Below are 121,896 nucleotides of genomic sequence, written 5' to 3' on the forward strand. Positions count from 1 at the left end.
ATCTCCTACTCGAGGATATACTGATCGAACTTGTGACTCGAAATCATATAGAGCCACGTCAAAATCATATGACATTCCGACCATATTTACTCTAAAGTATAGTTCAACAAAACCAGCTTCCGCGTCGAAAGGATCAACATCAACTTTCATTTCCTTTTTTCCATCATCAAATTTCAGACGTCCTTCCATGATGGCTTCCTGAATTAGGTCTCTGAAACGAACACAACTATTAGTCGAATGACTAGTTGCTTGGTGAAATTTACAATAAGGTTTTCCTTTTAAATCTTTCACCGAAAGTAAAGTTCTACCCCCAGGCAGAATTAATTGTTTATCTTTAAGCAACACATCGAAAATCTGATCAGATTTTGAAATATCAAAAATATATTTTTCCCACTTTTTAGTTTTGAATCATTCGACTTTTTATTACTAGGAAGCTTTTTGAGTAAGGAATAAACATATGGAAGACCCTTCTTAAGTTCGGTCAAATCGACTTCTGCCTCGAGATCGAACTCCTCCTTAGAGGACTCCATGGTTACATAAGCAACATTCTCCTTTCGAGTAAAAGGTTTACTCTTTAACTTTTGTTCCTTCCTATATTTCTCTTTTTCTTTTTTTCATAAGCTCGACTTGACGAACCCTTTCAGCCAAATGGGCTAAATCAGGAATATGCACATTAAGCAATTTTCGACGCATATAAAATCCTAATCCCATAACTGCTATTTTCACAACTTCACTCTTAGGTAATGACACATAGCATCTACTTCTAGCATTCTTAAAACGTATCATATAGTCATCAATGGTTTCACCATCTTCACGTTTCAAAGTAACTAGGTCAGTAATTGTCACATTCAATTCCCCTCGATAAAATTGAGCGTGAAAAGCAGTTTTCAACTGATTCTATGTCGTTATCAAATTTGGTCTAAGATTCGAAAACCAAGTAAACGCATTCTTCGTTAATGAAGAAGGAAAAAAACTTCATTTTCAAATTCTCATCATTGGCTAGATTCCCAATCTCGACCAAATATAGAGCAACATGTTCAGTGGTTGACTCTCCAACTTTCCCTGCAAATTTTGTGATTATTTTTGGATTCTTCACTCCTCTTGGCACTTCAGCCATTTGAACAACTTGAAGAAAAGCAGACACAAAATGGGGTCGGTTCATAAAACCAACATTCAAACCAACTCGATTGAGCACTTCTTCCACAATTCTTGTGACTTGATAACGTTCACCACCATGATTAGCATGTAATCTGGCTAGAACATCATCTGCATTCTGGCCACGGAGAATTATCTGAGGATTATCTCTATTTAAAATGTTGTTTTCATTTTGAAATATATTTTTCAAACCCTTCATTATTCCCTCTGGCCTCATGCCTTTCTCCTTCATCATAATCAACGATTCAAGCAATCCGTTCGACTTGTCTGGCAAGGTGTTCAAATTTCGATTCGTGATCAGCCATCATGGAATTTAGAATTGTGGTCATTTGTTGAGTCAATAAGTTGACTAAATCATGATGACTTTCCTCTACATGTTGTCGAAATACCGCCATGGAATTAGAGGCATTCGACGTAGAGCCCACATTGAAATCACGAGAAAACTCAGAATACTGCTGTGGGTTTTGAGAATTATTTACTCTATTTACACTCCTGAAATGAACATGAGGAGCAAAACCACTCACTGGTGGAGTATAACCGGGAGGAAGACCATAAGGAGGCCAACTTGTAGTTATTGGAGGCTGGACTGGTGGTAAAGTACCACGTGGACGAATATTATGTCCAGTATTTTCAGTTTGAACACTAGTAACCACTATACTTTCACTTACACCCAAACCTTCCGAACGTGAAGTAACGTCCGAAGTTTGCACAGTTACCGGTATGCTATCATTGGTGGACGAACCACCATTCACATTTGACAATTCATCAGCCATGTGAATAATCTTTCCACTTCTCAATTGCATATACCAAATGACACCAAAATATTAATCTTTTGACACACTTCAATTGAAAACTGTCCCACTGGGCGTGCCAATTTGTTTTGTCGATTTTTAGCAAATCGATAGTGGTTCGATTCTAATGGTCTGGGAGTGAAACCTACTCCTCTTTTGCAGGTACTAGTTCTATAAGTGCATCAAAGGTTTTCGAATTAGACAAGTATTAAAACGGAAAATCAATTCGAAAAAAAATGCCAAAAAGATAAAAGAAGTGTAAAATAACAGATTCGAAAAGTAAATTGACTGAAATCAAAATGTTTTGCATTGAATTTAAACAAAGCAGTAAAATGCCTTCGACTGAATCAAAGGACTTTTGACATAGAAATAAAGATGCTGAAATGTAAATTGGACAAAGAAATTAATATTGCTTGAAAGATAAATTAGACAGGAAAAGTAAAGTTTTATAGAAAGAGTAAATGAAAATTTAAAGACAATGGAAGGAACCCTACAGAAATCGACTCGAATGCAGACTCAGAAATTCGCTGTGGATGTGAGTGTGCTTGAGTTTCCAACCCTCATTTCCTAGAACTTGCTAGTATTTATAATCTACTTTCTATAACCAACCACTAATTGCATGGTGCTGCCTTGTATGCGCATTCCTTGGTAACTATTCCCGTTCTTTTGCTAATGAACGTTACCAATAAATTTCCAAATCAGAGAAAAGCCTTCAACTTTTTTCTTTATGTAACTGCTCGATTCCCCATTTTGAAAGCGCCATTCGATCCTCTATTCGAATTATCTTTCCGATTCACCAAGGTATCAAAATCAAGTACACGTCAAATAACTTCCATTTAACACTGGTACACGTGTTTTTGATCTCTGCTCCCTTCTTAACATCTCTTCAACATTTCGAATTAGCTTATTCTTTCGAAAGTATATCTCGACCAACAAGAAATATATATTAAACATCAGTTCACTAATTAAAAAGCAGTGTATGTGAAGAGTGGTATCAAAGGTACATCAATCAACATGCATAGCATTATTTTTCAACAAGGAAAAATTTTAAGAGTTTGTTCTTTCGGCAGCAATTTGTTAATTAAATATAGAAAAGCTAACAAATTGATGGGACCAAAATGAAAACGTAAGTGACATTTCAAAAGAGAGGTGAATAAAGTTGTGGTATCATCATCAGGTAATTATCGATTTAATTATGGGCATATATTTTTTTTTTTTTTTTAACATAGAGAACAAACATGATTAGTGGAAGCTCACTCGAAGATTCCCTAATAATCTTCAAATCTGAGAGACCATGTTACATATTCAGAATATCTTTGATCAGCCACTAGACATTAGCCTCATAAGCTAGCTATTGTTATTATGATTGCTAGCTACGAGGTTTAGATGTTTAATTATTTTAAGTTATTAGTAACGGAATCAAATATTTTTGTTAGTAATGTAATGCATAATTTAATTATGTAAAATATTTTTAAGCTAATCATACGTACAAAGGGTTGTCACCAAAAAATACGTACAAAGGGTTAATAATATCGAATTAATCCTTAAAAAATTATTGGTCATTTTTTAAATTTATTCTTAAAAAATTTTATCAATGAAATTAGTTTTTTAAATATTATAAATTAATGATTTTTTATCATTAAATTAATAATTTTCGTCAACAATTGTTGATATAAAATGTTAATTAATAATAGCGTACATGACACTTAATATGATTAATTAGACGCTGAACAAATATATATGTTTATCAAAATTTATCAATTTAGTCTATTTTTTTAATTATATAAACTATAATTCATATAGTCTAATGATATTAAATTAATAAAATTTCTTAAATATATTTATTTAATATCTAATTAAATATTATGTCTTATGTATGAGGTGAGTTAATATTTTATATCATTAATTATTGATAAAAAATTATTAATTGAGTGACCAAAAGATAAAAATGATTCATTTATAATTTTTAAAAAATAATTTAATTGATAAAATATTTTAAAAATATATTTAAAAAATAAGCTATCTTTTAAAAAATAATTTGACTATTAACTCTCCGTATAAATTTTTAAAAAAAATGTAAAGTAGAATTTGGTGTTAAAACTTAAAACCCTTGTGTATGTAGAAGCCTTTTATCTAACTCTTTTTCTCTTATTGAGTGCAAAAAAATCTTGTTCTTAAATATTGACTACATTCATGTACGCCATGCAATATATATAAGTCCAAGAATTCGGCGGGAATTAGCTCACCAACAGAAAAATGGGCCAAACAAATTTAGAAAAAAGAAAATAAAAAAAGATAATATATCGCTCGTAAGTATATATAGCTGATGAAAAAAGAAATCTTAAGAGTTCATTTTTTTCAACAATCAAATTATGTTATGCATATACAAAAATATCTATTAAATTAGTTATTTATATGAAATATATGTTAAAAAATAAACAATATACTTAAAAAATAATATGTGAAATAACATATGTATATATAATTATATATAAATATGTGACTGATTAGATAATTAATCTTTTTATATAATATTTTTGTTTTTTCAATTAGCATACAATAAATTTTGTTGTTTTTTCTCTCATTAGTTTAAAATAAACTGTGTTTGAATTTTTTTTTTTTTTATTAGTGAGAATTGTTAGTTTGAAAAAGGTTTAATTTAAGAGGAATGTTAGGGGCCAGCAACTTTTGTGATTTGTAACCATCAAATAGCCATCAATGATGGTTTTAATGGTGTGAGATTGGTGTAAACTTTCATCCAATAGCTCACTTTTCTTTGCTAGTTATATGCTGGTCAGAATTTAACAAAGTTGCTGACCCCTAAACTTTTCCTTAATTTAAAAGTGGGTCTCATAACCAACCACTACAGATAATTAATAATTAGCTAAATGTTTCACTGAATATGTGATAATTAAAGTTTTAAATAAATATAGAAGTTTCTTTCTAATATATATGTAGCTCTGTTCTTAAATCCACACACTATGGGAAGTTCAAACAAATAATTAATGAACTTAATTAGTAAAAAGTGCAAAAGTTCAAATTAAACACTTGATAATCATGTAATATATATCAGGCACGTTGGCAAAGTATTGCAACTTTGCCTTTTCTGTTCCTTCACGTTTAATCAAACTTTGTCATATCTTGTTACTTCTTAACATACAGTAATATTTCCAAAGAAGTGATATACTAAACTCATGAGAGTGGGTGGCATACTATCATTGTTACATATAGTAGCCATCTTCTTAACCTGGTCACAATCAGGAGTGTTCATGAATCGGATCCAATTCACATATCCGTAATATTTATTTGAATTCGACTTAAAAATTACGGATATAGATCCAATTCACAAGACTATCGAATTGGATAAAATCGGATCCGTACAGTAATAGAATTGGATTGCGGATTTTATATATATATCCGTATATCTACAAAAATAAATAAATAAATATTCTTTTTATATTTTATTTCAACTAATAATTATTATATATGTTATATTATTTTATTTTTATTATTTAAAAAATATATTTAATATTATTTTAAAAATAAACATGTTTAAAAGAGTAAAAAAAAGATTTTATTGATTTTTTTAAATAAAAAAAAAACTTTTAAAAAACATTTTTATGTATTGCGGATATATTCGATCCGATCCGCAAATATGCGGATTGGATCCAACCTAAAAAGTTGGGGATTTTGGATCTGATTAGATCCGATTATTTTAATATGGATCAAATTCGGATCGAAATTTTGGCCTTATTCAATCTGCGTTCATCCCTAATCACAATGATCATTATTATTGTATAGTTGGCCTAAATTAACCTTGTATTTATATGGGTAAGAAATTAAAAAAAGAAAAATTCATACAAACAATGCTAGCTGCTCATTAAGGTAGTTTAGTGACCCAAATACACGTTATTCAGATTCTATATATCACCAAGATTTTGATTCATTGGTTTTAAGGACCTATTTTTTTCCCTCAAAGCACAATTTTTTTTTTCCTTGTAGGATAAGATCAAATTCGAAAGTAGTAGACAGGAGATAGTCTAATTAATTTAAGTTGGTCGAATAATAAATTTATTTGTCTATTTAAATAAGTGTTAAAAATTTAAATTTTGTATTAGACATATAATAATAATTTATTGATCAATAATAAATTGTTAAATAGAACTCAAATCCACAACAAACTAATTCTTAACTTGTTAGATTGAGGTATACCGTAAGAAAAAAAATAAGAGTCTTATAACTAATTAATGCTAATCATTGTTTTAATTGATTTGACAACATCAAAATATTGGATGCCGCCCTAATAGAGATTTTTTTTTTTTTTTTCCCACCGAGCTTATTGCTCTATTGCTAGCTTATGCAAGCCATGTTCTCCTAACATATAAAAAATAGGAGTAGTTCAAATTATTGCTTATCACCTATAATAAAGATTATTATTATTATTATTATTATTATTATTATTATTATTATTATTATTATTATTATTATTATTATTATTATGTAAAGTTTATAGGACCAAAGACTAATATTATATTAGAATATAATGGGTTTACCAACTCAATTACAATCAATATATATGATATGCGTATGTTCAGCATTTCATTTCAAATTAAACTCAAGTTTAAATAAATAATTTAAATAAATTTTTAAAAAAAAATTTAAAGTATAAGAACTTTTATTAATAGAATTTTATAAAAAAATTATTTTTTATTTAGATTTTATTTATAAAAATATTTATTTTAAAATTGTAGTGTTTAGATAAATAACTCAAAAAATAATATTTTTTACATAAAAAATAAATATTAAAATAACGATGATAATAAATATTTTTTAATATTGAAAGTTAGATTTTACATAACTTAATCACTAAAATTACAATTGATTAGGCAATTAATTTATTATTTGTTTTTTTATTAGTTCTATTTTTTTAGCGCTTTCAACATTCGGTTCTTTCCACATAATAATATTATTAGAAATTGGTTCTTCTACTTTACTTCACCCATAAGGCCATAACGATGTTCTTGTATATGGTAATAGTAACAAAATTCTAATTCACAATAATTTTGATGGCAATGCGAAAGAAATTATTGTAGAATTAGTGTTTGCTGTTTTATTGTGTATGATATGGTAGGTGAAAATAAAAAACAAATATAAAATATGTGTTAATATATATTTTTGTTGCTGTTTTTTTTTTTACTCCTATTAGAACTCTCTCTTCCTTTGTTGGGGTCAAGAATTTGTTATAACTAACTATAAAAATAATAACAAGCTATATAAAAATAAAATTAAAACTGAGATTTCATATCACACACAATGTTAAATACAAATTTAATAATAAAAATAGAGTGATAAAATGATAAAAAAAATACAATATATACAGAGGTGATTCGGATGGAACATGGTCTGAAATGGTGGTAGAGGATGAATACTTCTAACAAATAAATCATTACGTGAAAATGGTAGTGAAATGTCAGTATTTACAGCAAAAATAAAAAAAATATTTTTTACAAAAATAATAAAATGACTTATTAAAAAAATTATATATTTTTACTTTTTCAAAAAATTATAAATTAACTTTTTAAATGATTTAAAAAAATTTTAAATAATGCTAAATACGTATATTGTGATTTTTTATAATTCAAAAAGAAATAACTTCTATGCTATTTCTCAAATGGACTCTAAATAAATTACTGCTTCAAATGGGGTGGGGTTATCAATTAATTCAAGAAGTATATTTTCCTATTATTTTATAATTATTTTTTGGATCTATATCCTACATGCATATCACATAGGAAAGTGTATAAAGGTATGCGTGCTAATCTCACAGAATGATTTCATACCAAGATAAGAACATATATATAAAATGATATATGAAAGTGTCTTGAAAGACATTCTATCTCTTGAGCTCACAAACATGAAAAAAAAAATGTTTTATTTTTCAAAAGAAAAATAATAATAATATTTTAATTGAAGAATTCTCGAGCTAAATATTTAGAGCTAAATATGTTACAACTTGGTTTGTAACATACACCACACAATTTCATAGTCGGTGTTGGCTCGACAAACAAAATTAAGTCATCCTGTTGAAATTCTTCCTAAGTTCCCATCACTATTGAAGATTCAAACTTTTGAACTGACTCAATCAACAGTGTTGACTAAAAAATATAATGAAATCTTGGGCTGAAATCTAATAAAAAAATAAATTAATTAAAGGAAGAAAAGATGCAACAAGCTATTGAAGTGTGAAGAAAAAAATTGAAAGGTCACAAACAAAAAGCGGAAAATAAGAAGTGTTGTTGGAAAATGCAGCAAACTTGGAGATATATTTTGTGTTTATTTTATTTCATATATTGAACCGACACACACTTATTTACTATTTTTAGACATTGCCGAATATAAAATATATAATTATCAATAACAAAACTTACGAAATCATTGTAATAAATTATGAAGAGAAAAAAAATGATATAGAAGTATATCTTTTGAGGGGCAGAGGGGGCAAACGCTAATGGGATCCGAACAAATAAGGCGTGCACGGCTCTGTGAAGATTAGCTTGTTATCAAAAATAAAAAATAAAATATTTTAAATTTTAAATTTGAAGTACTAAACCTAAATATGAACTGTTGATATAAATAAAATATAATAAATAAAAAACTAAATTTTATTTAATTAACAAAGAATATTTAAGGATGAGTCTATTTAAAAAAATAAATTGATAAAATAATTTGATATAAATAGATTCTATATTTATGGTAGCTACAGTAATTATGTAAATATTATTAAATTTAAAGTCGTGTTTTTTTTATATTTTAGTAATATTTTTTTAATAACATTTTTTAAAAGTTACTGCTAAATAATAAAAAATATTACTTTAATTTTAATAATATTTTTTAAAATATTATAGTGATCATAACATAGACATACTTAAATTGTCCTTTGATATATATGCTTATATAGATTTAAAATTCATATCATCACTTCGGAGCATCTAATAATAATTGTGCTTTTTTCAATTGGAAAAAAAAAAGTAGCAGTGTATTTCTAACTGTATATTCATCAATTATAATCACTTAAAAATTAACCTAAAAGGATTCGACCTAGTGGTTAGAGATACATACCCACTTTTACTTCTAAATTGAGAACCTTGGATCAACACCCTAGAGGCTAACATACAATTTAACTTTGAAGGGAAAAACTCCATATATAACTGAGTCCTTTTTAATTTTTTCCATTTTTTTAAGGTCTAGCGTCTGTCATAGACATAGCAAGTTAGCAACCACAACAACCAATCGAACTAGTGTCATAAAAATTGGAAGCAAAAGTTTTCTTTTTCTTTTTTTTTTTTTTTTTTGCATGAAGCAAAAAGTTTTCAATCTCACTCAATCAAAGAATAGTGCAAAAATATCAATCTTATAGTTTGATTTTGAACATTAATTAAGCCCAATCAGAATAGGACTAGACCACAGAGGACAAAAAAGTTGATAAAAGAGTACTTACAAGGACCAATCATACACAAGGCTTATGTTGACCAAAACCAATGCTTATTATAGAGAAGGTTTTTCAGGTCGAAAAAGAAACCTTCTAAGAAAATTGGTCGGTTAGTCACAAGACTTTCATACAGTGACACATACCAAATAATTGGACCAACAGAGATCAAAGAAAAGCTCAAATTGGCAATCATTAACTTCGCTAGAAATATTAGATGCTCCATTGACAAAACCTCTGGCATGTCAATTACTATCTGATTAACCCAATAAAAATATTAGTGATTCAAAAAAATAGAGAATATTTTGTACTTCAGTCATTACCATTACGGTTTCAGTTTAATAAATGATCACATGACAAAATACAAAAAATAATTACAAAACCTAATAAATGCAGTAAAGGAATGCTACTTATATGATGACCTCACCAAAGGGGGAATCCCTTGCGGTAACCTATAAGGGTATCAATGTTTTAAGTCTTCTTAACTTTCTTAACACCACAAATCTATTGCAATAAGCCAAGTGAATGCCACTGAAATATCTGTTATCTGACAAGTGTGTAAATGTTGACCTTCGTAAAGTTGAGTACGTAGCAATCATAATTTAATTTTAATATACTATTAGTATAAAATAATAAAATAATTTTATACATATATCTAATTATGTAATTCAATATCATAACAAATAACTATCTTTTATATTAAATGCATAAATGATCATTCAAAAAAACAGATATGATTACACAACTATATAAGACATTTTATACTGTCAGTGCATCAAAATTAAACTCTAAAACTAAATTAAACTATATGCATCTATATAAAAATATATGACATAATAGCTAATTGGCCAATTTTATGATGCCTTTTGTTTAGTGTCTAACTTTTGCCTAAATTATCTTTTATAGTAACTTTAAAATATTTAAAATGTTTTAACTTTTATATTTTTAAATTTAAAATTAATTATTTAACTTATTTTAAAAGTTAGACAATATTTTTTAGACACCATAACAAACTCCTAGCTAATTTTAGTAGCTATTTTGATATACAAATAGCATTTTTAATTTTCAAAATATACCAAAATGTGACAATGACAAATTAAGGGGGGAAATAGGAGAACGGGGGGAGGGGGATAAGATTAAAACATATTCACAAGGCCTAAGGTCAATGACATTAGGCGTTTCCATTTTCCACCGAGCACATTGACTGAAGGGAGTGAAGGGCAGAGAGAAGAGTAAGTAGAGGAGTAGGAGAAATAATGAAATCTTCTCAATCCATGTGCTTGCAGAGGAGAAGGTAGAAGAAGGAAGAATAGAATATGAAGAGAAAGAATGATAGCAGAGGAGTAAGAAGGAAATATGTAAGCTACAAAAAGGAGTAGACCAAGATACTCTAAACACAACAAAAATTTGACGAGGATTGAGAATACAAAAAGCCTACTTTAGAATGAATTACAAAACAGATACAACAGCTACTATGAAAAAATGCATGGTGCTGAACTTCCCTTTTCTCTTGAAAACTAGCCATTCCACAATCACAAATTCTAGGCCTACAACATGTTAGCAACCTAAAGAACAAAAAAGGGTAATAGAGATAAGAAGACAAATGAGTAGAGAGGAAAAAATAAGTGTCAGAGCAGGTGTTATAAGTTAAATAGCAAGCAAAGGCACCATTACAACATAATGGAGAAGACCATCATCATCTGCATAAAACAATATCCTTCCCAAACTCAGAATGCTTAACAACTGTTACTTGGGTTGTCCTCAAGGCTTTAACAAATTCTCATCATATATTCTGCAGCTGTGAGAATGAGATGCGGATTACTGAACCAGAAAGTGAGCTTGCATGCTTGCATACAAGAGCATCGGTAGCCAGTTCCTCAGTCTCGAACTGAACCAGAGCCTGCTTTTTCCCATTCATCTCAAAGACTTTGCTGTTCACAATAGTTCCATGCTCCTCCAGGAGGTTCAGAATCTCATCTTCGGTGACATCTTGGGGGAGTGTTGACAAATGGATAATCTTTGTCGGGGAGCAACAATAACGGTAGTTCTTAGCAGCATTACGGTTGAAACGGTTGAGGTTTGAATTGGCATACTCATGCGTGTCAGCACCTGGGGTTATGTTAGGATGTTTCGAGAAGTTGACTTCTAATCGCTTCCCAAACAACGTGGCTCCCTATATCTCGAAAGACAAAATGTCGGGACCAGGTTAAAAGTACAGAAGGAATAGTAATAAGCAGGATATCAAATTCTGTCAAGAAATTTAATAATTGGATCTCAACAGAATCTTTGCATGCCAAACATCATGAACAAAAGTAACAACAACAAATTAACATGTATAACACATACAGAAACATGCGGCATGTAAATTGTAACATCTTTTTTTATTGAAAGACACTTGAACCGTAACAATAACAAACTCAATGATAGACACACAAAGTAAAAGTTCCCTCTCCGGTGATGAATATAACAAGCAATAATAACTCCTCAATTTAGTAAAGATATAAGAAAGAATTGAGTACATACGAATAGGTTAAAGTAAATTTGTGTTTCTACACCTTAAATCGACTATACTTTTTACCCCTCTTTTTAATCGACTCCCTATTGCAAAGATCTAGCGTAGAAGAATATGAACAGCAAGGTACATAACAAACCTTCAGAAAGTGCACTGCCAATTCAGCTTGGAAACCATCCCCCATCTGGATAAGTGCATGATCTGGTTTATTCCGGAGAAGCTTAATCCTCACAATGTTCCCATAAATGGAGAACAAGTTGAACAGCTTATCCTCATCTATTCTCTGATACAACAAACAAGTTTCAAGTTAAATGAAGGGGAGCAGGGGGGTGAGGGAGAAAAAGAATCTCTCCGAGAAGAAGCCAGAAAAAAGTGCTTACATCAGGATTAAGATTTGAGACAAGAATTGTACATCGGTCATTTGTCCCGGTTACTCCAGGAGGCAAACCACCCCCGAAGGCAGCTGCAATGGCTGCAGCATTGGCCATCTATGATTCAAAACAAATTAACAAATAAGCGTATAACAAAAACAAGAACTGCTACAAGTAAATTAAACAGAAATATAAGAAATTGCATTAACGACTGCAGTCAGCATATTATAATCAGAGTGATATACTCGTATCATATTGTCATTTTCAAAATGGAAAAAAATCATGTGCAGTTCAAGAAAGGATAAAAGCCTAACAAACAACAACCTCACCCAACAAAACACCCAATTTGGGAAACAAAAAATCAACATAAATATAGAAGAAAAGATCAACCATCAGACATCTCCCACTACATCCACTGTGCAAGAATAATTTAAATGGATACTTCAACTTGATGCAAAAAATACCCAACCTGAGGATATCCAACTGCAAAAAAATAAATTAAAAAAAGAGTGAAAATATTAGTAAATTATACAGAAAATAACACAATAACAAACATAGCAAACCAACCAAAGCAGCCTGAAATATTTAGAACCTGCCCCGGCTAAAGAACCAAGAACAGAATATATTACCTGTATCGCCATATCCAGGCTGTTTCACAGAAGATGAAGGATAAAAAAACATTAGAACGGATTTGATAAAGATGAAGAGGAGATTTTAATCATTCAAAAACAAAAAAAACATACTTGTGACGGTCTGCCTTTCTGCTCTGTAGGAAGATTTGGGTTCGTAAAGTCCCTGTCAGAATAAAGTCCACAATAATCTGATAACATAACATTGATAAAAAGAGAACGAGACGTAAACAAAAACAGAAAGATGAGAACCAATGTAGTCACCTTGAACGGTCATTGTTGTAGTTCACTTGTAGTTCATCAAGGCTGCAATTAAGATGATTAAATTTTCATAAATAAGAACCAAAAAAATCAGGAGAAAAGAAAAAAAAAATCAAGAGAGAGAAAGAGAGATAGAGAGAGAAGGGGGGAGGAAGCAGCCATCGCGGGGTGCTTAAAAACCACAAACCAAAATATAATGAAATTATTTTAGATAGATTTAACCTACTTTGAGAACTGAATGTCCAGCTGACAGCAACCATCATAAATATTGCGTCCCTAAATTTCATAAATAAAATTACCATTCAGAGACAATATCAGAATTAAAATGCCAGGTAAAAGCCTCGAGCTGAAAGGAAATGTTAAAGAACCTGAAGTGTACTTCTCGCGACAACAGCATGCTGACGTGACTGATACTGGATAAGAGCCTGAAAACCTACACAGCATGCAAATACATGATGAAACATTACATACAATAAGTTATAAAAAAAATATACATGGATATATCAAATATAATCATATGTTATTTTTCTGGTACAAGGAAGGCCCTCCTAGCATGGGACCCAGGAAGGCCAAACTGGATCCCACGACCCCAAGGCAAGTAGTGAGTGGTTAAGGGGGTTGGAACAAGGGGATTGTGTAATTTCCGATTGAAGCCCCCACTATCCACATGATACCAGATGCCCTTTATCGCTTGAGCCAATGCTCCTGTGCAATATAATGATTATTTTTCACCCATATAAAAATGCAATCACAATGCTGATATCTAATTACAGGGCAAATACATATACATAATGTATAGAAACAGAAGCTACATTCCACTACACAATAAATTATCTAGCTTCTCAAGAAGCATATTTTAGAACAGTCAAAACAAGCGCTGATGTAACCATGTATCCAAGTCCAAGCACAGATAACTTATTCATAAGTCCCTATTTATCAAAATATATACTACCATATAAGTTGGTTACATGGATCGATCATCAATTGACACCACTGAACTGTTTCCAAAACAGAAATTTCAGTAATAACTTTTTTATTTACACAGAAAACGAAATTTTTTGTTTATATATGTCAAAATCAATTACAGCATGACCAAAATATATCCTCTATAACCCAGTTATAGTCCAAATTCATAGGGAAAGAAAGAAAGAAAGGAAAGAAAGAAAGGGAGAAATCTGAGAGAATCTGACCAGCTGACTTCTGAAATGTTACAATCTTTTCCACAGATCCATGGGGAGAAAATACTTGATATAGCACATCCACTGTTATAGGATACATCATGTGGTGAATTGTAACTAAGAGAATTCGATTTGGCTGCGCATCCAGAGAGTTCCCGACAGCAAAACAGCATAGAGAAAGAGAAGAGATAGAGAGAAAGGAGAATAAATAGAGAAGTACATGATAAAGAGAAAGAGAAAATACAGAACTTAATTTAACACACTGAACCCGCTGTAATGGAACCACCTAAGATTATAACACAGATATGGCAGAAAGATCGCATATAAAAGAAAAAGTACTAGTTCCCCACAAAGGGCCAATTTATTAAAATGTATAGACAGCGAACAACATGAAACATAAACCCTTTTAACTCAAACATGAAAATTATAAAATGCCAACCTCATCTCCACGCCCTTGATTTTGATCCATTGATGTTAGTTCTTGATGTGAGGAAAACTGGACATAAACATTCCTCCCCCTAGAGTAAAACAAAAGAACCGGATTGTTTAGGAACTCACACAATCAATGGAAAAGAAAAGTGCATAACATACCATGATACCAAATTATCAAAACAAGTCTGTGCATACCTTATGCTTGGCTGAACATTTGCATAAAATTGTAAAGAATTAACGGCTGAAGCAACATCTTGCATTTGGACAAGAGCCTGAAATAAGTAGCAGATTAACAAAAAGAAAGATAAAATAAAGCACCCTTAAATTTCAGAAGGAAAACCAGAAGTCTCATTTATTTTGAGGCATGAATTTAAAAAGGAAACCTGATTTTTTGCACGCAACATCACAAGCTTTGTTATGACTCCAAAAGGCTGAAAGAGCTGAAGCAAATCATTCTGCAACCAAAGCATAAAAACATCATAAACAATTAAACATTACACGTACCACGTGCCAAGTACAAACAACATAGTCATCCACCAAGAGGGAAAAAAAAAGCGTACTTCGGATATCTCATGCCCCACGTTTCGTACATGGATGACCTTGGAAGGTTCAGCCATTGTTTGCAAATCTATAAAACAAAGGAAAAGAGAAGAATTACAAATAAACTTCATCACTATTCTTTTACTATTTATGTATAGATAGCACTACAACACAATATTTCTCTAGTTCTAAACTAATTTAAAAGCAAGCAATTAGAATAAAAGTTAGCATTTGGCACGCAGGAAAATTTCTCATTCTGAACTACACCCCCACAAAACAGCTGGTTGGAGAGGGAAAGAAAGAAAGAAAGAAAAGAAAAGAAAAGAAGTATCTTCAATTCAAAAAGCTTTGCAAAACCGAATTGCTCGTTGATCAAGTTGCCAATGAATCATAATAATGTGCTAACTGATAAAAGTGCGGGGCTTTCGCATACCAGGGTGCAAATCGAAAAAGAACAAAAAAAAAATCTAATTTGTAATCTAGTTAGTAGTGAATGAAACTCGCATACCCACACCAGTTGAGACCTGAATCTAGGAGAGCATGTATAGCAGAAAAGTGCAGTGAACAAAATCGCGAAAAAAAAAAGGGAATCTCAAAAATCCAGCTCAGACACCCAAAAGTTGGCATGAATCGTGACGTATCAGCACACGAAGCACACAGCAAATTCCTTTCCTAAAACACAGACAGAGAGAGAGAGAGAGAGAGAAGTTACCTGAGCGTGGAGTGACAGAAAGAGAGAGAGAGAAGGACGAAGAGGAAGAGAGAGAAAATAAGAGTTAAAAAGAGGTGTTAGTGTGGCACATGATACTCAATTAATGTTGCCCTATCTTATATTCTTATGTTATGTTTCTATCTAGCCTTTTTATTTTGTAAGATGAGATAATAATCAAATAATAAACTTAGTTGAATTATAAGGTTTCCCAATTTGAAGATTTGGTCAGTTTTTGGTATCACACCGAGTGCACCCTCATGACTCCTCCACTTAAACTTTTATCCAATATACTTCCCTTTTCAGTTTGAGCCTTTCATGCTTTCATTGCCAACAGTTTAGTCAACCAAAATATCCAATTTTAATTTCTTTTCATTTTATTATTTTAAGCTTTTCTTTCTTTTTTCCCTTCATAATATATCAAATTAAATGCTATATTATACATTTATACTCACACATTCTAGTCACCAAAAAAAAAAAAATACTCACACATTCTCAAATTAATGGGATTTTTAGATATGTATAGTTATTAAGAAATAAATGGCAAATTACTAAAATAAAATATTTAAACTTTAAATTTATTGAAATACAACTTTTGTATATTGGATACGGAAATTTACTTTTTCATTAAACTATGTAAATCGCGAGAGAGGTCCCACGGATTCTAAATGAACGTAAATCGGTACACTCCTCTAGTGGTTTACATTGAAACTCGAAATAGCCAGAAATTACTGTAGAGGTCTCGCGGTTTCTGTGTAAGTATGAAATATGCATAAACCGCAACAGAGAGTCCAACGGTTTATACTTGCACCAAATTTGCCTATATATACTAACCAAGAGGGAGTGGTGTGATGGTAGAGAGTCATTTTCACACTTTCACAAATGGATGGCGAGGATATTTTTTTTTTGTTCTAGTCCACTGCTCTGGTAAAATTAAAAAAAAAAACAAAAGGCACGGTGTTAAGTTCACTGATAAAGAATGGGTGAGTGTTTTTATCCATTCGACAAAAACTTTGTCAGAACTAAAGATGAGCATATTGCAAAAGGCGGGTTTGTGTGGGGCCAAGTGGGTGAAGAAGGTGTTCTACAAGATTTTGATTACAATTGTGTCAACTGGTGTGTAGTATGAAACATTTGTGATAGAGTTGGATGAAGACATGCATGTTTTGTTTCATTGTCGGCGCAGTTTTCCGAAGGTGAGAATACACGAGTTGTATGCCAAGTTGGAAGATGGTGTCAACAGTTCCGGGGCATCAGTGCCAAATCCTCAGTCGACGACAGTGGGGGTGCTTTTACTTCGATGCCTGTCGTTGCACCTGGTTGTTTGTTGGCTGAACCACCATCTGTTCCAGCAGGGTTAGCTCGGTCACCTGGTTTGATTCCTGGTCTTTCAGGTGATGGTGAGCTGGATCATGTTGAAAATGCGATGCGAGAGGGTGATTCGGACGATGAGCCAGATCACATATTGGGGGACAGTGAGGAGGGTACTCCTAGGAACCCACCGGCACGTCAGGGGTCATCCAGTTCTGGGTCCCACCAACAACTACCACATTTCTCGATGTTGAACTTGGAAGCAGTCGGCCAGTAACCGGACATAGATCCCACCTTCGGAGGCCAAGAATTACACGAGGAAAATCCTTCTGAGAAATTTCAGATTGGCCAATCTTTTCAAACTAAGGAGGAAGCTGTGTTGAGTGTTAAGAATTATAGCATCCGCCGTGGAGTTCAGTATTGGGTGATGGAGTCAAATCATCTGAAGTATCATGGGAGATGCAAGGAGTTTGGGAACGGCTGCACGTGGATGATTCGTATCACACTTCGGCAATGTAAGGGTAATTAGGAGGTTAGAAGGTACAACAGAACTCACACTTGCTTGGCTACTTCGATTTTGAGTGACCACCAACAGCTCGATCACCACGTCATTTCTGTGAGAATCTTTTTGTTGGTTAGGGCGGATGCAGCGGTTAGGATAAAGGTGTTGCAAGAAGCTACTGAGGTAACCTATGGATTCAGACCTAGTTATAGGAAGGTGTGGATGGCAAAACAGAAGGCAGTTGCATAGATCTACGGAGATTACGAAGAGTCATATGCCGAGTTTCCCCGTTGGATCTTTGGGGTGCAAGCCACGATGGAGGGAACTGTGGCATTATTGAAGACTTCTTCGGTACGTGTAGGTGATCAGGTTGATGAGTCTACGAAGTATTTTCATCGTCTTTTCTGGACATTTCCTCCATACATTGAGGCATTTAGATATTGCAAGCCACTAGTAAGCATTGATGAGACTCGTTTATATGGGAAGTGTGGCGGAACTTTGCTTCTGGCTATCGCGCCAGATGAAAACTCGAATATCTTGCAGGTTGCCTTTGCACTTGTGGAATGGGAGAATGCGGAGCCCTGAGCTTTTTTCTTATCCCACTTGCGTCAACATGTGACCCCACAAGAAGGCATTCTTATGATATATGCGTATATGCGTACGGTGTTCTCAGTAGCATCCTCCGACAACACCCTGAATCTCTCATGGAACCAGGTGAAGTAGACTGTAAACTGTTTTACCTTATTTGGCAGGGAAGCTCGCTAAATAGTTCCTGAAACTACTCCCAAGCGGGTTTGCCATCATCCATCAGCTTCTCAAAATCTGTAAGGCGCCCGAATATAGGTAAACCATCCACGGGCAGCCCCAGCTGGTATGCAACATCCTGCAGTGTGATGGTGCACTCCCCGAATGACATATGAAAGGTGTGCGTCTCAGGACGCCACCTCTCACTGAATGCGCTGACTAGAGGCTCATCTAACCAAAACCACCTCGTGTTGAGCCTCACCAGATGATACAAATCAGTCCTCTCCAGATAGAGTATGATCCTATCATGTAGATGCATGTTCTGTTATCTCCGGACACTATAAATACACTTACTTGGCTGTAGTATATGAGAGAAATAACCAAACCAAATGAAATTCCATCACTAACAAGTTTAATCTATATATTATAACCGAAAACAGATACTAAACTTATAATTTTAAATTAAATTTAATAAAACTTAAATATAAGACTCAAATATTTAATTTAAAATAATCAAACCCTAAACTACAAAATGTATAATTTTAAAGTTTAAGAACGTAAAATACAACCGCTACATTCTATTTACAAAATTTAATCTTTAAACAAATTTTAAACTCTAAACAACTAAAACTATAATATCGGAATTTAAACGTGCATATTTAAAACCTAAAATTTTAAGTCTTAGTTTTTAAATATGATACTTAATCAACAACCCTACAAGCCTTACAATTTGAATCTTATATCTCAAATAGAAGAGGATCATCATTCTACTTAAAGATTTCATCCTACCTTTAAAATTTACATCTTAACTTTGGAATCATAAACTGGCCAATCCTAAATTATGTGTTCTAACTACTGCACCCGAATACTACATTTTTTGTTATATGAAAAATAATAACTAAAAGAAAACAAACTTACCTCTTCGTTTATGTTGCCGATAACGTGCGCAACGCCGTTGAGCCGGTAAAGACTACGTTTGTCCGCCACAGTCCGGCCCCAGCAAAGTCAAAATGTCTTCCTCACCACACTTTCCTCTCTTTCTCTCTCTAGAAAACGTCTCTTTCTCTCTCTAAGATATGAAAGTGGCTCAAACCGACCCTCCTATCGCGTATTTATACTAAAGTATAAACCCTTGTCGCAGTTTATGCATATTTCATACTTACACAGAAACCGTGAGACCCCTACCATGGTTTCTGGCCATTTCAAGTTTCAATGTAAACCGCTAGAGGAGGTGTAGCAGTTTACGTTCATTTGGAATCTGCGAGACCCTTCTCGGAGTTTACATAATTTAGTGAAAAAGTGCATTTTCGTATCCAATATGCAAAAGTTGTATTTCGATAAATTTAAAGTCCAAATGTTTTATTTTAAAAATTTGTTCAAAAATAAATATCATTAAACACCTAAAAAATTGAAAAAAAAATCTTGTTAATTACAATATATTTTTCCCACTTGAAAGTGTAGATGTTATCTTTTGAGAAACATACATTCATTTGCACGACATTTATTTTGAGAATGAGAAAATTATTACAAAAATGAAGGGGAAGATTTGCATAGAGTTGTTTTCCTTTAAAATTGATAATTTAAAATTGTTAAATGATGATTTAGTCAAAGACAAATACCAAATCAGTACTTGAAAGATTCTAACGCTGACAAAATAGTACTTGACTTTTGTTATTGACAAAATAGTTCCTAAATGATTTTAAAATATGACAAACGTGTTCCTGAATTCATCAGAGTACATCTCCGATGAGAATACTACTGAGCTGGCCATCGTATTTTTTTGATATGGCAACCTTGTTAATGTATAATACTTAGGTAAAATTCTTAATTAATTAATTCAATTCACCTTGAAAAATCTCTCTAACCCTAATCTCTCCCTCCCTTTTCCCCAACGCACTCTCTCGCTTTCATTTTGAAACAGTGCCTCAACCTCCACCGCTGTCATATGCTCTACCACCTCCACCAGCCATCACTTCTATAGCCACCTCCATGTGCTCTTCCAACAGTACCATACCCTACACCACTCTCACCGCCACTTCTGCCACCTCCTCCATAACCAGTGCCATGTTCTCTACAAGCACCACCATATCCTCCACCAGAACCACCTCCATAACCAATGTCATGCTCTCCACCAGCACCACCATTATAGCCTTCTCATGGTCCTCCTCCTTTACCACCTCCATAATAACTAGATACGCAATAAAATATCTTTAATGCTATTGTTTCTTTGGCCGTCAAAAGAGAAAAGGGAAAAAATGGTGAGAAAATAGGGGTAAAACAGAGAGAGAGAGAGAGAGAGAGCATATGGCAAGTGACGAAGAGAAGGGCAACGACAATGGAGAAAGGAGGGGACTTGGAGATGGCAACAAAGAGCCGACGACAGAGATCTGAGAGATGGAGAAGAGAGTAGAGAAAGGAGATGAGGATAGGGTTTAGATTTGGGAATTTTCTTTTTTCAGGTTGGATTTCGATTTAATTAATTAAAAATTTCACCTCAGCATTATTCTCCCTGGAGATGTGTTTCGGCGAATTGAAGGATACACTTGTCAAATTTTAATTTCTTTTAAGTACCATTTTGTCGATAACGTCTTTCAGTACCATTTTGTCAGTGCCAGAATCTTTCGGGTACCGATTTGGTATTTACCTCTTTAGTCAAATTATCTAATGATTCACAAATATCAAATTCACATGAAGGCAACTACATGTGAGCTTCCACCAAAAATAAATTAACACAATGAATAAAAGATACGTTTATATTTTATAGTGTAAAGTACTAAATTGATCCCTTATGTTTAGGTCTAATCCTGTTTTGGTCCCTAAAATTTAAAGTGTCCTATTTGCATCCAAAAAAGTTTCATTTAGCTTCAATATAGTTTTGCCGTTAAGTTAATTTTAAATAATTAACGAAACTCAATTTTAGATATAAAAAGCTTATATAACCAAACTTTTCGGTTGTCGAGGGGAGTTTCCTGCAGTAGAGGTGACAATGGCCTTGTTCTCATTGCCACCAGCGAACTTTCCCGCGAAAAGCGAGTTCTCGACAATGTTCTCCATGTGCTTTGAACCAAGGCTAGTGGCTCGTGGTGATGCATCTATTGCCGATCCTGTGCCTTTTGAGTTTGTACTTCTTCTTCAGGAAAAGACATTATGTTTTGATGGAACGGTGAGGTTAATTATTTAATATTGACTTTGCGGTGGGACTACATTGAGGCTAATGAAACTTTTTTTTATTCAAATAGGACACTATAAACTTTAGAGATCAAAATAGGATTAAACTCAAATATAGGGGGACCAATTTACTACTTTACCTATTTTATAAATGAACAAATCTAATAATGTGGAATATATATATATAGGCAAAAAAAGTAAATAATATAAAAATATTAATAATTTTTATTTTGGGTAAAATGTTGATGGTCGTTGTTGTTTAGCTATTGTGGGAAGTTCTCGACTACCAAAAAAGAATCAAGTAAGAAAACATAAGATGGGAAGACCCATATCCAACTCAACTTTAAGGTAATAAAATAATGTGTCTCTCATTTTATAAACTTCTCACTCTTCCTTATTTTCTTCAATGTAGGACTAATTCATTACACTCCTCACACTTGTTACTTAACAATTGTTACATAACACTGTGTTTGGTTATTGTCTTCAAAAAATAGAGACATAGACACAAAGACACAGAGATACATGAACACAGATATACACAAAATTTTTAACACGTTTGGTGATAATAGTCATAATACACAAGACACGTCTACCTAATTTAAAAGTTAAATTTATCTCCAAATCAGAATAATCTCAACACCACCATTATCTTCACCACCATCATCACCAATTTCTACCACCACTATCATCACTACTGATCTTTCAATTTTATTTCAAATAAATAAAATTAACAATTCTAATTTAAATATCGCTTAAACAACTCAATTTAAAAACAAAGAAAATTAAAAGAAAGGCAGAAACAAATCTAAAATTAGGGAGGGAGAGGGTTTGTTGACGCATTAGAGGAGAAAAATGGGAAAAAATGCCAGTGATGGCAAAGGGTGATGCGGAGGCAAACTACAGTGTTGGACAACCTTCTTTGTCTCCGCGGTTACTGCGGCGTTGGGGGGGGAGAGAGAGAGAGAGAGAGAGAGAGAGAGAGAGAGAGAGAGAGAGAGAGAGAGAGAGAGAGAGAGAGAGAGAGAGAGAGAGAGAGTGCTTCGGAAGCATAACTACTTGATGGATCTGGGATGGTGGAGGATGAGGATGTAATATATTTGGAGGAGGAGTTGAGATGTAACAATGGAGGTTAGAGGAGGGAGAGAGGAGAAGAGAAAAAAGAACATTAATGTGAGTTGGGTAATTTTGGAATTTTGATATGTATCTCAAACCAAATATCCGTGTCTCTTCATTCTGGCCAGACACAAAATACAGATTTTCTGTGGGTAGTTATGTGTAACCGTGTCTCTTTTAAATTTGTGTCTTACAAAACAAATAATACACGTGTTGTTGTGTGTGTCTCTCATATACACGTACACCATCTAAACACACTGTAAGATCTTAGGGTAAACTACCAAAATGCATCCAAATTACTTGTCTTCGACAAAAATGCTCCTAAATTTTATTATCAACAAAAATGTCTTTAAATTGTTTAAAAAGATAAAAAAAATGTTTATTTACGTAAATTGAGACGTTCTACGTTATGAGAAAAGAATAATGTACTAAATAGAACTTTTTATACAATAAATAAAACTCTAACATTAACAAGTAAGTTAGGTCACGTTTTTCCATTAATAAAACAAGCTTTGATCACAATTGGTCATTTTTTACATGTTTTTAAATTATTTAAAAATATTTTTATCAATAACAAAATCCAAAAACACTTTTTGTCTGAGAGCATATTTGATGATTTTCCCACGGCCTTAATAAGAGTTGGTCCACCTAATGTCCTAATCAACCTGTCACTCAAATATTGTTTTTTTTTTTAATTTGAATTAATTACTTGAGTTCAAAATTTGTATGCATGAGATTAAGCTTAAACTGCATTGCTTCCTCCTTCCAATGTACCAAAAGAAAAGGCAGTATAAAAAGTAAGCAGGTTTACAGTGGTAAACGTATTTTTTTTATATATGTTTGGAAAAGGCTTGTAAGAGAAACGAACAAATTAACAACGGGACAACATACGACTAATTTAAGTATGATTCTACATACATTCCTTTTAGATTTGTGTCAACATCTTGAATTTTATATTCTGTATATTGGAAAAATTAATTCACATGAAACATTTTGTTGTACAGGATTCAAATTTAACTTCCAATCTAGAGAATCTCAATTATTCGGCTGATTGTAGAGCATTGTTAAAATAACTAAAGCGTCCTTTGGAATTGAAAGGTGATTATACATACACAAAACTAACATTAGTAAGTAGCAAACAGGCAAATCAACATGTAAAACAAATTTTGACAAATCAGAAAGATACAACATGAAGTTTATTTAACCTTTTAAAGCCCGAATAAAAAATTGCCCTTGTAAATAGTGGTTAAGGTTGAAAAACCAGCCTTCAATGCTCTTCAAACATTTCGACTTTAAACAAAATCTACCATGAAATATCGACCTAGATAGAACAATCCAAGCTACTAAAAATATAATCAAACTATTAAAATTGCAAGTACAAACCATAAAATAACCAAAATTTGGAGTACCGTCTCTGCTTTGAAACAATAGTTTGGCCAAAATGAGGAACTCACCTAGCAAAGGATCCACGAATTACAAATATGAAAATAAAACACTACAAAGTTTATGAAAGATAGTAAGGCAAAATATAAATCTAACTTGAAGCATTTCCATCCATTCAGCATAATTATGCCTTGAGGCGTCCAAAGAACTTTTGCTTCTCTTGTGTTGTCTGGAAGCGACCATGTCCAAACTTTGAGGAGGTGTCGATGAACTTGAGCTTGATCTCCTCCAGGGCAACACGGGAAGTCTGCTTGAGGAGGGATTGGCGCAATGTAATAACCCTTTTCTTTGGACCAACTGTGCAACCCTTGACCATGAGATAATCATCCTTAACAACACCGTAGTGCGGGAAGCCACCCATGGGAGTAATGTCCTTATCAGTTCTGCCACAGAAACAAAGTCAATTGGTTATGGTTTCAACTTTTAAAATTTTATGTATACCACAACAGATTAAGAAAACAGATAAGTCACTCACCTGTCAAACTCGGTATCACCAGTGTGAGACTCAGTTCCAGCTTTGCCAAGCTTGTAAATCTTCTTGTTCAACTCAGTTCTGTGGTGGTATCCGTTCTGACCAGCCCTGGCAACAGTGAAGGATACCCTAGCAGGATGCCAAGCACCAATACAAGCCACCTTCCTCAAACCCCTGTGAGTCTTGCGGGGAAGACGAGTCACACCCCAACGGGTCACAACACCTTCATAACCCTTACCTTTTGTGACACCAATGATGTCAATCATCTCATCCTTCTGGAACACAGCATCAATAGGAACCTGTTTCTCAAAGAAACCATAGGCAAAGTCCACCTTCTGGGCAATAGTGCCACCGTTGACTTGGATCTCCATGATATGGGCCTTCTTCTGCTTCAAACCCTTCATTTTTCTGATCTGGAAAAATAAAAAAGCCGCATGTTAATAATATATCTAAGCTCAAATCAGTTAAAAACCATTATTATGGATTTGGACATCAATCAACAAAATACTATTTCAAAATAAAAGGAATATCATGTACCAAAGTATTTGCCAAACGATAATTATAAGCATTCAGTACAGATGATGCAGAATTCAAAAAACATTGGTTAAGCATTTAACCAAAATGTGTTTTATCCTACTATCTTCAATGCATTCTATTCCTAATAACAAAAAAAAGGGACCATAAAGAGATTAGAAACAATGAGAGTCAGAAATCTCGTGTGGAAAGTGCTGCTCATTGCACCAAATTCCTTGGTACTGCATTAGCACAGGAGTTCATCATTCTCATTCCAAAAAGGAAACAAATGGCAGTTGATAATATATACAATTGTGAATGTATGTGTATTCATACATCTGACTAAATAAAGACACTTCATAAAGAAAATTATAAATTACTTTGAGATGGGTCATCAAGTACCTGAGTGTGAGCCAAAACACGGACAACAGTTGCATACTTCTTGATCTTCTCAAGCTGTGATTCAATGCTCTTCTTTCCATCTTCAGATTCATACTGCTTTGAGTACTTGGTGAATGCCTTCTTCTTGGACTTGCACCAGTTCTTGTAAAACCTACGCTTGATCTCCTCACTCAAATGCTGAGCCCATACAGTGTTCAAGGTCCTCAGACCCCTTGGAGTTTTCACATAACCCACAACTCCAACGATAACCATTGGAGGGGTCTCGATAATTGTAACTGGCTCACAAGTCTCCTTCTTGTGAAGCTCTGATGTTAAAGTAAACAAGTCAAAAAATATTTGGAAAAAAGGAAATCATAATGATAAATAGAAACCACATAAATGAAGGTTTAATACAGCTGATTGGATTGCAGGGGAACAATAATAGCAAAGTTCAATCATAAATTCATAATTTAACAAAAACAAGTGAGAAACACCAAAATAAATTTAAAAAATGGACATGCTTAATGGTTTGGCAACTGCTCAAATTTTTTTACGATATAAGGTAGGACAGAAAACACTATTTTCCAAACAATAGATATCTCAAGAAACAGTCTCCTCAATAATTTGAGAAATTATAATATAACCAGAAACCCTGATTTTTATACAAGCAAAAATACTCATTTAATCTTTCAGCAGCTATAAACCTGGTGAACCATTTCACCAATAACAATTAAGAAAATGTACCATGCCCTGCTATGTAGCATGAAACACGAGTAAATAAGTGACTCACTGGATCCTGGTTTCTCGACCTCTCGAACAATGTGGGTCATACCAGCCTTGTAACCCAAGAAAGCAGTAAGCTTGGGGGACTTTGACGGGTCATCCTTGGGGAATGCCTTCACTGCATGAATCAAATTACAATGTAACAAGTCAGAATTGTTATATCCATATTCTTAATAAGTACTATTCAAAAGTAAAAAATAAAAAAGTGAAAACCCTTAACACCAGCAAATGTACATACAACCCATCTTCTCATGCGAATTGACAAACCAACATAACAATACATCATCTAAATATTCTTATTGAAAAAAATGGCCATAACAATGACAAGTAATATATATAAATGAGTTCAAGAAAAACATATCCAGGGTAACAGATCGTGGAATTTCATATTCAGAATATCATTATACAACAATTTGAGAAACAAAAAATACCTTTTCCTCTGTGACGAGCAGCACGCTTCCTCGGGAGAAATCCCAGAGAACCGTGTCTTGGGTGCTCGAACTTCCTGTGAGACATCCTTCACCTCCTTCAAGATCAACAACACAAACACATGTCAAAATGAAGGTAATTTAGCTGGGAAATGAGAACAAAAAAAATTTGAAAAACCTCAACTATTTCAATGAAACAATCATGAAACAAGTCATTCACATGGTTATCTAGAAGGAACAATAATGCGGAATGGAGGTGAGAAGAGGAAGAGAGAGAAGAGAGAACCTGCAGCGGCGAGAGTGGTGTGCCAAGCTGAAAAGCAATGAGGGCTAAAACCCTAGCGCCTTTGCGTCGTTATATAACGTCAACTTCTTTAACTATAATTTTTAAGCCTAATTTTTATGGGCCGGATCCATACTTCATTTCATTTTTGGGCCTTCACATGAATTATTTTACACGATTATATTTACAATGCCAAAAAAAAAAGATTTCGGTTAAAAATTGAAAATCCATTATTTCCGCTGCGCTAAGTACTAACTTATAAAGAATCGTTGAATTGCAGTGTCACATTTCAAACATTAACATTCATCAACACTCATCCAATAGACCAATAAGCATGTCTGCTATATTAAACCTTTTTAATAAAATATAAAAAATTCTTCTCCGGATATACTTATACATACTTAAATACCATCATTGTCAGTCTTATTCTTAATATATATTCTTAAAGTAAATTTAAAAATAATATATATTATTATTTATTAAAATAAAAAATTTTAATATTTTATATAACTAAAATAAAACATTAAAAAATTAATTTATATTTAATATTAATAAAATATCAAAATTCATTATGATTTATCTCAAAAATACTTTATATTTTATATATATGAATGTCTCTGTATCTTATAAGATTTTAAAATTCGTATGTCGGCATATTCGGTGTCGTATCGTGTCCATGTGTCAGTGTCCATCCATCATAGGTACTTAACATATGGAGTTGAAACGAATATTTTATAAGGACTAAAAAATTGGCTAGGAGACCCTTAAATGGAGCTCAGATCTGCGACGAATTAGTCATTGGCCTGTTAGGTTGGGGGATATCCTGGGGAAAAAAATTTGGAAGAGTATAGTAGACAATGAAAATACTAAACAATGTGAATAATGGATATGTCGGATATTGTTGAGTCTAGAGCGGAATTTTGACTTCTAATAAATACAAAGTAATATGAAATTGAATACTACTCACAATAATGCGCTCGCTATATATTTTGTAAAGAGGAAAAACAATATGAAAGATTTCTTCTAACTAGCTCTATAAGATGATGTGAATAAGGATATTGTTATTGTTATTATCTTCAATTATAATTTTAGAGACGTATATATAGTATCTCTATGCTATAACTTCAACGAATAAGAATAAAATTTTCTGACAAAAATACTCCTTACTAAACATTTTGAGTTCTCTCCTATTAGAACTCATTTATTTTACTTCCTAAAATTATTCTTATCCTTCTTTTATTCTCACATATGTTCAATTCAATAGGTATGCGGATGGTTGATTATGTTGATTCTTAATTGGATGGTTATTTCTTTTGATTCGATTTATTCATACACTTAACAATGGCTGGATGTTCACTAGATGTGCAGATAGTTATCCTAATATTAGAGTTTAGGAGGTAATTTGGAGTTGAGTGTTTTTTTATTTTATTAGGTCAATTCTATAGTCAATTGTTCACAAAAGTCATTTCCCACCTAACAAAACCTAAACAATTTATGCCTAAAAGGACCCTGAAAATAATTTATGTTAAAAAGTAAATTTTTTTATCGTTATTTTTACCCTAAGGCCCAGTTTGGATAAATAACTTAAATAAGTTCTTTTGAAAAAGGAGCTTAAAGTATAAGGACTTTTATTAATAGTAGCTTATAAATAAGTTATTTTGTGTTTGGATTTTTAACTATAGTGTTTGGATAAATAACTCAAAAAATACAATTTTTTTAACATAAGAGAATGGATATTAAAATAACGATAATAACAAATACTTTCCATTATTGAAGGTTAATTTTACATAATCAAATCACTAAAATTACAATCGATCAGGCAATTGATTCTTTATTTGTTCTCTAATTAGTTCCATTTTTCTAGTACTTTCAGCATTCGGTTCTTCCCACGTAATATCATTATAAACTGGTTCTTCTACTTCACCTTCACCTTCACCCATAAGATCAAAATTTTCATAGAATTCTTCAAATTGTTCATCGCTTGTGTCATTCCGTCGAATAAAATTGTGTAAAGCCATACAAGCACCAATAATTCATTCCAATCAGCTTTAAATTTTCTTTCGGACTTGCCACTTTCATGAATTTGTTGGGGAAGAACATAAAAAAAAAAAGAAAATTATAAAACTAATTATAAAAATAATAGCAAGTTGTATAAAAATAAAATCACATATAAAAAAATTAAAATTAAATTCACATATAAAAAAATAAAATTAAAACTGAGATTTCATAGCATACAAAATATTCAATACAAATTTAATAATAAAAATAGAATGATAAAATGATAAAAAAAAAATACCTGGAAGAAATATATGCTGGTTCAGATGGAACAGAAGATGGTGGTGAAGGGTCAATACTTTCAACAGATGAATCATTGCGTGAAAATGGTGGTGGAAGGCCAACACTTCCAGTAGATGGAATATTGCGTGAGCATGATGGTGGAAGGCCAGTGCTTCTAGAAGATGGAACCTTGAGTGAAAATGGTGGTGGATGGCCAGTATTTCCAGCAGAAACAGGAAACATTTTTCCACAAAATCAAGAACGAAAGTAAATTTTTTTTGTTTTGAAATCAATTTTTTTTCACGGAAGTGATAAAATGACTTATCAAAAAGGAGAAAGTCATCTATTTTTACTTCTTCCAAAAGCTATAAATTAACTTTTCAGAAAGTTAAAAGCTCTTCTTAAAAATAGTCCCAAACACGCTTATCGTAACTTTTCATAATTCAAAAGTCAAAAAAAGTAACTTTTATGCGTTCCCAAACGGGCTCTAAGTTTATATGGAGTCTTTTTACCCTTAATTAAAATATATTTATTTGTAAAAAAATTAAAATATTTCTGATTTTGATAGGCAAAATATTCTTTTTCCAATGAACAAACTTTTTGTTTAAAAAAATACATATATGATGAAGGCAGTTATTTTTTTCTTTCATGGTTGGTCCTCATTAACCAACCCATGTAGCACGAAATTCTTTTCGCATTTAGTGTAACTTCAGCTTCCAGGAAAAAAAAAATATAAAATATAAAATATAAAATAACTGCTAGTTAGTGTAAGTCATGATTTTTGTGCAGTTGCTTTATTGCACTAGTTAGTGTGTTGTTTGGTTGAAACTTGAAAGTAGAGAGCAGACATGGATCTTCATGCTATGAAGCGGAAGCAACTGCAATCTTTGTGCAAGAAACATGGCATCCCTGCAAATCTAAAGAACCTAGAAATGGCACATAGACTCTCTTCCATTCTCAAGGTCAATTTACATGCATGCTATATGTTAGGATGATCAAAATCATGGTTGTTCTCTCTAAACATAAATTTCATATTAGTGTGTAGTGTAACATCAGAAGATCTAAATCCATATTTTTGTTTGAGATATATGAATTAATAATATAATAGCAATTTTAATGCATTGAAAGTGTAAAAGATTTTTCGTATTGAATTTAAACACAGGAAAAAGAAGACTTTGGGGCATGCCCGAACATGTCAGATGTGGAGACTAATAAGCTGAATTCAAGCCATCATGATAATGATCATCACAAAGTGACTACTTCAGGTATTGTAATTATAATCTTCCAATAGAACAATGTCATTAACGCACTTAATTATATATATAGCAATGAATTTATAATCTTTCAAATCTTGGTTGCTACACAATGCTACCAATCAAGCAGATGCAAGTGAAGTGAATGTTATATCTTCACTTAAAAGAAGTGCAAGCACAGATTCAGAACAAACAATTGGTTATTCTCCCAAGCACCACAAAAATTCAGAGATTAAAGGGTTGGAGTCTCAAAGGAATTCAACGATCCCAGATTCACCAAGAGATGAGGATGCTGGAGCTTGTGACATGAACAATGTTGATCTTGCAAAGGTTGCTTCAGTGGAATATGCTAAGGATTTAGTTGTGGAAGAAGTTGCCAAGTTGGATGACAATAGTAGAGTTCTTCATAATTGTGACAATGTTAATGAAACTAGAAAGGGTGGAGATGAAGCTGAAAAACAGTATAACAGAAATATGCCTCAAGAATCAACCAGTAAGTAGTAATAATCTAATATTGATGAACAAATGGTTTCTTGATGCAAAATCAACATTTTTGTTACTCCAGCTTTTACATCAAGTACTAGTTTTCAGTTTTAATCAAATGGTTTCATCATATATTATAAGACCAATTCTCTAGTTTCTTGGACTTTTAGACCAAAATTGTCGAAATTTGTGTTGTATATTAATATTTTGGGCTAACATCTACACATGCAGATACTTGTGAGGGGATCTTGCCATCATCACAAGAACCATGTCCAGGTGCAGATCCAGTGGATTCCATTGGTTTCTTCACCAAACCCCATGAAGCTTCTATGGTGATTGAAAAATTGGAGAATTTTGATAACACCAATGAGGTTTTGCCTGTACCGCTTTATGACAGTGTCAAAAATAATGTGAATCTTGTACTACAAGTTTCCTCGCAGGACAATTATGTGAAAGGAGAACTTCATCACAAGCAGGATGAAAATATTTTTGTTGATCATGGTGATGTCTTGATTCTTTAGTGTACTTGTTTGATAATAACTCAGTTACAAATCTTGATTCATAGACATTATGGAGATGCAGATATAGATCAAGGGAAGATGGAATTAGAATTACTACCAAAGGATTTCAGAGAAGTTCAAAGTGAATCTATGGCTTTCCTTCCAAGACCCTTGAATCTACAACAATCCAAAGGATTTCAGACTAAAACTAGTTTGACCTTTGAATCTTGTGATGTGAAAGAAAACATGCAAAGGATGGAGAAGGAGCAAGATGGAATGTTCATATCAAAAGGCACAAGTCCTAAGAAGCAGAGTTTACAAGAAATTCATCAGGAGTGAATTATGTGATTTCAGTGGTAATCTAACATGTGTTTAAGTTGAAAACTAAGTATTTAGTGTTTTATTTTCTTATGTTCTTGGAAACTTGGGTAATGTTTATGTTGAGACTTGAGAGAAACACTTATGTGTCTGGTATCTTTTTTAATATGCTTTCAGACCTTTTCTTGCATTTATGTTGAGGAATGCTTTTATCAAATATAAAATTTATATAGAATATTGTTTGATCATAATCTAGTACAAGGTACAAACTTAGGTTTAGCTTTCACAAGACATTGGTATAGTTTCCCTTTAGATCCTCTTTTCACGAGATTAATGCTGTTCTACATGCCTTTTAGAAAGAAAAAGAAAAATAATAATATAAAGAAATTAAGAAATTTGTTTGCACACATATTTGGTTATAGGTGGCCATTAAATCATTCAACACCCTTTTTCTCATTCTTTTGGGAGCATTCAATATATAACAATGAGAAAGTCACAGAAGGATTCTTACTTTAAGTAATTATTGGATATTGTATAGTCACATACTCACATATAACAGAGAAGTATATGGTAACATCAAATTATGCTAAGATAAAAATGACATCAAATTAATAATTCAATAGTGAGAACGATACCACACTGTTGATCCCATTTCTTTTCCCTTTTAAGGAGGGATTCAAAACAAATGGAAAAATATTACAAATTTGAGATCCCTTATTCAGAAGGAAACTATATAATTACAATAACATTAGCTCCTCTACCATAATCACTCAACTCATCTCACATTCAATCTTCTAAACTCATAGAATGAACAAGTGTGAAAAAATTTAAAAAAAATAAAATAAAACTCAATCAAATGTTTTATGTGCTAAACCATAGCTTTTTGTATCTACTTACACCCTCCACGTTTATATCCAAGAGTAGACTCTAATGCATGAAGGAATGTATTTGCCCAAAACTTTATGCATATTGTAGACAGTTTCATTACAAAAAAATATCAAACCATCTATGCCTTCATTTAATCATCACAATTCAACCCACAAAGTTCCAATACAATGTCACTTTTTGACAAAAATGGGTTGATCCTTACCCAAAGTAGTGAGAAGATTGAAGCAAGAAGAATAGCCCATACCAGAATGATGGTAGGAACACCTTCATGCTTTCCCATAACTCCCTTGAGGAATGGATAGAGATGGAGAATGACCCATAGAGCAAAAAATAGCTTACCAAAAAGGGGACCCCATGAATCATATCCATTGTTTATTGCATCTGAGACACCTACAATGACTCCTATTATGTTTATGATGAGCAAGGTCAAAGGAGGGATCAACAATGATGTCCACTTGAAGATGTAAAGTTCGGCGAATTCTCCGTCGTCCGCAGCTTTGGATGTGACTGTGAAGTTTGTGTTAACTCCAGCCAGAACCTTTAGCAAACCTTGAAAGAGAGCGAAGAGGTGCGAGGATGCACCACCAATGACCCAAAATTGTTCATTCCTCCACCAATCATGTATTCCAACACCTCCCCATTGCATTTCAAGGATGCCGGTTGCAGCTATAGAGATGAAGAGGGACATGAAAATGATACTAGCATAGTTGCTAATCTGTTCATAAGAAAATGAAGCATTAGTTAGTGCTCTACACAATGCACACAAAAACATCAACATACTACTTCTACTTAATCTGAAGCTTATAAAAAATAAAATAATACTTTTGATCATACCTCAGGGACTATGAACTTCCCAGTGAGGAGACAGACTGCTGGCAAGGTGCAATAGGCAATTAAGGGAATCGAAGTCAAAGGGTAGACGACAGAGTTAATGTAAGAAAAGCGCTCCAGCCATTTCAAGCCGCAACCATATCCATACCATATAGGACAGTGCCTACTCAACATGATCTCAACAGAACCAAGAGCCCAACGGAGAACCTGGTGCAGACGGTCTGAGAGATTTATAGGAGCCGAGCCCTTAAAAGCAGGCCTTTTCGGCATGCAGTACACAGATCTCCAACCATGACAATGCATCTTGAAACCTGTTAGAATATCCTCTGTAACAGAACCATATATCCATCCAACCTGAAAGATAACCGGAAGTTAGCACAGATAGAAATACTTATTGAACCGCAGCTTTTAAGCGTCGCAGCATACCTCTTTTCCCCACTCAGTCTTATCTTCATAACCACAACTAATCACATGGATGGCTTCTTTCAAGAGTGATGTAGAACTTGCTCCTTTTAGAACACCTCCATCTTCCATAAGTGTTGAAGTTATGAAAACAGGTGATTGACCAAACTTTTTCTCAAATTTTAGTTGCGACATCAGTGATGACTTTTCACTATCTATACCTGCCATTGGGATTTCGACAGAAAAACAAATTCTCATTACAATTCCATCAAGTTAAAAGGCATTAGCAATTTGGGGTATCCCATACCTTCAATTCCCTCTTCAATGTTTTCTAGTGCATGTATTTGCTTTGTACCATCCTTACTCTTTATCTTCTTTTTAGCACTTGATTTCACTTTCCTATTCTTCTTCCTAGATCCACAGCACAAGCAGCACCATCTAGGCCAACAGTTACAAGTCTTCGTCGGCGGTTTCTTCTTAACAGGGGCATCGTATCCATAAAGCGCCTGCCGCCGGAAGACACATCCAGTTCCAACATAAATTGGTCCTTGGATGCCATCTAAACCTTTCATGTTAATCTACACGACATATCGAAACGAAGATTAACTTTTCATCCAAAGCACAATACAAATGCAAGTAAGCACAGGAAAACATGGACAAATTCCTACTTACATCAAAGAACACAACATTGCGATTTGAGTATCTATCATGACGATCGATCCCATCAAATCTTTGAGGAAATTGTACATAGCATATCTTTTTCCCTGATGTAGGATCCATCATGAAGCACATGGCTTCACGAAGTGCCTTACTATTGTTTATGTAGTGATCACAATCAACATTCAGTAGGTAGGGAGCATTTGATATGACAGCTGAAACTCGTATCTTGATAATCAACCACCACATTTAACAGATAATTAGGTAAATAGAGAGATGCAAGTAAATCTAAAATGTTCAAGAGAAATAGAGGAACAACTGAACAAGAGTCTCTACCAAGGCATTCATAGCACCAGCTTTTTTGTGGTGTTCAAATCCAGGTCTTTTCTCGCGAGACACGTAAACTAGTTGAGGTAACTCGTTTCCTTCGATATCACGAACACCGTTTTGGCCTAGGAAAACCTGTTGAGTGCATCACAAGTAAACAACACGAGGACACAGCTTTCACAATCTGGACTCAGGAACAAAATTTTGCTGCATGATACTACTAAGTACTACTAACCTGTATCATCCCAGGATGATCTCTGACATTGTTTCCGGGCCATGGAGTTCCATCTTGCATTGTCCAGCCATCCTCCGGCACCTTCTGTGCCATTGCAACCAATGCATTAATCCGCACTTTGAATTCTTCATACTCCCTCTGTTGCCAACAAAGTTGAAAAGCCAAACAAATAAACTATTAAAGTAGAGTTGCTTCAACAATCTAAATTTTAAAATGGCACAGCAATAACAGCTGCAAACCTTAATAGCGCGACGCTCCTTGACAAAGGTTGCATCCACTTTGTCTTTTAGATAGTCAACCTTCTGAGCAAAATACCATTCAGGAGCCCGCGGTTCAATGCTATACTTCTTGCAGAATGGAACCCACTTCCTTGCGAATTCAGATGTCTCTGAAAGCGCTTCAAATGTAAGCATAGCTGCACCATCATCTGAGACATAGCATGCAACTTTATCGACCGGATAATCCACGGCAAGAATGGACAGAACAGTGTTTGCAGTGATAAGTGGAGGCTCTTTCATTGGATCCACTGTACTGACAAATACATCTATATCAGCTAATTCGGATGGCTTTCCTTCTTTCTCATATCTGTTAAGGTGTAAAGAATTAGTTATAGAACTGTTACACACAAGGAGAAGTACTACAACAAAAGATAACTACCTAAGTGATAAACGGTCGAGGTATGTTTCGCGCTCGATTGGGCACCATTTTGGAAACTGATCCAAAATCCATGACACAGCAAACCAGATTTCACATATTACTGATGTCATCCATAATGCATATGCATCATTAACAGGATGGAGAATTCTATAATGGAAAAATAGGCCAAGAACGGCGATTCGGAGTATTATGATAATTCGATATGGATTTATCTTGCTTGGACTAATTGGCAACTTCCTCCAGAGTGGCTGTCTACCTTCATCCATTCTGTTCACACAATTTGAAATCAAGCAAAAAATAAGGAAATAATAAACAAGCTTGGATTCAAGAAGTCAATTCTAATCTGAGTCTCTGAGATTAGTTGAAATAAATTTAACATTCAATATAAGAAGTTGGCTAATAGCACTTACTTAGGCAAATCTGGATGATCAAACTCATCACCATTTTTCCCACCATCATCATCAACCATTTCGTGCTGAACCACCTCAATTTTTTCATTCTGTTTTTTCTTCCACTCCTCCATCCGTTCCTTCCATGCAACACTTCCATATCCATAAACTGCCAAATCTTTTTTAGGATCCATCGGTCTGGGTTGAGCTGCATCGCCATCAGCATTATTGGACAAGTTAATAAGAAGGCACAGAACTTAAACATCATGCTTAAAAAGAAAACAAAAACAAAATGAATCAACTTACCTGGTATAGATGAATCAGGAAAAGGCATAGGATGAATCCGTCTACCACGATGCATGAATGGAGGAACAATGAGAGCATGCTTCTCAGCAGAAATCCCAACATCCTTAATTGAAGATAAGTCATGATTAGACAACTAGAAGCAGCAATGCCATAACAAATTTAAGAACAAACATTAGACAAGGAAATTAATTAACCTCATGACCATAAGTCAGGAGAGGGATATCAGCAGCTACAGAAGCTGCATCTAACTCTGATGGTGTGGTGATTCCAGAAGCATTCAACTGTGAATTCCGGGCAACGTTAAAGCGAGCCGCAAGCATTGCCTCAGCAATGTGACAAGGATCATGCTTGATATTGCTTCCAATGTCAAACTCATTCTCCAAATCATCAATACCATCCTCTTCTTCATCACCTTCAACTCTAGGACTACCTAATGATATTGGTTTGTTGCACTATTAGCCAAACATCTATATCACAATTCATACTACTTATGTTAAAGAAATAAAAGTAGAAATTGGTTGGGACCTCACCCTTGCTTCGTTTGTATCTGGTTTTGCACTGAGGGCAAGCTTGGTTACCCTCTCTTCTTTCATACTCATAGCAAGGCCTACACACAGGGAATGCACATTCATTGCAAGCAACAAAGGGTTCCCCATCCACAGTAACCTCAATCTCATCCCCACAGATCTGGCAAATTTGTCCACTCAATTCTGTAACTCCATTCACCTGAGAATCATATCATATGAGCAAATATTAACCTCAATCAATATGTCATTGAAATTGGACGGTATACTTATAGTTATAGTACACTAACAGAAATGGAGGTTGCACATGATTTTCAGTGCACAATATATGCAACATCAAAGTAAGAAGAAAAGTTCAATGTATTTAAAGCATAAATAATTAAAATGACAAAGAGTTGTATAAATATATTTACCATTTGTTAGGCTTTGAATTTTTCGTTGGTTTTTGGTTGGGGATATGGTGAAATTGGTAATTTGAGATGAAATAGAGGATCCATTTACCAACAAAAAAAAAAAAGCACCAAATTCTTCATCATCTTAAAAGAACCTCTTTGATTCAGCAGTTCACTGCTACACTCACTCTCTCTATATCTCTCTTCACTTAATTTCTTGTGTCCAGTTTCAGGTGAGTTCTGAAATAATTTTTTATTGTTATTTTTCGTTACAACAAATCCCTGTGAGCATTGCTTGATTTTTATGTTGCTACTGTTTGGTATTGTATTCAATTCTGATCAAAGCTGCAACCTTTCATTAAATGGGCAATCATAAAGTTTGCATTTTTATTTTAATTATTATTTATATTTTAATAACAATAAACATTAAGAACAAGAAACAAGGGGGGAGGAACAAGTTGACCCTCATATACCCAATTGGAAAAAAGGAAGACTGGAAAAGAAAAGAAAATAAAAAAATTCCACTGTTTATTTCAATAAGAAAGTGCAAAAATACCAAAAGCCAAATGGAAGAACCTGGATGTAAATTTTTCCATAATATCAATTAATATTTTCAGAAATTCTGCATGATAAAACAAAACACACAAGAAGTAAAAGCAGGTTGAAAATTCAGTATGGAAATCCACTACAAACAAACACAAGAAGAAAAAAGAAAACTCTCATTTTGAAGAGCATGAAGGTGCAACAACAACTTGCAGTGTCATATATAGTTTAGTAGTAGAGCATGGTAATAATGGCAATAAAGAAAGAAAGCAAGAAAGAGAATACTCACTCTTGCAGTGTCATCAGCATTGATAAGAACAAACTCATTCCTGTTATGTGAGCCTGCAACTAATCTTCCCTTTGTATCCATTGAAAGCTGAAACCACCACTCACCACCACCTGAACCGAACTGTACTGAACCTTTCAGAAAAATGAGAGGCCCACTTCAGAAACTCCATTGTTCAGCCTCTGCCATCTCCAACAAACCTCAAAAGAACACAACTTTACATTCAACTCACACCCCCACCCCCACCACAACATTACTACTACCACACAAGCTAGAGAGAGAGAGAGAGAGAGAGAGAGAGAGAAGCAAATATGGAAAATTTAAAGGGAGTATTGTAAGTTGTTGAAATTTATAAGATGAAAAAGAGAAGTTATGAATGATACGAGTCGAGAAAGTGAGTGAGATTTGGTGGGAATAATGATGAGTGAATTGAGTTTGATCCTTTGCTTGATAAACCAAGATTGTGGCCACTTATGTTAAAGAAAACTAGAACTTAAGAAAAATCAAAAGAGAAAAGTTCGTCCGTGACAAACACGAGCTCGCACTTGCATAGTTGCATTGCAAGAAGCTAAGAACTAAAATTTCTTTATAGAAAAAATGAAAAAGAAAGAAGAAAAGGTGAAAATTAAGGTGGGGGTTGGAAATTCCACGTGCAAGAACAAGAGAAAAAGACTATGTAATTGTAAGGTGGGATATTTTTTTACTGTGTCAGTGGTTTTTATGGGGTGGTTGAATCCATTATTATATATATATATTTTTACTAACAAGAAGATTATGTCATTTGAGATATAATTTATTGGCAAAAATATATATTTTTTTTTACCGAAGATATAGAAACTCGAATCCGCAACCTCTTAATTGAGTATGGAAAAACTATGCCATGTGAGCTATTGCTTCTTTGCACAAAAATATACATTCTTATAAGTAACATAACATTAAGAATGAATAAATCAGCATATCAAATGTGTAACGGTTTGTTAAAACTGTTTTTTAGTAGTAAAACATGGGGCGCCAAGGAAATATTATGAAAATAAATTTTTTTAATTATTTTAATTAGTTTTGTAAAAGTATAATTTCACATAATACAAAATTAACTTTTTGGTGGGTTCCATGATTGATGGTGGTGGCAGTGTTATAAAATTGATGTTCTATGGATCTTAGAAAGATGAGGAAGAGAAAAAAAATCAATATTTTAAATTAATTTAATAATTAATTTTTTGTATATACATAATAAAATTGATTATACATATAATAGTTAATTTTTTGTATACACATAACAGGACATACATTATGGTCTCAATCAAATCAAATTTTTAAATGAGGTTTCAATTATATGTGTAAGTTGTATTATATCTGGAATTTGGCTTGTGAAAGTGATTAAGCAACCATTATATTACAATGACCTAGAGCAATTTTTCTCTCTATATTTTCATGCATGAGAAATAATAGACAAGTCATTATTATTTCTTTTAAGATCATGTGATGGATATATATATATATATATATATATATATATACAACTAGCTTGGATCTTGTTTGCCCACACACTCAACTTTGATCTCTTAATTTTCCTTTCTCAGAAGATAGAAATGATATAGAGGGGTCAGAGAGGGGTTAATATGTTCCTAGAAAGCATCAGAATCCAAAGGAGGAGCAAATGAATGCAACACATGCTAATGGCAAAAACATAAGTTAGGGAAAGTGGACCATTTTAGATGCTTCCCTTTTATGCCCTAGCAGGTTGTGTACCCATCTATTAATGCCTTGTGTATTAATTACCACCAAACATATCTGAAAATGAGAAGAAAATACTTTATAATAATAATAATATGATTAAAAGAAATATCTTAAATAAACAAATAATTCAAATAAATAATAATCCCAAATTGTGGTTGAACCTTACATTATTAAATTTCAGGTAAACTTAATATTTGATTGCTGAGAGCCTCAGATCAAGATTTGGTGGGTATTATCACTACAGAAGAGTATGGACATTGTGGCGGTTTTTTTATTATTAGCGGCGGTTTTAAACCGCCACAAAATCAAAAACCGGCGGTTAAATAAACTACCCTAAATAGTGGCGCAGACAATTGTTTTAGCGGCGGTTTCCAGCCACCACTAACCACTAACCACTGAATTTGTACTTAGTTACTTAACCACTTAATCGCAAATGATAAATAATTAAACGTATATTCAATATATAAACATTATGAGCCGAAACGTTAAACTCATCAAACTCTAAAAACGACACTAGTCAAATAATCAAAACTAAATGGCACATATTAAGAAAGATAACTATTTATGTAGATAGCTTAATTGATAAGTTTTGGTGTAATAATAATGTGATGAGGGAAAAAAGAGTGAGTTTGGTTAAAAGACAAGGCAAGCAGAAAAAGGGGACCATGCCTGCCTTTGCATGTGGTATTCAATGGTTTCACCTTTCCATACTATATGATTTGCCCTTCTCTTAATTACTCGCTAATATAATTGGAGAACAAAGCTTATCCCATTACATCTATTGTCACTTTCATCGAGATATATCTGATATGATCTTAACTACTCTAAACTCTATGATAGGGGACATTGTTTGGATTGTAGCTTATGTTCTATACTTTCATGCATGCCTTAACATCAATAATAATTTTGAGTTGGAAAATGATTGGGAAATTAAAAAATTTTAACCTAAAATTACTAAAAAATTTTAATTTTGACTTTATTTATATTATTTTTATACAATACACCCTTATACCTCATGTGCTAATCATAATTTGAATTATCATTAATTGAATAGTTTTTTATACGGTTATTATAATAAAGACTAATGAAATAATATCTTTCAATTGACAGTAATACTAATTTCTTTATTTTTTTAAAGGCATTAGTGATATAAATCATCATATAGCTTTGAAATTTCATTTCATGTTTTCATAATTAAAAGTTATTATTCTGATTTTTTAATCACACATTAACGGTAATATTGGTTATGCATTTAGTGTTATTTTAAAAAAATAATTTGGTTGTTTTAATAAGAGATTTAAATAATAATAACCTATATAAATTGAGTGTCTTATTAGAATATAGTTATTTTTTTTATCTGAATCGAACTAATTTGTTTATCGATTTTTGATTAATATAGTTGAATCAGTCAATTCAATTTAATTTTTAGAATTATGATATTAAAAATTATATGACAAAAGATATGATTCATAATTTGAATTTCATAAAATAAAATTTTAGTAAAAATTTTACATATATTTATTTTTATATAAAATTGATCATTAAAAATAATTAAATAATTTAATATATTTAATTAAATTATCATTTAAAAATTTTTAGCCATCAACTTTATACAAAAATAAATCCACGTAAAGTTTCACCTAAAACTTTTTATGTCTCCAAAATATTTTCCCTTTTTTCTTTATAATAAGGAGAAACGGTAAATGGTGTTACGATATGGATGTCCATATCCATTTTATGTCTATTCAGCAAGCACTCTTGGAAAGTACATGCATTTAAGAATGTGCGGTGCATGCTTTCCAACCTTTGAAAATGTGAACCTTGAACTTGTATAAATAGAGGCTAAACCTCTGTACGTGATACAACACAAGCAAATAACAAAATCACTCCTCTTTTATGCGGCAGTCAAATACTCTTCTCCTTATATTTTTACTACAATTCTTTCTCTTCTTTTATTTTATAAGTATTTTAAATTCTATTTTCTATTACTCTTTGCATATAATATTAATAGCAATATTAACCATCTTTATTATATTGAGATTGCAACAATAAACAAATGCGATTCTCTCTCTCTTTATTTTTAATACTCCTTTCTATCTTTGTATATATATACACATTACAACATATTATATTATTATTATATATATAAATTATTATTGGGCTAATTATTTTAATACTAGAGTCTTCTATTTATACATCTCTATTATATATATCTTTTATTTCACAACACGTTATCAGCACGAGACTCTGATCAAATTTTTAGAAGACTCAGGTAACAATTTTTCATTATGTCAAAACTCTCTCATCTTGAATTCAATGCTCTTGATATATCTGGAAACAATTATTTATCATGGATACTAGATGCTGAAATCCATCTTGATTCAATGGATCTTGGAGATACCATTAAGGCTGAAAATAATGCATCCCAGAAGGATAAAGCTAAAGCCATGATTTTTCGTCGTCGTCGTCTTGACGAAGGATTGAAAAATGAATATCTTACATTAAAAGATCCTGCAGATCTTTGAAAAGACCTTGAAGAAAGGTACAATCATCAGAAAACGGTGATACTTCCTCAAGCCCAGTATGAATGGACGCATTTGCGTTTACAAGATTTTAAATCTATAAATGAATATAATTCTGCAATGTTTCGAATCACCTCACGAATGAAATTGTGTGGGGAAAAAATAACTGATCATGATATGTTGGAGAAAACTTTCTCAACCTTCCATGCCTCGAATGTGCTCCTGCAGCAGCAGTATCGAGAGAAAGGGTTTAAGAAATATTCTGAGTTAATTTCTTGCCTTCTTGTTGCCGAACGCAACAATGAGTTGTTATTGAAAAATCATGAAGCACGCCCAGCTGGCGCCGCCCCATTTCCTGAAGTAAATGCGGCAAATCATTACCTCAGAAGAGGTAAATGGCAAGCTTTTAATAACAAGAAAAATTATGGAAGGAAAAAGAATTATGTTCAAAAGAGAGGATCTCACCAGAAGTGGGACAAAGAAAAGAATATCGGGCAGAATAAATCAACCGAGGAGAAGTGTTTCCGCTGTGGTGGAAAGGGCCATTGGTCACGTACCTGTCGTACCCCAAGGCACCTAGTCGATCTTTACCAGGCATCTTTGAAAAAGAACGACAAAGGAAAGGAAACAAATTTTGTTTCAAATGATGCTGAGAACTCCACCACTCATTATGATGTATCTGATTTCTTTGAGGATCCTGAAGGAAATATTGGTCATTTGATCAATGATGGAATAGTTTAATATGTGGGATTGTGAAGCATATATGTAAATAAATAATGTAAAGAACTCTTTGTTAAGTTTTATTTTCTATGTATTTAAGTTTCAAATGTGATGTACATAAATAATGAAATATTAATATTTATGGATTTTGAAATTATTAATTGTGACAAATTTTAAAATAAAATTTCAGTATATGACATTATTTTATGTACAGTGTTTCTTAGAAAAATAATTCTGATCAAGTACTCAATTTAACTGTGCATACTACTCATTTTATTATTATTTGTTTTTGAAGAATGGCAAGGATATGTAATGAAGATGTATGCCTTGCGGATAGTGCAAGTTCACACACTATTCTCAAAAGTGATATATATTTTACCCATCTTGTGCCAAAAGAGGAATATGTTAACACTATTATTGGCTCAGGCAATGTGATAGAAGGCTCCGGAAGAGCTATAATTTTGTTTCCTGGAGGAACAAAATTTATAATAAATAATGCACTATTATCTACCAAGTCTCTGAGAAACTTGTTGAGTTTCAAAGATATTCGCCGAAATGGATATCATGTTGAGACGATGAATGAGGGAAATCATGAGTATTTATGTATAACAACTCATGATTCAAATAAGAAAGTTATATTAGAAAAATTACCCTCACTTTCATATGGGTTGTATTATACCAAGATTAGTGCAATTGAATCACATGCCACTGTAAACCAGAAGTTTACTAGCTCAAATGAGTTCATAACTTGGCACGACCGATTGGGTCATCCGGGAACAACCATGATGAGGAGAATCATTGAAAACTCTCATGGACATTCACTAAAGAACCAGAAGATTCTTAAAACTAGTGAATTTTGTTGTGCTGCATGTTCTCAAGCGAAGTTAATTCTAAGGCCATCACCAGTAAAGATTGGATTTGAGTCTCCTGAATTCCTAGAAAGGATTCAAGGTGATATATGTGGACCTATTCATCCACCATGTGGATCTTTTAGATATTTTATGGTCCTGATAGACGCATCTTCGAGATGGTCACATGTGTGCTTATTATCTTCTCGCAACCTGGCGTTTGCGAGATTACTGGCTCAAATTATTCGATTAAAAGCACAATTTCCAGAAAACCCAATTAAAGCAATTCGTCTTGATAATGCTGGTGAATTTACTTCCCAAGCTTTTGATGCTTATTGTATGGCTAATGGAATAAGTGTTGAACATCCAGTAGCTTATGTTCACACACAAAATGGGTTAGCAAAATCACTTATTAAGCGTCTCCAATTAATTGCTAGACCCCTTACTTATGAGAACAAATCTCCCAACCTCGGTTTGGGGGCATGCAGTTTTACATGCTGCAGCACTTATTCGTTTGAGGCCAACGAGTTACCATCAGTTCTCTCCTATGCAATTAGCTTTTGGCCAGCAGCCAAATATTTTCCATTTAAGAATATTTGGGTGTGTGATATATGTTCCCATTGCGCCACCTAATCGCACCAAAATGGGACCCCAAAGAAAATTGGGAATATATGTTGGATATGACTCTCCCTCTATAGTGAGGTATCTTGAGATACAAACTGGTGATGTGTTTAAAGCCCAGTTTGCGGATTGTCATTTTGATGAATCAAAATTTCCAACATTAGGGGGAGAGAATAAGTTTCCTGAAAAGGAACTTAATTGGAATGCATCATCATTGATGCATTTAGATCCTCGATCAGGGCAATGTGAACTGGAAGTTCAAAAGATTATACATTTGCAAAGAATAGCAAATGAATTGCCTGATGCATTTTCCGATACAAAGAGAATAACCAAGTCGTATATACCAGCGGAAAATGCCCCAATTCAAATTGATGTCCCAGTAGGACAAGTAGCCACTGAAGCAAATTCACGCCAGAAGCGTGGCAGGGCGGAAAATGCCCCAATTCGAATTGATGTCCTAGTTGGACAAACTGCCACTGAAGCAAATACACGCCAGAAGCGTGGCAGGCCTGTCGGTTCCAAAGATAAAAATCCTCGAAAGAGAAAAGAGGTAAATACGATTCCTGTTGAAAAAGACATAGTAAAGACACCTGCAGTTGTCCAAAATTCTGATATAACGCCAGAAGACGTTCAGGTACCTGAAAATTGTGAAAATGACGAGATCTCGATAAATTATGTCTTTACAGGAGAGAAATTGGACCGAAATAAGACAATTATCAATGAAATATTTGCATATAATGTGGCATTAGATATCATGCATGAAAGTAAGGATCTTGAGCCAAGATCAGTCGAAGAATGTCGACAAAGAAATGATTGGCCAAAATGGGAAGCAGCCATGAAGGCTGAATTAGACTCACTTGCAAAACGTGAAGTCTTTGGACCTGTAGTCCGTATACCAAAAGATGTAAAACCTGTTGGATACAAATGGGTATTTGTGAGAAAACGAAATGAGAAAAATGAAGTTGTGCCCTACAAAGCCCGACTTGTGGCACAAGGTTTTTCACAAAGGCCCGGTATAGATTATGAAGAAACGTATTCCCCCGTAGTGGATGCGATAACATTGCGTTATTTGGTCAGCCTATCTGCATATCATAAACTGCATATGCATTTAATGGATGTGGTAACAGCCTATTTATACGGCTCATTAGATCGTGATATCTATATGAAAGTCCCTGAAGGACTAAAGATATTTAAACCATCCAATGAATATTCGCAAGGGTTATACTCAGTCAAATTGCAAAGATCTTTATATGGTCTAAAGCAATCTGGACGAATGTGGTATAATCGTCTTACTGAGTATCTGGCCAAAAACGGATTCAAGAATGATGATATCTGCCCGTGTGTTTTCATAAAGAAATCTGCATCCGGATTCATTATAATTGCTGTGTACGTTGATGATTTAAATATCATTGGGACTCCTGAAGAGATTCCAACAATTATAAAAACTCTAAAAGAAGAGTTTGAGATGAAAGATCTTGGAAAGACTAAGTTTTGTCTCGGCCTGCAGATCGAGCATATAAAAAGTGGGATCTTTATTCATCAAACAACATACACAGAAAAGATCTTGAAAAAATTTTACATGGATAAGTCACATCCATTAAGTACCCTAATGATTGTAAGATCTTTAGATGTGAAAAAGGATCAATTCCGTCCTAAAGAAGAAAATGAAGATATCCTTGGTCCTGAAGTACCATATCTTAGTGCCATTGGAGCGCTAATGTATCTTGCTAATAATACGCGACCTGACATATCATTTGCTGTGAATTTACTAGCAAGATATAGTTCCTCTCCAACCAGAAGACATTGGAGTGGAATCAAACAAATCTTTCGATATCTTCATGGGACGGTTGATATGGGTTTGTTTTATCCCTATGGATCCAAGTCACAATTAGTTGGCTATGCAGATGCTGGATACTTGTCTGATTCACATAAAGGGAGATCTCAAACAGGATACCTGTTCACATATGGTGGTACAGCTATATCTTGGAGGTCCACGAAACAGACGATTGCTGCAACATCCTCTAATCATGCTGAAATATTGGCGATTCATGAAGCTAGTCGCGAGTGTTTTTGGCTGAGGAGTCTGATTCAATATATTCTATCATCATGTGGACTGATTGATCATAAGATAGCTCCAACTGTCCTGTTTGAAGATAATACAGCATGCATTGCTCAACTTAAGGGTGGATACATCAAAGGTGATAGAACAAAGCATATTTCTCCCAAATTCTTCTTCACTCATGACCTTCAAAATCAAGGGACAATTGATGTCCAACAGATCCGTTCAAGTGACAATCTGGCAGATTTATTTACAAAGTCACTCCCAAAATCCTCCTTTGAAAGATTGGTACATAAGATTGGGATGCGCCGATTTCGAGACATTAAATGATGTCAGCAAGAGGGGGAGACTGTACTCTTTTTCCCTTGGTCAAGTTTTTTTCCCATTGGATTTTTCTTGACAAGGTTTTTAATGAGGCAGTCCCCATTACAAAGGATATTGTACTCTTTTTCCTTCACTAAGGTTTTTCCCACAGGGTTTTCCTTTAGTAAGGTTTTAACGAGGCAATAATCCTAAATGGACATCCAAGGGGGAGTGTTACGATATGGATGTCCATATCCATTCTATGTCTATTCAGCAAGCACTCTTGGAAAGTACATGCATTTAAGAATGTGCGGTGCATGCTTTCCAACCTTTGAAAATGTGAACCTTGAACTTGTATAAATAGAAGCTAAACCTCTGTACGTGATACAACACAAGCAAATAACAAAATCACTCCTCTTTTATGCTGCAGTCAAATACTCTTCTCCTTATATTTTTACTACAATTCTTTCTCTTCTTTTATTTTATAAGTATTTTAAATTCTATTTTCTATTACTCTTTGCATATAATATTAATAGCAATATTAACCATCTTTATTATATTGAGATTGCAACAATAAACAAATGTGATTCTCTCTCTCTTTATTTTTAATACTCCTTTCTATCTTTGTATATATATACACATTACAACATATTATATTATTATATATATATAAATTATTATTGGACTAATTATTTTAATACTAGAGTCTTCTATTTATACATCTCTATTATATATATCTTTTATTTCACAACAAATGGAAAATTATTGGAGATTTTTCTTTTTGTACAGGAAAATTATTGGAGATTAATTAGTCCACTAACCCATTGGCTGGACTGTAGCTCATTGGCCCCAGCTAGTTAAATTTTGTTTACCTTGTTTCACACAAAAAGAAACTATATCTAATTATCTTCATTAAAAAGTTCTCTCTCATAATTTCCTTTTTATATTAAGTGAAAGGACTTCACGTTCACCAAAGGGTAATCAATTTTTCAGGTGTGTATATATATGTATATATACTATATAGCAATATAGCAATCCTATGAATTTATATAGCAAACAATCTTCCAATACCATAGTGCCCCTTACCATATTATTTTTATTGGAACACGTGTTAAAAAAATACACAAGGGTGCATAAAGATAAAGGTTATATAAAGAGGTAAAGCCCAAAGATCAATAATTGCAAAGAATGTGGGTATGTGGTATGAGATAGTGAAATGAAGATTTTGCTTTTAGGTTTCTTCTTTGCGACTCAACTACTCAAAATAGCTTTGTTTTGGAAGGAAGTTTGGCGTACATAGGAGAGAATAAGGGACAGATTAAGTTTCCTCTGAAAGGCAATAATCCAATTGGTGGATCCTCAAAGTGAATTTGTTGTAAACTCTTTATAGTCAAATATTAATCTTCTGCTTCTAATTAAAGAAAAAAAATTGCACTTATTATACTAGTGTATATTTTAGGTGATGCAATTGATCTCTTCCTATATCATAGATTGCAGTTGGTGAAACTAACTTATATAATTCTAGCTATCTGGTACGCTAATCAAACATGGATGAGTTTTTTTTTTTTTAATGAATGCTAACAATATAGGACTTACTTAATAATAATAATAATAATAATAATAATAATAATAAGAGTAATTACCCAAATCAGTCCTCGAGAATTTTAGAATCGGACATTTTAATCCCCAAGGAAAATTAATACACAGATCAGTCCCCAAGGTTTTACTCCGGCAGACAAATCAATTCCCAGTTCATTTTTCGGCAGAGTAATTACCCAGATCAGTCCCCAAAGATTTTAAAAACGGACATTTTAGTCCCCAAGAAAAACTAATGTACAAATCAATCCCCAACTTTTCTCTATGTTAGACATAATAGTCCCCCGTCCAAAAATAAAATAAAATAAAATAATTATTATTATTATTAATTGTACAATATTGTACTATATTTTTTGTATTTTTTAGACAAAAATAATGATAAATTTATTCATTAAATTCTTATATAATATATATATATATATAGTCACTCAATAATAATAATAATAATAATAATAATAATAATAATAATAATAATAATAATAATAATAAAATTATTAGATATTATTTTATAAGAAATTCAAAGTTAAAATCATTTGATATTTTTGTATTTAATATAATCAAAAGATGTTCTATGTAAAAAAAAATTATATATGTTTATATTAAAAATATGTATTAAAACAAAATATTTTAATTTGAATTTATATTAAATATATATTTTTTTAATACAAACATATTTTTAAAATAGTACATCTTTTGATTATATTAAATACAAAAATATTAAATGGTTTTAACCTTAAATTTTTTATAAAATAATCTCTAATAATTTTATTTATTATTATTATTATTATTATTATTATTATTATTATTATTATTATTATTATTATTATTATTATTATTATTATTATTATTATTGAGTGACTATATATATATATATATAAGAATCTAATAAATAAATTTATCATTATTTTTATCTAGAAAATACAAAAAATCATGGTATAATATTATTATGTAATTAATAATAATAATAATAATAATAATAAATAAAATTATTAGAGATTATTTTACAAAAAAATCAAGATTAAAATTATTTGATATTTTTGTATTTAATATAATCAAAAGATGTACTATTTTAAAAAATATGTTTGTATTAAAAAAATATATATTTAATATAAATTTAAATTAAAATATTTTGTTTTAATACATATTTTTTAATATAAACATATATAATTTTTTTTACATAGGACATCTTTTGATTATATTAAATACAAAAATATCAAATGATTTTAATTTTGAATTTCTTGTAAAATAATCTCTAATAATTTTATTATTATTATTATTATTATTATTATTATTATTATTATTATTATTATTATTATTGTCTAAAAAATACAAAAAATATAGTGCAATATTATTGTGCAATTAATAATAATAATTATTTTATTTTATTTTAATTTTGGACGGGGGACTATTATGTCTAACATAGAGAAAAGTTGGGGATTGATTTGTACATTAATTTTTTTTGGGGACTAAAATGTCCGTTTTTAAAATCTTTGGGGACTGATCTGGGTAATTACTCTGCCGGAAAATAAACTGGGATTGATTTGTCTGCCGGAGTAAAACCTTGGGGACTGATCTGTGTATTAATTTTCTTTGGGGACTAAAATGTCCGATTCTAAAATCCTCGGGAACTGATTTGGATAATTACTATAATAAGAGTAATAAGAATTTTATATATAGTCACTCAATAATAATAATAATTACTATAATAAAAGTAATAATTATTACTCTGCCGGAAAATAAACTGGGATTGATTTGTCTGCCGGAGTAAAACCGGGGACTGATCCGTGTATTAATTTTCTTTGGGGACTAAAATGTCCGATTCTAAAATCCTCGGGAACTGATTTGGATAATTACTATAATAATAATAATAATAATAATAATAATAATAATAATAATAATAATAATAATAATAATAATAATAAAAAGAGGAAGCAAAATAAATGAAAAATATGGGACTAGAACTATGTCTGTAGTTGTGTTGTCCCTCACCTGAAGAGTGCTTTAAGTCTTTAATTTTAATGATCATTTTATTATTTTAATTAGTTAAGTTATAAATTTACCATTTCAAATTTTAAACTAATTAGTCACCAAAAAAAAAAATTTTAAACTAATTATTTTCAGACACAATTAAAAAAATTCTTTAAAGTAGTGTTTGTTTTGAGGTACTGAGAACTGAATCATGTTTGTGGTACTAAAATTTCTGTCTCTATTCCCAAAATTATAGTATTTTAGTACTTCCAAAAAATGGGGACAATTTTTAGAAATGAAGATTGAAACTTTAATAACATTTTATACCTAAAATATTTTTATTTCAATTAATTAATTCCAATTTTACTACAAATTAAATTAAAATTTCATTATTGTTTTAATTTCTGTCTCCCACTTTATACCAAACATAATAGTGAGATTTATTTCAATATCTGTCTCTTAGTCTCTGTCTCTCAATATCAATCTCTCCACCAAACGCTACCTACATAAATTTAGGTTAAATACTAACCATTTTATTCCAAGGATTTAGATATCTAATAAATATCTAGATAACACTTGCTAAAAATATTTAAAAAAACTATAATGTATTAAAAACATTCACAGTAAAATTAGAAGATATATAGAAGTATTATCAGTTTTTTCTTCTTTACAACAATTAACCACCAAATATTAATTTACCTGAGTAAATAGTTTTTCTTCTTAAGAGGACTTAGTAAAAGTTTATTGTAGTGATATTTTCATTATTAAACCAAGTTTTAACTTATAAATATGTGTACGACGATAGTTGAATATGCGAAAGCAATACCTATGCTCGATTCAATAAACGGTCCATAAATTATTATTTAAAGTTCTCAATTATCTATATTTATTTGAATTTTTTTTAAAAAAAATAAAAAAAATCCGACCTGCCGGATTCGAACCAGCGACCTAAGGATTACTTTGAGATTTTCCCACTACAGTCCTCCGCTCTACCAACTGAGCTAAGGTCGGTTGATGCTTTTAGGGGGGAAAACAAAATATTTATTGTTGAATAAAACTGGATAATTTAGCTTTACCATCTAGAAAAATAAAAACATGCATCACGATCGAGAAAGGTAAATAAATAAATAGATAAAGGTGAACATAATTTGGGCCTTGATACATATAATTTTCACATAATGAAGGAAAGTGAAAAACTTAAAATACAAAACATGGCCCAACAAAAAAGAGAAATACTCGTTGCATGATATTTCCACCATATATCAATCGTATAACACTTTATTTTATTGAGCAAATTAAAGCATATTTATGAATCCTAATTCGTAAGTAACCACATTAGCTATTATTGGTGATTGCATGACGAAGAGGAAATGATGATGATGGAGGAGGAGATGGTGGAGATGGAGGAGAATAGTGGTGATGGTGTTGTTGTTCGGCATCACAATAACCTTGGAGAATATCAGTCTCTTCGGCACTGAATCCAAGAGAAGCAAGCATCTGAGGCCAACAATCATGTCCAACAATTATTATGGCATGACAACAACTAGGTCCTAAGTATGTCTCACCATTGAGGAAGAACATTATGACCTCACCCGTGCATGCTTGAAGTTGGAACAATGAATCCCAACAATTTATACTTTCCGGCTCTCCATCCACCTTCAACCTTGTTGCTAAGCTTGGATGTGCACTTTCACTCATTGATGTTGTTGCATTGGAAGCTAAGGTTGTTGCAACAAGAATAATTGTTACAATGTAAACATTGTGGTTTGTGTAATGAGCCATTTTGTTTTTGGAATATACAAGTGATTTGTGTGATGATGCATGGGCTTTATATAGAGCTAGGTTAAGCTAGTGTCATAATGAGAGGTTGAATATGTAAGGTTTTTTATTTATTCTATTTTACAGTTACACTATTAAGTATCAAGTTTAAGGCTTGTTATTGTTAATAATTGTTGAATAATGGTTCACTAATCATTCTTATGGTTAATTTGATTTGAGGCCTTTGAATTTCTCTCACGTGTTTATTATCTATTGAGAGTAGTTTCATTTGAAGTTGATTTTTGATGTGATCATAATCAAATTATTATTTTGCTTATCATCTGTTATCAATTTATCAGTTATACAAAATATAATAGAATAGACACTGGGATTGATCAATTTGGAAATGGAAGAGTGACCTACATTGCTAAATTGGTCAGGTTTTTTTTTTTAACCCAAAAATTTAGACGAAATTGAGAACATTAACATTGACCCATAGTAGATCAAAAAAATTCTCATAATAATAAGAAAGACCCAAATTAATATCTTTATAAAATATATTTTAATAAATTAATTTAGATTGGTTTAGTAGTTAATTTACTAATTCTTATAAATAAGTGTCAAAAAATTGTGAAAACAAAAAAAATTATATTTTAAACATTTACCACATGTCTGAATTCTCTTCTGACTTTACAATAAAGTACTTAGGAGTTTTTTTTTTTGGAGGATTGGGTCGGTAGTGAGAAAATGTTTTATTCAGATAGCCCAACAAATTTTTGCACTTAGAGCCTCATTTGATAAAATAAGATAATAGATGTGGACATGAAAAATAAAGTTAGATTGGTCTAGTGATTAGCTCACTAATCTGCTTAAATAAGTGTCGAGGATTCGAATCCTGCCTTTTGCATATACTAATCTATTGGCCAACAAAAAACTCATGAGAGTAAAATATATAGTATAATAATATTTTTTATAATTATATTTATAGTATTATAAAATATGATTACTAATAGAATAAAATTATGTGATTACTAATAGGATTCAATCTCCAATAATAAAATTTTTTTAAAATATTTTTCTATTACTAATAGGATAAGATTATGAACCTAAGTTAATTAATTAATAAAATTAATTTACAATTCTACACAAAGTAAAAAGTTTAATATCAAATTATAAATACAAAATGAACAGATATGTGCCATTTAAATTAGTTTCCAAAATTATAAATACAAAGTTGATACACATCTGTCTATCACACACGAAAAATAATAAGCGGAAACATGACTATGGTTGAAACTTGCAACCAGGGTCAAGCATAGGTAACCACGCTCATGAATCATGAAAAGGGGGCCATATCCATTCTATATTCATGTTTGTGGAAGCCATAGCATATGTGACCCATGCCCATGTGCGTGTGAGGACTCCAAAAACCACATTAACTACCTCATTTTCACATATAGCTTTTATTTTAAAAAAAAGTTTTGCGAAAATAATTGCATTGCATACCTTTTCAGCAAGTTCATCTACAAAGGGACCAAGACAAGTTGTCGTGATATTTTTTTTTCATTTTTAAAAATGAAGAATGAAGAAATTAAAGTGGCTTTCAATTATGTTGTTAGAGGTTAGACAGCCAAGTTATATTGTATGTGTCAGTGAGTGAGTGGTGCCTTTAGCCGCTATGCCTCATGTACTGCTCATATTGAGTAATTGCACCAGGAACCCCCATAAATAATCTTCCATTTATATGGTAAGACTCACAGCTGTGTTATAGTGGGCTAATTTTTTTGGTTACTGAGGAAGGACATGTGTTGTGCCGGGTTATGGAATGAGGGGGTGCTACATCGAAATATGGGATAGCTTTTGGCTCATTTTGGTAAGAAGAAATCGGATCCTCCGAGTTTTTTGTTTTGAAAATTTTGTAAACAAATCGGAGGGTTCGTTTTGCGTGTAGTATACAAAATTCACCTAGAACAAATCGAACCGTACGATATGTCCTCACCAAAATGGATGGTCCGTTTTTTTTGTTGGTTTTTTTTTTATTTGGTTATACTAGTTTCTGGGTCCGATTTGTACTTATGAAAATTTTTTTTTAATTTACAGAAAATCGGAAGATCCGAGTTCCCATCAGCAATTCGCAGGGTCCGATTACTGTGTCCCCACAGCCCGGTAAAGCTCCCCTCCTCTTCATATCCGCGTCCTACACTAACGTTGCTTCCATAATAAAATTAATTTGCGTGTTATAGTGCGGAAGAATTTCAAGAATTTAAAAAATATCGGTATATTATTAATTTTAATTATTGATCTTAATTATATAAAAATATATATAATATATATTAATTAAAATTAATAGTTAAAATTATTAAAATATTCTTATTTTAAAAATATTAAATTCTTTTAAGTATAAATTTAATAAAAATATTTTATCTATATTAAAAATTAATCATTAAATTTATTATGATATATTTTTGTATATTTATAAATTTTGATTTATATATATATTTTAATTAAATAATTGACTATTAGAATAATTAACCTAGCATAGTAGAATAATTAAATATGTTTATAGTAATAGAATAAAATATTTTATAGAATATTAAAAACATATTTTTATATACGGTAAGTGATTTGATTAGTGATTTTTAATGTATTCTTGATATGATTACTTAGTCGGTAGTCATTTGTCATCATTTTATTGATAGATTATATTTACATAATAAACCAAGGTGATAATTCAGGGGATGATCAATAATATAATGTAGCAGAGAGAAAAAAAAAAAATTCAAATCGAGGAGAATAGTAAATAAAAAATAGTTTAATTATTATTAAATTTATAATTTTAGTTATAAACGAATCTTATTATTTTAATAAAAAAGTAATTAACTTTTACTTTTTTATAATTAATTAATTAATTAATTTTTATTTTTTACACATTTTAGAAGAGGTTGACCCGCATATCAATTGATGATATGTCAGGGCATCAATCAATGCAACATGTCATGTAGTGTGGCATATTAACATGTCACATAGTTTAGTGTATTATGCAATAATTAACTTATTAAAGACTAAAATAATATAAAAAACTATAATTTTATGTTTTTTCTAAAAATTTAGAAATTAAATTGAAAATTTTTAAGCAAATTAAATAGGGTGAGAAGAATGGGAAGTAGGGAAAATAAATAAATAAATAAATAAAGCAAAGCAAAAGCAGCAATGAATTGCTTTTTCCAAATCCAAAGAACAAAAAAGTGTCAACGATTCCAAAGTAGAATACAAGAGCATCTTAATACATGGTATAATCATCACTCTTAAAGCTACTTTAGACCCAATTCATCTAACCTCATTGGGGAATTATATTACCCTCCCTACCCTATCTCCTCCCATTTTCCTTTTTCTAACATAAAATCTGTCTTAAAAATTTTCTCCTTACATCAGCAGTAGTAAAGCCATGGTGTGCACTGCAATAATAATATGAAATCCAAATGATCCAATCATCACCTGCAACAACCAATAATGGAATTAGTCTCCCAATCACTAAACCATCAATCTCACTCTGCCACTACTACAACATTATCCAAATTAAGCACTATACATTAATTCATTCCTTACATTATGGAACACATTAATGTGCTTACTTGATGATACTAATTAATATCATTAATGTGCTTATTTGAGTGAATTATGTAACAGTTCCCAATATCATCTTTTTGAGAATGCCTACCTACTAATTGATATTGCCAACACTAACACATAAGATAGTGGTAAGTAACAGGTTTATTCTTGTTCTAAAACAGTGACTAAATAGATCTATGCATGAAATTACTGAAAAAAAAGTAGAGAGAGAGAAGTATGGGGTAACCTGTGGTTGAGTGGAAGAGGTAGGTAAGGGGCGAATGGTTGCAGAATCAACTTCACCAGTGGGAAGAGGAACTGCAGGGTTGCTGTTTATGAATGGCATGCCACCACCTTTGTCGGGGACTAATGGAATTGTCACTGGTGAATTTGCTGATGGTGATGGTGAAGCTGCTTGGTGGGGACGGAAAGGCCATGGATATGCTGGGGAAGATGACACTACTTCTCCACCTGAAGATGGTGATGGAGCTGCCGTTGGAGAATGTTCTTGTTCTGGAGCCATTGTTGGAGCCTGTGATGTTGCTGAATTCACCACCTTTATGGCTAGTTTTTGAGATTCTTCACATGATTTGAGGGAGCCATTGTTGAAGGCGAAGTAGAAGAAACCAGGGCGAGATGGATGCCACTGAAAATTCAAATTCGTAAAGAAAAATATAAAGTTCGACACTTTTCAACTGTTTCTGTTAACCCAGATGAAGAACGATCGGAGTGGCAGAAAAAAGTTTGAATTTTGGAGGCATTTTCATGGCACCCAACATGGGAGTTTTTGAAGGTGCTCACCGTGTAGGAGGAGGTGAGAAGAGTGGCCTGAGTGAAGTTGCAGTTGTTGAAGGCTTCTTGGTTCTTGAAAATGTAGAGATTAAAGTGTTGTATGGGCTTGAAAACTTAAATGCCACAAGAGAATGATGTTAGTTAGCTATGTTCAATGTACTGAATAATGCATATGAAGAAGATTCATCAGCTATTTCCAATAGTACCTAGTTACTTACCAATGGAATCACCAATGTGAACACTGGGATTCTTCCACTGTGAAGTTCCATCCACTACAATTGCGGTTGAGTGAGAAGGCTTGAACAGTGAGGGTAGAAGAAAGAAGAGGAAAATGGGAAAGAAGGACATTGTGATGATGAAGCAAAACTACAGAGAGAAGGCTGAATTGGTAAGCTTTGTTAGCTTTTTGTGTTGTATGTATTTAACTCTGCCCTACCTTTCTCTCTCTCTGGGTAATTATGGATTAGCAAAAGAAAAAAAAAAGTGATTTTGAAAACTGTGTTGGTGTGGGGAAGGAGACTGTTAATATGTCAGAAGTGTTTTGCTTTTGATGAGGAAGAGTTTGAATGGGTTCCAGACATGGCTGTTGGGGATAGTGATCTCATATTATTTATTATTATTGTTAGTATTATTTTACACAGCAAAAGGTAGCATGATTTTGTTTCTCAAAATTGTAGTAACAAGTAGAGGAAAGAAAAATATATATACTTATATTACTATTTCTAGATGGAGTAACATATTCACAAGCAGAATTGAGAGTCTGAAATATGATGATGGTGATTATAATTCTAAAATGATTAGTGGTGTGATTATATGAGCTTGCAGTTGCAGTCAATTTGGTCTTTTCATTTTTCAATTCAAAAACCTTTCTTCTTGGGTGGTGAGAAATCAGAAATGCCTTTCTCCTCTTACCACATTTATTTCAAATAATAAAAGAAAAGGTTTTGCCTCATTCATTGTGGAATGCAATGTTGCTCATACTTTCATGCAGTATGGGAATAAATTTCTAATATGATAAAAGGTTATAAATGAGGTCCTTTTATATTACTTCGTTCTAGGATTAGGCCAAAACAATTTGTTTTGGTTTTAGGTTTTCTATTACTATGAATGGATGATGAATTCAATTCTTATAAGGTAAAAACTCACAGTTATTTTTAATTGATAAATTTAATTAAATTATAAGCTAACAATTTTTAACTATTAACTTCACATAAAAATAAGCACATCTTAATCTCTACTTTTTTGTAATGGTTCTGAATCTCAATGTTATATTTGGTGTCCGTAATACTTTGTTGTCGGTACATGTGATAGTATCATTTTAACAAGTGACCAAATAAAACACTCCAATATCAAATGCTACAACTTTCAATGAAATCGCAATGTACAGTCTCAATCTCAGCTCAAATCTATAGAAAGGATACTTACATCTTCATTCATTCGGCTGGATTTGAAGTTTGGACAATTATGTTTGGTAAATTAAAATTAAATAATTTTTAATAAATACAAGTTGTAAAAATTGTATTTAATAAAATTATTTTTAATAAAATAAAAAATATATTTATAATATATAAATTTATATTGAATATTTTACTTTTTTAAAAAATACAAATTAGCCTTAAAAGTAATTTTATATTTTTAAAAATATTCTTAATTTTTTTAAATTAGAAGTACAAATACATAATTTTTTATTTACTAAACACAAAGTAAGATGTCAATGTCTTTTAAAAATACAAACATTTTTCTGGTAAACACCAAACCTACCCTCCGTCAAACCCTTGCAATGCTCTAAACGTTTATTTATAGACATTTGATGAGATGAATTTTTAACCGTTGATTATGGTTGACGAGCGTTACCGTTACAGTTACCGTTATAAAATGGAGTTCAGCGAGACAGAGGTCCTTGTCTTTGCTTAAGGTAGCAGCTTTCGGCTCACTTGTTAGGCTCATCGATGTGGTCCAACTAAAAGAGATAAACGAAGCTACAAGGTCAAAAAACGACAAGGACGAAGCATTTGCAATTTCCTGCTCTTGTCCTTTCTCTCTTTTATATTTTTAAATTTTAATCCTCCAAACACACTCACTTTATATATATAAAAAAAAATACATATTAAGCTTGCCAGAAGGAATGGGGGCAAAGTAAATTGACAAAACAATAAAATAGTTAAGAAGCATGAAATTAAATATCCGCAACTGAGATATGTTGTAAATTGTATTTTTGACAGAATAAAGCATCAAGAGAGCACTAAAAAGATTCTAGCACTTAAGAAATGAAAATTTGCTGACTCTAATAGATTCTGAATTGCTTGACAAATTTATTCAACTAAGTTAGGAAATATAATACTCATGACTAGACTGTTTTTCACACATTTAAGTTTTAAGAGATATAAAGATCATGTGAAACTACAAAGAAAGTTCCTATTGTTTCTAGAAACGTATTCTCATTGGATTTATCTAGTAAAATAAACTGAAATGGGATATAAAACTGACATGAAATAAACCTGATCGCCATTGAATGGTTAAAGAAAAACTGACACTAAAACGCACTGACAGATCATACAAACAATTTCTATATGCATTCTTTAGAGTCCAAATATATCTGTCTAATCCATAACTACATTATATACGTCTAAAAATCACCTCTGCTCTACCAGTAATACAACACATTTCACTAGAGGAAAGATCAGGGTGCCTACTTCGAATCTAAACTAAATAACCAACCTCCACTTCTGCTTTTATCTACTAGGAAAAGCAAAAGCTGCTTCTTATGTAACAAGGAATTTCCCTTCATCACTCAGGTAGCAATTACCATTCTCTTTTCACATAATTTAACCCATTCACCACTGCCCTCTAGATTAATAATTAGACTGGGACCTTTGATTTCAGAAACAACAATGATTACAGTGCTAGTGTGCTCATATCCATATTTCCCTCATCACATGATTCACATATGCTGCTGTGAATCTTCAATTTCTATCCTGGACCACTGAGAAACAGGGTCTACCATTGCAAGGAGCGAACACGACGTAGAAATCGTGGTGGCCTTCGCTTCTCCACAACAGGAATTACTTTTTCCATAAGCTGCATGAAAATCAATTGGGTCAGCTGTCACGCAAAAAGCCAAAAACAAAATGCTGACAAAATGCTGACAAGCTTCATTTGACAACAATTTGGATTGGAAGTTATTAAATAACTTCTTTTTTGCAACTCCCTTAAATTCAGTAGTAAAATCAACACCACTTGCCTAACTCTTCATATCCATATACATACATGCAAGGAAAAACCCACTTGATCCACACTAACCCTACTCTTTTCAGTGATGACATGACTGAAATTTCATGAACAAATGCACATTCATGATCGATTACAGAGCATGTTGCAATATCAATGAATTTCAGGAGTTGCTTAGACTGGGCAAGACTTTCAAGAGTTGTAATAGCATTATTTGACTTAAGACATGGTATCAACTGGGAAAGAGTTGCTTAGACACATTATGTGAATTATCAGTCATAAAAATTTTTACCAAGGGGTTGAATTCAAGACAAACTAAAATAATGGCAGATCAATACCTGTTTGTACCTTTCCTTTTTCTTCTCGGCCTGCACAAGAATATATTCCTTTTTAAGAGATTGAAGAGAAAACAAAAACATTATAAACTCTAAGGCTGTTTGTGATTCAAAACACTCAACAGTGATCCACACTCAAAACAGCAGAAATAAAAGCATGATACATTAGAAGGACATACTCGGAGACTGAAAATTTTGAGGGAGCAAGATGTATTTTACCAACCGCGATAAAAAGGCATCCTTGCTTGGTAGGGTGCAAACTTAATACCACAATTTGAAGTAGATGTAGATATCCAAACCTAAGAGCATTTCACAACAAATGGCAGAAAAACCAAGTCTACAAACCCTACCAATGAAGTCGTTGAGCACACAGCAACTTAGACACACAAAGATCAAACAAGATCAAACATAACCCAACAAGGAATAACCAAAGTTTTAGGATCCTTTAATACATGGCTAATAGAAGATAGCCAGTGATAGTACAATAGTGCAAGGACCCGTGTGATTGAATGAGGATAAAACTGTATACCCATTTATGATGAGAACACTGAGCCTGTATGGTAAAGGTAAAACAAACACTAGAATCCCACACTAAGTTGTTAACTTGTAATGAAGCCAACTGCTAGGGGTTGATGAAAATGTTTCATGGAACAAGGCCAGGTTAGGCCATGAAACAGATTAATAGCCAACCATGTAAATGGCACCAACAAAAGATTATTATTAAAAAAAAAAAGTAACTTGCATGTCTATGATTCAAAACATTAAAAATAAATAACTAAAATCAGCTCAAAAATGGGATCAACTCAAAGGAAAAACTTGATTTCTGCATCCTCATACAGTGTGAGAGGGACGAGGGAGAAAAAACACCTTTTCCTTCATTAGCTTGTCATTTTCCTCCTCTAGCTTCACCGCCAATGATTCCAGCTCAACTTGATAAGCCTGAAATTCAATCCAACATATAGCACTAAATTTAGATAGAATCCATTATTTGAAAAATTTAAAAAAAAAAAAAAAACATTTTTCAGTATCACACAATTCACAAACATACACATCATTACGTCAACATTGAAAATAAAACATTCAAATGGGCATAAAAGCATATAGACAACATTACTTGCTTTCGTTCTCTAGACCTAGCAGCAGATTCTCTGTTCTTGATCATTCTCCGCTGCCTCTGCTGAGCAGCCTTATCGAGCTGCTGCTCCAAAACGGGGCGCCCCCTCTTCCCTCTCCCTCCTCCCCCTCCTCCGCCAACGCCACCTTCAACCACTTCCACCCCATTCCCGAACCCTATCACCGACCCTTCCATGTTCTCCATCCCTTGAAACGGCGTCGTCGGCAGTGGATCAAACGCGAACATGCCGCCACCGCTGCCCAGCCTATCCGTCAGCGCCATCGGCATCTTCACCTCCTCGTCGATGGGGACAACGTCGGTGACGTCGTCAACGGCGCCAGCCTTGGCAAGGAAGTCCTCGAGCGTCATCATCTCTTCGGTAGCTTCCTCCTTGCACTCGCGCCGTTCTCCGGCGACGATCTCCCGCCACAAGTCGTCGACGGTTTTGGCTGAGGCAGGGGCAGGGGAAGGGGCTTCGAAGAGGGAAATTTGAGCATCGAGGAGGGTGGCATCTTCGGGCATTGGGATGAAGTTGGTGGTTGTGAATTGTTGGGGTTTTGGGGAAGAGGATGGTTGTCGTTGGAGAGGTAGTGGAGGATCGGGGTTTCTAGAATTTGTGGTCGGCATCAGCTTCGACGACGCCATGAATTGGAGATTTTAAGTGATGAAGATGGTGATGATGGTGTTTTTGTGTGTGCTAGGGTTTTGGGAATCGGAGAATTGGGGATTTTGGGGAGTGAGAGTGTGTTGTGATGTGCTGTCCTCTGCAGTGCTGGAGTCGAAGCTTCACGCCTTCTCCAATGTGTTTGTTTGTTGTGTTGTCATTTTTCTTTTTAAAAAAAAAAATTATTGACTATAGAGTTTTTTTAAACAGAAAATCAATAACTTATTATTATCTTATAAAAATAGAATTTAATTTTAATATATTTTCAGTATAAAATAATTTTATATATGTATTTAATTATATAATATTATATCAACAAAATAATTATTTTTTATATTAATTGTATAAAAATAATAAACTTTTGTTTTCTTTCATTTCTATTTAACCTCTATTAAAAAAATTATAAAAGTAATAAACTTTTAAATATATTATTTAAAAAATTATTTAAATATATAAATTTAATCAGATAACAATGTTAATTATTTACTTTATAAATGTATTTAAAATTATGTTTTAAGTATATTCCTCTTTGATAAAAGAAAGATAAAAAAATGATTGAATAATAAATATAAGGTTAGTTAAATAATAATAATAATAATAATTATTAGATACATGCTAATAGTTTATAACTATGGTGCTTATGATATTTTAAAAAATACAAAAATATTATTTATATACTAAAATTAATTATTATATATTTATATAAATATTTGTGTAATTTAATTTATTTTTAATGTGTATTTATATTTTTAATATATATTTTATACTAGTGATTAATTTTAATAACTATTTTTGATATATACATAGTATGGTTATAAAAAATATTATTAAAATTAAAATAATTTTTTATTATTTAATATTTTTATTTTAAAATTAAAAAATTACTAAAATATAAAAAAATATTACTTTGATTTTATGAACGAATTAGAATTTACCTAGTTATTATTGATCAGTTAGACTTTTTTAACATGAATATAGAGAAGAAAACTCCAAGCAAAAGGTGACAAATCAACAAAGAGAAAGTTTAGGGGCTAGCAATTTTTCTAGTTTTTAGCCATTAATTAATTATCAATGATATTTTTAATGGTGTGATATTGCATCTAATAGTGTAGAATCATTTAATTTTTTTTATGGTTAAGTGTTGACCAGAATTTAACAAAAATACTGACTCTTAGCACTCCTCATCACCAAATTGGTAAACGACATGAAACTTTGAAAGAGAGCCCTCCATAAGTCCATATTCCATACTCCATACTCCATAGCATATTTTAGAAGCAAGAAACTTTTGTTAATTTTTTTTTTTAAGGATATCATATGAATTATTTTAAAGTTAAAATTCATTATTATTATTATTATTATTATTATTATTATTATTTGATTTGATGAGTGCATGTACATTTACATACATGTACATTGACATGCATATGATTCTCACGCATTTTTGTAACGTCATTTCTTTTGGATTGAGATAGCGATAAGGGTATATCAAACAAGTACGCACGTACCATAATATAAGACGCAATATTATGTCATGTAATAATTAATTAGTTGGACACATAAGTTGAGGGTAAAGACTAAAGACATCTATCTGTCATTAACAATTTCATCTCATACCATATTTGGTAAGACTCAAGAGTAACACTTTTTAATTTCTGAATAAATATATAGCGTGACTTACTCTACTATTCTACTCGGTAGTGTGTTTCAGTTGGTAAATGCTCAATTACAGCTATACCTTTAATGCTTAGAGGCTTCATCCATGCCCATAATACGCTGACATGGTTAATTAACCGGTTAACACTAATAATTTGATCATTGATCCACATGATTGTAACAATAAATATGCATTTCATCATGTCATCTCTCAACTATTTACAATTCAAAGTGTTTCTTCTTCTTGATGAAGCTACTTAATACACATACACATATATAAGGAACAATAAAACATGCTTGATTAGATAAACAAACCAGATTATTGATAGTGGCTTTGGATAACTTTTCTGTTCAGTAGTCATTTTCTGTTCAATTTGAAGCACTGAAAATTAAATTCACCAAATGGGCCATGCAACAATCAAGAGGTAATCACCTATTAAGATCTCTAATTTTATCCTTCTTGTTTACATAACTCTTCACTGATTTACAATATCCTATGATCTTTAGTGCCCTATTTCTTTGATTCACTTTAAAATTAGTAACTTTTGTTTTATATATATATATATTTCTGTAGTTGATCTTATGGGACTTTTATTACCAAAGAAAAATCTCAAATTTAAATATTTATATCAGCCTTCCTTAAAAGCCAAGTTAGTTCATATAATTCAATTTCTGTTGTTCTTAGCTTTTGCAGCATAAAGTTTGTTCCTCTGATCAACCAAGATGGAAGCCAGCCAAGGTATACATATGCATGCTCTTATAATTCAATTTCACCACTTTTCATTTGGCTATAGAATTCCATTGAATTATTAGCATTTTCTTTCAAATCCTTGGAGATCTAAGCAACCTGATTGGTTGGTATCAGATAAGATGATGAGTTACTTGTTGTAACATTGAAAATGATAAACAAAATTTTGAAAGGATTAATTATCTAGTTTTATCTTCTTTATAAGAGGCAAATCATGATATTAATTTTGGCAAGTATTTTTTCTTAGTACTGTGTCATTTTGTTAATAAATTAGCTTCTTTCTGAGATCACATTTTATTTTTCTGTTAAGATGCGAAGAAAAGTAGAGGTGATGATCAAATGAACATCAACTTTCATGAGGAGTACTTAAGAGCACTTAGGACAAAATCATATGCTGATTGCTTCAACAAAGCTCAATTACTTGCAACACAATCTTCCATAAATTATAGCCACAAAACCTTCTTAGAATTCCTCCTTGAACCTGATCAAGAAACTATCCCATCCCTTGTTGACTCAGCAACAATTTCAATGACTCTAGAACTCAGAAACCTTATGCTAAGCTACTTTGACATTAGTGCCGAGGCATCACACATTTGCACCAGTCTTCTCAAAAGCATCAACCAAATCCACTATAATCATGAATTCATTCAAAGAGCACTGGACAGTAATAAGAATAATTGCAAATCTTCACAGAAGTTCGAACTAATTGTCTTTGAGCTCAACTCATTCATGTCCTCAAGCAACCCTTTTTCGAACCACAACTTCAAGCTCATAAACGATAAGTACTCGTCCGTGTTGCGCCATTTGAGATCAATGAGAACAAAAATTGGAAGGAAACAGAGGATTTTGAAGTACTTGAAGAGGTTGTTTGGTATTTGTGTGACAGCAACATGTGGCATAGTAGCAATCATGGCCATGGTTATAGCATCACACACTCCTCTAACATCACTATTCATGGGGATAGCAATTCTCAACACCCAATTGAAGCATCTTAAGAAAAAGCTTAGAAGATGTAGTAGAATTTCATCAAAAAGTGATTCCCTTGGTAAAGTTTATGATCAACTTGATATAGCAGCTAAGGGAACTTACATATTGACCAGAGACTTTGATACAATGAGTAGACTTGTGACAAGGATTCATGATGAAATTGAACATAACAGGACAATGGTGCAATTCTGTTTGGATAGGAAAGAGGACAAATTCTCTGTGCAGATTGTGAAGGAGCTTGAGAAAAATGATGTTGGGTTTAGGAAACAAGTGAAGGAACTTGAGGAACATGTCTACTTGTGCCTTGTAACAATAAACAAAGCAAGGGCTTTGGTCATTAAGGAAATGAAAAAATAAAACAAGACTTTCAAATGTTGAATGAAATGTATATGTATACCATACATATATGAACCTTTTAATTGTGTAATTATATGATTATTATAGATTCAAAGTATGGTTTTAAGGGAGGTTTTTCACTTTTTTTTTTGGGTTAGATCTAAAATCTAACAGAATTTATGAGGAGCTCAAGCTAAAGTTTTATTCAGTATAGATATTAGTAGGTCAATCATCATTCTTATTTTATATTGATATGACCAGTAAAGTCGGTTACGAGTTATAAGCTCGGTAACGTGTTCACCATTATAACCGAATATTTGCTATAATCGGCATTCATTCTCACACAATAACGTCGGATAGGCAATAAATTTCCTCTCCAGACGTTACGACTTAAATCTAAACGCTCAACAACAAACGAGTATAAAAGGAAAAGCAGGAACAAAAGAAGGTAAGCAATCTTTCTAAGAAAAAGACTCCATACATATTCTCTTACTGACTTGAGCGTCGGAGTGCCTTTTGCAGGTACCCGATTCTTCCACTCTTTCTTTATACCGAGGTTTTGGATCGCGTCTTAGGAATCCACCGACCTTATCAGGAGGACGACCTATCTGGAGTGCGACCTATACCTCGGCCTAAGCTGGTAAGAACATTGGCGCCCACCGTGGGGCCGAACAATTTGAAACATCACTTGTGCTAGGCCCCAGATTTTCCACACACCCTCATGGCGGACGTCCCCCCGCCCACTTCATCCGAGCTTCTGAGGATGGTGACCGAGCTTCAACAGGCAAATCAGCGAATGGCGGAAGATAACCAGAGAATGCAAAATCAAATCGCACAGTTAGAACAAGCTCGTTTAGGGCACCATACTAATGATGATGAAAACAACGAACGAACTCATGTTTCTGAGACACCACAAAGCAATAATGAAGAAGATCAACGGAATGAAGAAGCTCAGCCTGAAAATGAGGAAGAACAACCTGACAACTCCGCAGGACCATTCACGGCGGATATAATGAACTTTCAACTCCCCAGACAATTCACCCTCCCAACAACTTTAACCCCATATGACGGACTGGGTGATCCAAAACAGCATGTTAAAAAGTTCCGATCTATTATGATTGTTAACGGTGCATCTGATCCAATTCTTTGTCGATGTTTTCCATCTTTTCTAGACGGTCCTGCACTTGACTGGTTTTGCTCTTTGCCTGCAGATTCAATATCCCGCTTTCAGGAGTTAGCTCGTCAATTTGAAGACCATTTTGCAGCATCTGCAATATACCTCCATGATTCTGACTATTTGACAACTATTAAGCAGGGACCACAAGAGAGCCTGAAGGATTATATAACTCGTTTCACGAAGGTGGCTATGAAAATCCCTAATCTCCACCCCGAGGTCCATCTTCATGCAATTAAGAGTGGCCTGCGACCAGGTAAATTTCAGGAGACCATTGCCGTTGCAAAACCAAAAACCTTGGCCGAATTCCGCGAGAAGGCCAAAGGACAGATCGATATCGAAGAACTTCGCCAAGCAAGAAAGGCAGAAAAATCAGCAGTCAAGGATGATGAAAAGCCACGCGATAACAAGAAGAGCTTCAAACCGGTCCCGCGATATGAATCTTATACCCAGTTTAACACCAAACGGGATGATATAATCAAGGAAATACTAAATTCTAAGCTAATCAAACCCCCTCGAAAGGCAGGCGCTTATCCAGAAGCAAAAAACGTCGACAAAACTAGATACTGCACTTTTCATCAAAAGCATGGCCACACAACCGACGAATGTGTCATTGCTAAAGATTTGCTAGAGCGTTTGGCACGGCAAGGCCACCTTGACAAATTCATTACAGGACATATGCAAAAGAGAGCAACGTCGAACCCTGAACAACATACAACAGGCCCATCTTCAAAGGAAAAGGATAAAACTCCTGCTCACCCTAGAGGGGTGATCAATTGCATTTCAGGTGGCTATGCTGGTGGTGGCCACACAAGCTCGGCTAGAAAAAGGACCTACAGAGCCATGTTAGCAGTTGAGAATAATCCTCATAATCCTCCACCGATGCAAGAAGTCCCGGAGCTGACCTTCGGACACGCCGACCTCAATTCCACTTACACCAACTATGATGATCCCGTGGTTATTTCTATCCAACTGGGTGATCTCATAGTCAGAAAAGTCCTACTTGATCCAGGAAGCAGTGCTGATATCCTTTTCTTTACCACATTTCAGAAAATGAAACTGAGCACTAACATTTTACAGCCATATTCGGGAGAATTGGTCGGCTTCTCAGGAGAACGAGTTCCCGTGATGGGATCTGTGTGGTTACAAACCACTCTCGGAGAGCAGCCCTTGTCTAAAACACAAGACGTCCAGTATCTGGTGGTTGACTGTTTTAGTCCTTATAACGTTATATTAGGGAGACCCTTCTTGAATAAATTTACTGCAATAGTTTCAACATTTCACCTTTGTGTTAAGTTTCCTGTGCAGGACAACATCGTCGCCACCATCCACAGTGATCTACACGAAGCTCGGCAATGCTACAATATAAGCCTTAAGCCAGTGAAAGCCAATACCGAAGTTCGTGTCAATTCCATAACATCAGAGCAGCCAACCCTAGCCGAGCTAGACCCGAGAGCCGACTTTCAAGAGCGCCCTGTGCCAAATGAGGATCTAATAAAGGTCACCCTGACTGACGATCATACGAAGTTCACCTTTATCGGAGCATCACTGGAAAAAGGCGCAAAGGAGAAGCTGATTGCATTCTTACGCCGGAATACCGACTTATTTGCTTGGACCTCAGGGGATATGCCAGGAATTAGTCCATCAGTAATAACACACAGGTTAGCAGTCAACCCAACAGCCCGACCAGTTTCCCAAAAAAAGCGGAACCTCGGAACTGAAAAGCGAGCAGCCTCAATGTCCGAAGTCAACAAACTCATAGACGCCCAATTCATCCGAGAACTGAGATTCACAACATGGTTGGCCAACATCGTTATGGTAAAAAAGAATAATGGTAAATGGCGCATGTGCGTCGATTTTACTGATTTAAATAAAGCATGCCCCAAAGATGCTTATCCCCTACCCTGCATAGATACTTTAGTTGATAACTCATGTGGATATGGTACGCTGAGTTTCATGGATGCGTACTCTGGTTATAACCAGATCTTTATGCATCCATCAGACCAGGAAAAAACAGCTTTTATAACTGAATGCGGTAATTATTGCTATAATGTTATGCCTTTTGGTTTAAAGAATGCAGGTGCAACATATCAAAGATTGATGAACAAAGTCTTTGAGCAGCAAATAGGCAGAAACGTCGAGGTCTATGTCGACGACATGGTCGTCAAAACAAAGGTCGGCCACCCACACATAGAAGACCTCGATGAGATATTTACGCAAGTCAGAAAATACAACATGAGGTTAAATCCTGAAAAATGCGCCTTCGGTGTTCAAGGAGGAAAATTCCTCGGATTCATCTTGACAAGCCGAGGAATAGAGGCTAACCCAGAAAAATGTCAAGCTATTCTCGACATGCACAGTCCTAAGACAATTAAAGAAGTTCAACGACTGACAGGCCGTTTAGCTGCGTTATCAAGATTCCTACCATGCCTAGCAGCTAAATCCTTTAACTTTTTTCAGTGTTTAAAGAAAACGACAAGGCACTTTTCTTGGAATGAAGAATGTGAAGAGGCATTCATGGGCTTAAAACAGTTCCTGTCTAAACCACCTGTTCTGCAGAAACCAAAGCTCGGTGAACCACTATATTTATATTTATCTATAACTGATGTGACCATTAGTTCTGTTATTATTATAGAGAATAACAAGGATCAACAGCCGGTCTATTTCGTGAGCAAGTCGCTGCAAAATGCCGAGCTACGCTACCCAATACTCGAGAAGCTCGTCCTAGCACTAATCTTCTCGGCGAGGCGCCTCCGACCTTATTTTCAGAGCCATACAATCATCGTTCGAACAGCACACCCACTTCGGCAAATACTCTCGAAGCCTGAGTTAGCAGGACGACTAATTAAGTGGTCCATAGAGCTGTCAGAATTTGACATTCACTATCAACCTAGAGGGTCTGTTAAATCACAATGTTTAGCAGATTTCGTTGCCGAACTTTCATGCCCAAACTCCGACGATAAAGGTCACCCCTGGACCTTATTCGTGGACGGTGCTTCAAACCCTCAGGGGTCAGGTGCAGGAATACTACTTGAAAGCTCAGACGGCATAGTAATCGAGCATTCTCTCAGATTCTCCTTCAAAGCAAGCAACAATCAAGCTGAGTATGAAGCCCTCATTGCTGGGCTCAGGTTAGCTATTGATTTACATGTTAATATTCTGAAAGTTTACTGCGATTCTTTATTAGTCGTCCAGCAAGTAAATCATAGTTTTCAGACAAAAGATCAGATCCTATTAAAATACCTAGACATCGTCCGGAAGCTATTAAATGATTTTTCAAATATTGAGGTTATCCATATACCAAGAGAACAAAACCATAGAGCAGATATTTTATCAAAACTAGCCACTACACAAACACAAACTACAACACTTTTGCAGTCAACTTTAAGTAGGCCAAGCATCGATATACTCAATATCCTAAGCATGATCAATGAAGGAAGTTGGCAACAACCCTATATACAATATCTCCGTAGTGGCTCTATTCCAGAACAAATCAAAGATAAAATTAAATTCAGGCGACAAGCCTCCTTCTTTACATTAATGAATAACATTCTGTATAGGCGAGGCTATTCTCGACCTCTGTTAAAATGTTTGGACAGGACAGAAGCCGATCTTGTTTTGTCAGAGGCCCACGAGGGCATTTGTGGAATACATTGTGGAGCTCGGAGCTTAGCACAGAAGGTACTCCGGGCAGGTTTTTACTGGCCGACGATATGGGACGATAGTAGGCAAAAGGTCAGAACCTGTGACAAATGTCAGAAGCACTCGCCGATGATTAATGTGCCTGCCGAACAACTTCATCAATCAGAAGTGAGCTGGCCATTCAATAGATGGGGAATCGATATTCTCGGGCCATTCCCCACTGCCCCAAGACAAATGAAATATTTGGTAGTCGCAATAGACTATTTCTCCAAATGGATTGAAGCACATCCTTTGGCGAAAATTACATCATCTCAAATGATAAGTTTTGTTTGGAAAAGCATAATTTGCAGATTCGGCGTACCAGGTCACATCATAACCGATAATGGTCGGCAGTTCACTGACCATAGTTTCAAGGAATTTTTGCAGAACCTAAAAATAAAGCAGCATTTCTCCTCGGTGGAACACCCACAATCTAATGGCTTAGCAGAGGCCGCTAACAAAGTCGTCCTCCAGGCACTACGAAAAAAGCTCGATGATGCGAAAGGATTGTGGGCTGAGCTCGTACCAGAAGTGCTATGGGCATACAACACCACAGCACACTCAACGACCAAAGAGACACCATTTCGTTTGGTCTATGGATCCGAGGCAATGATCCCTATGGAAATATCACAAGACTCTCTCAGAACCCTGACCGAACATCATGACGAAGCTCGGCAAGCAGAACTCGACCTTATTGAAGAAATTCGAGAAATATCAGCCATCCGGCACCGAGCACTACAACAACAACTTAGCCGACGACATTCACGAAAAGTACAGCCGAGAACGTTCAACACTGGTGACTTGGTGTTAAGAAAAACTGAGCAAGCCCGCCGACCTTCTTTCCACGGAAAACTCGCCGCAGCGTGGGATGGTCCATACCGAGTATGTGAAGTGCTGGGGCGAGGGGCTTACAAATTGGAGCAATTGGATGGCACAACAATTCCAAACACGTGGAACATCAACTCTTTGAAACAATACTACAGTTAGCAAACAAACCAGTACTCTTTTTCCTACTTTGAGGATTTTTTCCCAAGAGGTTTTTACTCATAGAGGTTTTAACGAGGCTGGTCCTACTGAATAACGTTGTACAGGTACTATTACTGATAAAGTTTAATCTTTTCATACAGCTTCAATGCTCATTTATTTCTGTTTGAAGTATGAACAAGACTATTTCATAAAACTACGGTATACCATAATCATTAAATAATAATACCAATAACACCAAAAAGTCGCATCATTATACTACGGATGCGCAAGCAAACCTACACGGACATAACAGTCATTAAGCCAAAATAAGGCTACCAGCTAAACGATTAGGAAACAGCAAAACCTAATCGCGCAGACTACAAAAAGCACATATAAGAGTCTTTAAAAAAAAAAAAAAAAAAAAAATCAGTCGGCCAGATTCTCATCTCCCTCCTCAACAGTTTCTTTGTCATCTACAAGCTTCCCCTCCCGAACTATCTTTCCGGGATCCATATCAGAAAAGTCTCTATCCGGAGCAAGATACCTTGCCTGGTTAACAGCCCTCTGAAATCCCTCAGCAAATGCATCCAAAATATCACCTTGTTTATTATTTTCAAGCTCTTTCATTTTTGCCGATAACTCAACAACTCGGTCAGTTAGACTTAATAAGTCACTTTCTTTCTTTTTCAATAATCCAGAAATATTTTCACGACATTCTCTTTCCACCTTCAAATCAGTTTCAACCTCAGAAAGTTTTTTCTTCAACTCAGTCAGACTCGACTCTTTTGACAATAACTGCTCTTTCAATTCAGTGATTTGGGAAAATTCACAAGCTGCTCTCCTATGCCTTTTTTCTTGACTACGCCCAATACTGGCAAGTCGGAAGCCTAACACCTGAAATTTCAAAAGACAATGTCTGTTAAAAAGGAAAAAGAAGCAAGACACAAAATATCAAAACAGAAAAGATACTTGATGCAAACCTGCAGGAGCTGATCTATTCCTATATCTCCAACCTCTTCTACCCGGCTTATGTCTGACACAGTTTGAACAATTTCGTCAGCTACAACACTAAAAGGGAATTTTTTACTCCACACTGAACCAGACTCTCCTTCTTCTTCGAATACATGGAGCTTCTCTTGCATTTTAGTAAAATTTGATAAATCCTCAAGCTGAAGGCTATTGTCTTTAACCAACACCTCGTCTGCATTAACCGATTCCGACTTCCTCTTTTTAAACACTATACCCTTTTTCTTTGGCTGAGGCTGGTTGACCTCGGTACCACCATCAGCTTTATCGGCATTTGAAGACGAACCATCAAAGTTTTTTGCTTTAAAACGAGACCTTAAGCTCGAAGCAGTCACTCCCGGAAAGTTACCAGCTGCAGTATCATAAAGAATTGCTCAGTCTATAAGTTTATCAGAAAAATTTAAAACCAAAATCCCCCCAATTTCTTACCAAAATATTCTAAAACAGCCGATCTATTCTCCTCCCACAGCAATAAGTCAGACACAGATATCAAACCACCCCTATCCACCATCTCAATCAGAAATGAGATAATGCACTCATTACGGCCATTGATGAGTTCTGGACCTAGTATGTGCTGCGGTTGGCAACACCAATACATGGGAAACTTTTCCCCCAGATGCTCATCAAGGTAAAAGGGAAAATCTTCATCTATTGATTTCACTTTCAGAAACATTTCTTTGAAATCTTTAAAAGAAGATTTATAAAGTTTGAAAATAGCAAACCCTGGCGTACTGTTTAAATTTATCCACAGGCCCTTCCATACCCCCTTCGCTTGGAATAAAGAAAAAAACAACTCCAACTCTGCCTCAATCTCAAGGAAATCCATCAGAGCTTGGAAGCATCTGATAAACGCCCAGCCATTCGGGTGTATTTGAGAAGGAGCGCAATTCATTTGTTTCATCACATCACACTCAAAACTAGAGAAAGGAAGCTTGACCCGCAGTTCCTCCATCACACAGCTATACATGTAAAAATTTTCAAAATCCTTTTTTCTATGAAAAACACGATCAGATCGATTGCATGGCAACAACTCTACCCGAAACCCAGTTCTTACTATCCTTCCCAAATTTACCCTATCTACACTCTCCCTATCAGAAAATAGTGATGCCCGTATATGTACATCTTGATCAACCCAACCATAGGTCTCATCATCTTCAACACCAGAAAACAATTTTTTCTTTTTATCACTCATTTTCAAAGAAGAAGCCAGTAGAGAAATTAGAAGTAATAGGAAGAAGAAGCAGTTTTACTAACCTCTAGTGCTCATTCTTCTATAAGAGTTTCCACCTCCTACTCAAACACGGTAAACGTGCAGCAAGTTTCACTAAACACTAATTTAATTCAACTCTTCAGTTCCACAGTTACATCCTGACCGTTAAACTAAAGCCACGTTAAACGGTTAAAAAGCCTCATAGGAAGTTGAACCAAACCATAATAATTGCATTTCACATCAACCAATGACTCATCGCAAGATTACACCTCACCTCTTCGAATACCAAGGGTTGAAATTAAATTGAGACACGTTGATCTGGGGGCTCCACACGCCGAACTATAACTCGTCAATTAAAAGCTCAACCTGTCCCCACCAAGTCAGGCCAAGCTTGGGGGCTGTGATATGACCAGTAAAGTCGGTTACGAGTTATAAGCTCGGTAACGTGTTCACCATTATAACCGAATATTTGCTATAATCGGCATTCATTCTCACACAATAACGTCGGATAGGCAATAAATTTCCTCTCCAGACGTTACGACTTAAATCTAAACGCTCAACAACAAACGAGTATAAAAGGAAAAGCAGGAACAAAAGAAGGTAAGCAATCTTTCTAAGAAAAAGACTCCATACATATTCTCTTACTGACTTGAGCGTCGGAGTGCCTTTTGCAGGTACCCGATTCTTCCACTCTTTCTTTATACCGAGGTTTTGGATCGCGTCTTAGGAATCCACCGACCTTATCAGGAGGACGACCTATCTGGAGTGCGACCTATACCTCGGCCTAAGCTGGTAAGAACATATATGATTCCTACATAATAAAATCTGTTACTATAATATATGCCTTTGACTAACTTCCATAATTGGAGGTTGCAATTTCAGACACCTAGCGAAGCTGTCTCCCGTTGTACCTTACCCCACAGAACATGTTTCATTTCCATAGTTTTTATTAACATTAAAAAAATTTTAAAACAACAAATTTAGTGTTAAAGTTACACATTACCTAAATTTATTTATTTGGAAAAAATCTATATGACTTTTCCCTTATGTCCGAACTAGAAGATACATTTCTTGGTACAACTGTGACAAAAATAAAAAATAAATCGGTGTAGATATCCACACTACACATATAAAATATTTTAAAGCGGTACCTATATCCAATGAACTGAGTATTTCTGGCGAAAAAATGAACCGAGTATTATTTAGAAGAATAATGTCTTTTTCCAAATTATTAAACTATTCTTCCATCTTAATCTATGACAATAATAAAAAAATTTTGTAATCTACAAATTCAATTTAACAGAATACATAAATTTAATTATAATTTTAATTTTTATTATCTTATCTTATCTTATCTTTACTTTTATCTTTTATAGATAATATTTTTTATATATATTTAGTTTTACCATCATAATTCAATTCAATTCAATTCAATTGATCCACAATCAATAAAACTCCCTCTTTTCTTTTCCTATTCTTTCTTTAAGCACAGAAGAATCGTGAAGGAAACAAAGATGGCGGGCGGTGGCGGAAAGGCGTCGTTCAAGGTGACACTCGCCTCTGATCCCAAGCTTCCCTTCAAAGTGTTTAGCGTTCCAGAGGCTGCGCCTTTCACTGCCGTTCTCAAATTCGCTGCCGAAGAATTCAAAGTCCCTCCTCAGACCAGCGTTATCATCACCAACGATGGTGTTGGCATAAACCCCCAGCAGAGTGCAGGAAATGTCTTTCTTAAGCATGGATCAGAACTGTGCCTGATTCCCCGTGATAGAGTTGGTGCTTCTTGCATGTTACGGGGTGTGTGGGCGGATATCAAACCATTTTATTTATATATACCTGCACTATTGTAGTCTGATAGTTAAAAATATTAAGTACCAGTGTTACTGATCTCATAGATTGGGATCAAAGGGTATCTTTAATTATTTGAATAATGAAATAAGTTTTTAAAAAAAAAAAATTATAATTAAATTTATGTATTCTGTTGAATTAAATTTAAAAATTATGAGACTTTTTTATTATTGTCATAAATTAAAATAAAAAATAGTTTAATACAAATTATCTATTTCCCATCAATCCATTAATTTCTACAGTGAAAACTTTATTTTTTAAAGATAATTTATCTCAATAAAATAAATAAAATTTAAAATTATAAATATATTAAATCAGAATTAGTTACATATTTTATTTTAAATATTTTTATATAAATTAAATTGATTCAATTTATGCTATTCACATATAAATTAAATCAATTTAATTCGATTTACTATATATATTATATGTCAATAATTGTTCAATTTAATTCGATTTATTATGTATAAACTGTATCAATAATTGATTCAATTTATTAATAGTACATGATACATATATGTAAATTAAATCAAATAAATAACATAAATTGAATAAATTTAATTCGATTTATATAAACATATTTAAAATAGAACATGTAACTAATTTTAATTTAGAAAATTTGTATAATTTTAAACTCTATTTATTTTATCAAGGTAAATTAACCATCTCTGATTCTTAAAAAAGTATTTTGTCTATGTTGTCAAAGAAGTAGCATCATGATTGTTATGACTCATGGTCAAAACCAAAGGTGATTATTGGCTTATTGGCTTATTGCAGAGTATTTCCGTTTATTCTTCACCCCTTCAGTGCACACTTCCACCGCTATTGTTTCTGGGTCTTTCTCTGATTTTGGTTCTGTTGTTGACCAACTTCGACGTGCTTGTAAATCGGTTGAGGTTAGAGTTGTAAAAAAAAGTTTCCAGCTTTGAGCTTACCAAACGTTCTTTCTTCGTGCTTCAGTGACCGGTCGGTATGCTTAGCTTTGGATTCATCCAAGTTTTGTTTTTTGGTCACTGAAGGGCAACTTGGTCATATCAGAAAAACTTGAAAGTAATTGCAGCTGTTCTCAGACTCAGATATACAAGGAAGTGTTGTTGATTTGAAGTCCTTTTTAGCTTGCAGGCTTGGGTGGAGGGGTTTGGTTTTTCTGATTGGGATTTTCAAGTTTTGGACTTTTGGTTTGCTGAGTATGTTTATTGTTAGCAAAATTGTTGCAAGTAATGATTGCTTTGAATTGGGAACATGGGCAGTAATGGGATTGAATATTTGTCCAATGAGGTATTAGAAGGTGGTTTTGATAGCCACCAACAAGAGAAAGATATCAGGGAAATGGATAATGAAGAGATGATGACAAGGGATAGAAAGTCTATAAATGGAAAGCTTGGTTTATCTTCTTCATCAGAAGTTGGTTCTTCACCAAGGAGAGGTTTGTACTCATTTGCTTCTATCATTTGATCTGTTAAGTAGCCATTGAGATCAATAATGAAGGTGTTTTTAGGAGAGGGGAAAGAAATATTCTAAAGTGACAAAATTGGTAAACTGATAAAGTGAAATGTTAGTTATCCTTGAACTTGTAATTTTCATCAAGTTTGGTGATTAGACCTCACTTTTTCACTTTATCGACGTTTACTTTACCAACCTTCTCACTTTAGAAGAGCTTGATCCTTTTGGTAGTGTGAAGTTACTCATTGGGTTCTGTTGTTTTCAGATAACTATTTTATTGATTAAACTTTAGCAATGTACAATTAAGAGAATGAAAAAAAAGAGAAATGGCAGAATTTATGCAGACAAAAGGCCATAAGAGTTAATATCTTCCGGTTGTTGTATTTTGTTTGGGATATAACTTAAAAATTGCTGTTGGTATTGTACCCATTGGACTATGGTTTCTAACTTGCTTCCTTCTGGAAGAGTTATTTTGTGTTTGCTAAATTTTGCTTATGTTCATGAAGGCTTAGAACATTGCACCACAGCACCTGTTGAGACTCGGAGAAACCCACTTATAGCTGACCATGAGGTTATGCTTTCTAGATCAATGACGGAGAAGACCCCAAAGCATGATCTACTATTGGACAGATTGTCCGAGGATGAGAAGGTAGATGGGGGTGTTGTTTTATCTGCATGATTTTACATTTCAAACTTGTACTTCTGCTCTTTTTGGAATGTTTTTAATTCTAATCATCATAAGTTATTCTCAAAATTTTCAGTTTCTAATCATTATTTTCAAAAACATGTAAAATCTCATAGTTCTATTGTGAATATAATATATGCTGAATATATTCATTGTGTTTCAATTATGAGCTTATTTACTTCTAGAAAACAATAATGCCTTCTGGTTCCCAACATGTGTTTTGGTTATTACTTACGGTTATGCCTTTGAAATTTTGTTATTGACTTTAAGCTCTGTGTTTTTCATTTATGCATTGGATTTTCCCTGTGATAAGCAAGTTCACAACATTTTATGATTTTGATTCACAGCAACAACTAATTGCTGACCTTGTGAGGATACAAAATGATGGGACTGTTGAAGTTGATCTAGAAAGAAGTGCATCTGTTGCTTCAGAATTGCTAGAATTCCAGTCATTTGACGAGTCAACAGCGAGTGAAAATCTTATTCGTGAAGCAAAAACATCAATTCCACGGTTACAAATTGTCATACTTGTGGTTGGAACTAGGGGTGACATACAACCTTTTCTTGCCATTGCAAAGAGACTTCAGGCATGTTCAAATACATATATTCGGTTCATTTTGTTGCTAATGAGAATCACCTTATATTATAATTGATCTGATTGCATCATTTGGAAAGATGCAAAGTCTTTGTTTAATAGTTTTTTTTTTTTTTGGTTTCTTTTCTTTCTTCAGAGATGAACTAATATTTACTTGCAGGAGTATGGTCATCGTGTTAGGGTGGCAACTCATTCTAATTTCAGCACATTTGTAAAGTCAGCTGGTGCAGATTTCTATCCGTTGGGTGGCGATCCACGTGTATTGGCAGGATGTAAGAGTTCCTTGCTTAAAACTTCCATTTTCAAGCAGTATAGTTTATATACCACTCAATGAATTGTGAAAGTTTATGAGAGTTGAGAATTAGTCTTAACAATGTGAAATAATATCCAAACATTTCTTGCCAGCCTCAAACTGCATATGGACCTAAAGTTGTCTATAAGAAGTATCTGATACGGATATTGTCGCATGATAATAACTACCAAGAAAATATCAGTTCTTGGAACAATTGCAAATGCAATCCAAGTGTCTTAGTTAAATAACCCGTTTGTCTTTTTAAAGTGATATATTACCATGTGTTCTACTTTCATTTGATTCTTTGTTCATCTGCTGCTGATATACTGAAAGAGTTATTTGAATGATAGATATGGTGAGGAATAAAGGTTTAATCCCATCCGGGCCTGCAGAAATATCTATCCAAAGAAAGCAGCTGAAGGACATTATTGATTCCCTTCTTCCAGCATGCACGGCGCCTGATTTGGAAACTGGTGTTCCATTCAGAGCCCAGACTATTATTGCCAATCCTCCAGCTTATGGTGAGTAGTTAGTAGATCAAATATAAAGTGTTAGTAATGTTCTTAGAAAGGGAATAGGAAAACTGGGATCACGAAAGTAACTTGCAAATTTGACGTTTGAAATTCAGAGGCTTTTACATTAAAAAGCATGTAGAACATAGGAGTTTGTTTTTCCAATTTGTTTCCCAAATTCATAAGATCTGTCATTGATTGCTCTTTGTTTCAAAAGAAAAGTTTTCCTTTCATTCTTGCAGAGCATGTTTATTGTTTGCAAATTTGTGTGAAACTGGCACATGACTTTTTAAGAATGAAATAGATCAAACTCTATCATCTGCTCTGGCTTGCAGGACACACTCATGTTGCTGAAGCCCTTGGGGTACCTCTTCACATCTTCTTCACAATGCCATGGACGTGAGTTTAAATTGCCATAACAATTTTATATAGGTAAGATAAGGTTTCATAACAAGTTAGGCATGACTTCATAATTTGATATTTAATATGCAGGCCAACATATGCATTTCCTCACCCTTTGGCACGAGTTCCTCAAAGTGCTGGTTACTGGGTAAGTCTTTTGCTGAAACAATATTTTGTTATTTGATTTTGGTGCTTTTGTGGTTTCCAATAGATCTTTTGTTCCAATATTTCCTTCTGGCTCCAGCTATCTTATATAGTTGTGGATCTACTAATATGGTGGGGAATAAGAGGAATCATCAATGACTTCAGGAAAAACAAATTGAAGCTTGCTCCTATTGCATACTTCAGTATGTACCGTGGATCGATATCTCATTTACCAACTGGCTACATGTGGAGTCCCCATGTTGTTCCGAAGCCAAGTGGTATGGACAAGGATGTAATTGATAGTTGCATTATATGATTAAGTCCTAAACAGAAATTGCTAATCATGTTTAACATATTTGCAGACTGGGGACCCTTAGTTGATGTTGTTGGTTATTGTTTCTTAAACCTTGGATCAAAGTATATACCACAGGAAGATTTTGTACAATGGATTCGGAAAGGGTCACCTCCAATATATTTTGGATTTGGGAGCATGGTATGGCATTGTAACTCGAACTCAAATCTGATTAGTAGTAACTTTTGTCCCACAACTTCAATTTTTCTGTTTGGATGTTCAAGAAAATGAAGCATGATGAGATTCACCAAACTGGATTCATAGAACTTTTGCCTCTAAATTCTAGTGGCCTACCATTTTATGATGCACGAGAATGCAGCATTGCTCTTTTCTTCTTCATTTTCTTTTCTACTTGTTAATCTGAATGGCTATTCTAATGTTCATCAGATAGTCTGATCGATCACTCTGGTGTAGAACAAGAAAGGGTACTCAGAATTCTCCATATTCATATTAGGCTGAATTCTGAAGTTCCTGAGGTAATCTACCTTATAGGAACTCAAATAAATAATCATAGCCGTGGAAGCAGCCACTGATGTAATTATCAGGTTAGGCTGCGTACATTACACCCTTTGGGTGCGACCCTTTCCCGGACCATGCGTTACGCAAGATGCTTGTGCACCGGGCTACCCCTATTATAAAAAATAACAGTTTCTTGTCATAGCATTAGCAGTTTCTAACTAAAGTAGTATTATTTTTTGAATTGCCTAAACAAAATTGTTGTGCATACTTTGCCAGCCACTAGAAGACCCTAAAAGAACAACAGATGTTATATTGGATGCACTACAGGAAACCGGACAACGGGGAATTATCGATCGGGGTTGGGGCAATCTTGGGAATCGTAAGTATTCTATTCTAATTTCTGTTGAAGTTAGAAGGTGTTATTTCTCAGAAAATGTTACATTTTGTTCAGTGTGTTTTAAGATAAATTACAATAGTTGCACTATGTTTTTCATTATGCAGTGGAAGAAGTTCCTGACAATGTTTTCCTACTGGAGGAATGCCCTCATGATTGGTTGTTTCCTCAATGTTCTGCGGTGGTGAGTTTCAACATAAGTTATTGTTATAGGAAAGTGAGAAAATAACTTGGAAAAAGGTTAAACAACCCCAAAAATTACAGGTGCATCATGGTGGAGCTGGAACTACTGCTACAGGTTTAAAAGCTGGGGTAACACTCAATAATCAATACTCAATAATGTCTTCTCTAATATATTTTCTTTTGAAATTTGAATGCCTTTGGATATAAATGAAATTATTCTGGCGCAACAAAGCAGTTCTTTTGTTTTATTTTATGAGAAATTCCATGTGGCGAACATCTTTCCCTTGATTTAGGTGCGGCCTTTCTCCAGATCCTATGTTACTGCACGATGCTTGTTAACTGGGCAGTCTGGGCTGTTCTTTCTTTTACCTTACATTTGAACCGATACTAACTAACTTTCCACTTTTTTACACTAAAGTATTGGCCTTGTAGCATTACCTGGGAGTTGGCTAGTGTTGACTCAAATACAAGATAAAATACAAAGTAAAAATGTTGGTGACCTAACATTTCTCTACATTTAACTGGCAGTGTCCGACGACCATTGTTCCGTTCTTCGGAGATCAGTTCTTTTGGGGAGATAGAATATGCCAGAAAGAGTTAGGACCGGCCCCGATTCCGATATCCGAGCTCAGTGCCGAGAACTTATCAAATGCTATAAAATTCATGCTCCAGCCAGAGGTAAATTTCCAAGTCATGAGGCACATTTGAAGTTACAAAGATTTTCAAGTCCATGACGTATATACTTGTATAATTCAGGTGAAATCTAGAGCAATGGAAATCGCTAAGTTGATTGAGAATGAAGATGGTGTAGCCGCTGCAGTTGATGCATTCCATCGCCATCTACCTGATGAGTTGCCGCTGCCAACTCCTCCTCCGGTAGCAGAGGATGAGCATCCTAGTTCTTTGCAGTGGTTTCTCGGCCAACTCGGAAAATGGTGCTGTGCACCTTGTGGTGGTGTGTAGCCCCTTTTTTTGCATTTTGCCATTTTCATTATTTCATTCATTATAGAATTAAATCTTGTAGGATAACTCCCAATTTTTGTTGCCTTTGGTACTTCATTCATCTTATGCGAGAGAAATAGTATGACTAAAAGTAATAGTATGAACTATGAAGTGAGCTTGCTCTTGGAATTCTTATATGATGAATTAATAAAATCAGCAGAGAATTTTTTTCCAAAAGAAAGTCTAATCTCTTTGACACGTTAAATTTCATCAATTTGGGAATTTGCTCGAGTCTTGATATGCTTCACGACTGGGTCACCAACTCGCAATCCTATAGTACAAATTTTCACGAGTAAATAGTCAAATTAGTTCATAAAAAATTATTTATTTTTTAAATTAGTTGTTAAAAGATTTTTTAATCAAATTTATCTTTCAAATATTTTAAATTAGTCATTTTAGTTATTTTGTTAATTCCGTGCTAACGACATCAAAATGACACCTTAAGTCAATTAAGTGACATTACAACAACACCTAATATTTCTAATTAGCAGTGATAAGTTTATGAAATTACATCAAATTAATTTTAAATTGAGGGATTCTAATTGACGTGTACCCCTAAAAGCTCGGCAACTATCCATTCACCATAACCAACCAAATATCTCGGAACTCTTGGCAAATCCCAAACGGAACTTGATCACAATTACGCACAAGCCAAATATCATCTTCAGCTCGTTACTCACAACGGCACTCACCATGAATATCAGAACAAACACAAGAGGAATAACCCTCCACTCGTCTATAAAAACAAGTCAAGCAATTCATATAGACAGGTCACAGAACTCACTATGATTTATTATCCTCATTTTCTCATATGCTTACTTGTGCGTCGGAGTGCTTTTTGCAGGTGCTCCCATCGCCGTGTTTCACTGTGCCGAGGTTCACTAACGGCGCTGCCTCTCTGGACGACGTATACCTCTATCCAGAAGTTAAGTAGCCATCACCGACATCATAAACCTCGACTCACCCAGGACGGAACATTTGGCGCCCACCGTGGGGCCCAAGAGTCAATCTAACCCCACTATTTTTTCTCTATTGCACTTTGTGTTTCTCTTTTGCGCAGGGTTTTTCAACCTTCTGACATGGCCGATAACAGAATTCACCAACTTACTCAGGCCGAACTTATGGCCCAGATGACCGAGCTACAAGCAGAAGTTCGAAGACTTGCTGAACTGTCAACCCAAAACAGTGCTAGTAAACGTGAGGAGGGTAGTTCCAAAGGCCCTGTCCAAGGCAACACAGACCTATTAAGTGTCAACCCGCTGAAGGAGAAGCTGACCTTAGACAACCCGTTCTCCGAGGAAATCACAAACTACCATATGCCAAAAGATTTTACACTACCTTCCTCACTCGAGCCATATAAGGGGATTGGTGAACCCCGGGCTCATATTAAGAAATTTCAGTCCATGATATTTTTTAACAGCCCTAACAATGAGCCTGTGCTTTGCAGAGCTTTTCCCACTTACCTTGACGGCGCTGCATTATTTTAGTTTTCAAAATTACCTGCAGGATCAATCTCTTCATTCAAAGAGCTGGCGAAGTCCTTTATCGACTACTTCGCGGCAGCGCGGATTTACGTGCACGGATCAGACTACCTCGGCACCATCCGCCAAGGTCCACAAGAAAGCTTGAAAGACTGCATGACCAGATTTGCAGAAGCAACCATGGAGATACCAGATCTGGGCTAGCCTTTGACCTGGAAAGTTCAGGGAAACAATCGCGGTCACTAAGCCGAAGACATTAGAGGAATTCCGGGAAAGGGCGGCCGGACAGATGGAAATCGAGGAGCTCCGTGAAGCCGAAAGAACGAAAAAAAAAACAACCTAGGAGGGAGGAAGACAGAACCACAAGATTGGCGAATAACAAAGACTCCATGAAGCCATTCAAGCTTCCCAAAATTTGACAATTACACTATATTCAACACCAAGAGAGAAAAGATAATTAAAGAGATACTCAACGCTAAAATCATAAAACCTCCAACAAGAGCAGGGAGCTACCAGGATACACAATTTGTGGACAAAAGCAAACACTGTGTCTTTCATCAAAAGTACGGACATACAACTGACGAGTGCGTCATAACAAAAGACCTGTTAGAGAAATTAGCTCGGCAGGGCCTCCTGGATAAATACATCGAAGGAAGAAAACATAAAGAAAACGACAGGAACCGAGAAGAACGCCAACAAACTTCGGGAAACAAGGAAGACAATAAATGGCCAAACAACACTCCACCAAAAGGAATCATAAATTGCATATCCGGAGGATTCGCCGGGGGAGGCGAAACAACCTCGGCGCGAAAATAGTTACCACGCAATGCTGGCAATCGAAGGAACAGCACCACAAAGCAACAAAGATGCACCCGTTCTCAAAATCACTTTCAGTCTGGCAGATATATGCTCGGCTGCTCCAAACTTAGACGATCCGGTGGTAATCTCTATCCAAACAGGCGAGCTATTGGTAAGGAAAGTCCTTTTGGACCCAGGTAGTAGTGCAGATGTCCTTTTTTACTCTACTTTTCTAAAAATGAAATTATCTGAAAAACTCATGCAACTCTCATCTGGAGAACTAGTAGGATTCTCTGGAGAAAGGGTCTCGATCAAGGGTTACATATGGCTAAAGACGATGATAGGAGAGGACTCATTATCACAAACATTGATATACAATATCAGATAGTTGATTGCCCCAGTCCTTACAATATTATTCTCGGAAGACCTGCTCTGAACATGTTCAGGGCAGTAGTATCCACTTTTCATCTATGTGTTAAATTTCAGGCATAGGACAGCAAGATAGTTACACTCCATTCAGACCGCCAACAAGCTCGGCAATGCTACAATGCAAGTCTAAAGAGGTCGGCTGCAGGATAGGAATTTTAACAAGAGGTCAAAGCAATTCACAGCACAAACGAGGTACTGTCCCTAGCAGAGCTTGACCCCAGAGGGGACACTCAAGAAAGACCTCAACCTGCAGACGAGCTCCAGAAAGTTCCACTGACGTCAAAACCAGAGTAGGTCACATACATCGGCCAAGCTCTCCAAGGACAAGAAAGATCGGAACTCATAAAAGTGTTACAAGCCAACACCGACTTGTTCGCCTGGACCCTGGCAGACATGCCCGGTATAGACCCTAACGTCATTTGCCACAAGCTCGCCACTGACAGGACGATCCGACCTATAGCTCAAAAGAAGAGGAATCTCGGAGCAGAAAAGTCAAAGGCAGCTCTAGAAGAAACCAGAAAACTCCTCAGTGTCAACTTCATCAAAGAGATTCGCTTCACCACATGGCTGTCAAATGTGGTAATGGTAAGGAAAAATTCAGGTAAATGGTGCATGTGCGTCGACTTTACAGATATGAACAAAGTATGTCCTAAAGATGCCTATCCCTTACCATGCATTGATAAGCTTGTAGATAGTGCATCAGGTTTCAAGAGCTTAAGCTTCATGGATGCATATTCTGACTACAACCAGATCCTCATGCAATCAGAAGACCAAAGCAAAACAGCATTTATAACTGAACATGGAAATTTTTGTTATAGAGTAATGCCATTGGTCTAAAGAATGCAGGTGCAACGTACCAACGACTAATGGACAAAGTATTCCGTCATCAGATAGGTCGGAATATGGAAATCTACGTGGACGATATGGTCGCCAAGACCACCCAAGGAAGATCACACTGTGAAGACCTCAGGGAGATATTCGAACAGATCCGAGCATACAAAATGAGACTCAACCCGGAGAAATGCGCCTTCGGGGTACAAGGAGGCAAGTTCCTCGGATTCATGCTGATCTCACGAGAAATCAGAGCAAACCCTGAAAAATGTGACGCAATACTTAACATGGCGAGTCCTAAAACAATGAAAGAGGTCCAACAATTAGCAGGAAGAGTAGCTGCTCTGTCACGGTTCTTGCCGGCAGTATAAAGCCGATCATACCACTTCTTCCAGACGATATCAAAGAATAAAAAATTCGAGTGGACAGGAGAGTGCGAGACAGCATTCATTGAGCTCAAAGCCATCTTATCATCACCACCGGTGTTACAAAGACCAGAAGTCGGTAAATCTTTATACTTGTATTTATCCGCTAAAAGCTCAGCAACTATCCATTCACCATAACCAACCAAATATCTCGGAACTCTTGGCAAACCCCACACGGAACTTGATCACAATTACGCACAAGCCAAATATCATCTTTAGCCCGTTACTCACAACGGCACTCACCACGAATATCGGAACAAACACAAGAGGGATAACCCCCCACTCGTCTATAAAAACAAGTCAAGCAACTCATATAGACAGGTCACAGACCTCACTCTGATTTATTATCCTCATTTTCTCATATTCTTACTTGAGTGTCGAAGTGCTTTTTGCAGGTGCTCCCGCCGCCGTGTTTCACTGTGCCGAGGTTCACTTACGGCGCTGCCTCTCTGGACGACGTATACCTCTATCCAGAAGTTAAGCAGCTATCACCGACATCATAAACCTCGGCTCACCAAGGACGGAATACTAATGTTTTAAGTTCTCATCTCAATTAGGTTTTGATTTGATCTAGTTTCATAAATTTATCATGCTAATAGTCAATTAAGACTTTTATGTGCTACATTAAAAATTTTGGCGTCGTTAATAAAGAAAATAATAGAAAAACTAACGTGATTAACTTAAAATCTTTGAAAGATGAATTTAATTAAAAAATCTTTTGAAAACTATTTTAAAAAATGAGTAATCTTTTTAGAATAAATTTGAGGACTTACTCAAATTTTTATTGAGCTAAGATTCTCCCGTGGCTAATTTTCTTATCCAAAAGGGTGTTAATGAATCTTGTTTTTTTTTTTTTTTTTTTTTTATGAAATAAAAAATCTAAATGAATTCGTCATAAGTCAGTCCAGCATGCTTAGGGAGGACTCAAATCCATGTCTTTCGCAGCTACCAATTTCTTGGTGCTTCAATGGATTCCATTACAACCAAGTGTATCACAACTTTAATACATGAAGAATGACATAACACAACTCTGAAGTAACTCGTAACAGCTCTATGTAAAAAAGTCAACAACATCATTAATAATTCTTTTTTTTTTTAAAGAAAAAACAAAAGCCATGTTTTGATATATGGGCTTAAAAAACCTTGTAAAATATCCCAGAGCAGAATTTGTCTGGAAATTCGTTAACTCATCTCGTAAGTATCTGTCTTTTCCACCTGTAACTGTAATTACCTTTCACTCCTTCACACTCCTTGATTTATCGGATTCTCTGTGTCTTCAGCTCATCCATCATGAGGTGGCCGGCGCCGCCGCGGCCTACCACCAAAAACGCCGGCTTAGGCGTCGCAGCCATTTCCTACATAGCCATCGACTACCTCCGCCATGTCTCCCCGGCGTGGCACTCACGCCTTATGCCCGTGCTCTGGATCTTTCTCGCCCTCGCCGCCCTCGCTCGCGTCCCCTACTACCGCCATTGGTCCGAGGAGTTTCGCTCGTTGATTCCGTTCGTCGCGTCAATAGTGTTCATGCTTGCCGCTTTACTCTACGAGGCAATTTCGGTTCGCTCCGTCACCGCCGTCCTCGGCCTCCAGTGGCACCGGTATCGAACTGTTACAGTTAACTACATTTATTTTCCCTCGCTTTCCGTGAATGGATCTGTTGTTTCTTTAATCGATCTCGTTGTAATTGTTGATTCTTTAATGCGAATCTAGCGTTGTTGAATGAAGTCAACGAACTAGATTTCCTTAATGTTCATGGAGAAGGAGAACTACTGAAGATTGGATAACCTATTATTGGTTTGTGATTTTGAAACTAAAATGGTCAATGCTAGTGATCTTGACTAGTCCGAGATTCTTCAGTGAAGAGAATTTTAGCTTGCTACTGTATGATTTTGTTATAATTTGCACGAACAATTTCTTTAACCTGCTGGTGTATTTCTATTAGAAAGATCAAAACTTATGTACTTATTTTGTTTTGACAGCAATCAACCTCCTCTTCCAGATTCTGGTCAATGGATTCTCCTGGCATTGAATGAGAAACTCCCTAGTGCAATTGTTGCGTTACTAAGAGCTCCTATTATTGGATTGCACCATTACTTGATGTTGTTTATAATGTTGGCTTTCTCTGTTCTATGTGACTCTGTAAAGGCCCCAGGCTTTGGACTAGGTGCTAGATACATGTTTACCATGGCAATTGGCCGTCTTCTTCGTGCCATCAGTTTTGCATCTACAATTTTCCCATCACCGCGTCCCTGGTGTGCTGATGGTCGGTTCAGAGTTCCAGCTCATCCCCATCCCTGGCTTCAGAAATATTATATTCCCTATCAGTCAGATCATATCGCTATCCGCCAGGTGATAAGGCTAGATGAAGCTTATGGTATGTGTGTAGTGTGTACTATAACTGAGTTCTAATCATTGCTTATATTGTGGCCTGTAAATATTAACAAACTTATAGGTCTCTTAAATCTTAGTGCTCATTAGTATATCCTCTTCAATTTTATCTTCCTTCATAATTTTTTTCTGCCCAAAAGGAGTATCTTAGAATTGAAACTGAAACATACTAGGTTCTGGACATTGTCATCGATTGCAGCCACTTCAGGATGGTCTGTTGTGGTTTTATTTGATATGTATTGAGTTCCTGACCTTCACTGGAATTGTAGGAATTTTAGTTTCTATTATTTTGTTTTCGGTCCTTATATATGGTATTGGAAGCTTTTAATAAGTTGGATCTAAAGCTTTCACATTTATCATGTATCTCTTCCCCTACATCTGTATGAACTAGTCCACCTTCGCAGATATTTTTGCTTGAGCAAGAAGGTTATGCTAAAGTGCTAATCAACATTCTTTCCTTTCATAGTTGACATTGGAAAACCAGTTGATGAATACCGGCCAAATTGGGGTGCAATGAGCTTCCTGATTGATTTCCTACGACCCACTGCCTCTGAAGGACCAACATGGTACAGTCTTTTAAAGAAAGCTGAAGGTGGCTGCAATGACCTCATATACAGTGGCCACATGCTTGTAGCCGTACTGACAGCCATGGCTTGGACTGTAAGTTCTGAAGTTCCTTGCAAGATTGCATTGTCTTATCATTTGTGTGTGTCTGTGTGTGTGTGTGTGTTTTTTTTTTTTTAATTTTGAATCACGAGCTTAATTCTTGACTTTTCTATTTTAAAAAATGGTTGCAGGAAGCATATGGAGGGTACAGTTCAGCTCTTGTATGGCTTCTTGTAGCGCATAGTGCCCAAAGAGAAGTACGAGAACGGCATCATTACAGTGTGGACTGTGTTGTAGCCATCTATGTAGGGATCCTCCTGTGGAAGATGACAGGTTTTCTCTGGTCAAATACAGTTACATACAGCGACAGGAGGCTGGCCAAGCTTAAGAAGATTGAAGGTAGACTAATCCAAGCTTCAAAGGACTCAAACATGGATAAAGTGAGGGAGCTTCTCAAACAGCTCGAGTCGAGCGATGAAGAGAGCACTTTTAGCAAGGGTAGGGCAAATAAATATGGACGGTGGTTTCCTTTTGCCGTCATTGGCTTTGCACTTGCCGTTGTCCTTCTGGCTTTCACATTGACAAGCGATGGGTGATCCTCTTACCACGACCTAAACAATTTATTATTTATAGTGTCCCGTTTTGTTTCAAATTTGTAAGCATTTTTTTATGTACCATGTTCTTTTTGTCTGCGGCAGTTTTTGAGCCATTTAACTGCACTTATGTACGTTAATCGTCATGAGGTTGACAGTGAGTCAATGAGGGCTTCTTGTGCTGATGAGTGTTGGGTTCCTAACATTTTCACCACGGCCAATTCTCATCTTCTTGTATCACTATTGTAAGTTCTTCTGTATGAATATAGATCAGGATGACCGAACTTATCCCAATTCAGTGGGATTCATCACTCTGTATTTTGTTTTAGATGGTGGCAAAGTTTTTTTCTGCAAGGAAGTGCTTTCTTTCCTCCTTCCTTCGAAATAATATGTATGCCAAAGTGTGCATGTAGCTTCAAAATTGTGATTGAATAGTTGGAGTGACCTTAAATTGCTCTGATAGATACAATAATAATAATAATCAGGTTATTGCATTGTGATAAAAATGAGCTAATCATTAATCAACATGTAATATTCAATTTTTTGTTAAATTGTTCTCCTAACAAGACATGTATATTCAATAGCCAAGAAGCAATAGCTCAAATGACATAGTCTTTCCATATTTAATTAAGAGGTTGCGGGTTCGAGTCTCCATATCTTTGGTAAAAAAAAAAAAAAGACATGTATATTTAATAGAATTTTTTGATAAGAAATAAATAAAGTTTGCTCATATCGTTAAATTATATTGATGCAAGAAAAAGAAAATGAATATTAATATGAACAACTAAAAATGAATAATTTGAATTCCTTTGAGAATTCTAATTTCCATTTTTTCTTCATTTGTAAATCGGACAAAAAAGATCTTATTTCTAAATTAACTCTCACACTTTTTTAAAATTGAATTCTATTCCATTAATATATTATAGTTATTCTAAATCATGAAATTAAATTTCAAATAGAAATGAATTCTTTTCTTAAAAGAAATAAAATTCTTTTTTCATGTTAAATGTTTCTAAACAAGCTCATGGAAACCTACTCTTGTACTGATAATGAAGTTGAATATAGCAGATGGAGAAGTGGGGAAATAGTACATGCAATGAATTGTTGCACATGTAGCATCGCTTTTGTTTTTGAAGGTTATTAATCCATGGACCATTAACGTGTTCAAACTTGAAACACAAGAAATAGTTGAAAGAGTAGAGTGCAAGTGCAAGCAACAAACACATATATTATTTTGCTTTACTCAATAAACAATACTCACTTGTTTTGTTTTATTTCGCTATCCTAAACCAAAGAATCCCTCCCAAATTCTCTCGCAAGTTCCAATGGCACTTTCCGTTTCCGCGTCTTCCACAATCGCTTCTCTCAACTCCTCCGAAGCCTCCACGCGTTTCGCACCTGCTTCTTCTTCCTTTTCCTCTGCTTCCGCAAAGCTATCCTCGCTTCAATTCCCCCGTCGCTCTCGCTTTCTTCGAATCGGAACTGCTTCCTCTCCCTCCCGCCGCCGTCGAATCCTTCCTCTGGTAACAATAAAAACAAAACCTAATTCTTCTCAAGTTTCGTCTTCTGTGCCGATTATTTACTAGTCCATTACACCGATTCCTGAATTGTTTGGTCAATTTGCGATTTTAGAATTTCAAATGTATTTCTTTAAATTTGTTTAGGTTGAAGCAAAGAAACAAACATTTTCTTCATTTGACGAGTTGCTAGCTAATGCTGAGAAGCCTGTTTTGGTTGACTTCTATGCTACCTGGTATGTAATTAGTTAAGCTCTGTACTCATGTACTGTGTGTTAACTCTTAATCTTTGCATAATCAAAACTGAATTTAGTTAGTGACTTGAGTTAAGGCGTGGTTTTATTATACTAGGTGCGGTCCTTGTCAATTCATGGTTCCCATTCTTGATGAAGTCAGCACGCGCCTTAAGGACAAGATACAGGTAGTCAAGATTGATACTGAGAAGTACACCGCCATAGCCGACAAATACAGGATTGAGGCCCTGCCAACCTTCATCATCTTCAAGGATGGAGAGCCCTTCGACCGATTTGTGAGTTGCTTTTTGCTTTGGAATGTTCTTAGACGAGGGCTTTTCTTGCTTTGTTTAGTTTTGGTGGAATTTTGAAGTTACATTTATAAATCAGTTTAGTAAAGAGATTAATACAATAACAAAGTCTTGTCTCACTAAGTAAGATTGACTACATAAATTAAGTCTTTATCTATCTTTTACTCTTTATCCATTTTTCATCTCATTCACTCTTTTGATTGAGTGTTTTGTCAGTTTTCTCCTCACAAGTCCAAACAATCTGAGATGTGATTATACCATCTTTTTTATAGTAGATGCTACTCTAGCTCTCTCTGATATCTTCGTTTCTTATTCTATCCAATTGCGTATGACCACTCATTCATTTCAATATTTTTATCTCTGTCACAATTTATGTTCGTACTCTCTTTTGACCGTCCAACCCTCTGTACTATAAAACATAGTCGGTCTGATAGCAGTACAATAGAATTTATTTTTAAGTTTTAAAAGCACATTTTTATCGCATATAAAATCAGACACACTTCGTCATTTTGACCAACCTGCTCTAATCCTATGATTTACATCTTGTTCAATCTTTCTATTATCTTATATGTGCTCCTAAGATACTTAAAACTTTTACCTTATCGTAGAATGTTTTTTCCAATCTTCACTTCTGTATTAAGGTTTTCTCTTAGATGGCCGAACTTACATTCCATATATTCTGTTTTGCTACAGCTGACCATACACTTTTAGAGTTTCTCTCTGTAAATCCAACTTCTTATTTAAGTCTTCTCTTGACTCTCCCATAAGGATAATATCATCGGCAAAAAGCATGCACCATGACACAGACTTTTAGATATCCTTTGTGAGTACTTTTAAGTTTTCACACAAGTTATAGTTCCATCATACATATTTTTAATTGCACGAATATATGTGATCTTTATTCTATTCCTTTCCAAAATCTTCCATAAGATCTCCCTTGACATTCTATCATACGCTTTTTCCAAATCAATAAACACCATATGTAGATCCTTTTTATTACTACGATACATCTCCATCAATAAACATCACATGTAGATCTTTTTTATTATTACAATACCTCTCCATCAATAAACACCATATGTAGCTTCAATGGTAGATCTGACTGGCATAAAACCAAATTGATTCTCTGTTACTTGTGTCTCTTATCTCAACCTCCGTTCTATCACTTTTTTCCATAACTTCATGGTATGACTCATGAATTTGATCTCTCTATAATTTTCGCAACTTTGTATATTTCCCTTATTTTTATAAATAAGTATCAATGTGTTCTTTCTCCACTCATCTGACATCTTCTTTAACCTTAAAATTTCATTAAAAAGTTTGGTTAATTAACTGATGTCTTTTTCTCCAAGACCCTTCTAAACTTCAATCGGAATATTATTGGGTCCTACTGTCCTACCATTTTTCATCCGTTTTAGAGCTTCTTTTACCTCGAAGTTTCAAATCCTTAGATAATAGTCGATATTTTGATCTTCTTCCCTTGGACATAACCGATCAAGGCTCGAAAGAGTTTTCTGTCGTTCATTAAATAACTCGTAGAAGCAGTTCTTCCAACTTTCATTGATCTTCTCATCTTGAGTCAATTTTTTCGTCTTTATCCTTTATGTACTTAATTTGATTCAAGTCTCTTATTCTTTTTTCACAGCTCTTTGCGATTTTATATATACATTTTTCTCTTTCCTTCGTGCCTAAAGACTAGTAGAGATCCTCATATGCTTTTGTTAAAATTTCTTAGCCACTTTATATTTTCTCCAATTATCTACATTACAACAACAATAAAGCCTTATCCCACTAGGTGGGGTCGGCTACATGAATTAAACGACGCCATTGTGCTCTGTCATATATCATGTCTACAGAGAGACCGTTTACATGTAGATTTCATTTGACCACCTCATGGTTGGTCTTCTTAGATCTTCCTTTGCCTTTCGCCCCTTCTTCATCTTCCTTCTCATCCACCCTCTTAACTGGGTGTTCTATCGGTCTTCTTCTCACATGTCCAAACCACCTAAGACGCGATTCAACTATCTTTCTCACAATGGGTGCTACTCCAACTCTCTCCCTTATATCTTCGTTCCTTATTTTATCCAATCGCGTATGACCACTCATCCATCTCAACATCTTCATCTCTGCCACACTCAGCTTATGTTTGTGTTCCCCTTTAGCCACTCAATACTCCGTACCATAAAGCATAGCTGGTCTTATAGCGGTGCGATAGAATTTACCTTTCAGTTTTAAAGGCACTTTTTGTCGCATATAAAATCAGATGCATTCCGCCATTTTTACCAACCTGCTTGAATCTTATGATTTACATCATGTTCAATCTCTCCATTATTCTATATGAGGCACTCAAGATACTTAAAATTTTTAATTTTTTGTAGGATGTTTTCTCCAATCTCCACCTCTGTATTAGGGTTTTCCCTTCTCAGACTGAACTTACATTCCACAAATTTCGTCTTGCTACGATTTATGCGTAGACCATACACTTTTAGACCTTCTCTCCATAAGTCCAACTTCTTATTTAGGTCTTCCCTTGACTCTCCTATAAGGACGATATCATCGGCAAAAAGTATGCACCATGGCACAGGCTCTTGGATGTGCTTTATGAGTACTTCCAAGACTAATGTGAAATCTTATACCAATAAGAAATTTCTCTGTCACACCACCTTGAGTCATCACACTAGTTGTGGCACAATCATACATGTCTTTAATTGCACGAATATATGCGATCATTACCCTCCTCTTTTCTAAAAACTTCCATAAGACCTCCCTTGGCACCCTATCATATGTTTTTTCTAAATCAATAAACACTATATGTAGATCCCTTTTATTACTACGATACCCCTTCATCATCCTTCTTAATAGGTATATCGCTTCAGTAATAGATCTTCCTGACATAAATTCAAATTGGTTCTCTGTTACTTGTGTCTCTTTTTTCAACCTTCGTTCTATCACCCTTTCCCATAATTTCATGGTATGACTCATGAGTTTGATCCCTCTATAGTTTTCGCAACTTTGTATATCCCCCTTATTCTTGTTGATAGGTATCAAGATGCTCTTTCTCCACTCATCAGGAATCTTCTTTGACCTTAAAATCTCATTAAAAAGCTTAGTTAACCAGTTGATGCCTTTTTCTCCAAGGTCCTTCCAAACCTCAATCGGGATATTATCATGTCCTACTGTCCTGCCATTTTTCATCTGTTTTAGAGTCTCTTTTACCTCGAAGTCTCGAATCTTTCGATAGTAGTCAAAGTTTTGATCTTCTTCTCTTATGCATAACCGACCAAGGCTCGGAAGAATCTTCTATCTCTCATTAAATAACTCGTAGAAGTAGTTCTTCTACCTTTTATTAATATTCTCCTCTTGAGCCAACACATCTCCATCCTTATCCTTTATGCACTTAACATGATCCAAATCTCTCGCTCTTCTTTCACGGCTCTTTGCGATTCTATATATATATCTTTTTCTCCTTCTTTCGGTCCAAAGACTAGTAGAGACTCTCATATGCTCTTGTTCTTGCTTCACTTACAACCACTTTTGTCTCTTTCTTAGCCGCTTTATATTTTTTCTAGTTATCTGCGTTGCGGCATAAATGCCACTCTTTAAAGCACTCCCTTTTTATCTTTATCTTTTCTTGTACACTCGCATTCTACCACCAGGACTCCTTGTCTCTTAGTCATATTCTTTTAGATTCATCAAAGTTTTCTTTTGCTGTTCTAATAACTTCTGCCATCTCCTTCCACATCTCTTCCGCGCTTCCATTCCTATCCCACTTTGCCTCTTCTCCTACCCGTCTTAGAAAGCTTCTTTGTTCCTCACCTTTCATCCGCCACTACCTCGTCCTTGGGTTCTTCGTATGATGTCTTTTCCTTAACTTTTGCTCAACGTGAAAATCCATGACGAGTACCCTATGTTGTGTTGTCAAACTCTCTCTTGGGATAATTTTATAATTAATGCAAAATTTCCGGTCGACTCTCCTCAACAAGAAGAAGTCGATTTGAGAGCTTATAATGCCACTCTTATAGGTTATAAGATGTTCGTCTCTCTTTTTAAAACATGTATTTGCGATGAGAAGATCAAAAGTTGAGGAAAAGTCTAAAATAGTTTTATCCTCGGCATTGACCACCTCGAAACCATGGCCTCCGTAAATACTCTCATACCCAGTCACTTCTCTCCCAACATGACCATTTAAATCTCCTACTAAGAAAATCTTATCTCCTGAAAGTATGTCTTGAACCAAACTCTTTAGATCCTCCTAAAACCTTATCTTGTGTTGTTCGTCCGAACCCACTTGCGGTGCATAGGCGCTAATCACAAGAAAAGTATCTCCTTCTACCACAAGTTTGATAGAGATGATCCGATCTCCCACCCTCTTGACATCCACTACATCCTTCTTCCACTAGCCTTCGTGCTGACCCATTTTGTTTCTTGTAGGCATATGATATTAATCTTCCTTCTTCTTATGGTGTCTACCACCTCCATGAATTTTCCTGATAGAGTGCCTATGTTTCATGTCCCAAATTTCAATCTTTTGTTCTGACCTTTACTTTTAACTTTTTTTTTTGTGAACTAATTTATTTACCCTCGTCCGTTCACGAAAACGCGGGAATCCTTACTCATTTAACACTACACCTGAGTATCGATGCAGCATTTCTTACTCATTTGACACTGTACGTGAGCCATATAGCGCGTTGCTTCCAGCCAACGACCTAGTTTTAGCGCAATAATGTTTTTGATCCATGTCATGAAGATTCGACTAAGCTTTTATGTTGGTTGTCGAACGACATAACCTTCCTTTATCCAGACTTGGGACCGACTATGTACAACAGGTGTAGCATAGGCGAAGTTAGTAAAAAGGTTAATAATACATTGTAATACTACTTCAACTCTGTATTGTTGGATATAGTGGACTTGTGTCTAGTTCGAAATTAGGACTGGATGTTTGCACATTCATTCACATTCCTTATCTCTAAGGCTTGTTCTTGTTGACTTTAACATAATGAAAACATGCTTTGATTACATGGTTAAGAACCTAATAGGTGCATCTGTTAAAAAATGTTTAAGACCTTAGTCCGTGGTTGATAGTGTAAAATGGTAGCATTATGTTTGATGTTCTAGTAGATTGTCACTTGTTATCTTCACACTCATTTTGTATATATAACTATAAATATATGAAGTCATACCATTATTTTAAATGTTAAGAGAGCTTCGCTTGCTGAATATATTTATTTGAAAGTTTCCCTTGTGCCCACCAATTTTTGGAACACAAAAGAGTTCTCATGTTGAAGCTACATCGTATATTTTGTTTATTTATAGTTTGCATAATCTTTTTTATTATTATTATATGGCTGGTTAGTTTGCTTGATTTTATATCTTCTCTTGTGGTATGATTTGCAGGAGGGAGCAATGACTGCAGATCAGCTCATTGAACGCGTAGAAACTGGTCTCAAAGTCAAGCAATAAACCTAGCAAGTCTTTTGTTGTTCACCCTATCACTTTTAATTGTATAGTTTAATTAAAGCTGCACTTTCTGGAAATTGCTTCTCTGCATTATCCTTTTCCTCTAAAATTTCGTATTACTTTTAACATTTTCAGGTGTAATGAAACCGCAAAGAATACTTTCTGTTGGAATGTTGGATGTCATAGGTGAATAGGTGAATATATTGGAAGACTAAACTATTATGTCACTTTTTTTTCGTTCATTGATAGTTTTGTATCTCAAATTGCTAAGGAACTTGACAACCCCCCTCCCCCCCTCTCCTCCTCCTCCTCCTCCTCCTTTCCTCCTCTTCTTTTCGGTTCTGTTCACTCAATAGCGGTATCTTTTAAATTAAATGGGAGATTCTATTGTGCTTACCCAAAAAATCAACATAATATACTGTTTTTATGTGTCAATTGTTGAGGATTATTGAAGGCTATTTTTTTAAATGAAAAAAAAAAGAAGATTAAATTAAAGTAATATAATAAAATTTTATTATTATAGTTTATTATAATAATAAAAATTTGGAAAATTTTTTAAATAAATAAATTAAATATTTTATTTATCAAAATATATTATTATAAAAATATTTATTAATTAATATAATATTATTTATTCCATTTAGATTAAAAACAAGATGTATATACATATTGTTCATATTCTTGCCCAACACTAAGGCCCAGATCCAAACGAAAGACCCAATCCAAAAGATTGAGTCTCACCCCACACCGACCTTCCTCTAAAAAAGTTGGTACTAGCCACATCTTGCTCTAAAAGAAGTCGGAGACGAGAGTTAGCTGGCAGATAAACACTCATTCCAATGAGTAACTGCCCCAAAAATCTCTCAACCCACTTCCAGGAGCCATATCCCAACTCCCCTAAAATAAAGGGACGGTTATCCACCTTAAAAGGTGGAACTACTTCAACGGTGGTTATTGGTTCACCACTATAAGTACACTGACACCCCTCAGGTATCTCTGAGTCCCAATACTCTCTAGACCTGCTCACACCCTTGCTGACTTAGGCATCAGAGTGTCTTTGCAGGTACCACCCCCCATTTGTTCATACTCACAAGTCGGACGGAGGCCCCCAAGGCGCAAACCCGCTCGAAGGCTTCCTTCCTCAGACGATTGGGCTAACCCAGCGAGTCCAGCCCAATAATCTCCGGTTACCCAACGTAACATTGGCGCCGTTACCGGGGACCTGAGAGATCAACCAGTGATGGCGGACGAATCACCGGAAGATGGCCACACGGCGTCTGATTCCGAACAGGAAAACCTGGATATCGGAAACAACGATGCGAACCCAACTCCCCACCAGGAAGCCAGCGATCAACATCGGGAAGGCACCTACGGGCTTAAAAATCCGAAGGTGAACTCCTCGAATGGACGAGAGTCAGGAAAGGAAGGGCCACCCCACGCAACCAAGCTAATGGGATTGGTCCACGGCCACCAAGGCCGTTTGGAACAATTGGAACAGGAGTTAGAATGACAACGGGAGGCAGAGCGAAATCTCAGGGAAGAGATAGAGCGACGAAAAGAGTTAGAAGAAAAACTCTTAAAACTAGAATCCTCCCTTAGAAGTCGGAACTCTCGTGGCGACCGAGAATAGTCGCCCCTGGGAGGAGAAGATCCGTTCAGTGAAGGCATCATGAGGGCAAAAGTTCCAAGAAACTTCAAAAGCCCTGATATGAACCTCTATGATGGAACCACAGATCCGAAGCATCATTTAAGCAATTTCAAAAGTCGGATGTATCTGGCTGATGCTTCTGATGCGACTCGCTGCAAAGCTTTTCCGACCACCTTATCAAAAGCAGCGATGAAGTGGTTCGACATCCTCCCACCAAGATCGGTCCCCAGCTTTGAGGACCTCTCGAGAAAGTTCTTGATGAGGTTCTCCATCCAGAAGGATAAAGTAAAACACGCACCAAGCCTCCTAGGAATAAAGCAGGAGGTCGGAGAACCTTTGCGGGACTATATGGAAAGGTTCAATAAAGCATGTTTGGAAATTCAAGACCTGCCCTCCGAGGCAGTCATCATGGGGTTAGTAAATGGGCTCAGAGAAGGTCCCTTCTCACATTCCATATCAAAAAGGCACCCCACCTCCTTGAGCGATGTACAAGAAAGAGCAGAGAAGTACATCAACAAGGAGGAGAATGCCAAACTACGAGAGCCGAGTTGGCGGTCCGGGCACGTCCCCTCGACAAAAGAGAAAAAGAGAGAGCCCAAGAAGAAAGAAGAACTCGGTCTCGACAGACCGAGAAAATATCACTCTTATACTCCTCTAAAAGTTTCCATGGTGGATGTATACAGAGAAATCTGCAACACTGAAAGGCTGCCGCCTCCCAGGCCCATTAAAAATAAAAAGGGAGGAAGCCGCGGTGATTACTGTGAGTACCATAAGATCTATGGTCATTCAATAAATAATTGCTATGACCTTAAAAATGTGATAGAAAAGCTGGCCAGAGAAGGTCGGATTGATAGATATCTCATGGAAAGGTCGGACAATCACGGGAAGAGAAAGCGAGAGGATGGCGACAGAAGAGACCCACCGCCACAAACTCCCGAGAGACACATACATATGATCTTGGGAGGATTTGGGGGGGGGGACTCACCAAGTCCTCTCGCAAGAGACACCTCAAGCGAGTTTACCAGGTCGGGAGTGAATCACCCGACCTCCCCACAATCTCATTCACAAAGGAGGATGGGCAAGGAGTAATCCCTGGACATGATGATCCAGTGGTGATAACCATGATCCTAGCCAATGCCCATCTCCACAGAACCCTAGTAGACCAAGGGAGTTCGGCAGATATCATTTTCAAGCCCGCATTCGACAAATTAGGGTTGGATGAAAAGGAGTTAAGAGCCTACCCCGATACTTTATGTGGATTAGGCGACACGCCGATAAAACCACTGGGATTTCTACCCCTCCACACGACCTTCAGAAAGGGGGAAAAATCCAAAACTCTGAGCATAGACTTCATAGTCATCGATGTGGGATCAGCATATAATGCCTTGATTGGCAGAGCTACCCTAAATCGACTCGGAGCGGTGGTGTCTACCCCTCATCTTTGCATAAAATTTCTGACATTTGCGGGGATAGCAACGATACGGAGAGACCAGAAGTTGGCGAGAAAATGCTACAATGAAAGCCTCAATCTGAGAGGGAAAGGCAAGGAAGTCCACACCATAGAGCTCGGTGGCACAAGAACCAAAGAAGAGCTGTGCCCACAACCAGGAGGAAAAACTGAAGAAATACAGGTCGGCGAAGAGGAAGGGAAAAATACCAACATAGGAGCTAACCTAGAAGAAAACTTAAAACAAAGGTTGACAAAGCTCCTAAAAGAAAACTCCGACCTCTTCGCCTGGAAAGCTTCCGACATGCCAGGGATAGACCCCGAGCTCATGTCCCACCGGCTCTCGGTCCACCCAGGGTCTCGACCTGTACAGCAGCGAAGGCGTAAGCTCGGCCCAGAACGAGCTCAAGCGGTAGAAGAGTAGGTACAAGCAATCCTAGAAGCCGGCTTCATCAGAGAAGTTAAATACCCAACATGGCTAGCAAATGTAGTGCTAGTTAAGAAACAAAATGGCAAGTGGAGGATGTGCGTTGACTATACCGACCTGAATAAGGCATGTCCCAAGGACCCATATCCGCTCCCAAGCATTGATACCCTAGTGGACTCCAGCTCAGGGTATCAATACTTGTCGTTTATGGATGCCTACTCGGGATATAACCAAATCCCGATGTACAAGCCAGACCAGGAAAATACATCATTCATCACGCCTAGAGCAAATTATTGCTACGTGGTCATGCCTTTCAGATTAAAAAACGTAGGGGCCACGTACCAAAGGCTGATGAACAAAGTGTTCGCTCCCCACCTTGGGCACTTAATGGAGGTCTACGTAGACGACATGCTGGTAAAAACCCGGGAAGAGGCCGACCTCTTTACGGACCTCGCACAAGTTTTCAACACCATAAAGGCGCATGGGATGAGGCTAAATCCCGCAAAATGCACCTTCGCGGTGGAGGCTGAAAAATTTCTAGGGTTCATGCTAATCCAAAGAGGGATCGAAGCAAATCCCGACAAGTGCAAAGCCATCCTAGAAATGAAAGCCCAACTTGCTTGAGAGAGGTCCAACAACTGAATGGCCGACTTGCAGCCCTTTCTAGGTTCTTGGCAGGGTCAGCATTAAGGTCCCTTCCACTGTTCTCTCTGCTAAGAAAAGGATGCCAGTTCGAATGGACTCCAGAATGCGAAGAAGTGTTCCAAGAGTTCAAAAAATTCTTGAACCAACCTCCAATCCTCACCCGACCTCTAGTTGGGGAAGAACTCGTCCTATATTTGTCTGTAGCAGACAAAGCTGTCGCATCAGCCCTAATACGAGAGGATGAGGTCGGACAGTATCCAGTGTACTTCACCAGCAAAGTTCTACAGGGCCCCGAACAAAGGTACCACAAACTAGAGAAGTTTGCTTACTCCTTAGTAATAGCCTCACGGAGGTTACGGCCCTACTTCCAAGCCCACACAATAAGAGTCTGAACGAACCAATCTATGAAGCAAATCCTCCAAAAGACGGATGTTGCAGGGAGAATGGTTCAATGGGCGATAGAGCTCTCCGAGTTCGACTTGAAGTATGAAACTCAGACAGCGATCAAAGCCCAATGCCTCACCGACTTCATAGCGGAGTACGCGGGAGACCAAGAGGGAAAGCCAACTACATGGGAACTATACGTAGATGGATCCTCAAACAAGACAGGAAGCGGTGCAGGCATAATACTAGCCAATGAAGGGGGAAAACAGATAGATGTTTCCCTCAAATTTAAATTTCCAGCTTCTAACAATCAGGCAGAATATGAAGCTCTGATTGCAGGATTAAAGCTAGTAGAAGAGGTCAGCACAACCAAAGTGCTAATATTCAGCGATTCCCAAGTAGTGACCTCCCAAATAAATGGAGAGTATCAGGCCAAAGACTCGAATATGAAAAGATACTTGGAAAAAACTCTGGAGCATCTCGGGCACTTTGCAGAAACCGAGATCAGACACATAACTCGGGATCTTAATAGCAGAGCAGACGCCCTCTCCAAGTTAGCAAGTACCAAACCAGGGGGGAATAGTAGAAGCTTGATCCAGGAAACTCTCCAAGAACCTTCTGTGGTGAAAACAGAGGACAAACAGGAAGTCCTTGAAGTGACCGGGTTAAACCTCAGATGGATGAATCCCTTGGTCGAATACCTAAAATTCGACATCCTTCCCAAAGAGGAAAAAGAGGCCAAGAAAATTCGGAGGGAAGCACAATACTACACTTTGGTGAAAAATACCCTCTATAAAAGAGGAATATCAACACCATTGCTAAAGTGCGTACCGACCTCAAGGACAACTGAAGTACTAGAGGAGGTTCATAATGGAATCTGCGGAAACCACCTCGGAGCCAGGTCGCTAGCAAGAAAGGTAATCCGAGCAGGGTTCTATTGGCCGACCTTGCAGAAGGATGCCATAGAATTTGTGAAGAAATGCCAACCATGCCAGATGCACGCAAATTTCCACGTGGCTCCACCAGAGGAGCTAATCAGTATAACTTCTCCATGGCCTTTCGCAAAATGGGGGATGGACCTGTTAGGACCTTTTCCCCAGGCCCCAGGACAAGTCAAATACTTAATTGTGGGAATAGACTACTTCACAAAGTGGATAGAAGCAGAACCATTGGCCACTATCACTACCCAGAGAAGTCGGAGGTTCCTCTACAAAAATATCATCGCAAGGTATGGGATACCCTATTCCATTACTACAGATAATGGAACCCAGTTCACCGACTCTACCTTCAGAAACCTAGTGGCCAGTATGAAAATCAAACACCAATTCACCTCGGTGGAACATCCACATGCAAATGGACAAGTTGAGGCAGCTAACAAAGTCATACTGGCAGGACTAAAGAAAAGACTACAAGATGCAAAAGGAGCTTGGGCTGAGGAGCTCCCGCAAGTGTTATGGGCCTACCGGACGACGCCACAATCCACCACAGGAGAAACACCCTTCCGACTTGTCTACGGCATAGAAGCCATGATACCAGTAGAAATCAGCGAACAAAGTCCAAGGGTGATCCTCCATGATGAGGTCGGAAATACACAGGGGCACAAAGAGGAGCTTGAATTGCTCCCCGAAGTCCGAGAGCAAGCCCAGATAAGAGAAGCAGCGTTGAAACAAAGGATGACCACCAGGTACAACAGAAAAGTCATTCGAAGGAGTTTCACCCCAGACGACTTGGTCTTGATCAGAAACGACATTGGAGTCAACAAATCTGGGAAGGAAAACTCGTTGCCAATTGGAAGGGACCATACAAAATTAGTGAAGTCCTAGGAAAGGGTTATTACAAAGTGACCGACTTGAGCAGAGCCGAGTTACCTAGGTCTTAGCATGCTTGTAACATGAAAAGGTACTACAGTTAAAAGTGAACTTTACTCCCTGATGTACTTTTTTCCCAACTTCATGATTTTTTCCCAAAAGAGGGTTTTTTCTGAAGGGGGGTTTTTAACGAGGCATCATAGCAGAGACTAAGGGGTCATAGATAGTGAAAAGTCCTTAGTAGCAGTAAAAGTACCTTCGCAAATAAATAAAGATCTTTTATCTCTTATAAATTCCTTTTCGTTTTTCTTTCTACGAAACGCGCCGACTTAAGCTCGACAAAGCGTGAAAATCCCATGACCGACCTAGATGGTCGTCAGGATAAAACGACGAGGTACAAGTCGGCGTAAAGAGGTTATAAAAGTTGATCGTGAGAAACTCGGAAACATTCTGACTCATAAGTCGAAATGAAAAACCGAGCAGCAAAGAAAACGCATCACAAAAATAACCTAAGTCATAGGAACTCAATAAATGAAAAATTTGAGTATAAGGAATACCAAAAAAGAGATCAAAAAACCTATCAAAAGCGCCAAAGCTAAAGGCTGTCCTAAGTTCTTAAGGAAAAAAGAAACTCAAAGGAAAGGACAGCCAGCCAAGAAAGAGGGTTTTCAAAATAAGGATCGAAGGGGTTTTCCAAAAAACCTAAAATCAGAAAAACATGCACACAAAAAGACAAAGAAAGGTAACTTAAAACCCTTATCCAAAAAAGGGTATTTTTTTTATAACTTAAACCCTTTATCCAAAAAAGGGTATTTCTAAGCGTTTTGTTTATGGCCCTAAAAGGCCAAAGAGAATGTCAACAAACTACCACCACTACAAAAAAAAATAAAGAGTTTAAAAAAGAGGAGACCCACAGGCCGGGCCCCATATAGCCACAATCATTTTTTCAAAGAGGATCACCACTAGAATCAGGAAGAGTAGTCGGAGCGCCATCAGGACCAGGGAGAGAAGTATCCATAGGAGACGAAGAGGAGGTTCCGGGAGCTTTCGAGGAACTCGAGGCATCCTTTGGTCGGGGAGGAGACTCCATTATCCTCTGCCCCGAGTCTTCAAATCTGACTCGATGACATATTGGGGAGAGGGAGGAGAAACTATAGCCCCGTCAATGACGACCTTGTCTGGATCCAAAGGCGAGAGATCCAGGTCGGGAGCAAGGACTCCGACCTGTTCCTTAAAGATCCTCCATGCTTCCTCGGCCCCGTCAGCAATGGAGTCCTCCAACTTGGTAAAGTCATTCCGAGCCTTCAGAAAATCCTTCTTCACCGCCACAAGGTCCTCGAACAAACTTGAATAGCTCTCTTGGGCCTTCAACCTCAAGCCCTCCTCCATGTTGCATTGGGCCTGCAACTTACTCTCCTTCTCCCGGAGAACGCCCCTCTCCTCCCTCAATTTGGCGACCTCCTCCTTCAGTCCCTTCTCCTGCTCCTGATATATGAGAAGCCTCCCCTCCAACTCTTCAACCCTCGAGGTTGAACCCAGAGAGCTAAGAGGAGTCTTCTCAAAAATATCAAGGAACTTTGTGCACACTCCCGCTGTCCTGATACTCTCCTGAGCTAGAATAGTGAGATGGTTTCGGATAGAAACATCATCCATACCTATACGGGTATGAGGATAGATGTACTTCCGAACAAATTGAGGCGCATCCACTTTAGCCTCACCTTCAAAAGAAGAGCTAGACTCTAAAGTCTTGCGCTTCTTTTTTTCTGGCTCAGGAGAAGATCGGGGAGGAGGAGACGGCCGAGAAGGAGCCGAAGAAGGAATAACAATAGGTCGGGAAGGAGTCCCCAAATTGCGGGAAGAAGGAGGAGGAGAAGGAAGAGGAGAGTTAGTTACCCTGGCGCCACCAACCCTAGCGCGGGATCTCGCCTTGAACTTCTGAACCCTCTGGTAAGATTCCCTGGAATTCTTTTTTGCCATCTCTGTAAAAAATAATAGGTAGCTAAAGTTATCAAAACAAGTCGGAAGAAGCGAAGTCAGAAAACATAAACAAAGCAAAAGCTACCTAATTGTGTCTGGACAAAAGTCGGAGTCCCTTGGAGAAACTTTTTAGTATCCAGATAAGGGGCCCTCCCCCACACTTCTCGGAGGAACCCCACAATGGCTGCCTCCACTTCATCCAGGTCATCCAAACTATATTTCTCACAGAGGGAGGCCTCTAACCAGTACAGAGGAAAGCGAGGAGAAGAACTCTCATCCAGGAAAAAGGGGTGGTGACCCTCTACAGCTTGAACTTTGAAAAAATAATTTTTAAAGTCATGGAATGTTCCGGGGGTTACCTGAAACTGTAGATCGATCTCGGATGAGATCTTCTGTGCTGGTCGGAGCTGACGTGTCCTGCTGGCTGGTGGCGGCCGGAGCTGTTGTGGCCGACTTGTTGGACTTGCTGCACTACTGATCCTTGGTCACCGGAGGGTGGGGGGGTACCTGCAAGAGACTCCGATGCTTAAGTTAGCATGGGTATTAAGCAGGTTTATGTAGAATCAGAGTATGAGTTATACCTAGGTGCTCCAGTGTATTTATAATGGTGAGAAGTGACCTTCTTAGATAAGATAAGTTAGTTATCTTATCCTATCTTATCTTATCTTTGGATGGGGTCAGCTTATCTTCAAGGGAACCGCCTTTATCTCTATAGGCTTGGACTGCCTTTGGATTTGGGTCGTGTTCCTCTATTTGGGCCCTTTATTGGGCTTTCCTGCCGAGTTCTTCGTAAAGAGGTCGGTCCGTTTGACCTGAACAGGTCGGTCGCTTTGCTACTGAACATCCCGGTTCGGACAGCTCGACCCAGGGTATGAACAGTGCCCCTGCTTGAGCTCGGTCTTCTTTTTGAGGCCGAGTTCTTGACTTCAGTCCTTCTTTAGTGAAGCCGAACTCAAGCATTTTGTCGATTCCTTTGTAGAAGCTTTTTTGAATGTAGAACGTTTTTTCCTCTAAAAGCGCGCGCTTTTATTTCGGCGCTTTGGGAACGTGCGTGGGTTTAATGCCTTCATTTAATTTTAACATTAATTGCCCCGTTTCCCTTTTGGTTTTTGATTTTGAAAATCCCAGAAACGGTTTCTCTCCCTCGCCCTTTTCGTAACTTCTTTGCACTTATTCCTTTATTCTCTGCTTTTCACCCTTGTTTCAATTTTTCTTGCGTTGCGGTGTCTGAAGCTTCTGTTTTCTCCTGGAGTTTCGCGTTTCTCTCTGTGATACTGCTTTTGTTCGTACTTTCTGCTCGTGAGGGGGCGATTCCAGATTTCGTCTTTTCATTCTCAATTTTCTTGAAGCTTGCTGCTTTTTCCAGGTTGGTGCTAGCTTTCTTGTTTCTTTTATGGCTTCGTCTTCAGTTTTGATTTTGCATGTTTGAAAGTTTGAATCTTTTTCTTGGTCTTGTATTTGCTTGTCACTTATAATGCCTTCTCTTGGTATTTTCGTCGAGGCTTTCTAGGATTTTGTTGCTTCTGGTTGTTTCCTGTCTGGTACCGATAGAAAGTCTGCATTTTCCTTGCTTTGTTTGGAGATTTCTTTTTCGTCTGATTCTGAAAAAGTTTGCACCTTTGATGATTTCCTCTTGGCGTTCTTTGATTTTGGAAATGCTTTTTGCTTGGTAGACTGTAATTTCTGTGTTTTACTGTGATTCAAAAATGTTTGCTGTTTGAATGCTTTCTGAGAGATGCTGGGATGCGAGCTGTAGATTTTTCCTGAAAACCTTGCCTGATTATTGCCTCCAAAGGATGCCCCAGGACTTTGGTTTGGGTCTTGGGGTTTTCCTTTTTCTGCGTGTTCGTCTGTATCGTGTTTGAGTTGTTTTCTCCCTTGTCCGAGATGTTTTTAGTAATCCCATCTTTTTTCTTACTTGTAGGATTAGTTGGCCTCATGTCTTCTCGCAATAACATTGTAGAGATGTCTTCCAGAGTTCCCGAGGGGATGTCCGATTGGCTGGACTCCCTTGTCTTGTTGTGTGTTTCCATTGTGGATGCTGAATTTTGCACAGAGCTGCGGAAGCGCCATAGGATTTGTGGCAGTAGTGCCCGCGAGGGGGATTATGAGCTTGTTGCTCCTGATTCCGATGAGAGAGTTTGTTTTCCGACCTCCGTCGAGGGGGGCCATCCTTCCTTCTATGCTTATGAATACTTCTTCAGTCAATTAAACCCTTTTACTGCTTTTGAAACTGACTTGTTGTGGTCCTGTAATATTGCTCCGTCCCAGCTTCATCCAAACTCCTGGGGTTTTATCAAAATATTTCAACTTCTTTGTCAGGAGTTGGACATAACACCTTCTGAAACTCTTTTCCTTTATCTTTTTGTCTTGGCTAAACCTGGAGGTTCCTCCAAAAAGAAAGCTTCCTGGGTTTCTTTCAGGTCGGCCCAGGGGCATAAAGTTTTTGCCATGTATGATGAGTCGTTTAAAGATTTTAAGAACTACTTCTTCCGGGTCCATGCCATTGAGGGGGTTCGCCCCTTTTTTCTAGACGAAAATGATGAACCTGCTTTTCCTCTGGAGTGGCAAAGGAATGTAAGAGTGCCACGTTATACGTGGGAAATGCTTAGTGAGGTTGAACGGGCCTTTGTGGTCGTTCTTGAAGATTTGTGGGGGAAGCCACCCCACCTGGACACGAAGAGATTTTTGAGTGATCCATCGTTGGTTCGGGCTGCTTTGGGTACTGCCTGATTTATTTTATAGTTGCTCCCGGGCTGTGTTTCTCCTGTGTTGTAACTTGTCTTTGTTTTTTGTCTTTTTCAGAGATGTCAAAGAATAACGATTCTATGAGGGCCTATAAGAAGGCGAAGAAGGCGACCGCAACACTAAACCTCTCGGCCAAAGCGGCTGGAGAGGGATCTTCTCAGCCTCTGGTTAAACCTCCTATACCGAGTTCTCCCGGACCGAGGAGAGCAATTCCTACTCCTCGGGTCCGTCAGGTTGATCCTCCACAATCTTCCGTTGCGGCTTCTGGTCCCCCTCTTAGTAAGAAGCAAAGAACAGCTGAACCTTTCAACCTTGACGCTCCTGACTTTGATGCAGTTGAGTTTGTAGATCAACAAGTTGGTCCTTATGGTGTTCTTCCTATGGACGACGTGTCGATTCTTCATCATTTTGACTATATTACCCGGAGTGGCATCAAGTTGGCACACATGGGGGCGGCCCTATATCGGACTGCTCAAAGTCTTCCTCTCCATGCCACTAAAGCTTTTATGGAGGAGGCCAAACAGGAGTTTGATCGGATGAAGGATTTGAAGGGGGAGCTTGAAGTAAGGGTGGCCAAGTTGGAGAAAGATTTGGAAAATGAAAAGGCTATTTCTGCTTCATTCGCTGGCTCTTTGAAATTGGCCGAGCACACGGCTATGCGGCATAAGGATAGTTATTTGACGTCCTACCGGGAGGTGTTGCGCCTAAGGGAAGAATTGGAGAGTGCCCGGGAGAATTACTCTGAACTTCAAGGTCACCTTGTTGGCAGTGTAACTGCTGCCTATGAAAACCCGAAGGCACAAGTTCGGGTTATTGCTCCCGAGGCTGACCTGAGCCTCTTTAGCTTGGAGAACGTTGTCAGGGATGGCAAGGTTGTCCCTGATGACGAGGATGAGGATGATGTCGATCCTCCCCCTGTAACCTCTACCAAGGTGTCGACTTCTGCTGCCCCTGCCGAGGTTGGCCCTCCTGTTTCTGATCCCGACTGCCAGATTTTGAATCGGAATGACGGTACAGTAGATGCCGTTCCTCTCCAGACTCGGCCTCCGTCTCCTCGGCCTGATGCTGCTAAAAAGTCTTCTGATTCTTAGATTTTTATTTGTAGTTGGCCCAGCTTGTGGGCTTTTTTAAACTCTTTATGTTTTGCTGACGCTTTCCTGTTGCTTGCCCAGCAACTTTTGTTATAAAAACAAATGGTAGCATGCTTTAGCTTCTTTGCGGTAGATTTTGGTTGCCTCCGAGGCTTTTTAGCCTTGATAACTTTGTCTTTTGCGCTTGACTTTTCTTTTTCTGTGAATGTTGGAACCCTACAGCTTAACCTCTTTTGGATTATTTTCGTATTTTGTATTTTGAATCCTTTGTGGTTGTGGCTAGGTAGGTCTAACTTGATTTTTTGGTTCGTTCTCGCTCTGGTTTATTTCTGACGATTCGTAACCGATTCCTTCAAGTTGGTCCCCGAGTTGTTTTCGCAGTCCATTTCTAAGTTATATTTGTAGTCCCTTTCCTGGATCTTTTGTCAGGTCTCCTTTGGGAATTGTTTTGATAACTTGTTTGTAGTAGGAGTCCGGCTTGGTAATATCGGTCTTCTTTAAGTTATTTGTAGTTCTCTTTCTTGGATCTTTGTCAGATCTTTTTTAGGGACTACTTTGATAACTTTTAAGTAGTAGTAGGAGTCCGACTTGGTTATATCAGTCTCATTTAAGTTATTTGTAGTCCTCTTTCTTGGATCTTTGTCAGATCTCTTTCAGGGACTACTTGGATAACTTTTAGTAGTAGTAGGAGTCCGACTTGGTTATATTGGTCTCCTTTAAGTTATTTGTAGTCCTCTTTCTTGGATCTTTGTCAGATCTCTTTCAGGGACTACTTGGATAACTTTTAGTAGTAGTAGGAGTCCGACTTGGTTATATCGGTCTCCTTTAAGTTATTTGTAGTCCTCTTTCTTGGATCTTTGTCAGATCTCTTTCAGGGACTACTTGGATAACTTTTAGTAGTAGTAGGAGTCCGACTTGGTTATATCGGTCTCCTTTAAGTTATTTGTAGTCCTCTTTCTTGGATATTTGTCAGATCTCTTTCAGGGACTACTTGGATAACTTTTAGTTTGTAGTAGGAGTCCGACTTGGTTATATCGGTCTCCTTTAAGTTATTTGTAGTCCTCTTTCTTGGATCTTTGTCAGATCTCTTTCAGGGACTACTTGGATAACTTTTAGTTTGGGCTGACTTTGTTATGTCGAGCCCTTCTAAGTTAAAGTAATCCTCTTTAATAGGGTTGGCCAGACCTCTTTCCAGGGTTTACTTATAACTTGGGTTGACTTGGTCCGACTTGGCAATGTCGGCCAGTCTTTAAAGTTATTATTTTAGCGATCCGTAAGACCTCGTCAGGTTCTTTTTAAGATTGATTTCGATAACTTCTTGCATTATTCTGTGTTCATCTTTGCCGATTTGTAGAAAGTGATTGTCATCTCTAGGTCGTCTTTTGGGTGAATCGCGTTTTCACCTTTATCGGACGATTTGTCTTTATCGTGATCGTACAGTGAAATTGTTTTTCACTTTATGTCGATCTGTCGCTTTATAATCGAACGATGAATGCTTCAGATTAATGCGTCTTGAAATCTTTGTAGAATATCTCAAAAATATTTTATTTAAAAGAAAAGGTAGAAATATATACATATGGGATCGTCTGAGTCTCAATTTGGTGCCTCATTAAAAAACCTTTTCAGGAAAAAGAGTGCATCCAATGATGAGATCTTTTGTATACTTTTTTCTAACTGTAGTACCTTCTAAGATTGTAGGCGTGCCATGACCTGGGAAGCTCCCGTCCATCGAGTTCGGACAGTCTGTAGTAGCCCTTTCCAAGCACTTCTATAACTCGGTAGGGTCCTTTCCAGTTTGCTGCCAGCTTTCCCTCTCCTGGTCGAGTTGTTCCGATATCATTTCGGATTAGGACGAGATCATTTTCTGTGAAACTTCTCGGCACCACCTTTTGATTATATCTGGAAGCCATTCGACGTTTTAGAGCTTCTTCCCTGATTCGAGCTCTTTCTTGGGTTTCGGGTAACAAGTCGAGCTCTTCTCTCTGAAGTTGGAAGTTCGCTCCTTCATTGTAGTGAACTACTCTTGGCGATCCTTCCTTGATTTCTACTGGAATCATTGCTTCTGTTCCGTATGCTAATCGGAAGGGGGATTCCTTCGTGGTTGAATGTGGAGTTGTTCGATATGCCCATAGGACCTGTGGCAGCTCTTCTGCCCAGGTTCCCTTTGCATTTTGTAATCTCCGTTTTAGTCCAGCCAATATGACTTTGTTAGCCGCTTCGGCCTGTCCATTGGCTTGTGGATGCTCGACGGAAGTGTACTGGTGCTTTATATTCAGGTCGGCTACTAGTTTTCTGAAGCCTGCGTCTGTGAATTGAGTGCCATTATCTGTAGTTATTGAATATGGAATCCCGAATCTTGTGACGATGTTTCTATATAAGAATTTCCGACTTCTTTGAGCGGTGGCATTGGCTAGGGGTTCTGTTTCGATCCACTTTGTAAAGTAATCTACGCCCACTATGAGAAATTTAACTTGTCCTGACCCCTGTGGGAAGGGGCCGAGAAGGTCGAGTCCCCATTTTGCGAATGGCCAAGGTGAAGTCACGTTGATGAGCTCTTCTGGTGGGGCGATGTGAAAGTTGGCATGTTTTTGACATGGCGGACATGTCTTTACAAATTCTGTGGCTTCTTTTTGTAAAGTTGGCCAATAGAATCCTGCCCGGAGTACTTTTTTGGTGAGAGCTCGCGCTCCGAGATGATTACCACAAATGCCGCTATGTATTTCTTCTAGCACTTCCTTTGTGTTGGAGGTCGGTACACATTTTAGTAAAGGTATTGAGATTCCTCTTTTGTATAGGATGTTGTTTATGATGGTGTAGTACTGTGCCTCCCTTTTTAACTTATTTGCCTCCTTTTCTTCTGCGGGGAGTATTCCTTCTTTGAGGTAATTGATTATGGGAGTCATCTATCCTTGGTCCTGACTTGTTATGGCCAGGACTTGTTCCTCTTCCGAGATTGATAGGTTTTGCAACATTTCCTGGATGAGGCTTCTATTGTTGCCCCCTGGTTTAGTGCTGGCTAGTTTTGAGAGTGCATCAGCTCGGGCATTTCGTTCGCGGGGTATGTGGCAGATTATATATTCCCCAACTTGTCCGAGCAGTTCCTTGGTTTTATCCAAATATTTTTTCATGGTGGGATCTTTGGCTTGGTAGCTCCCTGTTATTTGTGATGTGACTACTTGTGAATCGCTGTAAATATTGAGTTTTTGAGCTCTGACCTCTTTAGCCAGCTTCAAACCCGCTAACAGTGCTTCATATTCTGCCTGGTTATTGGAGGCCGGGAACCCGAACTTGAGGGAGAGCTCAACTTGGGTTCCTTGGTTGCTTTCTATTATCACGCCTGCGCCGCTTCCAGTTTTATTTGAGGAGCCATCCACATAGAGATTCCATTCTGTGGGAGTTTCCGGGGTATCTGTGAATTCTGCGATGAAGTCGGTCAGATATTGTGATTTGATGGCCGTCCGAGCTTCATATTGGAGGTCGAACTCTGATAACTCGACTGCCCATTGTAGGATTCTACCTGCTAAATCTGTTTTCTGCAGTATTCCTTTTATGGGTTGGTTAGTTCTGACCTTAATGGTATGAGCCTGAAAGTATGGGCGGAGTCGTCGAGATGTTAAGATGAGGGTATAGGCAAATTTTTCTATTTTCTGGTAATTCAGCTCAGATCCCTGTAGTGCTTTGCTAATGAAGTAGACGGGTTGTTGCCCATTTTCGTCTTCTCTGACTAGTACTGAGGCTATCGCTCAGCTTCCTACCGCGAGATATAGTATAAGTGGTTCTCCTTCTTGTGGTCGAGATAGGATAGGTGGCCGTCCTAAGAACTCCTTGAAGTCCCGGAAAGCTTGCTCACATTCTGTCGTCCATTCGAACTGTTTTCCCTTTCTTAAAGTAGCATAGAAGGGGAGAGATCTTATCGCAGCTCCTGCTAAGAATCGGGATAGGGCGGCCAATCTCCCGTTGAGTTGCTGTACCTCTTTGACACAGGTTGGGCTCTTCATGTTGAGTATAGCTTGACATTTGTCTGGATTTGCCTCGATTCCCCTTTGTGTGAGCATGAATCCCAAGAATTTGCCTGCTTCAACGGCGAAGGTACATTTTGCGGGGTTGAGTCGCATGTCATGTTTCCTTATAGTGTTGAATACTTGGGACAGGTTGGACAATAATGTATTTTCGCTTTGTGTTTTTATCAACATGTCGTCCACATAAACTTCCATGATTTTTCCGATGTGAGCAGAGAAGACTTTATTCATTAACCTTTGATAAGTAGCTCCCGCATTTTTGAGACCGAAAGGCATCACGATGTAGCAGTAGTTCGCCTTTGGTGTCAAGAATGATGTTTTTTCTTGATCTGGTGGATACATGGGGATTTGGTTATATCCTGAATAGGCGTCCATAAATGATAGGTATCTATATCCGGAGGAAGCATCTACCAGGGCGTCAATACTTGGGAGTGGATATGGATCTTTTGGGCAGGCTTTGTTGAGATCGGTGTAATCGGTACACATGCGCCACTTTCCATTTGATTTTTTCACCAGAACAACGTTGGCTAGCCATAGTGGGTACTTGACTTCTCTTATGAATCCTGCCTCCAGTAGCGTTTGCACTTGTTCTTCCACAGCTCGGGATCGCTCTGGTCCGAGTTTTCTTCGCTTCTGCTGTACCGGCCGAGATCTTGGATAGACCGCCAACTTGTGGCACATTAACTTAGGGTTTATGCCTGGCATGTCTGCGGCTTTCCATGCGAAGAGGTCGGCATTATCTCGCAGAAATTGTATCAGTGAGTTTTTTGAATCTCCTCTTAGGACCGTGCCGATATTAGTCGTTTTATCCGGGGTATCTCCAATCTGAACCTTCTCTATCTCGCCTTCTGGGTGCGGACGAAGTTCCTCCCGACGCTGAGCTCCGCCAAGCTCAATTGTATGAAACTCTTCTCCCCTTCCTTTGAGGTTTAAGCTCTCGTTATAGCAACGACGTGCCATCCTTTGATCTGCTTTTACAGTGGCTATCCCCTCTGTAGTTGGGAATTTCATGCATAGATGTGGGGTTGAGACTATTGCGCCGAGTTGATTGAGTGTTGTCCGACCTATGAGAGCATTGTAGGCTGAACTTACGTCGACTACTATGTAGTCTATTTTGAGGGTCCTAGATTGGTTTCCTTTTCCAAAAGTAGTGTGTAGCGATACGTATCCCAACGGTTGTATCGGGGTGTCTCCTAGTCCAAACAGATTATTCGGGTATGCTCTAAGTTCCCTTTCGTCTAAACCGAGTTTGTCGAAAGCTGTTTTGAATAAGATGTCGGCAGAACTCCCTTGGTCCACTAGTGTGCGGTGTAGATTGGCGTTTGCTAATATAATTGTGATGACCATGGGATCGTCGTGTCCCGGAATGATGCCGGATGCATCCTCTTTAGTAAATGTTATCGCCGGGATGTCGGGTGCTTCCTCCTTTCCCTCAACGTGGTATACTTCTTTGAGATATCTCTTTCGGGATGATTTGGAGATCCCACCTCCTGCGAACCCGCCATGTATCATGTGGACGTGTCTTTCGGGTGTTCGAGGTGACCGTTCAGTTCGTCCATTATCTTCGTCTCTCCGTCTTTTTCTTTGGTCATCATCCCGGGTGGCCAGAAATCGATCTAATTTGCCTTCTCTTACCAATTTTTCTATGATGTTTTTCAAGTCGAAGCATTCGTTGGTAGAGTGCCCTTGAATTCGGTGGTATTCACAATATTCCTTCCGATTTCCTCCTCCCCTTTTGCCTTTGAGTGGTCGTGCTGGGGGAATTTTCTCTGTATGGCAGACTTCTTTGTATATGTCGACCAAGGATGCTTTGAGAGGAGTATAGTTGTGGTACTTTTTGATCTTCTCACCTTGTCGATCTTCTTTCTTTTTGGAGTCCTTGTCTTTGTCTCGGTAGGAGGCCCCATATTTTGAGGTTTCTCCCAACCGAGCGTTCTCTTCCATGTTGATGTATTTTTCTGCTCGCTCTTGTACTTCGTCTAAGGAGGTAGGATACTTTTTTGATATGGATTGGCTGAAAGGCCCTTCTCGTAAGCCATTGATAAGCCCCATGATGGCAGCCTCTGTTGGTAAACTTTGTATGTCCATGCACGTTTTGTTGAATCTTTCCATGTAGTTGCGGAGGCTCTCCCGATCTCCTTGCTTGATCCCTAGTAAACTGGGTGCGTGCTTGGCCTTATCTTTCTGGATGGAGAATCTGGCCAGGTCGTCAAAGTTTGTGATGGACTTCGGAGGTAGGTTGTCGAACCATCTGATCGCCGTTTTTGTGAGAGTTGTTGGAAAGGCTTTGCAGCGAATGGCGTCTGAGGCATCGGTAAGGTACATCCTGCTCCTAAAATTGCTAAGATGGTGGTTGGGATCTGTGGTGCCATCGTACAAAACCATATCCGGAAGCTTGAAGTCTTTTGGAATTTTGGTCTTCATAATTTCCCTGGTGAATGGGTCCTGTTCTTTGCGTGAAGTTTCCTCAGGAGTGGTCCGAGGAGCTTTCATTTTGAGGTCGGCCTCTAATTGCTGTAGTTTTTCTTCTAGTTCTCGTCGTCGCCGTACCTCTCTTTGCAGATCTTTTCCGATCTCCCGTTGTTGCTGGGTTTCTTTCTCAAGTTGTTTTAAACGTTCTTGGAGTGCTTCCATGGCTCCCGGATTTGGTGAGTTTTTGTCCCCGTTGGATCCTGGGGTATCCTTTAGCATAGTGTCCGCGTTTTTGTGCGGTGTTCTGTTTTCCAGATCTGAATCGTGGTCGTTGTCATGGTCGTCCGCCATGGTTTTGGGATGACTTCCAGGTCCCCGGCAACGGCGCCAATGTTCCGGGAGTTACCTGAAACTGTAGATCGATCTCGGATGAGATCTTCTGTGCTGGTCGGAGCTGACGTGTCCTGCTGGCTGGTGGCGGCCGGAGCTGTTGTGGCCGACTTGTTGGACTTGCTGCACTACTGATCCTTGGTCACCGGAGGGTGGGGGGTACCTGCAAGAGACTCCGATGCTTAAGTTAGCATGGGTATTAAGCAGGTTTATGTAGAATCAGAGTATGAGTTATACCTGGGTGCTCCAGTGTATTTATAATGGTGAGAAGTGACCTTCTTAGATAAGATAAGTTAGTTATCTTATCCTATCTTATCTTATCTTTGGATGGAGTCAGCTTATCTTCAAGGGAACCGCCTTTCTCTCTATAGGCTTGGACTGCCTTTGGATTTGGGTCGTGTTCCTCTATTTGGGCCCTTTATTGGGCTTTCCTGCCGAGTTCTTCGTAAAGAGGTCGGTCCGTTTGACCTGAACAGGTCGGTCACTTTGCTACTGAACATCCCGGTTCGGACAGCTCGACCTAGGGTATGAACAGAAGGATTCATCAAAAAGGGTGAAGACTCTCCGACCTTGTATAGCTCGGAAAGACACCCACAGTTGCTTGTTGTTTTACCCACTAAAGGGCTTAGTCATGTGGAAGAGGAAAAAGAAAATCTTCAAGGACGTTGGAAAGTCTAAAGCATGGCTAATGAAGTGGTAGATTTTCAGAAAACCCCAAGAGTTGGGGTGAAGCTGGGTAGGAGCAACTCGGCAGTGGCGCAGGACAGTCATCTCGAAATCAGAAAAAGGAAGAAAAACACCCAAACGGGTAATCATGCTCTCATACATATAGAAAAAATGAGGGGCCGCCTCAGTAGTCCTCGCAAAGCAAACCCGGTCTTCAGGACCCGGGACAACCAACTCATACTTCGGCTCATCCTCATCGAAAGTACAAATTCTATGATGGGTACGGAGATTGGTAATAAACTCAGTGTCTACCCAGGGTTCCTCTCCCAGAATGGTAGCATCCACCCATTGAGCGAGGGTTTCTATGGAAGTCATTCTTTCTTAAAAGGGTATGACGGAACCTACAAAGGAAAAAGAAAAGATCAAGAACAGGGTCTCTAAGGGGTACGGATTCAAACAGAAGCCTACAAGTCAACCTCTCTCTCTAAAAAATAAAAGCATGCAAACAGAAAGCACTTCATAAAAGAGAAGAGGAGAAAAAAACTGACCTTTGCCTGGAAAAAGGATAGAGAAAGATGAATGCCTTCAAACGAGAATTTCCCACTCACGGATAAGTTGAAAATTCGCAGAAACGAAATAACGAAAGAGAGGGAAAGTATTTATAAACACGTTAGGGGCAAAAGCGTAAAAGCAGAAGCAGTCATTAATGGGCGCACCGTTACCAAGGTAATTAATCCCTACGTGTAGATACACGAACCTCTAACGGACGCGACGTTTGATTAGATGCGACTGTGAAAATTCAAAAGTCACGGAAAGTCACGTCGGTTTTAAACGATCACGTCGATTCCTTCACAAGTCGGCTATGACCCCGAGTAGAATACTCGAACCCAAGTCTTGAAAGAAATTGGGCTCGAGTAGGGGCACTGTTCATACCCTGGCCCAACACTAAGGTTCAGGTCCAAACGAAAGACCCAATCCAAAGGATTGAGCCTCACCCCACACCGACCTTCCCCTAAAGAAGTCGGTTCGAGCCACGTCTTGCTATAAAAGAAGTCGGAGACGAGAGTTAGCTGGCAGATAAACACTCATTCCAATAGGTAACTGCCCCTAAAATCTCTCAACCCACTTCTAGGAGCCATATCCCAACTCCCCTAAGATAAAGGGACGGTTATCCACCTTAAAAGGTGGAACTACTTCAACGGTGGTTATTGGTTCACCACTATAAGTACACTGACACCCCTCAGGTATCTCTAAGTCCCAATACTCTCTAGACCTGCTCACACCCTTGCTGACTTAGGCATCAGAGTGTCTTTGCAGGTACCACCCCCCATTCGTTCATACTCACAAGTCGGACGGAGGCCCCCAAGGCGCAAACCCGCTCGAAGGCTTCCTTCCTCAGACGATTGGGCTAACCCAGCGAGTCCAGTCCAATAATCTCCGGTTATCCAACGTAACACATATATTTTGTTTACACTATAAATAAAATAAATAAAATAATATAAACAAAATATTAAAAAAGTCTATTAATGTTTGAAATAATAATAATAAGTATAAATTTAATTAAAATAATAAATATTTTTTATTTTTTATTATAAAATTGTTAAAATATAAAACTTAAATGAGTTATGTAAATCGATTTTACTTTTTAAAATAATTCAAAATAAACTATAAATACTTTTTTTTTAGTTATTCAATAGTCTATTCACGGCAACATCATGAATAAAAAAAAATAAATTATTATTTATTAAAATTGTATTAATTTAATAAATTAAAAATTATTCAACAAAATTATTTATTATATCATTTCAATAATTTTATCAAATTTAATTTTAATGAATATAAAATTAATTTATATATTTTATGAATTAAAATATCAATGCTTAAATCTTTTATATTAAAATTTATAATGATTAATCAAATTATTTAAGTTCAATTATTTTTTATGATAAAAAAATAAAACGAGGACTCATATTATATTTATACAAATAACAGCGCTAAAAAAATTATACAAGATCAATAGTTTAGAACCAAGTATTAATTCCTCGTTCGTAGAGCCACATTTTTTTCTGTCGTATTTAGGATGTAAACAAGAAACATATTAATTTTTTTAAGTCAATTTTATTTAAAGTGTAAATGAGATACTTATATATCTATTTAATTTTTATGATAGACTATTGGATAACTAAAAAGACAGTATTTATAGTTTATTTTGAATTATTTTAAAAAATAAAATCAATTTACATAACTCATCTAAGTTTTATGTTTTAACAATTTTATAATAAAAAATATCAAATATTTATTATTTTAATTAATTTTATACTTATTATTATTATTATTTCAGACACTAATAGACTTTTTTAATATTTTGTTTAGATTATTTTATTTATTTTATTCCATTTATATTAAAAACAAGATATATATATATATATATATATATATATATATATATATATATATATATATATATATCTTGTTTTTAATATAAATGAAATAAATAATATTACATTAATTAATAAATATTTTTATAATAATATATTTTGATAAATAAAATATTTAATTTATTTATTAAAAAATTTTTCAAAATTTTTATTATTATAATAAATTATTATAATAAAATTTTTATTATATTACTTTAATTTAATCTTTTTTTTTCATTTAAAAAATATAGCCTCCAATAATCTTTAACAATTGACACATAAGTACAGCATGTTATATTAATTTTTTGGGTAAACACCGTAGAATTTTTTCTGAATTAAATATGGTGATCGCTATGGTGCCTACAAATGTTTGCCTAACTTTCTAAAAGGGTTAAAAATTAATATTTAATTTTAAAAATATAAAAATAAATAATTATTAAATATTCAAAAATTACTATAATAAATAAAATAGACAAAAGATAGACACCATACTATATACTATATGCACCATAGAATTCACCGATAAATATATATCATTCTTTGTACTTTATGACTGGAAATTTTAAGGAAGTGGTGGCAGATAGAGTATCGGTTTCTGAAAATAAGTGCCTGCATTCCTAGGACATTTGCTTTTGTTCAAAAGTAAAGGATTTGATTAATTGTAATGACTGCATGATTTAGGAATCCAATATTATACATTTTTATGCATTGCTTAGTGTTTTCTCCAGAGCATGAGAAACCTTGGAGAACATGAATTGGTGGTGCCTGCTGCATCTTACACATTAGACTATGAAAAACCTCTACGACCACCCTAACACCCGGACCCAATATCAGGACCAGTCACACAATAGATAACGGGAATAAGAGTTGAACAAAAGAACTGACAAAAACAAACATTCGGTGAGCAATAAACATGGTCTTTGATTTAATGAATAGTCGATCCATATAAGAAACTTGGAAGACCTAAATGGCACGGCGAAACCAAGCTTTCATGGTAAACATGGCGGTCTCCGGGACCTATGTAGTAAATCCATTGTGTTAGCTTGAAAGAATTTGCCCTAAGCATAACTAATTTGAAGGAGGATATAGAATCAGGAGATCTCGGACAAAAGGAAACAGCCAGATCTGGACAAAACCGTGCGCAACTAATCGTATATACCTTATCCTCACTAGATATGGTGACCAACTTAGTCCAAGACTCTTGAACCCCATACTTCTTCATCACCCACAAAACCAGACGACTCTTGTTTTCATTGAAACAAACAGAAAGGCTGTCCCTCCAGACACCCAACACAGGAAAAAAATGGTCGTCACTATCATTCCTGTTAGGGAGGGACATTTGGCAAAAATTTTCGTTGGCCAAGTCAAAGGAAATGATTTTCCATTTGGAAAGGTTGCCTTGCGGCCGAGCTGCCCAATTGAGAGTGCCATTCACAAACTTCCCTGTCCATTCCCAGGGTTGCTCAAATGGAAGATCTTGATTGATGGTTGTGCAAGAATTCGAACCGAAGGTGTGAACTTTGTGGCCGTGTTCCCAATAACAATCAAGAAACTTGTACTTATCATGCACATGATCATAGCCAAAACCATGCACGCAACCCTCTTGCACAATTTTCAACCAATCGGATACCGATCCGGTACAAGGGTTCCACAATCTGATGGATTTACAGCGGCGAGTCGCACGGCACCTGAACTTGCCCTTGAGCAAGCCGATGCAGAGTAAGCCATTGCAGGAACCAAAGATTTCCAGTTCATCATCAGTCTGGAAGCAGGTATCTTCGGTAAAAGCGGATGCGGATGGGTTCTTGAAGAAAGATTGTACGGAGTAAAATCGAATTTTGTCCCTTCGACTTATGTCACTTCCCAAGCACGCCAGTCGCGGGCGGATCCTGGTTGGATCTGAGGTTGAGCGGTGAAGCTGTTTTTTGGCGAATTTGGAGCTGGAAATTAGTGCATTCCATGACTTGCACACAATCTTGAATTTCACAAGGGAACTCGCCGGAACCCTCACCAGGATCTCCTCAATCAGGTCGCCCAGAAGGATTGTGCTTTCGAGCAGGTTCCCGCTCATACTCACAAATCCCTTGGCGTGGCTTTGGTATGGTAATCCAATTTGTTACCACCTTATTTTGTTTTCAAGTTGCTTTTATTCTTAAGCCTTTTAAAGGGGTCAAGGGTTCACCCTTCTCGTAGTAGATGAGGCACTTTTTTTTTTAATATATATCGAATTATTAATATTCTATTTAATATTAATATATTAGTATTAATATATTTAGTTATATAAGTATATATAACAACGTATAATAATATAA

The 121,896-nt window shown here is 36.1% G+C and overlaps 10 protein-coding genes, 1 non-coding gene and 2 pseudogenes across 19 annotated transcripts; 5 read left to right on the forward strand and 8 right to left on the reverse strand.

Annotated features, from left to right (window-relative positions):
* Window positions 1-11,040: 11,040 nt before the first annotated feature.
* On the reverse strand, window positions 11,041-16,207 carry PTB3 (polypyrimidine tract-binding protein 3). 4 transcript variants are annotated; one of them, XM_016320008.3, is made up of 15 exons: window positions 16,068-16,207; window positions 15,376-15,443; window positions 15,199-15,270; window positions 15,011-15,087; window positions 14,823-14,901; window positions 14,396-14,519; window positions 13,574-13,638; window positions 13,432-13,481; window positions 13,209-13,250; window positions 13,059-13,110; window positions 12,945-12,963; window positions 12,785-12,798; window positions 12,325-12,432; window positions 12,084-12,227; window positions 11,041-11,605 (listed from the first exon to the last, which is right to left on the reverse strand). In XM_016320008.3, the coding sequence occupies exons 2-15, from the start codon at window positions 15,430-15,432 to the stop codon at window positions 11,216-11,218; spliced, it is 1,293 nt and encodes a 430-aa protein (XP_016175494.1). In that variant the 5' UTR covers window positions 15,433-15,443; window positions 16,068-16,207; the 3' UTR covers window positions 11,041-11,215. The 4 variants fall into 4 exon arrangements, with proteins under 4 accessions (XP_016175494.1, XP_020966433.1, XP_020966434.1 ...); XM_021110774.2 differs by lacking the exon at window positions 16,068-16,207 and adding an exon at window positions 15,864-15,927; XM_021110775.2 differs by lacking the exon at window positions 16,068-16,207 and adding an exon at window positions 15,789-15,871.
* An 8,036-nt stretch (window positions 16,208-24,243) lies between these two features.
* On the reverse strand, window positions 24,244-27,310 carry LOC107617981 (large ribosomal subunit protein uL3z). The gene is made up of 6 exons (XM_016319879.3): window positions 27,209-27,310; window positions 26,926-27,020; window positions 26,502-26,612; window positions 25,733-26,037; window positions 24,821-25,230; window positions 24,244-24,728 (listed from the first exon to the last, which is right to left on the reverse strand). Exons 2-6 carry the CDS (start codon window positions 27,008-27,010, stop codon window positions 24,470-24,472), a joined length of 1,170 nt encoding a protein of 389 aa, XP_016175365.1. The 5' UTR covers window positions 27,011-27,020; window positions 27,209-27,310; the 3' UTR covers window positions 24,244-24,469.
* A 5,307-nt stretch (window positions 27,311-32,617) lies between these two features.
* LOC107618365 (cellulose synthase A catalytic subunit 2 [UDP-forming]) lies at window positions 32,618-39,162 on the reverse strand. The gene is made up of 14 exons (XM_016320402.3): window positions 38,477-39,162; window positions 37,259-37,454; window positions 36,923-37,158; window positions 36,729-36,831; window positions 36,444-36,630; window positions 36,034-36,300; window positions 35,616-35,961; window positions 35,377-35,514; window positions 35,151-35,276; window positions 34,830-35,042; window positions 34,465-34,735; window positions 34,182-34,378; window positions 33,759-34,109; window positions 32,618-33,639 (listed from the first exon to the last, which is right to left on the reverse strand). Exons 1-14 carry the CDS (start codon window positions 38,555-38,557, stop codon window positions 33,055-33,057), a joined length of 3,297 nt encoding a protein of 1,098 aa, XP_016175888.1. The 5' UTR covers window positions 38,558-39,162; the 3' UTR covers window positions 32,618-33,054.
* A 12,605-nt stretch (window positions 39,163-51,767) lies between these two features.
* TRNAY-GUA (transfer RNA tyrosine (anticodon GUA)) lies at window positions 51,768-51,858 on the reverse strand. Its single transcript is given in 2 exon segments — window positions 51,768-51,803; window positions 51,822-51,858. It is a non-coding gene; the product is annotated as a tRNA-Tyr (tRNA).
* A 324-nt stretch (window positions 51,859-52,182) lies between these two features.
* On the reverse strand, window positions 52,183-52,629 carry LOC107616298 (egg cell-secreted protein 1.3 pseudogene; annotated as a pseudogene).
* A 3,154-nt stretch (window positions 52,630-55,783) lies between these two features.
* LOC107617527 (Cupredoxin superfamily protein) lies at window positions 55,784-57,567 on the reverse strand. Its single transcript, XM_016319300.3, has 4 exons — window positions 57,225-57,567; window positions 57,016-57,119; window positions 56,462-56,860; window positions 55,784-56,100 (listed from the first exon to the last, which is right to left on the reverse strand). The coding sequence occupies exons 1-4, from the start codon at window positions 57,352-57,354 to the stop codon at window positions 56,029-56,031; spliced, it is 705 nt and encodes a 234-aa protein (XP_016174786.1). The 5' UTR covers window positions 57,355-57,567; the 3' UTR covers window positions 55,784-56,028.
* A 1,988-nt stretch (window positions 57,568-59,555) lies between these two features.
* LOC107617525 (G-box-binding factor 4) lies at window positions 59,556-62,507 on the reverse strand. Of its 2 annotated transcripts, none has more exons than XR_015899964.1 (4): window positions 61,688-62,479; window positions 61,437-61,508; window positions 60,573-60,602; window positions 59,556-60,084 (listed from the first exon to the last, which is right to left on the reverse strand). XR_015899964.1 is itself a non-coding variant. In XM_016319298.3 (4 exons), the coding sequence occupies exons 1-4, from the start codon at window positions 62,326-62,328 to the stop codon at window positions 60,004-60,006; spliced, it is 828 nt and encodes a 275-aa protein (XP_016174784.1). In that variant the 5' UTR covers window positions 62,329-62,507; the 3' UTR covers window positions 59,556-60,003. The 2 variants fall into 2 exon arrangements, 1 of the variants encoding a protein (XP_016174784.1); XM_016319298.3 differs by having other exon boundaries at window positions 61,684-62,507.
* Window positions 62,508-64,138: 1,631 nt separating this feature from the next.
* On the forward strand, window positions 64,139-66,184 carry LOC107616297 (UPF0496 protein At1g20180-like). Of its 2 annotated transcripts, none has more exons than XM_021110777.2 (3): window positions 64,139-64,425; window positions 64,686-64,739; window positions 65,059-66,184. In XM_021110777.2, the coding sequence occupies exons 2-3, from the start codon at window positions 64,724-64,726 to the stop codon at window positions 66,090-66,092; spliced, it is 1,050 nt and encodes a 349-aa protein (XP_020966436.1). In that variant the 5' UTR covers window positions 64,139-64,425; window positions 64,686-64,723; the 3' UTR covers window positions 66,093-66,184. The 2 variants fall into 2 exon arrangements, with proteins under 2 accessions (XP_020966436.1, XP_020966437.1); XM_021110778.2 differs by having other exon boundaries at window positions 64,695-64,739.
* A 9,411-nt stretch (window positions 66,185-75,595) lies between these two features.
* Window positions 75,596-76,076, forward strand: LOC107617528 (ubiquitin-fold modifier 1 pseudogene; annotated as a pseudogene). Its single transcript, XR_015900020.1, has one exon. The product of XR_015900020.1 is annotated as a ubiquitin-fold modifier 1 pseudogene (transcript).
* Window positions 76,077-76,680: 604 nt separating this feature from the next.
* On the forward strand, window positions 76,681-82,617 carry UGT80B1 (UDP-Glycosyltransferase superfamily protein). Its single transcript, XM_016319297.3, has 14 exons — window positions 76,681-77,399; window positions 77,923-78,065; window positions 78,449-78,688; window positions 78,857-78,968; window positions 79,339-79,509; window positions 79,836-79,899; window positions 79,993-80,050; window positions 80,147-80,324; window positions 80,409-80,539; window positions 81,134-81,236; window positions 81,359-81,435; window positions 81,516-81,563; window positions 81,963-82,112; window positions 82,191-82,617. The coding sequence occupies exons 1-14, from the start codon at window positions 77,216-77,218 to the stop codon at window positions 82,395-82,397; spliced, it is 1,866 nt and encodes a 621-aa protein (XP_016174783.1). The 5' UTR covers window positions 76,681-77,215; the 3' UTR covers window positions 82,398-82,617.
* Window positions 82,618-87,456: 4,839 nt separating this feature from the next.
* Window positions 87,457-90,341, forward strand: LOC107618829 (Sphingomyelin synthetase family protein). Its single transcript, XM_088499983.1, has 5 exons — window positions 87,457-87,594; window positions 87,681-87,998; window positions 88,380-88,774; window positions 89,255-89,448; window positions 89,586-90,341. The coding sequence occupies exons 2-5, from the start codon at window positions 87,691-87,693 to the stop codon at window positions 89,988-89,990; spliced, it is 1,302 nt and encodes a 433-aa protein (XP_088356109.1). The 5' UTR covers window positions 87,457-87,594; window positions 87,681-87,690; the 3' UTR covers window positions 89,991-90,341.
* Window positions 90,342-91,153: 812 nt separating this feature from the next.
* On the forward strand, window positions 91,154-97,732 carry LOC107618303 (uncharacterized). 3 transcript variants are annotated; one of them, XM_016320329.3, is made up of 5 exons: window positions 91,154-91,510; window positions 91,652-91,740; window positions 91,856-92,033; window positions 97,443-97,549; window positions 97,641-97,732. In XM_016320329.3, the coding sequence occupies exons 1-4, from the start codon at window positions 91,313-91,315 to the stop codon at window positions 97,506-97,508; spliced, it is 531 nt and encodes a 176-aa protein (XP_016175815.1). In that variant the 5' UTR covers window positions 91,154-91,312; the 3' UTR covers window positions 97,509-97,549; window positions 97,641-97,732. The 3 variants fall into 3 exon arrangements, with proteins under 3 accessions (XP_016175815.1, XP_016175816.1, XP_016175814.1); XM_016320330.3 differs by having other exon boundaries at window positions 97,443-97,513; XM_016320328.3 differs by having other exon boundaries at window positions 97,443-97,732.
* A 22,754-nt stretch (window positions 97,733-120,486) lies between these two features.
* Window positions 120,487-121,683, reverse strand: LOC107618302 (F-box/kelch-repeat protein At3g23880-like). Its single transcript, XM_016320326.3, has one exon. The coding sequence runs from the start codon at window positions 121,653-121,655 to the stop codon at window positions 120,510-120,512; it is 1,146 nt and encodes a 381-aa protein (XP_016175812.1). The 5' UTR covers window positions 121,656-121,683; the 3' UTR covers window positions 120,487-120,509.
* Between the last annotated feature and the right edge of the window lie 213 nt (window positions 121,684-121,896).

The sequence above is a fragment of the Arachis ipaensis genome, chromosome B9, assembly GCF_059453495.1.
Source record: "Arachis ipaensis isolate K30076 ecotype BB chromosome B9, ASM5945349v1, whole genome shotgun sequence".
Lineage (NCBI taxonomy): Eukaryota > Viridiplantae > Streptophyta > Magnoliopsida > Fabales > Fabaceae > Arachis > Arachis ipaensis.

Coding starts and splice junctions, on each gene's coding strand:
- PTB3 (XM_088499466.1), bottom strand. CDS start 15,486: ATGAAGTTTATTTGTAATTCTTCTCTTTTCCTTTGTTTTATAGATTTG. Junction 13,639..14,395: donor AACATTTCAGAAGTCAGCTG/GTCAGATTCTCT, acceptor CATGCTGTGTAG/GTTTTCAGGCTCTTATCCAG. Junction 13,111..13,208: donor TACAACAATGACCGTTCAAG/GTGACTACATTG, acceptor TTATTCTGACAG/GGACTTTACGAACCCAAATC.
- LOC107617981 (XM_016319879.3), bottom strand. CDS start 27,010: ATGTCTCACAGGAAGTTCGAGCACCCAAGACACGGTTCTCTGGGATTT. Junction 26,613..26,925: donor TGCTCGTCACAGAGGAAAAG/GTATTTTTTGTT, acceptor TGATTCATGCAG/TGAAGGCATTCCCCAAGGAT. Junction 24,729..24,820: donor GGTGATACCGAGTTTGACAG/GTGAGTGACTTA, acceptor TTTCTGTGGCAG/AACTGATAAGGACATTACTC.
- LOC107618365 (XM_016320402.3), bottom strand. CDS start 38,557: ATGGATACAAAGGGAAGATTAGTTGCAGGCTCACATAACAGGAATGAG. Junction 34,736..34,829: donor GCAATGTTGTGTTCTTTGAT/GTAAGTAGGAAT, acceptor TATGTCGTGTAG/ATTAACATGAAAGGTTTAGA. Junction 34,379..34,464: donor CATTGAAGAGGGAATTGAAG/GTATGGGATACC, acceptor TCCCAATGGCAG/GTATAGATAGTGAAAAGTCA.
- LOC107617527 (XM_016319300.3), bottom strand. CDS start 57,354: ATGTCCTTCTTTCCCATTTTCCTCTTCTTTCTTCTACCCTCACTGTTC. Junction 57,120..57,224: donor TCACATTGGTGATTCCATTG/GTAAGTAACTAG, acceptor GTGGCATTTAAG/TTTTCAAGCCCATACAACAC. Junction 56,861..57,015: donor TTCTCACCTCCTCCTACACG/GTGAGCACCTTC, acceptor TTGAATTTTCAG/TGGCATCCATCTCGCCCTGG.
- LOC107617525 (XM_016319298.3), bottom strand. CDS start 62,328: ATGGCGTCGTCGAAGCTGATGCCGACCACAAATTCTAGAAACCCCGAT. Junction 60,603..61,436: donor ACAAGCTAATGAAGGAAAAG/GTGTTTTTTCTC, acceptor ATTCTTGTGCAG/GCCGAGAAGAAAAAGGAAAG. Junction 60,085..60,572: donor AAAAGGAAAGGTACAAACAG/GTATTGATCTGC, acceptor ATTTTCATGCAG/CTTATGGAAAAAGTAATTCC.
- UGT80B1 (XM_016319297.3), top strand. CDS start 77,216: ATGGGCAGTAATGGGATTGAATATTTGTCCAATGAGGTATTAGAAGGT. Junction 78,969..79,338: donor TCCACGTGTATTGGCAGGAT/GTAAGAGTTCCT, acceptor TTTGAATGATAG/ATATGGTGAGGAATAAAGGT. Junction 82,113..82,190: donor AATTCATGCTCCAGCCAGAG/GTAAATTTCCAA, acceptor TGTATAATTCAG/GTGAAATCTAGAGCAATGGA.
- LOC107618829 (XM_088499983.1), top strand. CDS start 87,691: ATGAGGTGGCCGGCGCCGCCGCGGCCTACCACCAAAAACGCCGGCTTA. Junction 88,775..89,254: donor AAGGCTAGATGAAGCTTATG/GTATGTGTGTAG, acceptor TTCCTTTCATAG/TTGACATTGGAAAACCAGTT. Junction 89,449..89,585: donor TGACAGCCATGGCTTGGACT/GTAAGTTCTGAA, acceptor AAATGGTTGCAG/GAAGCATATGGAGGGTACAG.
- LOC107618303 (XM_016320328.3), top strand. CDS start 91,313: ATGGCACTTTCCGTTTCCGCGTCTTCCACAATCGCTTCTCTCAACTCC. Junction 91,511..91,651: donor GCCGTCGAATCCTTCCTCTG/GTAACAATAAAA, acceptor AAATTTGTTTAG/GTTGAAGCAAAGAAACAAAC. Junction 91,741..91,855: donor GTTGACTTCTATGCTACCTG/GTATGTAATTAG, acceptor TTATTATACTAG/GTGCGGTCCTTGTCAATTCA.
- LOC107618302 (XM_016320326.3), bottom strand. CDS start 121,655: ATGAGCGGGAACCTGCTCGAAAGCACAATCCTTCTGGGCGACCTGATT.